Genomic DNA, 121,896 nt, shown 5'->3' with positions numbered 1-121,896 from the left:
AACATCAAATTACAACACACTTCATAAGCAAAGCTGAGATGGAGCGTCAAGCTGCTTGCCCTGGAGAGAAAAGCCCCAGCCTCTGCAGTCCAGCGGAGACACCCGTGAGAATACAGAGGGATCCTGAACAAAGTTTCTTCAGACGGAAACACTGATCTAGAATTTACTGGGAGATGTCATTTCAAAAGCCTACCGAGAGCACGCTCCCCTCGAGGGAGCACCACACCCCCCCCCCCCGCCGGCCTTCTTCCCCCACAGGCATGCATCTCCTAAACTCTAAGGGGCCCCAGGAGACCTGCATCTAGAGGAGCAATGGGCAGCAACAGCTCGTCCCGGGCTAACCCCCTGAACCTGTCTCCAAGCCCCACCATGGCTCATTTCTTTCCTATAACATTTCTGGAGAGACAAAGCACCCCTGCCTAGTCTCCCTCCTTTTGCTTTCTCTATCTCTAGCCCTTCCTTATTTCACTGTCTTCAACTTTAATAAATATGCTCAAAATAAAAATAATAAAAATCAAAAGCTTTCTGAGAAAGACTAACTACATCAATAGGCAACATTTGTGATACATCCCATCAAGTTTACTAAATGTTGACAGAAAAAGTGATGTTCAGATTTAAAAATCTCTTCCTAAAACAACTGATTAGTTATGTTTACCTTTTAAAAAATATTTATTACAAAAGTCGTTAACACTTGAACATGGTAGAAAATTAAAAATACAGTGCCCTGCAGCTCCTCCCACACAGAGGTCCCCGGTTCCAGGCACTGCCACCAGGGCTCCGCGCGCACAAGCAGGGTGATGGTTTTCCACACAAGGGCTTTGCGAAGATTATGTGAGGAAATTCGTGCAGGATCCTAGCTCGGTGTTAATTGTTATCATTGTAACACAATAGGAAGACTGGGTCGGCAGCTTAGCTCCACAGAGACCCAGGTGGCCCAGGGCATCATCCTCTGCCCTGCCACTCTCAGTGGTCTTTCTGTCCACATATTTGTCAATATTTGGTCACAGATAGCTCACATTGCTCCAGGTTTCACATGAGAGCCTCCAGAGACCAAAGAGAAGGATGGGTCCTCTTCAGAGCTCGGTTGCAGGGGATGCTAGGAAAGTCAGCATCTAGCACATTTGGCTTCCTTTGCTGGAGTCAGGCCTGGTGGGAAGTGGGCGGGCAGGACCTGCACAGTGGGCTCTGCTCCCAGAATTCAAAGCCATTGTACACATTAAACTGAACACCATTTTTCAACTATTAGAGTGGAAAAAAATAAAAGTTTGCTAACACAATGTTTTGGCCATGATACGAAAAACAGGCACTCTTCATAACTTTTGGGCAGGAGTCGAGGCTCGTATAACCACTGCAGAGGGCAATGTGGCAGTCTAGATCCAAAGCAAAACAGCCCCTGCCCTTTGACCCAGCTATTCCACACTTCTAGTATTTTATTCTGCAGATATCTGTGAACGTACATGAAATGACATGTGCATATAGACAGCCTGAGTAGCACTGTTTATAATAGGAAAACACCGAAATAGCCAATATGTCCATCAAATAAAGATTGTTAATAATAGCGCAGCCATGCACAGACATACTATGAGGCCACTAATGAAACGGGGCAGTTTTGTATGTGCAGACACACAGTGATTTCCAGGTAAGTATCGCCTATGTTTTAAGTATCAAATATATAATTATATAAGATTAAAATTCTTCATAACTTTTATATCACTTATGTTCTAAGCACTTTGCAAATATTTAGTCATTTAATTTCCACGACAAACCTATAAAATGGATCTCATCCTTGTTGTACAAGTGAGGAAAATGAACCACAGATCAGATCTGCTCAAGGTAACAAAACTAGTTAATAGAGGAAGGTGGGATTTGAACCCCCCCAGTCTGGCTCTCTCTCAGCTCTGACACACACACGTGTGCACACACACGCACGCACAGCACACACCCAGACCCAGGAAAGAGAGTCAAGAAACTGGCTTCTGAAGGGAGCTGTTCCGTGGCTAGTGGACAGGCACGAGAGGGAGACTTCCCTGTAAACCGTTTGTATTTTATACCATGCGTATGAATGACTTACTCGAAAGAGTACACATCGCAGTAAATTTGGCTGCTGTTCCACACTCTTCAGGCCTTCCTGGAATAAATAGAATCACACCCCCACTGATACGGTTACCATCTACTAAATTTCTGTATGTATTTGGATGTTGCACACACCAGTCTCACCCAGGCTATTTTCATTCCTGTTGTTAGGACTTTAAATGACCAGGGAATGGCACCGCCAGCCTCCTACCACGAGTTCCCATTGACAGATGGAGAACGAAATACGAGCTTGCTTGTCGCTATGTTGCTTCCTGACACTTTCTCTCCTGAATTACAGGGGCAGACCAGGCCCCCCGTGGCTCACTGACTTCATGCAGAAGGGAGGAGTGGGAGCCCTAAGGACTGATCACTTGGAGAGAGAAAGCCCAGAACTGTTCCTCCCTGAGGGACGAGGGCGGAGGTGTGTCTCCTCCCAAACCATCCCTCCCCACCCTGCATCATGTGAGGACACCACCAGCTGAAGCCTCGTATCCGACACCTGGTAGGACCAGCCTCCATTGTCACTCCTCTTTTCAGCACTGTCCGGGTTATGTGTACATGGTACTGCTCCATATCAACTTTAGAATCACTTCTCCACTTAAAAAAATACCTTGTAGATATTATTATTGGAAAGGCATTAAATACAGAGATCAATCTAGAGAGAATTGACAGATGTAGTTATTGGCTCTTTTCCTTCAAAAGTAGGTTCTACAATAATGTAAAATATGTGTTCCTAAAAAGCCTCCCATTCACACACCGAAATTAAGCTAATGGGAAAAGCAGTGCTTGGGGCTAACTACGTAAAACCTAAGCAACTTTGTGACAAGGAAGAACCAAGATGGCAAAGTAGGTAAACACAGTACTCACCTCCTCCCACAACCACATCAAATTACAACTAAAATACAGAACACCGTCATTCAGAACCACCTGAAATCTGGCTGAAGAGAAGCCCTACAACTAGAGAATTAAAGAAGAAACCACATCAGTAGTGGTAGGAGGGGCTGAGGCGTGAACAGACTGGTCTGACACCCACGCGTGACATGTTTTTAATCGGGGTATCTTGGCTGTGGAGAGACCCCATGAGGAGCAAGGGGTCCCAACCCCACACTAGAACCATCAGCCCAGGGTTCCAGTGCTGGGAAGAGGAGTCCCCGTAACTTTAGGCGGTGAAAACCAGCTGGGATAGTGGCTGAGGGAGACGGAGGCTGCTGGAGTCCCAGGCAGCTCCTCTTAAAGGGCCCACACATGGACTTACTCAAACTCCCTCCCTCTGAGCTCCAGTGCTGGTGCAGCAGCTTTAAAGGACCCAGGGGTATATGGGGAGGAACTAAATTGTCTGGCACCAGGGCAAGAACTGGGGGGCAGCTTTCTCCTAGACTTAAGTGCTGGCAGAGGTCATTGTTCCTCTGCTGAGATCACCCGGCCACAGAGCCAACTGGTAGGTGCCATATCTGAGTTTCCATCAACCTGGCCCACACTGTTTGACCCACCCTGGTGATTTCAAGACCCCACTCCACCCAGTTTGCAGCCCCACCCAAGCTGTTTGCAGTGGCTTTTTCCATGAGTGGCCTGCCCTGGCTCAGGCTTCAGACTTTCCTAAAATCTCTCAAACAATCAGCAGCTGGCCTCAGCAAGCCCAATATCTCTCCATAAGTGGCCCCAGAACCAGAGCTGGCACTAGCATCAGCTCGTCAAGGTTCACAGCTTGGCCTCTCCTGGGCCCCTCCAAGCCCAACACAAGTAGCAGCCATCTGTAGATCGGTCTGTAGCTAGTGCCAGAAGGCCCCAGGCTGACTGCACCTCCTAGGAGGCCCCAGAGCCAATGCACCTGGTGGTCAGCTTCAGACCAAGCCAGATTACAACCCTACCACATCCACGAGTGACACACTCAAGGGGTGGACTCAATGAGCACCAAAGCCCCACTGAAGCAAGTCCTGCTCCACAGGGGTATCTCCCGCACAGCAGCTCTTCCGCTATGGTTGTACCTGGTCCTCACAGCCAATTGGCCTGGGAATCATTTCCTCCCAGCCAAGAGCAATCAAGGCTCAACTACAACAGGACAGGGCACACAGCCCACAGGGGAGCACCTAGAGTGCCCAGCTCAGGTTACTGGGGAGCCTGAGCCACTGGACCCTGCAAGACACCTACTGCACAAAGCCACTCTACAAATTCCAGGAGACATAGCAGCTCTACCTAATACATAGAAGCAAACACCTGGAAGCAACCAAAATGCAGAGGCAAAGAAACATGTCACAAGGGAAAGAACAGAAGAAATCTCTAGAAAAATAACTAAATGAAATGGAAGCAAGCAAACTACCAGATACAGAGTTAAAAACAATGACTATAAGGATGCTCAAGGAACTTATGAGAATTTCAAGAAACTAGGTGAGATCAACAAACAACATAAAAAAAGACCAGTCAGAAATGAAGAATACACTAAATGAAATGAAGAATAATTTACAGGGAATCAACAGTAGAGGATGCCAAGAATCAAATCAGCAACTTGGAACATGAGGAAGCAGAAAACACCCAACCAAAAGAGCAAAAAAAAAGAAAAAGAATCCAGAAATATGAATATAGTGTGAGTAGCCTCTGGGACAACTTGAAGCATACCAACATTCGCTCATGGGGGCACAGAAGGCGAAGAGATGGAGCAAGAAATTGAAAATCTATTTTTAAAAATAATGACAGAAAACTGCCTCTACCTGGTGAAAGAAACAGACTTACAAGTCCAGGAAGCACAGAGGGTCCCAAACAAGAGGAACCCAAAGAGGCTCACAGCAAGACACATCATAATTAAAATGCCAAAGGTAAAAGACAAGGAGAGAATCTTAAAAGCAGAGAGAGAAAAGCAGTTAGTTACCTACAAGGGAGCACCCACACAACTGCCAGCTGATTTCTCAACAGAAACTTTGCAGGCCAGAAGGGACTGGCAAGAAATATTCAAAGTGATGAAAAGCGAAGACCTACAACCAAGATTACTCTACCCAGCAAAGCTGTCATTTAGAATGAAGGTCAGATAAAGAGACAAGAAAAAGCTAAAGGAGTTCATCACCACCAAACCAGTATTACATGAAATGTTGAAAGGTCTTTTTTAAGAAGAAAAAAGATAAAAAGTTTGAACAATAAAATGGAAATAAACGCATACCTATCAACAATTGAACATGCTAATTTGCTTTCTCAGGGATGCTTTACAACCAGAGGGAATAAAACTTTTAAGAGCAGACATATACTACATTTTCTCTAATTATTAGCTTCAGTGACAGTTTCTATTATCTGCAGCTGGACACCCAAGTCAGAAAAACCAAGGTTTGAATCCGAGTTTGCTCATCTACACCACGCCATCCCAGAGCAGCCCACCCCCCTTCCTGATGCTCAGCCCCACCTACAGCCAACTACCAACCCATCTATCTGTCCCCAGATGCCCTCCTGGATACCTGCAGGCTGCAGCTGCAGGGAGGCCTCCCCACCAAGAAGGGGTCTATGTCTGAAAAGCTGCTGGGAATTAAGGGTGACAGTGCATATAGAGCATAGTGGACATTACTTGGCATATAGAAGCACTCAATAAACATTTAACTATTATTATGAGGAATTGTCTACAGAAGACTGGTGAGAAACCAGGTAAGAAATCTTGGGGGAAGCGTAGGATGATATTTACTGGGAGTGGTAAGAAGGGATGGCTCGGACATTTGGGTCAGGGCAGTGAGCGCTGCTGGCCAGTCAGCCACATCACACATACGAGGCACTGACCAGGTCTGAGGACGCAGCAGTGACGGGGAGAATAGGTCATGCAGAGCTTACATTCTAGAGGAGGGAGACAATTACCTAGGAAACACATATGAGAAGGTATCAGGTGGAGAAGAGGGGCTGTCATGCAGTGTGATGCAATAAGGAGTCGGGGTTACCTTGGTTAAGGCGGTCAGGAAAGGCGTCACAGGGGAGGTGCAGAACCAGCTGTGCTGCACAGCTGGAGCTTAGTGAGCAAGGGGTGGGAGGTTGGATGAGGCTGGAAGGGGGCAGGGGCCAAATGATGATGGGCCTCCAAGGCCACAGGACAGTCCAGTCTTCAGGCTATGTGGAACGTAATTTTGTATAAATATATAAAAGCAGGGGAGTCTTGGTTCTGGTCTACTTTTTTTAAAATGTAGCTGCTGGCTGGTGGGGAAGGGGTCTAGAGCCAAGAGCAGAAGCAAAAGTCTGGTGAGATAACTACTGCAGTGGTCTGAGAGAAAGAGAGGGAGGCTCAGGCCACTGAGGCCAACAATGGGCACAGCATGGACTTACTTGATACATTTTGGAGAGTGTGGATGTGGGGCGTGAGGGTAAAAGACACAAAACTTAAGAGCTTTAGCTGAGTAATTGGATGAGCTAAGGAAAGTTAGAAATATGTTTGAGGCAGGGAGGGAAACCAAAGTTTGAGATGCCTATTCGATAACCAAGTAGAAATATCCACAGTTGGACATAAGAGTCTGGAGCTCAGAGGAGAGATTAAGACTCAAGATACCAACTGGGAATGGATGCGAAAGAAGGAAAATCAGCTTCTAGATGAAAAGCTAATGAAAGGAAAGCTTATTCTGTAACCTTGCCTATCAGATGCTCTTACACATTAGAGATACAGCCAATGGTCTATAAGTGGTATTAGTAGTGATGACTGGTTGTAACGAATCTTTGGTTTGCATCCAACTGCTCTTAAAACTCTAAGCATCATGTTTTCAAAACAGGAAGGCATAGAAAGAAATGCATATCCATAAAAGTGCCTGATCTATGAGAGTCACATTTAAAGTGTCTTTGCTGGCTTAACCCTTCTTTTTTGTGACCTCCTGAGTATTACTTAAAAGGCAAAATGATGGTTACATAGAAACGGAAGCGTTACATTTTTAAAAAGCAACTATCAGTTTAAAATTTTTGAGGGTGACTGTCATCAAATAAATACGCATTCAAACGTGAAGGCATCTCACAACTGGTGAGCTATACCTAGACTTGGAGTAGGGCAACGTCAGTGAAACCAACAAGTGTTTAACTTGTGAACACTGTTCTCACAAATTGTTTCTAAGCAAGAGGGAAATGAGGTGGAAGAGAAAAGAAGGAACTTTTCTCTCTCAAGCTCACAATCACGGGTTCTAAACTGCTACTGGGTTCAGGTCCTCCAGGCACCTTTTACCCAATTCCGAGGTCTTTCTGCTCCATCAATAATATCCCATTGTGATCGCCCCGCCCCACCACACAAATGCTCACAAGCTGGGATTTTGTTGCTCCAAAGGAGAGGCCGTTAGCTGAGGCTCAGAAATCTTTATCAGGAGACTTACTAGTAATGGCTGAGAAGCAATTAATATGTTCCTCCTGGTAAAACCAGGAAACCACATCACCTTCTCTACCTCACGCCTTGCCACAGCTCAAGCTGTCACAGAGAAGCACTTTTCTGCCTGCTCAGTGACTCAGTGCCCTGATGTCACCAGTACCTGCAGAGTGCCCCTTCCAGACCAGATTATGGAGCAGTTGCCTCACTTGGCTTTACTTCCAATAAATGCTATCTTGAAATACATCAACCTTCCCAATGTATTGGCATAGAATATGAAGACTTTTCCACTCTGGGGAAAAACAATTTCACTAAAAGGGAGCTTTCCTGCCCAGCCGGGCGTGGCTCAGCATCCAGGAGATAGTAGTTCCAGGAGATCGCAGGTCGATTCCCAGTCAGGGCACATGCCCGGGTTGCGGGCTCGATCCCAGTAGGGGGCGTGCAGGAGGCAGCCGATCAATGACTCTCTCATCATTGATATTTCTATCTCTCTCTCCCTTCCTCTCTCTGACATCAATAAAAGCATATTAAAAAATTAAAAAATTTAAAAAAAAGGAAAAAAGAAAAAAAGCTTTCCTTTCTACTCTGGGCAATTAGTTAAGGGACAGAAGGAAGAGAGAAGGAATTTGTTAAGGGAAAGAAAACTATGTAACGGAAGAGAAAAGTCACAGAACAGACCCAGGAGCTTGGTAATAATTAGAATAAAGCAATATTCTGATTTCTATATGACATCATATAAAAAAAACACAAGTTCGATGAAAATTAACTTTATTTCTAGATATATCACATTAAAATATATACTAGTTTATTCAGAATATCATAATCAATGCAAAAATAGAACTTTCTTCTCCCCTGTAAAAATTAAGTACAATACTGTAGGCCAGATACATGATATTTTAGTCACATCTTCAGTATTAGCTTCTCAAAACAACAAAAATCTACTGTTTACACATCTAATTTATCATACAAAATATATACAAAAGCATAACTGTAGTGTAGAAAAATGAATTTACCATATGTAACTTATGCCATTTACTTTACACAAAATGTATTCTAGTTAGTTTTTTTAAGAGCTTCACCAATTAGTCGAATAGCTACGCTCTTGCCTTCCTCTGTCTGAGTAACAAGCAAAGCTTCAAATACGCCCACCGCCTTTGGTTTGAACTGCACGGGCATGTTGATATAATGCTGGGCTCTGCAAAGAGAAAGGAAAATGTCAGCAGCCTGATGCTGTGGCAACAACTCACCTGCCGCAGTTAAACACAATGGCTGGCAGAGCGCTCAGGAGGGTTTTTGGTGGAAGAACCTAGTCCAGTTACATTCAACCTAAATTTATTTCTCATTTCTTTGATGATTTTACTACAAAACTGGCACAAAGGAGAGGAAAATCTAAAATCTGATTCAAAAAGTACCACATACGCACTCCGGGCTAACCCATAAGAAGGCGGCGTGGAGATCAGTCCTGGCCTGTTGTGAATGGAGCATCAGCCCGTGTGCAGAGGCAGGGGCCTGCCCGCCTGAGGAAGGGCGAGAGGGTGCCCTACATCTCCCGACCCTCAGCTGGGGAGAGTATAAACTGACTTGTCACATGACCATCGTTAACAACAATGTATCGTTTTTGCTCCAAAATTCATATAAAACTTTTACCAAAAATCTTTAAAACTTATTTTCAGATGATATTGAGGCAGGTAATGAGTGCCTTACGTATAAAAGTAGTATGTTGGCAGGTTGGTTTTAGTTCATAAAATGAGGTCCCAAGAGCTTCAAAAATACGTATTTATTCTCCTGGTGAATAAGACTCCATATACTTCACCACAGCCTGTGTGATATTATCTACTTTCAGTCTGAGTCATTTCCAAGTGAAAACTTATGGCTTTCCGACTTCCCTCAGAGGGGAGGTACTGCATTCCCTTCGTCTCACCTCAGAGCTACATGCTTTAAAGTTCAGGGATCAGAACTGATAATATGCTTTTGTTTCCAATAGTTAGAAATTTAGGAAATGGTTTGAGTACTTCAAAGCCCTTTTCCTGAATATAACTGATAATGCAGACAAAAAAATTATATATATGTGTCTGTATATTTTTTAAGTTGTTTCTCCAAATGCATTAATACCTTATTTTCCCATGTTGAAGCTAATGTACCTTTTATGGTACCTAGCCCATGGCACTGACAAACTACAATTTTCTCTTTCATGTTAGCATTTTAATACTCAGAATAATGTAGTACAATCTGCCAACTTAAGAGGCTTTATAATTTATAAATTACCAAAAGTAATAAAATTACCCAAAATAAATTTCTGGAAGGTCCCATTATTAACAAATTTCAATATGGAATAAAAAACTGTTCTATATTCAACTGAGGGAGTGTTTTTAAAAACATATTATGATAAACATATGTCATCTGTTTTAGATTTACACATACTTTGAATAAAGTGGAGTGCAATTTAGAAAAGAACATTGCCAGTAAGATGGACATTTTTTTAAAATGTCATCGTGTACTATTATTAAAAACTGCTCTAATCTCTCTCTCTGCCAACACACACTAAAAAGGGAAAAGGCAGTAGTCAAGTTTGCTGAACCCAATGGAAAAATAATAGTTCAAAACCTTTCACTAGCTCAAGATCAATTTTAGAGCAAAGGCGCGCAAAAGTGATAACACATTAGGAAAGCAAAGAGGCAGTCTTGGAGGTGCACTCTAAACCTCCTGGTTCCCCACATGCCCCCATCTACAGTAAAGGGCTTATCAGAACCTACAAATTATATACCCATAATTTTTATTTTTTAATTTAAAAGGAACACTTTTTGTAGAAAAAAGCACATTAGCATAGCAAAGGTACCATCGTTATCAGATAAATTTTTTAAAATGTAACAAATGCTTGGTTCCTGTGTGTAGGTGAAAAGTAACGACAGCCCAGTGATAGTGTGGTTCCCTGGCTGTGACTCTGTGAGAACTGTCCTTCCCTCTCAAATGACACGGCAGGGTCTGTCAGCTCAGAAGCTGCAGCTGGCTAGGACCCACAGCACGCTGTGTGCATAGAGACCTGGGCACAGAGAGGGGGAAACACACCAGTTATGATTTCTCAACAGATATTAGACTTGAATAAAATGGGTTAACAGAAGGATCCTTTTGGGGGCTAAGTAGAAACATGAACAAATTATTTTTAAAAACACATGTGACGGGGATGACCACCTAGAATCCAAAAAAGAACCTTTACAAAAATCTACCACTAAGTGGGTTAAACACCCCCACATACATTCATGCTCATCCACATCTGCATTAGGCAAAACCCCTGGAACTTCTGGAGGGAAACTCCTGCCCATTCATGTTGCAGTAAGTTTATAACCCACAAGCCATGCCACTTTTATGTGTCAGTTCCGATTCTGTAAGTCAGAACTTACTGCAAGCAGCCCCATCAGGCCTCACAGGCAATTATTATCTCATGTGCCCTACAAATGACTGAAGTCTCATTATCACTCTGAAGTGTGCAGTTAATGGTGTCACAGAGCAGACAGTGATCTAGTGAACGAAAATGTGATTAATGAAAGGCTGGGAACTGTTTCTCAGAATAGATTTTGTTCCACCTGCCAAAGTAAGCTAACTGTTCATCTCAACTAACAATTATACTTCATGAGCCCTTGTCCAAAGTCAAAGTGTCTAATATTTGAGACTTATGCAAAAACACTCAACACTTATAGTAAGAACAGCATCCACTATTTCAGTTTTGTGGTAAAAGTTCTCAAGGGAGATAGTGTAGCAAAGTTCTGCTTCTCCAAAACTGAAATAAGTCATTCTTATGTATAGAGAAACCAACTTTTCCACCTTCCTTTATGTAAAATTTAAGCCTATGGATGTGTCCTGAAAGAAGTTTTCTACACCCCACAGTTTACTTCATTTAGCTAAAGAGATCACAGAGTCCGTGCTTCACCACAAGATTTTCCTATTCTTATCAAACTTACACTGAGTTGCTGCTATGAGAGTTGATGCTGGAATCTGTAACATTACATATTTACCCTAAGTTCCATGACGACAGTTAATATGGATGAAAACTTTCTGGAAACTCACTGTGCTCAGAGTAATAAGTAGCTGCCACTAATAAAGTATAAAATTACCTTATTTACGTTTTTCTTCAAAACAAAAATTTTAAAATATTTTAAAGTAATATGTTCAAAGAGTATAAAGCACACAAGTATCTTGTGATGCTATTTTAAATGCTAGCTTATGTAAATCACTCCAATTCTGCTGAAATTAAAAACATATTCTCATATTTCTAAGTTCTTTTAGGTGCTATTAACATGACGTAGGCTGCAGAGAAAAGCAGTGCTCTAATTTATGAGACCTTAAAATTTTCTAGCACTGGAATGGTGAGTCAACAAGTTCAACTCTATAAAAATGTCTACTTTTAAATAGTTTGCAACAAACACATTTCATATATCAAAACTGGTTTTTAGAAAACAAGTTGAAGCTAAGCAAAATGCCATCTCATTTATAAAAGTTTAATTTCTTATTAGGATTTTTTCATTATGTCTGTTACTAGTCAGGATGAACATGAAAAGGAGGAAGAGCAGTGATCACTGCTAATTCTAGTAAGACAAATATTAAATCCAGAAAAAAAATATCAGTACTAGTTTGTTAAAAAAATTAGATGACAAAAAAAAGGGTGACTAATATGAAAATAATTTGACATTTTAACTGCCAAACTTATACTGGATTTTAGGTAATGTCAGTATTCTATGAATTTATAATACCTTAATGACAACTACTAGACACTACAGAAGGACTGCCACTCCAATTCCCCTCATACCCTTTCCATTCAGTTCGTCTTGCTCCTATACTCCATGTTAGGAATAAACAACTGCTTGGAACACCTACAATGGAACACGTTTAGGTTCTTTTTCTGCAAAGGGTCAAGAAGGTAACTAATTTGGCTTACAAATTTCAGCTGAAATAGAATTTTTTAAAAATCTGTTAATCAAATTAAGCAAAAAATATATATCAAAAGAAAATTTCAAACCACAATGTATTCAGTGATGAAAGCTGGAAAATAAATGTTTAACTCCAGGCAAGTTTTGACTACCTCCCCCTCTGGCCATAGAATAGGGAATAGTGACATAAAGCTAAGCAATGTATCACCTATTTTAAATAATGATTCTCTACCAAAACTCTGGATGAGCTAAATGCTCATCTTTTGTTTTAAAAAAAGTCGGTACTAGGCTGCTCAAGGGAATGAAAAGAAAAAACCAAAACAAAACACCTATAAGAGTTCTTGGAACTTTTTAAAGAAGCTTTTCTTTAAAAAAATAATTTTTCACATAAGAGCTCCCTGAAACAAAAATCTGAAGCCCTTCCAGGAAGTTCTGCCAGCCGTATGCTATTTACACCAAAGTGTTCCACCCAGTCTACTTTGTGTTTAAAGATACACGAGTGCATAAAGCTTGTTAAGATCAGGATGTGAACCAGGCAGAGATTAAAGGGAAGCAGAATTAATGATGCAGTTATGATCAAGTTCGAACTCAGATAACAATAGTATCCAGGACAGGTCATTTGTACAGTGTCTCTTTGTACTCAGTTACTAAAAAGTTACAATTGGGAATTTAAATAACCTATTTTTTTTATTGATTTCAGACAGAGGAAGGAAGAGGGAGAGACAGAAACATCAATGATAAGAATCACGGATTGGCTGCCTTCTGCACGCCACCTACTGGGGATCAAGCCAGCAACCTAGGCATGTGCCCTGACCAGGAATCCAACCTTCACCTCTAGGTTCATGGGTCGATGTTCAGCCACTGAGCCACACTGGCCAGACTAAATAAACTATTTTTAAATAAACTAATCGCTTCTGCAATTATGCCACTATGTATTTAATAGTACCAACCTATTATAACACTAGTATAACATCACTGGTCTTAAATCAATCAAGGCAAACAAACCTTCATTAACTGTGGAGAGGTCCACAGACTGCTGGGAAACAAGAACTCTGACAGAGCAGAGAAGCTGGAAAACTTGGGTTTAGCAGTTTTTTAAAACTCAGGCCTTTCTCTTCTATGTAGTTACTGAAAGGATTACATGGGAAAGCACTGATAGGAAACCATAAGGTTATACCAAAATCTCTGGAGTTAGTCTTGATGGATCCTGCCAGTGAGACCAACTAAAAGAAGGGCTTCACTAATAACACTGAAGATACCATCATCAGCTGAGTGCTTCCTATGACCGGCACTAATACTCACTCACCTTTGCATATTCCTCATAACAATTACATGCTGTCAGGAGCATAAGCATCTCCATTTTACCAGTTCGGAAATTGAGGTTTAAAGACATTAAATCTATGATAATTTTCTAGATATATTCACTGTTGAATTTGCACTCTGTCTCCAGGTTATCCTTCTTAGGAGGCAAAGAACATGCTTAACACCCAAGTACATAAATAATATGTTTTACAGTACCTACGATGCAGAAGGGGTGGTGAAAGAAATGAAAGAATGAAAAGGTAAGAGGTGGAGGGAACAGGCCTCCCCCTTTTCAGTACCTAGATCTATGTGTAAGCTCCTAAGGTATAGCACTGCTGGTCTTAGTACCTCAGTAAAGACAGCCCTAGAATGTTTGCTGAATGGTCCAAGTTTTCTTAGAATACAACATGTTTTTTGAATAGTCTCCTAATGCTAAAATGAAAGATCTTATAATAATTAGTTTAATTAAAGACGAAGATAAAATTACTCTTCAGAATTAAATCCAATAGAACTTAAATAACAGAGACAGACAAGTTTCATATTTCAACTTAAATGTACATCATATGAAAAAAGAAAATTAGTAAGGACAATAAGAAAATGAGGCCCTGATCTAAAAGTAACATAGGGTACTTGAAGAACGACACCTCTAAAATACCATAATGAAAGTTTTCCCAATTAATCTGGGAAAACTAATTTTTGTCCAAATTAGTGAAAATTTAAATTGCTCATTTTCAGCACAGTGAAAATATTTGAAGGAGGAATTATTCTAAAATCAATCACAAGATAATTAAGGTTCCATGTATTTATGTGGCTCACACAATACTGGGTAACAGGAATCATGCTAAGTCCAAAACATTGCATGAAGGTTGGGTTGCTACATTGTAAAGCACACTAGTGTTCAGTCACAAAATGTTTTCCCTGTAGGCTCCTCATCTCTTTTCTTATTTAAGAAGACTTATGTGTTGCCCAGCCAGCGTGGCTCAGTGGTTCGGCATCAACCCAACAAGAGGTCACTGGTTTGATTCCGGGTCAGGTCACATGCCCAGGTTGCGGGCTCAATCCCCAATAGGGGGCATGCAGGAGGCAGCCGATCAATGTTTCTCTCTCTTCCTCTCCCCTCCTCTCTCTCTAAAATGAATAAAAACATATTAATAATAATAATAAAAAAGACCTATGTGTTTACTGCTCTGCAGTGTTGGTGATAAGGATGAGGAGCGCAACAGAGGGAGACCTCACAAGTCCTAACTCCCAAGAGAAATCTTGATGTCTTGAAAACAAATTCCTGCACTAGGATGAGAACATTTTATTTATAATAAACTCACCTCAAAGAATATTTTGAATGCTTGACGTAGAAAGGCTCTCTGGGACTTAAAAACTTTAGCTGCAATTTAACATGAAACACTTTATGAAGTTATGCAAGTTGGATATTTGAATATAACATTTACATACGTAAATTTAAGTATAGCCACAAAATTAGGTAAGACAATAAATGCTCATAAAAACACATAAGGGAAAATTTTAATACGTACTTACTCTAGTTTTGACTAGAGTAAATGTTATCAAGAAATATGTTGGTCTGATGGTATAGAACAAAGAAAAAGTTAAAAAATGAAAAGTATGAAAACAAAAACAAGTGCTAAATATTTCTGATTTTCAGGTAAAGGGTCGTGACCTTTCCATGAGTTTCTTTTTAAATATGGTATTAAGGCATTTTAAAAATTAACTCATTATTAGAACTTAAATTTAATCTATAACATAAAGCTTCTAATTACCAGGAAAATGTTTATCAAATAGTTGGATACATTCCTTTTTCTAAAACCCACAGTAGTATTTCCAACTTACCGAGTGTGTAATAAAAGAATTATTTCGCAAATTGACTTTTAATGTCCTTGATTCCCCAACTCTAGTTGGTGGAAACCGATACACATCTTCTGGGGCATAAACTCCACGGTAGGTCAGGTCAAGTTGTCTGCTTTAAAAATAGGTTTAAAAGTTATCTATTTAAAACCCATAGTTAAACTATTTAGATATATTAAATTATGGAGTAGTGCTTTAATTTGTGTAAAATGGCACAACTGATTTAGGAAAACTACTTGGCAGTTTATTTTACATGCTTATCATATGACCCAACAATTCTATTCTTAGGTACTTTTACCTCCCCCAAAATGAAAAAAATATGTCCACAAAAATACACACATAATAATGTTCACAGCACCTTCATAATGGCGCCAAATTAGAAGCCACCCAAATGTCAACAGGAAAGTGAATAAATCAATTACGAAATGTTCATATGATGGAATACTAAACAATAAAAAGGAACAAGCTACAGATTGCTCAACACCACGAATGAATTCCTCAAAAAAGTATGTTAAGTGAAAGAAGCCAGATAGAAAGAGTGCCTACGTATATGATATGCGACAAAACTAACCTATCTCAATAGATTAGAACAGAACAAACCTTGGGGTGAGGGCAGGGGCTGACTGCAAAGGGACACTAAAGAACATTCCACTGCAAGAAAAATAGTCTCTATCTTGACTGGAGTGATAACAACACACATAAACTCATAGGTAAAGTCCCTGAGCATCTTACTGAATGTAATTATACCTCAATAAAATACTGGGGAAAATTTTGTAAGAATGACAAAGAACAACATACCCAGGTATGAGAGCAGACGCTTCTGATACAGCTTGTCTTCGAGGCTTAACTAAATTATCTATTTTAATAAGAGTATTTGTAGAAATGCATGAATTTTCAGGCTCATTTTCTGCTTTGACACTCTGTATAAAAATAAATCACAGGGTGGGAGCAGAGAAATAAATACTCTAGGAAAACATATGGACATTTACCTTTTTTAATTCTACTATTTCCTTCACAATTTTATAAAGAGAGACTTAAGATTTTTAAATTCCCTAAATCACAAACCCTATACTTTCCACTGCTCAGATTCTTACACACACACACACACACGCGCGCGCGCGCGCACACACACACACACACACACACAGTATCTTATCTAATCAATAAAATCATAGATTTCATAAAGCCAAACCCAGACTTCAAATATGCCAATTAATAAAGATAAATGAGAAGATTAAGATAAGGCTATACAGCAGAATTAATGAAATTAGAATAATACCAGGAAAATATTCTGCATTTTCAGGCCAGTTTTTCATGTCAGTTTCACTTAGTATTTTTAATATACACACACAATAATTTATTTAAATTTAGTGTAATACTCACTTGTCCAGAGAGTTGAAATCTCAAGGTATGTTTCATATGAGGCTCTGTAAGGGGGTGACATTCAACATCCCAAAACTGGGCATAATCTCCTTTATCTCTGGGCAAAAATGTGATTGAGACCTATAAAACAACACATCCAGGAGAGAAGTTTAGACACTGAATCTTACACACATGTAGTTAGATTACCAACTCAAAGTGTTGGTATAAAAAATTAAAGGAAAAAATATATATGTTTAAATATGTTTTTATTAAATTTAGAGAGAAAAGGTTTCCTTATGGTTAACTTCAGAACATCAGTCAGAACCAGTTACACTGACCATACAGCTCAAAGTTATAGATATGAACTGTATGCATACAACCTGTAAAAAGCTAAATAATGAAAGTTGTAATATTTAAAAATAGTATTTTATACAGCTTACCAGAGTTAAGGAAGAACTTCACCAAAGAGTTCAGTGTGAAAAATGCTGACTACTAGCTAGGGTGACAATCAGTATTTGAGCCTGAACTTAACATTAATGCACTTACATGACCTAGTTTCTGTCACTACAGAACGTAGGAAACAATGCAGCCAGCAAGCCTGAGAGAGTTACACTGTTTAAGATGACATGGACACTGAGATTAAGAAAGAACACAACCATATCTTAAGTGAAGAAAAATAAACAAATTATCAGGAACGACTGGGGGCAGAACCACGTATTAGACGGGTCCCACTTACACCTCCTTCCAACACCAAAAAATAAAGAGGAAAGAAAATCTAATATTACTGCATGTCACACAGTGGGAACATAATGGGAACTTTAACATTCATTAGCTCATTTAATCCCACGTCAAACTGACCAATGTTTCAAAAAATTATTGTGTACATCTTTTAGTTTAAGAATTAGGTTGTAACTAATTTTTCCCGCCTTCTAGAACACTATTATATACATCAATAATTGTGCTACTTGGTAATACTTCCCTAAATGGTCTCAGAATGAAGTGCCTTGCTCCCCCCTCCCCACCTTAAATTAAGAAACCAGATCTAGAATTCATTTGACAAATGTGATCTGACAAGATGGTAAATGTTGGTTTAGGCCAGGATATACAGTATGAACACAACAAAAATCATGGAGGTTACATTTCTATGTTAAGTATTGTGTGAAAAATCCCTGGAAGACAATCTAGCCCTGCACCCTCAGTTTTCTTTTTTTACAGTTTTACTGAGATATAATTCACATACCACACAATACACCCATTTCAACTGGTTTGTAGTCTATCTCCAAATGTGTGACACCACCACAAAACACTTGTCTAGATTAGCGCTACTTGAAGTGTGTTATAAGTACGCATCCTGCAGCCACATGAAGTACTTAAATCCAAATATAAATCAATCATGCCACTAAGCATGGTATTTTGTTTTGCTGCTGAGAGAGCAAGGCTTTCTGCTGTGGGAAGCAATCCACTGACTTGTTCTGAGCCTCTCCTCCTGCGGCAGCCTGGCTGTGAGCAGCACTGGCCTAGGTGAAGCAAACTGCTCTGGGTGGAAACAAATGAGACACTCCTGGCCAATCAATACCAGCTGGCTGTAAAAACAATGTCAAAACTCACCTTTTGGATTCCATGGCTTTCCACTATACCGGAAATAGGACAACATCTGAATGCTGCATAAGTAGCTCTAAAAACATCTCCACTTTCATCAACTCCCTATAAAGGAATCATTTAAATAATCAAATGAAAAAATATGCAACTTAATGGAACAATTCTGAATGACACCATCACCTTTATGGTTATCAAGGACATGCAAACCCATTTTGCAGTGGACAAGGAGAGCTCAATGCCTGCCTCAGAGTGGGAGCGCTATTAGACTCTGTTCACACAAGGCCTCATGTTCACTCTCCTCTCTACACCAGCAGCCACTTCTTCCTGGCTACAGTGATCTTTAGACTGCTATTCATAATGTTGAAGGACTGCATTTTCCACAAAGACCCTGAAGATCCTGCTGAATGTGTACTTTAACATCCAATGCAATACCAGTTCTTTATTTCTTTTCAGTAGATATAGCATTATCTTTTGCACACATTTTGTTAATATGGTTCACACAAAATACATGCCAAAAAGGCCACAGTGTTCTAAACAATACACATAACAACACACTCAATTCAGGCAGTGCCCACTGGAAGAGATTACTTGCAGTATACAGTAGGCTAACACTCAGTGGCAAAAAAACATTCAATTCTGCCTCCTGCACTAGCTCCCACTGGTGGAAAACATACAACGGTACACAGAACCTGGGAGGGAAAGATGTGCATGCACATGCACACACACAATGTTCTACTCTATGATAAAACTTTATATATTCTTCAAAATAAAGCTATTCCAGATAAAAATCAGCTGTAGGAGACAGCATTAAATGGAGTAAGTACATATTTTCATGTACATTCTCTAATTTGACTCTCAAAACCACCTTGTGAAAAAGACTGAGCGGGTATTATTAGCCAGATCTCTGGAGAAAATCAAGTAAATGAATTAGTGGAACAAAAAGCCAATAATCTCAACCTATACTCATTATTCAATTTTCAGAACACCCTACCTAAAATTTAAACATTAAAACAATTACACTGGTAGCAATTATTACTGACCTTGACATAAGGTGGAGCTAAAGATGACAGATACCACTTCACTTCTGTGTTTCCATGATTCTGAAGTTCCAGATAATTCTCTAAAAGAAACATATGTGTAACAACTCAGTCTTGGAGAGGTTAAATAAATAAGCAAATTACTGTGATTACATCACCATAGAAAAAAAATACAACCATCAGATCCCTAGAGCAGTCCAACAGGAAGTATGTACAGTATTTTCTAACAAAATCACATTTGACAGGATCCTATCCTGGATTTAATCAAAGTGCAATGCCAAGCTACCAAAAGGCTTAATTTTAAGCAAGGAAGCAATAGGCTGACTTCCATTTTTAAGAATTGACTGGCTGCAGTGTAGGAGAGACTGCAAGGGGGTCTGAGTGAAAGAAGGAGCCCTGGTAAGCTGTTGCTGCAGCAGTGCTGTTGAGGGACAATGCATGAGGTAGCCTGCATCAACTTGAATCGTGGCAATGGGAGGAAAAGCAGTGGCCAGATATGGGATTTACTTTGAAGACAGACTGCAAAGGACTAGCTAACGGACTGGATAGGAGGAGGGAGGGAGGGAAAAGAAAGCAACTTCCAGGGATTTGGCTCAACAGTGGTGCCACTTACTGACAGACATGGGTGAGGCTAAAGCAGAAGCAGGTTTCATGAGTGAAACAAGTGTTCTGTTTTTGTGAAAGGCCCATATGCAGAAGCTGAGCAGCTTGCCTGGTGTGTACTTCTGGGGCACAGGGAGAGCAGAGAAGAAAGGGGACACAGGCAGGTCCAGGAAGAGTCATCAGCAGCGGAACCTGAGAAAGAGCATGAGAACATCCAAGAAGAAAGTATTCCAAAGAGGAAGCAGTGGTCAACAGTTGAGAGGTCAATTTAGCAAAGACATAGCAGAGACCCTGGATTTGGCAAAGTGGGGCTTTTTCAGTGGCCTGGATAGGAGTGGGTTCAGGGCATGGTGGTAGCAGCATCTAAACGGCCTGAGGAAGTTAAAGCAGGGAGTATAATCACTTCTCTAGGAAGGGGTGTTGAGGAAGTGGGCAGCTGCAGCAAGGCTTAGGAGGGCACTTCATAAATAGGTGAAAGTAGAGCATATTGTGTGCTAAGGAAAAACTGATGACACAGAAGAGAGGAAGAGCCGGAGGAAGTTCCTGAGAAGGCGAGAATAGATTCCAAGCAAAAGGGTTTTATCTTTGATGGAAACAGAAGCCTTTCATTTAGCCTCAGGGCTTCTGTATTTTCAATGATTTGTGAGGCAAAGTCAAGAGTTGGAAAGAGTGAGAGCAGGAATACAGGAGGATAGCGGGAGTAGGAGCTTTAAGAAAGGAGTTGTTAAAAACTGTTAGAGATGGGTGAAGGACACATACTAAGGAGGGCTGGGAGAGAGCCCAGTGTTGTTGATCTGAGAGTTGCACTCATGAATCAGTCAGCATGGCTGTAGTTTTCTCCAGCAATGTTCTGCTGCTAAGATAGGGACATGGAGTAGGTAAATAATTGGCTGGTTGGTTTGTTTTTAAATATATCTTAATTGATTTCAGAGAGAGGAAAGGAGAGGGAGAGAGAGAGAGAAACATAAATGATGAGAAAGTCATCATTGATCGGCTGCCTCCTGCATGCCCTTGACTGGAGATCGAGCCAGCAACCCAGGCATGTGCCCTGACCAGGAATCAAACCACAGTCTCCTGGATCCTAGGTTGATGCTCAACCCCTGAGACACGCCCGGCCAGGCAAACAATTGGTTTTAACACGGGTTAGAATTTTGCCTGACAGGAATGTGGCAGGAGAGGGGGCACAAGGAAGTTAAGAATGAGAAGCAGTAGTTACAATGATAGACCACAGAATTCAAGGAGGGTTATCAGAGAAGTGGGATATGGGTGGGGTGCTAGAGAGTGAAAAGGTAGTAGAGTCAGTAGCCTGGAGGGCGGAATGAGGTCAGAGAACTCCTGTAATTCCGAGTAAGTGAGCTGGAAAGATAGGAGGGTGATGGTCAGGACGTGTCAGGCTTGAAACTGAGAGTGAAAATGTGGTATAGCTATTGGTGATGACAAAATCTAAGAGGGGATTTTGGATGTAGGAAACTGAGATTGAGTGGAAGACAAAATCAATGAAAGCAGCCAGGAGCTAAGGGCCAAGTAACAGATGGTCCCAAATTCTTTCTAATACGTCCCAAGTATAATCCTAGTCCTTTAGGCTGAGCCGAGAGAGAGGGGAGAGAGACAGACACTGACTCTCAAAGCCACCTCAGTAAGTGACAGAGCCAGGCTCTACCCACTTTCCTCTCATCTTCAGCTACCAAGTTATTAGCAATTCTAGTCAAAGATCTAGTGAGAGTTGAGGAAGGATGATTCTGACCAAATAAAATGTAAGACTCCTAGAATACACAGATTGTTAAGTACCTTAAAAGTTATGATTTTTAAGCTCCCCCAAATCCATCTCATCATTGAAATGCTTGCCAAAACCTGCTTGATTTTGTCCTGAAGGGGGTAAAATTTTGTACCTATCACTAATATATGGTTAAATAAAGAATATTACACTCAATATGTCAGTAGACATTGAATTAAATAATCTTGTGATACGATACCTGAAGTTTCACCAGGTTCTGTTGTAGGAAAAGTAACAGTCTTATTTCTTATCTCAACTTTTGTGGAAGGTGGTTTTGTCATTGGTTTTATAAGATGCCTAGTTAAAGGCTCAGTCACTGGAGGAGGGATTCCAAATGGCCTGGAGGCCAAACGAGTGAGAAGTTCTTCTTGAGTCAAGTCTTCTCGAATTTGAACTTTCACAATTTTCTGAAATGAGCCAAATAAAGGGATAATACACAAATGTAGCTACAACTTTTAAAGAAACAATTCTTATTTTTAAGTCGTGGTAGAGAAAAGTGATGCCATACAAAATACTGATGAATTTAGAAATTAAAGTTTATTCAGATCAAACTAAATCTTTGACTTTATCCCCTATGCCCAAACTCCCCTTTTTTCAAGGCAAATTTTACAAATTAATAATGGCTTCTAGACACCACTCTCCATTCCTGCCCCCTCCCAGGAAAATTATTCAGATCACTAATGGAAAATCTCTGTACTAAATGCTCTATTTAAATAAGTCTAGTTGGGTTGAAAAAGCAGACACCTTCATTTGACTTCTGAAATGTAAGTGCTAATAAGAATTACAACACTTAAGATACAACATAAGTTAAAATAAGAGAACTGTTGCTCAAAAAAACTTTAACAAGTACCTTCTGTCCATTGTCACAGTGTATATAGATCAAACCACTCCATGGGAACATTGACTGTTTTGCAGATGAGGAGGAATTAGGACTCACAAGAATTTGCAGCTTACTCCTTAAAAAAAGAATTTAATAATGAAAACCAAGAATATCCTATACTTTAATAGCAATAACCACAACAGTTATAAATACTATCCTATCAAAAACAACTATTTCCCTATTGCTCAGGAAGAGCAGATGACAGGTGAGTTCCCATACACATCTGATTTTGCGTCAACCCCAACTCAGCAGCTAACAGAAAGAAGTATGAACCCATAAACCTAAGAGCAAACTCCAGTGAAAAAACAGACCATACTATAGAAACACCATTTAAAAACAATTCAAAATTAAAATTTCTAGAGCAAAAGACCAATCCTAGAAGCTCTGAGCCGCTTGAGAATAAAGAATGATACTGTCCCAGTACGAAGAAAACGTAATAGATGGGAGGAAACTGGAAGAAAAGGGAGAAGACAATAAAGGAATGAAAAAAGATTGTTTCTTTTTTCCCAGTTGCTAAAATTTTCTGTGTTCATTGTTGTCTTCAAGAGCTATGGGATGTCAAAGAAGAGATATGGACAATGTAGTCAGATTTGCGACTTAAACCTCCAGTTATAAAAGCTATTTCAGTACACATCAAAAATGGCATAGAAAGATTATTTTCCATTGCTAATAGCTAAACATGTGGGCAATGGGAAAAGTTTTTTGTAAACAACCTGTCCTATCATTTCTCTAAATTTTCAGCCATTAATTAGTAAGTGTTTAATTGACTGCTTTGGTCCTAGGAATGTTTCTCTGAGTGTCCCTAACCATACCTTACCTCAGGTCTTAGTCAAGTAAACTCCTACAATGTATACTCCATCATTTTGCAAAGTAAATAAACTTCATGTTGTTCTTCTGCAAAACTGCTATTCCTAAATATGAAGCAACTTTCAGATGTGAATGTTCTGTGCTGACCCAGACACGGTCCCTAAAAAGCTGCGGAGCTGTGGCTTTACCTCCCATCAATAATTAAGCTGCATATAAAGGACAGCTGCTTATCAACTTTAGGCCGCCAAAGACTTCCTTCTATCTTAGAATAGTCTCTGCAGAAAATGGCAAGCTAGGTTTATGGCTCAGACATATCCAGTCAGGAAGCTTTGTCTATAAAATGCCCTTTAGACAAAACCTATAGAATAAGGGAGCGAAATCCAAGGTAATGAAAGGCAGACCATTTGGGCTTCAGAGACCACCACCCCTCATCACAGATCTGATTGTATCCCTTGCTTTGTAATTTTGTAGTCAGAGTAACATTCTGATGTCTTCTATCCAAGAACTCTTTCCCACCTCACACGTCTTTCCTGACCCTTGTAGGCTATATATCATATTTGCTATGGACATGGTCTTTATTCCACTAAGTAGCATGAGTCTTGAACTCACTGTAAGTCCCTCAGAACCATACATGGCACACTGTACAGAGTCAGCACATGGCAAAGTTCTACTGAATAAATGAAAACAGTATATTATTTGATCCTTAAAAAGTTACCATGCCAGCATCTGAATAACACGCCCAAAGGAAAGAGAAGGCATACTTACTCTGGCTCAATAAATCCATGTTGTGGTGTCACTGTAAGGCAGTGTGCTGGCCAGTACAGCTCAAATTTCAGTAACCTAACAGAATTATTTAAAATCTGGAAACGTGCAGTTTTTGCCAGATCACCTATTATATCAGATAAATAAATGTTACTTACATATAGCATTAGTGAAAAAGACAAGGTTATAAACAGTAAAAATAAATCCTAAGTAAGTAAACTAGTAAACCAGCTTATTTTGCTTTCTCAACTGCCCAGTTACAGGAATTTCAAGTCCCTGGTAAAGCAAGACCATCTGTTTACTCTTGGAAAACTCAAAGACACTGAACAAAGTTCAAATACTGAACAAAGGGAGAGAAAAAATCTGGAAATTGTTATTACCACCTGGTCTTATCTTGGGCATATACATAGGTACCAGAGTTATTCCTACTCTGAACCAACTATATCAATGTTAAGGGTAAAAGAGGCCAAGTGCCAAATGATTTCTTTAGGGCAGAGGATGTGGTGGGAAGAAGGGACCATGGATCTTAAGTGGCTGTGCCAGACAGGGAACTGGGAACTTAGACTGAGGACCATGGCCTTGTGTCAGAATGATGCTGAGGTCAAGTCTGAGCTGGGTCTCTAGTGAATGAGAGGAGTACCTATGAAAGCCACCAGTCACTTGTACATAAAGTCCACGTATATTTCCTAGATGAGCCATGGGTACAAAGCAAGTACAGCCCTGGGTTTCAGAGTGCATTCCTGTCATGTCATCGCTGACATACTCACAAGTAGAAGGTGCTACCAAAATCAAGTGTTCAGGTTGAACAGTCCACATTTCTTCAGATGATGATTTATCTTGAGGTAGGTGAACAACTTGTGAAAGTAGAGAACTTTGAGGACCTTTAACTGGTAAAACATCCAAAGAAACATTGCCACTGTGTTTCCCAAGACTGTCAGATTCACTACAGAAAGAAAGAAGAAAAAAATTAAAAGTGATAAAAAGCCAGATTGTGTCACATTTTAAAATTAATTCCTCATAAACTTAAAAACAATTAGATAAAACTGAAAGTGCATTACATACTGTGCATTTCTCAGTGAATAAAATCCTTCAGATTGTGTATTCTTAAAGTAATGCATGAAAAATGCAGAAAAGATCAAATACTATTATACTAATCTTTACTAAGAATACTCAGTGAGTAATTTCTCTCCTGCTTTGACTTCTGCATGCCACCTGAGGTCTCTTACAAGAATTTACTAGAAAATTACGCAGTATTAAGAACTTTAAAAAAAAACAATGAAACTCTTAATGTATCTATAACTAGTTTCAGATGCTAACACCAAAAAACCTGAACATAAGAAAGTTTTCTGGGAAAAATACCACAGTAAAAAATGCTAATAAGGTTTAATAAGTTTTTAATTAAGTGTTGAAGCCATGTTTTCAAATAAGCCTTAGATTACAAAAAACTGTAGTTCAAATAAATTTTGATATCACAAAAGAGCATGACTCAGTTATAGTTCAACTGTGCAGAATTCAAATTCTCCTACCCTACAGTGGAACAACATCTTTATGTCAACACTCAACAACAGAGAAATCACCCTTACCCACTGCCCTCTCATCCTCTCCTTTTCAAAGCAGACTCTACTGCCTCAGGGAAATAATGGAGTTACCTGCCAAATGTCAAGAATCATTTTTAAAAATAAAGAAGTTTATTCTTGGCTTTTTAGCTTCCTAAGAACCAGCACTTCACAATAAGTGATTTTCAAGATAATTTTTAATATATGTAACTACCTTTAATTCTTTCTTTGATTGAATATCTTAGAAGAAAATTAACATTATTAAGCATAGGGAAAAGCAAGCAAGCTGGCATGAGCTAGAGGCACTGGGATGATGAAGATAGGTGGCTGTTGAGTTAGCAGTGAGCTTAGTTGGTGGCACCGGGACTTAGAAGGAACTCTCAGGCAATATGAGTTGGCAACACTGGACCCAGGGAGACAGCCCATGTGATGAGAAGATTGCTTAAAAACAGAAGGAATGAGTAACATGTAAATATATTGAGGATAATAGAGCCAGGATTCTCAGCGTTGGAGAAAAAAGGTACAATTAGAGAAAAGAAAAAAGGAATACATTGTCTTTTGTTAGATTAGAATTGGAAGTATCAGTGTAAACTCATAGTTTTAACATATTTATAGACAGATATGGATACATGTCGACTTATATATAAAGGCATTTGTTTCCTAGCTCTGTCCACTGAGGAAGCCTAAACTGACTACCCATGTCCTGGTTTCAATACCATTCTCTAACAAAAGGAACCGAGACTTCTAAGAGAAGTCTCAGCTGCTCTAGGGTTTGGAAGGGAAGCTGGAAGACAGGCCTAGACTACCCTGCTGTGCCGCCGAATAAAGAAGTGCTCAAAGAAGGACGTGAGCACATGAGAAGCGTCAAGGAGCCGAATTAAGGGACCAAATGATGACGGTAAAGGATTAATACTGAACCAATGAGTCCGCCCTAAATCAGTGAGTAAGTACACAAAAAAGGGAAAAGTAAACCTCTTCTTCACAGTGCAAAGACAACTAATAAATGTAGGAAAATGAAATCAGAAAAATCACTATTTGGTAAACAAGACAGTAATATGTGATTCAGGAAGCACTCATCACTAGGTGCTAAAAGTTTGATGAGGAACAACATGATTCACCTTCTCCAAGATGTTAACTACCTTTACGGTGAAGAAACCTGGCAGACACCATTTTAACTAAATGATAAAAATATTTCCAGGACTGGGACAAATCAGCATTGTTTTACCACTCGGAGAGGACGCACTGAGAAAACAAACAGCATTTCTGTGGTGTTCAGAATCTACAAACTGAGGAATATTTACACAGTAACTACCTGCACTCTACAGAAACATCAAGGTCATTGGTAAGAAAAGGGCCAGTTAGCAGCTGGCCTACAGCCTATTTTCTCCTTTTTCCCAAGGAATACCCAGAAAAGAAAGAAAGACGACCTGGTGAAATCCCCCAGATGTCACCTTGCTGATGACATCTCCTGGCAAACACACTGATGTCCTCAGCATTAAGGACATTAATGTCCTCAGCATGTTGAACAGTATATTCCTGGTCTGTCTAGAATTGCTTATGGCAAAAAAAAATCTGAAACTTATGAATTTATACAGCATACATGTTTGCAAAAATACCACATAAGTTATAATTTAAATTATTAGTAAAGCTTAATTCTGCTCAGTATCTTTGATTCTGGTTAATATCTAAAATCTTTTATTTGATCTGATTTGATAACTCAACCCCCTCTGATATCTCAGTCATGGAAGATAAGGAAAGAGAAGAGGAGCTGTTCTACAGTAAAAGAGATGAAAGAGACAGGCTAACCAAAGGTGTGATCTTAGATTAAATTCGGGACTACAGAGGAAGGGGAAGGGGAAAGGTTTCTGTTTGTTTGACTTAACTCTACAGGACAGCACTGGGGACCTGGGGAAGTCTGGACGGACCTGTGGCCTGACGGCACTGGCTGTGTCGCTGTCTGCCCTGATCTTGACGGGTTTGCCACGGCGACGTGAGAGAGCAGCTGGGTTTTTAAGAAACTCAGGGCTATTTGGTGGTCATCCTGCAACTTACCCTAAATGGTTCGGAAAAAAGCTACATATACATAAAGAACAACAGAGTAAATGGGTAAAACGTTAAAAACTGGGGAGTACCAGTGCAGGCAGTATATGAGAGGTCTCTGGATGATTTTTTAACTTTTCCATATATTTGAAATTATTTCAACTGAAACCAAAAATATAAAGATGAAATAAACATTTTGAGACAAATACATAAATAAAGTACAGGGAAAAGACCAGCTATACTATGAATCAAATAATCTTAAAGTCTATTGACAGATGTTTTGTTTGTTTTACCTTTTAGATTCTAAGTTAGCTTTAGAAGAAGGCTGAAGAAATTCTCTGCTAGAAATGGAACCTCTGAATTCTCCAATTACTGCAAGCATAATTTTACGCATGTTTCCATAAAAGAGTTGAACATCATTAGGCCGCTGGGGAAGATCATATACTGAAATAGAAATAATGTTTAAATACATAAATCCACATAATCACACCACAAAATACCAGATACATTTATATATATTCATCAGTCACAGAATTTTACTCTGTTAGGTTGGGAGTGGGTGATAATTTGATTTTTAATACTAATAAGCATGAAATTATAGGCAGTTCAGCATCAATGTTTAGCAGCTCAGCCTCCGGCCTTGGATATGAACCACAACCTTGCCAACAGTTAGCTCAGTAACCTTTGGCAACTTAACCTCTCTAAGCTTCAGTCTCCTCAAGTACAATATGGAATAAGGTAGAATCTGGCGTCCCAAAGACCCCTCTGAAGTCCCAACTCAACCCTATCTTAGATGGGTGATCCTGGCATGTTACTTATCTCTTGGTTGGGTTTATAAACCCGGCCTTTAATATTACACATTTGTTGAATTTTTGTACATGAGGTTCCCTCTCCCTGGAACAACCTTCCCCATCTGATTCTTCAAGATTCCTCCAGAGTCACCTCATTCTACATGGGGTATCCTTCCTCTGAGCTCTCCCAGATTCTTAAACACAGCTACGATGCGCTTTTCACACTGTACCTTAATCATCTGTCTTCCCCCAAGCTTGTAAGCCCATTAAGGGCAAGCACTGCATCTTCTATCTCTATAGATTGGCACCCTGTACTCTCAATACATGTCCAATCAATGAATAAAATGTTGCTGAATCATGAAACTGTGCCAAGCTCTGAAACACTATAAACTTAGACTACCTACTTTCAATCAGTCTTCACTGTTGTTGCCATATGTTACTAAATGTTTGCGTTCCAACTACACACCACAGTTCAGTTTAATTTCTTTTATTGGGATATTTCTTAGGAGGAAGAAATAAGGAAGGTGAAGCTTAGGGGAGCTAAAATGGCAGAGATGGGTCTTGAATTGAGTTTTAACTCCAAATCCAAGGTTCCTTCCATACTCCGCTCCCTTAATGCAGTGTTGACAAGGTCCACTTCAAGTCTTTTCATTATTTTTAACTAATCCCCCACTGCTACCTTTCCTTTGAGCAGATATTCTAGACTCTTAATTACTGAAAAGATTGCAGACCACTCTACATCACCTCTACAAAGGCGTAACTATCCTTTTCCTTTATCATGTCATATTTCAGAAGCAATATATACTTCATCATTTAAAAACTAAAAAACAAAACTGGGGAGGGAGAAGGACACTACCAACTGAAATTCTACCACCAGAACATAACCAATTGTTAATATTTTGGTGTGTACACTCCTGCAACTTTACCTACTTAGCTATATATAAACACTAAATTACTTTTATACCAAAATGATATCTTACTATGCAAACTTTAAAAATAATTTTTCTCAATAAATAAAGAGGTTTCCATGTTGTTAATAAAGTATCACATCATTTTAATAGCTTTAAAATATTATATTGCATAATTAAACAATCCACTGCTCTTGGGCATTTACGTTATTTCTAACTTCTTGTATTATAAACAATACTGTGATGAAAATCTACATTTTTACACAATTCGAATGTCTGAACACATATCTTTTGTATCAGTAATAAACACCATTAAATCCTTGAATTGTTTATATCAAACAGATCTAAACATCTAAGTTAGAGTCACTTCACCACTATTTTGGATTTTGCCATGATCACATCCTCCAAAATTGTACAGTAGGCACAAAAGCGCAGGAATATCAAAATGAGCATTAAGTTTGTAACCATCAAATCTTAAATAGTACTTAATTTGAGTTTAATAATAACCACTTCCTCCTCCTGCTTAAAAGTCTGCCCACAGAATAGGTGCAATAATATACTAATGACATTTAACACATACACTGGATGGATGAAAAGTTAGATATTATTATTCTCATTTTACAGAGAACACTTCATTTCAGTGATGTAACATGTCCAAAATAATACAGCAGAATTGTGGCTCAAACTCAGCCTGACATCAAAATCAAACTAATACTCTTCCTCCTTATTACATGACTGGATCTAGATAATACTACAAATAACACAAAAGATTTAAGACATGTTGAAATTCTTACCTTCAGTTACTAGCAGCTCATCTTGAAATGCTTCAGCAAAATCAATGTTCTGAAGCATGCTATGCTCTGGAAGGATCTGTTCTAGAATCCCAGGTTTATGCAACAGAGCTCTGCCAGGAGAGATTTTTATTCAAAAGTGGTTTTACATATAAAATGACCTTATTTTTATTAGTGTATTTGGCAAATCCAACTAACAGCATGATACATTAGTACATAGATATCGTGTCTTAAATCCTAGGAAGTAATTCCTAGTAAGTAATTTTTAAAAGAAAACCTATTTTGGAAGCTCCCTTAAAACTTCTAGCAGTACAACCATCAGTTTCAGTTAAATATTAACATCAGAACAAGAACTCTCTAACATAAGAGTAGAAAGAAGAATAAAATTAGATTATTTTCAGGTGTTACTTTTCATTAATTGTGATGATTTGGTGACAGAAATTTGTCTCAGAAAAAAAAAAGAGTATGCCAAGAAAATGATACAAATAAGACATTTAAGTTACCATATAACTATGTTTATCTGGCCTCTTCTAAAGAATCTTTAATGTGTGAGAACTGAATTGTAAATTTCGCAAACAAAAGAAACCTCATTACTCTAAGTCTATGGCAAACTAGAGTTCTGAAACAATAATTTGACTTCTATATTCCAGTGGAGAGAAAGGAAATAAAAAATCTGGTAATCTAATTTCTCCAAATGTCAGTTTCTATCTCTAAAATACTCAACTGAGAAACACCACCAGGTTCAAAGCAGAATTCTTCAAACTGGGTCTGTTCTAACATCACGTAGCAACTTACTGCTATGCTCTCTCTTTTTAAACATTCCAATTATCTTCAACAGATTAAAAATAAAACAAAATTTTCTAAATTATGCACCAGAATAAAACACAGCAGAGCACAAGGGTTGGAAGAAGAAAAGACTGGTATATACGCATATACCCCTCCCCTCCTGGGAGTTAATGATTTCCTAGTAACAAATGAAACATCATGAACTTCACACTTATTTTATATTTAGTCTTCTAGGCTAGAAAACAAAATTTTATAATATTAGAACTCTGATTCAGAATACCAGAATGTTACCTATGTTACATCATACCTAAATACCTAAATTTGACACTTCAGCATAATAAACAATACATAAACTAGATGTATCAAATTTTCTAGAAGTACATACTTTAAGTAGCTAGCCAAGTTAAACATCCCACACATTGCTAATAATTCACATTCTCAGAAATATTGCAAATAAGTCAGGTGTATTTAAACAATAGTCTCAGTAGTTCTTAAACCTTTTCTGAAATTGATCTACAGTTACTACAAAGATGGTCCTACTATAAAGTCTGAGGCCCCTATTTGAGTACAGGAGAAGAGGCACAATACAAATGTCTAGAAAAGGCGGCACATTGTAAATAGAGATGAGTTTCCTACAGGCATTTCTTCTTCTTATCAGCTACACAAATTTTACCAAGTGAAACATGTTCTATAAATTCCAAGTCCCAAACCATTCTTTAAGTCTTCTACTGAATAGCTCTCAATACCATCTAAGATAAGTAACCTACCTTCGATACTGCTGTCGTGAAATTTCATCTCCACCAAAGAAGTATATAGTTGACAGTTCTGTTGCAGTTTTGTAATTGCTATCTCTCCCTGGTGGATTACATATTATAGTAACCTCCTGATGCCAAGAAAAAATTAAACATTTTTTGAATAAGTTATTTCATTCAATAAATTGTCACATGAGCCTAATAGTCAATATAGACATGAATGCATATGTACAGCATTTCCAAGAAAATATGGACAGTAAACCCTCGATTTTGTGGACCTCAATTTAACAGACAAAATCTCTGGTCCATATGTCATGTGTGAAAATTAACACCCTAAAAATTTGAAAATGCTTTTAACCAAGATTTGCTTATAATTAACAGGTTATTTTTTTGTTATGAATTCACTGTTATTTTTAACAAACTTAAATAGGACATGTTGGAAAAAACACTATAGTAATTTTGCCGACATACATAAATATTACATATCTACAACTATAGTCTACATATTTAAATCCAAGAGTCACCGCTCCTAAACAACGTTCGGAGAATGATTAGCACGTGATCACACCCCACCTAGAGCAGAGTTGTCCCGCGGCATGACTCTCTGCGGCAGTATTACTCAGGCTGGCTGATGTTCCAGTGTGCACTAAGCCACACCCCAGCCATGCGCATTTGTTTACTCGCAGTAACTGGTACATGCACACATTTACTAGACCTATTCAGTATAAATTTAAAATTACTGTAATACATATAGAAGACTTTTCTGTGAAATTAAATTTTTCATGCATACTTAATTTTAATTACGCAAACGTGCCTACATAAGTAAAAACAGGTAAATGAACTAATTTGTCAATTTTTTAACATACACATTCAGAAAACTTACTGTATTATATAACAGACTTTTGGCTTTAATGAACACTTTCCCTCTAGAATTAGTTTGTTATATCGAGGTTTTACTGTACTTCTATTCCTATACACATTTCAAATATTTTTTTAGTTTTTAGCCATAAAATACACAACTATTAATTTAACCTAAAACTGAGTTTATATTTTTAGTGCAGAGACTGTCATACTTACTTCTTGTGTTTTCTCCTTAAGCACAAATTTATCTGGGAAAATCCTTAATACTTTAGGATCCAGGAAAACTTTTTTCTGAGCATCTTTAAAACCCACAGCTTTAACAAAAGCTGCCCGAGAGCCAGTGTTATGAATAGAAAAAACAATTCTACTTTCTTTGCCAGGTATTAAGTCATTCATTGTTACCATGTAACTGTCAGATAATTTTTTAACGTCTTCCAAAATAAGATTACTTGTTCCTCCATATCCAGACAAAGGTATCTGAAAGTGCAGGGGGAAAAAAAAAAAAAAGAAAAAAAAGGAGGAAAAAAAAAAAATATATATATATATATATATATATGTTCAAAATTACTTTATGTAAGCAGAAAGCAGAAGATTAAATTACGGTCAGAGAAGAAAATAAATTAGTCAGAGAATAAAATACATATACTAGATTTAATACAATTAAAATTATTATTCTTTGTGTACTTTGGCCAGTAGTTGTCCCACTTCCAGTCCAGCACTATATTAAAGACCCTGTTCTTAAGGGGAAAACACCAAAGAGCTACAAAATTATTTCCCTTTAAATATCCTAAGAATAATTATCTCATTGTTATAAAAGCCAAGCTTAGATAATAAAGAAATAAAAAGATTAGTATAGTAAAAGATTAGAAGCGTTTAGAGTGAAACATACTGATGTTTGTAATTTACTTTAAAATGCATTAAAAAATCGATGAATTTATGGATGGCTAGGTATGTAATAAAAGAAATATAGCAAAACATTAATTGTAGCATCTAAGTGGTAGAGTATGTGAGTCTACCATATAATTTTTTCAGCTTTCCAGTATTCTGAATTTTTGAAATAAAATGTTTTTGGGGAAAATCTATTGATTTTAAAACATCAATATAAGCATTCTTCCTGTATTTTCAATGCCTAAGGAATTACAAATAACTACTGAGTAAAAAGTTAAGAAGAATGATTAAATTAAATCCAACTAATGCTAATAAATCCAAAGCTTCAACAGGAAAAACTATTACTGGTCTAGAGCAGGGTTTCTTAATCTCAGCACTGTGGACATTTTGAGTCCCATCATTCGTTATGGTGAGGGCCATCCCGTGCATTGTAGGGTGTTCAGCGACATCCCTGGCCTATACCCACCAGATGTCAGAAGCACTCCTTCCTGCTCTAAGTTATGTTAACCAAAAATGTCTCCAGAAATTGCCAAATATCACCTGGAGGGTAAAATGGCCTCTGGCTGAGCACTGCTGCCCTACAGCACTAGAAAACAGAGAGCTAGTAGGAACACCTACAGACTGCCCAACAGATAAACATGACTTCACAGGCAGGCAGCCTTACTGAAGCTGTCCTGGGGCACGTAATGGCGGGTAAGATGCCCGGGCAGGCACCTCTCCAGGCCTCAGTTTCCAGATGTGTAGAATGGAGACAGCAGTATTGTCTCACACAGTTGTTTTGAAGTACAATGTGGTAATCTACGTAATGATTAAGAGTAGTGCTTGGCATATACTCAGCATGCAATCAATACATTTTTATTGGAGTACCATCGTGCTATATACAAAGTACAGATAATTTCATTTGTTCCTCAGAACCAAACCAGGAAGTTGGGGTGACAATTAATTGCATTTCAGATAAGAGAATGAAGCACCTGCAAGTGACGTGACTGGTCAGGCAAGACTGTTCCTGATTCTTTCATCTCTAGAGTTAGAGTTAAGTGTGCTCTTCCATCACTACATCAGGCTACTTATCTCCACAAAGATACATCAAAGTTAATGGTCTAAGCCTTCTTGTGAGATAAGAGCCATATTTTGTGCACTTTAGGTTCCATTCAGCCCAACTCTCAGAGAAGACAGGTGGCATCTACCCCTGGTAGGACTCCCACTAGGATCCCAGTTTATCTTAAGAAAACACCAACCTGAACTTCTGCTAGATTGGCTGTCAAATCAAATGGTTCTGCCCTAAACCACCAGAGATTCTCACTTAGGAAAACATCAAAATCTTGACTAGTAGACCCGCAACTAATTAAAATGTACTCAGGATAGTCTAAAAGATACAGCTCATGCAGTCCTCTCCTCAAACCACTTGATCCTTACTTGAAACCAGACACAATACTCTGGCACTGTGTCCTGGGCTCATGTGTATAGTTTTAGTTCTAAAAATGACCATTTACATCTTTAAACAATTTTGCCCTCCATAGCTCATGGGGCCAAGTGAATAGCTCCATAGAGAACGTGTCAAGCTCCAGCATCAAATAAAGCTAGATTTGTCATAAATATCTATTTTAAGAAAACATAACACCTTTTAGGTATTGTCAATCTTGTAATTTATCATATTCCCTCTTTGACATTAGGAAATGAACCAAATTTTAGTCCCAGCCCCACTGCCAAACAACTATGCAGTTTTAAGGTATGCACTTTAGTGAAGCTTGAGATTCATTTTATTTTCCACAATGATTTATCACTTTTATCTCTTAGGGCTCTCAATGTACCTAAAGAAATGACTTGAAATCCTTTAAAAAAAATTACAATGGGAGGAAACAAAATATAAAAATTCCTTTGTATTTCTAGTATCTGAAACAAGAGTCCAACAAATGATGTCAATAGATATTTTTAACCGAATAAAATTTACTTGGAAAGACAGTATCAAACAGTTTGATCTGCATTTGCCAAGAAATGTGTTCCTAAAAAGTTAGGTGTATTTCAAAATCCTCAAACTGAAATGAAACTTAAAAGCATCAGAAAGAGATTATTACTTGGAAGAATACTATGGTGGCTGCTTTTGTAACATGACAATTCTAAAAATACATAATTACTCCCTAATTTGTAAATCTAGGCAATCATTTATTTTGGTTTGTAAAAATCAGAGTATATCTAATTTACTAATATTAAAGCAATAGTTATAACATGAAATAAACTCCATGGGAGGAAAAAAAACAATAAAAAATATCTTACCGTGAACTTAATACCTGGCTGTGATCGAATTCCAAGTTGTTTAATTTCCAGTTTAGCCAACATACAAGATAATCGAGTAGGTGCAAACAATACAAAGATGTTAATGTCTTCCTTTGGACGAATTTTGATTTCACAGTTACTAGTTAATCGCTCTTCTGAACCGTAAGTGTGTTGAAGCTACAATTTAAAAATAATCACTGCATAAAACAAAGCAGTAGCACAAATAAAACATACCATTAACACAAACTCTTCAGACAACACAAAATTGTCTACATAGCTAAGTGTTCTGGATCCACACAGAACATAAAACAGAGCAAAACCGTGCTCGCTTTGGCAGCACATATACTAAAACAGAGCAAAACCAAGTACTCACGAACCTGAAAGCAGTCCTGATCTTGTCCTCTAATTAGCAGTCGCAAGTGTTGGGCTGTAGACGTAGAATTATTTCTTAAAGCTAGTTTCTGAAGCCTAAAAACAATTATACATTTTAAATGTGGTTTTCCTCCATGGGTACTACTACAATTATAAAACACAAAGCCAAAACCAACTACAATGTTTAGAGATGATTGATTGCACATGCCATTTTAGCCGCCTGGAAAAGTCTCACCACAGTCCCAGAACTCTACAGTTCTGAAAACATAGCGCTGAAGATTCACCTTATCAGAGAAGTTTTTTGGTTTAATTTCTTTCCTATTATAGTTCCTTCACTGCCTTTATTATTTATACTACACGTATAAGTATTATCTGTCTTATAATACATTAATCAATGAATATCCAGATTATCAAATTCATTAAGACAATACCACATTCAGCTCAAATACCTGGCTTTCAAGTAAACAAGGGGTCCCAGGCACATTGCCCAGGTTTTTCATGCTAAGAGGCTCATTTGCACAAAGCAGTCTTTTAAATAGTACACTGAGTTAACCTTACTTTTAAAAAGTTACAATGCAAATAGAATGGACATATGAATAACAGCTAACTGGTAGTTAGAAAATCCTTTAGTCTTTGAAAGTACATAAATCCTCTTGTCACTGGAGAATAAATACATAAGTAAATCTCTATGTTTCTCAAATTTTAAAGATTGGCAGTTAAATTATTTAAGCTGTGATATATGCCTTGTCCCCTTTGTGCTCAAAGGGAAGGCCACTGAGCTTTATCTCAGAATAAAATCTAAGACCTCTAACTATCAGCACACCTGAGAAAAGCTTTCCAAAGGTATGCTGACTGGGAAAGACTTACCTGAAAAAAAAATCATTTAAAAAAGTTTTAATTTTAATTTATTTTAGTTTTAAATAAATGTTATCGTTTTCAAGTAGCAGAGCTATTAAGGTGGGGGGCGGCAGGCTAAGTTTCTAGTTTTAAAAAGGAGCTATACAGAATAAAAAGGGTTAACACCTTTATTATATAAAGATTGCACACAAATAAGAAAAAAAATTACTAAAATCCTAACCAACAAATAGCTTAAGAATGTAAGTAGACTTATGAGAAACTAGAATGAATAAATATATGGAAAAATACAGAACTTTGGAAATCTAAAAATATCAAGTTGGAATGAAATACTACTTTGGACCACTTTACCCACAGAAAACATAATTTTAATTTATTAATTACCATTCTTATTTGCAACTGAAGCAAAACCCATTAACTCAATGAGAATATTGCCCCACAAATTATATATTAATTTTCCCCCATACTTAAAAGAAGAGCTCACTTCAAATCTCCCTTTTCCAACAAGCACATTCTTCTACAACGCAGGGCAGGGAAAGGGCAAGTACTGCACAGGGAGAGCACCCAGTAGGGCAGCAGCATCTCCCAGCCTGTTTGAGTCCTCTCTTAGCAACTATTGAGTCAAGGCCTCTGTCCGCATCCTAGGACACTTCATAGTGGAAAAGAAAATAAGATTCCTTTCTAAGCAGACGGTACCAATCATCAGGAACTCTGCAGCAACACCCTTACAGAAGAGTAGCAGGAGCTATCTGTGATGTAGGGAAATTATTGTTCTGTGTAGGACACCTAGAAAGGCTGAGGAGAACTGAAGAAACACAAATCCATAATTTAGCTAAGTGCTGCACTAAACACATACATTAACATGCTTGATATCCATTTAATGCTTTGGAATTGTTACTTTCACAAAAGCCCACTTTTAGTCATCCATGTGGTACACCTCAACTAAGGGAGAGCTATTCTCACAGGACCAGCGGGCTCCTCCAGGCTGAGGTAAGACACCCGACCTACTCCTGGAAATAACGGGCTTTTTGGGTCAGTTACCCCTGCACTGGCATGTGACTTATTCATATGCCTGTTAGATTAGAAGCACTCTGTGAATCCCCATGGGGAAGTGAAGTCAAGTAACGGACAGCGTGGAGGCCCTGCATGAGGGAAAGCTCTAGGGAAAAACACTGCTGACAAGTCCAAAAGCACATACAAAACAGTGCCTCTGTTTTCAACGTAATCAATGTAATTTCTGATTTTAAAAAGGTTTCCCACGTTAGTATTGTTTCAGATGAGTTGTAGGTGAGATTTCAGGATGGTATGGCATCTGAGAAGCAGCTGAATTTTAAGAACAGCCATCTCTACCATATTAATCATTTCTTACAAATTTTATCACAAGGCAGGAAATTCTGTCAGCCACACAAGGACGATGACGGCTCTTAATGGGCTTTCTTCTCCCTTTGACTCAATGGACAAGAGCAGTCGCAGGGTAAGTGCTATGATTGCTAGAACATACTGAAGGCAATTTCCTCTTCTTTTTAACTTGGACATTAATGGCTGAGCCGAACAGCTTAATTATTTTGGCCACCTTACATAGCACAGACTTAAAGGTCTCAATCAACTACTCATACAAGTACTGGAGCAGACCACAAATTAGTGTTTTGAGAAAAAAAATTGGTATATAAGCACTGTTCAGGTTAAACCATACAGAACAAGAAAATCCTTCTCTATAGGAACATGTGCTTATTCAGTCCCTCCCTTCAACATAAATGTCAATCTTGATTCCCTCTTAACTGACTGCAAAAAGCATATGACACATATAACCAACAACACAGGAACTACTGAAGAGGGCACAGTACCTCATGCTCACTGCCATTCAGGGTTTTTAAGTCTGTAGCTGAGACAAACCTTTACAGAGAGCTGCTTGAAGAACATGCAGCCTGCACATTCTTCCCAGAGACTAAGCAACCTCAAAATCAAACCACCACATGCTTCAGCACTCAGAGAACGCCTTCATTTGGGGGTTCAGGTGTGACATGTCTAGTCCAGAGTGGAGAACCTCAAAGGGGGAGCATCCTGGTGGAGTATTTACTGTGAAATTGCTTTTCCTTGAGATTCGCTATATTATACAAATTTCTTTTTAAGAAGACCCTTGGAAGAAACATCTCTCTGAAGTCTGTAGCAGGAATGGCTATATTCTCTCACATAGTAACGGGTTTGTTCTTAACCTCTGAATACTGTGACTCATGTCAGAACCAAGCCCAAGACCCACATTGAGGCAAGTGCACGGGGTAGCCCATCGAGACGTGGGGTACACTTTTATGATGACTGTGTCTCATTTTCCCACAGAAGTCATTTCTCACTTAACTGTTTGCATGTTACTGTGTCCTTTTGAAAGCTGCTCTTGGAATAAGACAAGACACAGATGACTACACGAGTGATTAAGCAGAATTATGAACTTTATATAAAGTAAGGAGGTTCAATTAAATCCCTTTTACACTGACAAAACTATAATTTTAAAGAAGTAATTTCTTGACAACTATAGTAGAGATTTAGCCAGAACTTTCTCTCTCAGGTACCACAGAAATGTATAGGTAAAACATTTAGGTTAAACACAAAACTGGAAAATTATGAAAGAGTAAACATTTAGGTTAATAAATCACCTAGGTTGTAATCAGAAATTTTTACTGATATGAGGTTGGTAAAAAAAATTTAACTATGTTGCTAAGCTTACAAAGGGAAAACTATACATACTACATATTATATACCAATTAATTTTATTAACTCAGTTATCCATAATGTAGAATCAAAATACATATAAAAATAAGAGATATAATTCACATTAACCTATAACAGGATATATCTGTTCTATTAGAGACCCCTTATATCCTTTACTTTAAAGTACAAAATATTCACCAGTTTGTAAATTCCTTAAACAGAATGCAAAGTCTCTGGCTATATTTTTCTTCCTACCTTTTCATAGTGTTTTCAGAGAAGGAACAAAAATACTCTAAATTGCCTAAATTTGGAAATCAGCAAAGAATTCGCCAAAAAGCATAAGAAAATTGAAACCTATTTTTTTAGATTGCATTTAAAAATAGGTGAAAATTTAAATTCAAAAATTTGAATTCATGATAGAAAGGTTAAGGACTATAAGACAGCTTTACTCAATTCTAAAATATTAACATGGTCATAACTAACACAGCAGAGAATAACAATAGGTGATAACAGCAAAATCTCAGCACTCAGAGGCAGCTATGTGCATACTTACTGTGTTCTGCCAAGAGGGACACCTCCCCAAGCCAAAAACTGCTTGTTGGATAAAACTGATGGAATATCTGAGCAGCAAGATCCAGGTGCCGGAGGTTTATTTTCTGAGGAAACTACTTCACCTTTTAACACTACTTCATACTGAGGTCCAAATGGCTGCACAAATATTTTCAAGATCCTAACAAAGAAAACCATCTAAGTTGAATGTCCAGAATTCAGTTCTTTTGGCGACTATTTCCTACATGCTTCCTTTGTCCATGAGACTGAGCTGGGTGCTGAGGATACAATGTTCTTCCCACCATTATAGCTTATATTACAGAGGAGACTACCTATAAGGACAGAGACTGTGACAATGCCACCTAGGAGGTGGTCACGGGGATATAGGAACACTACCAAAAACTATTTATGAGGAATGTGGGAAGAGTTGAGGAACGCTTCCCAGATGAAAGAGCTCTCAGTGAAGTTGAGGGCAAGTGCTGCAGGCCACAGTAGCGGACTGAGCCCTCTAAGGCTTCTGTAACCCAGGCAGTAGATAGGTCATGTGTCACAGGACAGTGTGCTAAGTGCTACACTAGGTTTATTAAGCAAGTTCAAATACTGACAATGGTGATATCACCATTGTATGGTGGTATTCACCCATTTATGACTTGGGTGACAAAAAGTCACAGGCCCCAGAGACAGGGTGAAGAAAGTATTTTAAACTAAAAACAGACAAGGTCAACCAATAGTTTTCTTGGAGAGAGAAAAAAAGTTAATGAGAAACATCAGGACTGACATTCCATTATTTACTTTTGTCAGAATATATTTGGAAATAGCAACTTTTATATTTCTAGTCAACAGGTTTAAAAGGAGATTTTTTAGTAAACAAGAAAGAAGAAACTCTGAGGCTAAAGAAAAGAGCTATCATCTGACAGGTGAGGTAAAACATGTATTCTATTAGTCAGACTGTGTACTGAAGCATATCTAAGTGAGAGAAACTTGAGGAGTACGTAAAAACTTGTCATTATAAATAATTTTATATTACCTTTCCTCAGAGGCTTTGGGGTCCTTTGGAGTAAATGAAACAATAACTTCGTGCTCTTCTCCAGGTTTAAGGAATAGAGTTTCTGGAACCACTGAAAAGTGACTTCCTTGATCTGGGATCTAAATATTTATATAATTATAACTAAATGCCGACTTATGCAAATATGGCTTTTACTCAAATAGGGTTTCTCTCCTTGTCTTAGGTGTCTTTCTCATTTACTTGGACAGGTTATTTTTCCCTTTCTCACTATCCATCACTGTCCCACCTTGTCTTATCTTGAAAAGGATATTCCTTTCTCCTTCATCTTCCATAGCAAACTTTATCTCCTACCCTATTCCCTAATTCCTGGTCACTAACACCCTACCCTCTTACTCAACCACATGACTCAGAAATAATGTCTATGTATGTAGGTCACTCTCCTCCAATTCTACCTAGCCAAAGGAGAACACATACATTTTTCAGGAACCGATCAAGAACTTGGTTCTTATATATGAAATGTTACATGTTAAAGTTCCTTACCATCTATTTTATACTAGTGTAACACCCAGCTTTTAAAACATTTGCACAGACTCTTCCATTTGATCCCCATGGCACTCTGACAAGGGAGGCAGCACAGTACCTTCAGAATGTGAGAAAATACTCACAGTCTCACAGTCTGAGGAAATACTATGTCATAGCACTGATACAAATTCTTACCTTGATATCTAAGTAAACGTTAATATTCCCAGCATTTTTCAAAGGTAAGTGCTGCTTTGTTGAGGAAGCCACACTGGCAAATAAATGCATAGTCTAGATGATGGGGTAAAACAGGCATTTAAAAACAAAAATGTCACAATTATAATGAAATCAACCTGAACATAAAATAATGGCAGAGATAAGAGTTTAGAGTACCTGTAAGTCTTTTGGAGCATGTATCCTAGCTATTCCTGCTCTTGCTCGAAGACCAATACTTTTAATGACTGGTGTAGGGTTTGGGCTATCAACTTCTATATCAACTCTTGCCAAGAATTCTTCTGCTGAGTCCAGAATCTCTATAAAAGTTCACTCTTTCAGTCCAGACACCAGAGTTATTTAATTCTAAATGCCATGAGTGATCAAACATTATGCCCTCAGAGGTCACAAGAATTCGTAAGCAAAGTAATTTTTTTTAAAGAACAAAGAGAAATAGAAATAAATGGAAGTGAGAAAGGAGAAAAGGGAAAACATTCAATTGGTAGGCATGATAAAATATAAATTTGGGGGATATTTATTCCAGATCTGTGGGGTATGCCAATGGTATTTTAATAGGAATTGCACTGAATCTACAGATTGCTTTGGGTAGTGTGGACATTTTAATTAACAGAAAAGATCCCAAAAAGTGTTCAGAGGTACTTGCCTGAGTTACCCATAATTATAAGGATTTGACCCAAAATAGCATGATCTCTGCCCCATTTTTAAGACAACATAAAATATTTGACAAGTTACTCAAAGTATTCATATTTACTGACAAAGGAAATAAGCCTCAACCTTTTACTTTATTCAGGTACAGAGTAAAGCAATTCCAACAAAATGTAAACATGATACCTGAAGAAGTGATCTGTTTCTTTGGACTATGGAAAAGAACCCAAAGTATCAAAAATTCAGGGTCCTGTGAAATAAAATTTAAAAATTAAATAAATACTGGCATTAAGATTAAAATCTTAATGAAAGAAAAGTAGTTTAGAAACTTAACTTCCTTTTTTATTCTAAACCAGTTCTTCAATCCACCTAGCCTACCTGTCCATCGTAACTGGCAGGCATCATGTGATTAATCACAGAAGGAGCTGCCAGCTGAGCAATCACATCAGCATAAGGAGCGGTTCTCATAGAAATATGGACAGGTTCCTTGGAAAACGTGAAGCAGCGCCAGGCTACAGCATTCTGTTCAGAAGTAGAAGAATCAGTTTCAATAAGGCCAATAGTTGGTAAAATGTTCAACTTGTTAATAAAAACAAATTAACCAAGAATGATATTAGCATAGTGTCTAGAATTCAAAATCAATGTGCTCTGTAAATGGTTTCTCACTGTACGTTAGTACTTACAGCATTAATAATAAGTCTGATAGGCACGATGGCATGTGTCTTGTTTATCAATTTTAAAGGAAGAGCTTTCCAGCCTCCATAAGTCAAGTCACCAAAATCAAGAACATCCTTCTTTTCTGTTTCTACCTAATTAAGAAAAAAAAGGGAGTGATTTATAAAAAGCAATATATTAATAAAGATCACAGCTTATGTTCATATCACTGCCTTTTCAGCCACAAGAGTCAGCATTAAAGGTAAACTTAACCTAAGTTTCCCCAGGCTATTTTACAATTGTTATTTCTAAAAATATTAATGTTAAATTCTTTTTTTGAGTTTATGTACTCAAAATTCTACAGAATAAAGTAACATCTTAGTTGCTATTACTCTAAAAGGACTAATAGATCTTAAGACAAACTGACAATTTTAATTAATTCTATTATTACAGTACTGATTTCTCAATTTCCCTCAAACATATGTTGGCTTTTTGTTTTTTATTTGTTTTTTAATCCTCACCCAAGGTTATTTTTTCCATTGCTTTTCAGAGAGAGAGAGAGAGAAACATTGATGTGAAAGAGACATATCAATTGGTTGCCTCCCACATGTGCCCGACCGAAGGCTCTAACCACTGAGCCAAACCAGCCAGGGCTGTTAGTATTTTTTAATTTATTACAAACTTCTGACAATACTGAAAATGTTTAAAATGATATCAAAATACACAGGGTGACTTCTTTAATCAAGGGAGACTAATCTAACACAGGTCCCTCAAACCCTTCATTAAAATGCCAGGACAAAGACCCACTTACAAACAGTTACCTCGATCACAGGGGTCTCGGCAACAGCGGTGAGAATGACTCTGCTTGCCAAGGCTTCTGCTTGGACTACTGTCTCAGCATCTGCTGTAAATGGCCAAGAAGCAACACTGAATATACATCTGAAAATCCCAGGGTTGGACGGTATGAAAAGTACTTTTATCTCTTCTGTGGCATGAGGTCTTATGATGACTTTATTCTTGAAAACTAAACAAGGATATGCTAAAAGGTCCACCTTAAAAAAACAAACAGAGCCACATGGTTTGTTAAAAAATGGCTTCACAATAAAAATCAAGAAGTAGAAGCAACTACTTTAAAATCTTTTTTCCCAGTCACCTGAACTACCAAATCTAGACATTTATTATCTCTTCAAAAATATCCAAGTCTTATAACTCATTATCTATAAAGCACAATCAGTCAAACTCATACTTACGAAGATAGGCTGAATTTACAGCCTCTAGCACTTCACAGCCCTGTACATGGTCCCAGGACCTAGTTTCTAGTACAATGCAGGGTGGTTAGACTGATCTCTAATATTCCTTGTCAGGCCTCCAAGTCTATGACTATGATTCATTCCAAGCCCTGCCTCCTCACTGTAAGTGGGGGTCTTCTTTTCTACTCCCACTTCCAGAGACTACTTCCTGAGAAGGCCTCCAGTCTCACCTTCTTCTACCCTCTACCTTCAACCTTTTCCTTCAGCTACCAGCTTTTCCTCTAACCTCAGGATATGAAAAGCAGAGGGGGGGAAAACTAGGAAAAAAGAAAAGGAAGGGTAGAGACAGTCTAATTTTGCCAGGTAAATAAAGGCTATTCCTAGGACGTAATAGGGGAGAGGAGACCCATCCACCAATGCTGGTCTGCAAGAAGCAGTTGCAAAGCCAGAATGTTCCAGAACAGGAGCTGCTCTCCATATTTCCCACCCTCCCTACTCACTCACATTCAAATGCTCATTGCAATCATAAAAGGAGATTTAGACTCTAAAACTGTAGCAGCTGTTATTGATCATATGAGAGACCCTCCGTGTTAAAATTTTATTTCCAGGTATTTCAAAAGATCATGTAAGAACGCAATAAATTAGTCAAAAAGACTACTTATTAACTGAAGGTGTAGGCCCTAAGAGTAACTTGTTTTTTTGATAAATGACAGTAACTTATATTCAATCACATTTAACAAAACCAGAAACTCAAGAGCTTTCAGTGGTTTAAATAATAGCACTAAAAGGACATTTATATGATTTTATAAATAAATAACAATGAAGTATAATGATTAATAAATAACTGACAGAAAATGAGAAATATATTCAGATTTCACCTCTTACACTAGAAGTACTACAAGAGGGACCAAGGAAGATACCATTCTAATGATTTTGTGCAAGGTATAAGGGGAGGGACAATCTCCCAGTATAAAAGGAAGTACTAGACAAAAAAGAAATCCAGCATTGATTGTAACACAATTGTTAAGTTAAAAGATAAAGTTAATAAAAAACTTACCTTTTCACCATTAACACTAACACTGAGAAGCCCTACGCTGACCTGCAGCCAGCGAGTGGTTGGATTAAGTACACTAAGATGGGTTTGTGAAGCAATCCCAACACAGCAAGCATGAGGAAACTTCAATTCCTCAGGCACTCTTACATTCCCTGGGCAAAGAGAAAGCAAATCAAAATGCAAGTTATAGCAAATACCTGATTAAATGCACAATTAGCTAAATGGAAATTTTTATAGAATACTACTTGTTTATAACCAGAGCTATGGTATAAAGTGCTCCAGATCTTTAAGTGCCCTTGATATTCTATAAGCCTCAGCACAGGTTGGCAAACAATTTTCTCTTGCTGAATCCAGCCAAGGAATAAGAACAAGTAAGTATAAATGATCAAACTCATAATTTACAGCTAGTCAACTCTTAGATGTTATTACCTATTACTAATCTTTTCCTTTTTTCTCCCACAAATATAAACCACTACCTAATCTAATAAGAAACAACAGAGATTCTAACTTGGATTTTTAATACAAGTCTTTCCACCATCCTTATGCAGTTACTCTGGAATTTCCTTGAAGATAGCACTCCAGTTGCTGTGTGGACTGGGTCAGAACAAGCACAGCATCCAGCTCTGCTTAGCAGAGTGACTATCAAGTGAGAATCAGTGGTCAGCTCAGCTACCACCGACAAGAGTGGAAGGGTACTATCTCTCACTACCACAACAGTAACCCTCCAAGACTTAAAAACTGGAAGCAGACTCACTCCTTCACAGAGGCGACTCTAAACTGGACATTTCCTAGTTGAAAAAATAACAGAACACAAGTGCAGAACACAAGAGAAACAGGAAGACAAAGGTATTGGGAGTTTCGCCTACATAAGTTTTCATGTTTTTCTAAGGCCACTTCAGGGCCGCTTGCCCAAAAATATGTATAGTCTATGTTCCAAATTCAGAACAAAGGAAAAAAACTTATAAGAAATTCAGGCCCATCAGTATCACCTTGAAACAAAACTAGTTTTATTATCTCATTTGAGAAAACTAAATTTTAAATAGCAAGCAACAACAGGCAATAACAGAAAAAGCATCTCACCAAATCCTGACATTATTCCTGAATTCCATGGTTCAATTCCACAATTTGCACCAACAGACTGCACAGGAAAAGATTTTGCTGTAGTAAGAGGATCCTGATGTACAGTATTAGAATATGGGTTACAAAGGGAAGAGGTACCCATCAATCCAGAGCTGGTATTTTGTCCTAGACAGATGTCCACAGCCACAGAGTTCTGAATATGCTCTCCTGTGACGGCAGGATAAGAACAGCTTCCTGAGAACCCACAGACAGTGGTGCTGCCGGCATAGCACTGAGGCAAAGTAACATTTCCAGCTGCAGATAGTGTTCCCAAATACTGATGGGCAAAGGGAGCTGCGGTAAAAGAATGTGGAGTCAAGAGTGTAGGAACGGAGGTGGGCATGCTCTGTACGTGGGGAGCAGAGCCATAAACCAAAGAGCTGGGAATAGGGGCACGCTGGTTTCCAGAGGCCATCTGAGGAGGAGCCCGGCCACTCAATGCACTGCTGGTAGTCGATGTGTCTTCTGAAGTTGCTCTCTCACTTTCCTTCACAGATGCCTGAAGCGGCACGGGGAGGCGTGGCATTGCTGAGTGCCTGAGACCTGACTTGCTCAGATGAGCCAGGCTGATCTGGTCCAATTCACTGGAGTTTGTAATCAAACCGGCAGCAGTGGTTTCCGACAGACCTTCACTTTTGGAGGAAAGATCTTGACTAAATCTAGAGTTAGGTTTTATATCTTCAGGTTTGCTACTCAGAGAAGTAGTTTCAGTCGCTTTTTCTGTATCTGACTTTTTCTGGATAACATATGATAATGTTTCTTTTCCTCTACTTTGAGATGAACCTTTTTCTCTCAGCTCTTCCACGGCCTGTTCCTCTGGTGGAATTGGACTGGCTCGAATAATTGTGGTGCTCAACTCACTGGTGATATCACTCTGAGTGTGACCAAAAAAATGTTTAGAAATAATCCAGAGATTATTACAAATTCAAATAACATAATAAAGAGATCTACACAATGCTAACTCTGAAAAAAAAGTTGGCTTACACACAAAAATGTAGTTTTGCAGCTGTGAAATACAGGATTAAAAGTTAGAAAAAAGTCTGTATTTACTGTTTTATAGAAATAATTATGAGGAGACTAAAGAGGAAGTATACACGAATTATATTTCTGAAAAAAATTTACACATAAAGGAAAAGAAACAACTAATTTTGTACAAATTTAAGGAATTTTCCCCTCTAAACTGTACAATAAAAATCTAAGTAAATAACAAAGGAATGGGGGGGCAGCAAGCTTTCAAATGATGTCAACATGAGGTTAGGAATCAATACAAAGCCAGTTCACAGGCTCTCCCACTCACATTATTTGTCTATATTGCTGTCATATTTGAAAATGCTAATGTTTATGAGCCCCAAAGACTTTTCAAATATCTAAACTCATGTGATTCTGTTTTCTTAGGTATAAAACTCTAGTCAATGTTCACATACTCATTTCTTTATAATGCATCACCTTAGCAGTGATATTCGCACTATTAAACACACAAAACTTAGGATGCACTTAACCTCACTGATTATTTCTGGTACTTGGTTTGAACATTTCTTCTGAATCAACGCTTTAGAAACAAAGACACTGAGAAATTATTTGCCAGTCATCCATCTACCCATTAATCAATCAACCAACCAGTAAAAATAAATAACAAGAGCCAGTATGTATTCAGTGGTAAGTTCTTTATGCTAACCAAGCCCTGTCCTCACAACACTGTCCCTCCTTACAGATGAAGAAACAGGATTTGGGAGATTGGACCTGTCTGAAAGTAGCAGAGGAAAGGCCACCTGATTCCACAATTCAGCTCTTATCCACTATGCTAAGAACATAGAGACCCAACATCTAAAAGCATCATCTAAAAGACAGCTTTCAATGAAATGGGTATACTAGTCTGCCCAGCACGATGTCATATGTTTAGTGGATATATTAATCAATAGCTTGGTGGAAGAGCCAGTATTGCATACTCACAACAGTCATATTCAGCTCATTAAAAAATTGAGTGCTGTCACATTCACAAAACACACACAAACACACAGATAACACTCTGCCACCTAAGTCTCTAGGATATATCTGCTTTTCTTCCACCTTCACTGTCACTACCTTAGTCCAAGCCTGCACTGTGTGTCACCTGACTACAGCAGCCTTGTGTCAGTCTTCCTGGTTCTCATCTTGCCCCTCTCAATGCCTCCGCCATACTGCTACTGCAAAGAGCTTTGAAAACATCAACACAGGTCATGTCAGTGTTTTGCTTAAGAACCTTCAAACTCACAAATTTTACACCTAAGATTCTCCTTGGTCTGGCCTCTCCTCTTTGCTCCAAGTATAGGATTCACTCCAAACTTCTTGGAGTCCCTCAAATGTAGTCTGTATTTACAATTCCATGCCTTCTCCCATTTGTGTGCCTGCTTCTTCTCTGCCTAAATCCAAGTAGTCCCAAAAAATATGGCTTCAATATATTACTCTCTCTCCCACTGACAACCTAGTCATATTTTTCGTTACCTCCTTCTTAATACCCATAGCACAGGTCTATCACAGTGTATTTCATTACAGAGTGCATCTTACATGTGTCCTCCACCAGACTGGAGCTTTTTGAGGGCAGATACTAAAATATTCGTACCTCTAGTGCCTCCTCAACATGAGTAGCCGTTTGATTCTTCTCTTTCTCTCTCTCCCTCCCTCAGCCCCTTCCCCCAACTTTAAAGGTAAAACGGCAACAAAAAGTATACAGGCCATAACTTCAGTCTGAGCTCTATCAGTAACACTTTAGAGCCAGAAGTCTTACTAAAGAAATAATAAAAGTGCTGCCCACCTTGCGGTCCTCAAGGCCATGATCTGAGGTCGTGGTGGGACAGGTGCTCTCTTGTTCAGACACATAAGTCAGCCTGCTCACACTAGCCTGTGGACACATCAACTGAGACAACTCACTCTCAGAGGGGGGCTTCTGATGATGAGCTGCTGAGCCAAAAGATTCTAAAGCACACCTGAAAGAGAGAACACCTCATGACTAGAGTTGTGCATTCTGTTACTTAACATTACCTGCACTAGCAAAAGCCAATCCTGCTTTGCCTACAATCTTATTAATCTACAGTCTCTGCTCCTTGCAATATATGGGGGTGGGCAAAAGTAGGTTTACAGTTGTGAGTATGCAAGACAGTTTATTTTTGTATTATTGTTTATTAATTACTGCATTTGCATTTATTTATATTACAATTGTAAATCTAATGTTGCCCACCCCTGTATAATAACTCAACTACAGATTCATTTCTAAAATTATAAATTGTATTTCTATTGAATGAAGTATCTGGAAAGCTACTGTAAAAGAAAAATTTGGCATTTTCATTAATAAATTCCATATAAAGTCACATAACAATGTTAGCTATTCATATGATAAAAATTCATTGAATACCTGATATAGAGCAATGAGCAAAAATTAAAATTTTTCTGCCCTCAAAGAGCAAAGATTAAAAAAAGAATCATGTAGATAAGTGCAAAGAAATGGAAACAGTCATACATTTCTGATAGGACTATAAAGTGATACAACGTTTGGCTGAGCAATTCAGCAATGCATAGCAAAACACCCTTGACTCAGCTATTCTGTACCTACAAATTTATCCTAAGAAAAAAATTAACACTAAATACAAAAGAGTTTGCTAAAAGAGAAACTAGGCAGTAGAAATTATGGCAAACACACAATAAAACACTTAAGTCATGCTGCTGAATACTATCCTTTGACTCAGAAACATGTCCATAATATATTAAGTAAAAGCAAAACAAAAGATTAGAAAGCAATAAATAGTAACATCCCACATCTATTTAATACAGACACCATATCTTATTAGTCAATACCCATTGTGAGGCCAGCCCAGTCCTAGTCAAAGAGAGGGGAAACAGGCTGTAACTCATGAAGAAAAGTGGCAAAGTCACACTAAGTAAGAAATATTGTCCCAGCAGCCATCTTTGGAAACAGCTGCTGCACCTACTGAACACTCTGCCACTCAGTTTCAATTCCGCCCTTAATTTGACTGAAATGCACCCCATCGTCTTTTTGACAAAGTTCAGACTACTCAACTGGGAAGTGGACACAGAGAGAAAATCCTATTTTGAATTTTAGATTTATAAAAAGCTCCAAATCAAGACAGTATTGACAAAACGCTACTTAGTGAATTTCTAACCAATGGAGACAAAATATTAACCAAACTGTTTAGACCTATTTTAGCCACTGCATGACAAAGGTTTTTTTTTTTGTTTCCAAAGTTTTGATCTTATTGCATCTATTTCCCCATATGCACCTTATAGACAGGATGAGATGGGTTCTTATATGCACAGGCACATACACACATGCACACATATTCACAGATACCATGTTAACAGCATGAAACAAGTTCTGGGTTACTGGTGATATGTTATATTATTAATCTGGCTCCTTTGGTTGAAAGGAAGAAATGCATTTAGGTTATATTACCTCAAATAATGAGAAGTGAACTGTAAGGACACACAGAAATAAAAGGAAATTTCAGTCAAGACATCAGACCTCAAAAGGAATCTGAAATTTGTCAAGGTGCTGGCCACACAGAGACTCAATGGCAGTTCTGGAATTAGAAGCTCTAAATCAGCTTTACGAGCCTGTTGGAAGCCAGCTAGAAGACCAGCTAGCAGGAATGCTATTGAACAGCAAAATTTTTCAGATAAAGTATACTCACTAAAAAAATGTTGCCAGTGAACAGATGAAAATTCTGACCAACATTTCATCATGAATATAAAAAAACATAATGGAATATGGGCTAGCACAAACCAGAAAAAAAGTAGAATGAAAATATCAAATCCATTTTACCACAATAAAAAGTACGAGAATTTCAATAAAATAAATGAATATAAAATTAAAGTCTACATTGGCAACAATGAAAGGCATAGCTGATGGTACAGAAAATCAGTGATGCAGAGGATAAATACTTGAACAGCTACCCCACAGTACAGAGTGAATGTATCAAGAAATTAAAAAAAAGAAAATGGTCATGGATGACCAGAGGAGAGAATTATCAACTAATGAGCAACCAGTGTACTCAAAAGGAGGAGGGAATAAATGGAAATAATCAAAGATAACAGAAAGCAAAACTTGCCTCAGGTGAAGAAAGAACTGTATATGCAGAGGTTATCATAATCCAAGAAAACCAACTAAAAGAGACTGACGCATTTCCTTAAAGGTGATAAGAGAAATAAGGGGAGGTGGGCAATAAAAGGAACATAAAAATGGAGTCGGAAATTAGGCTTAAGACAAAAATACATATTGTGCATCAGGAGAATGGATAAGCAGAATGAGGCACATTCACGCAATGAAGTGCTACACAGCAATAAACACGAGCTACTGACACATGCAACAAGAGAACAGTCTAAGAAACATGAAGTGGAAGATGAACACACACAAAAATGTACTAGTTAGGCACCACATAACAATATTTCGGTCAACCACAGACTGCATATGTGATGGTGGTCCTGTACGATTATAATGGAGCTGAAAAATTCCTATCACCTAGTGACAGCATGGCTAGCATAGTATCATAGCTCAGTGCATTACTTGTGTTCGCGGTGATGATGGTCTAAACGAATCTACTGTGTTGCCAATAGTGTTAAGTATGGCACATACAATTATGTACAGTGCCTAACACTTGATGATTATGCTACTGGTTTATGTATTTACCATACTATACTTTCCATTGTTATTTTAAAGTGTAGTTTTTCTACTTATTAAAAAAAAATTGCTGTTTAACAGTGCGCCACACTACGCAGATAGCCTCATACATCTCGTGTTTACCACATCTCGATTGCCTCATTTCTCTTGTGCTTAATTTAATCTTGTGTTGCTTTGTAAAGTAACATGCTGGATAGGCTTGTAGCCTGGGAGCAATAGGCTATACCATCTAGCCTTGGTGTGTAGTAGGCTATACCTTCTAGGTTTGTCTAAGTGCTCTCTATGCTGTATGCACAACAAAATCACTTGATACATTTCTCAGAACATAACACCATTGTTAAGAGGCTCATGACTGTATATGATTCCATTCATATAAAATGCAAGAACAGACAAAACTAAACTATGGAGAAACAAATCAGAAAGTGGGTGCCAGGGCGGGGGTGGAGGAAGGAGGAGAATTGACTGGAAAAAGGCAAGAATTTGTTAACGGAGTGATGTATACATTACAGGGGCGGTGTTTAGATATTCATACATGTCAAAACTCATTGAATGAAACTTCTAAGATCTGTGCATTTTACTGTATGCTAATTATACATCAATAAAAATATTTGAGATGAACCTATAATTAATTTTCTTCTGTATATTTTTTTCTTATACTGAGCATGTACTTTTATTATTTAAAAAACAAGCAAGCACCTACTCTGATAAACTTGTTCCAGTAACTTCACTAGGAGAAGAATGACTCAGTGGAGGAGTAGAAGGTCTGAAGCTATCCTGGTCATCTTCTGAACTATGTTCACCATGCTCAGGAGAAGGATTTTTCACATCTATCAGAAAGGAGTAGTTTCTAATGAGAACAGGGGGGAAAAAACCACTCTGCATAATTTTGTGAATGTGATCAATTACTCTGATACTTACCAACATTTTTAGGTGAGATTAAGAAATGTTTTCCAAAAGTCACATGCTTTTCACTGCTACTTGTTTCACTAACATGTTCATTTCGCCTCTGATTTTCTCTATTATTTTGCATTTCTTTACACTCTTCTGACAGCCAAAGGGATGCTATTCTGGGGCTCTTTACTAATGAATAACTATTAGATGTTGGAATGGATACTGAGGTAGCTTTTTCACTGTTACCAATATCTGGTAATTTGTTGTCAATGAAATATGTCTTCACATCAACTATTGCACTCTCACTCTCTCTTGTATTTGTAAAAACTGAATTTGAAGAGTTTGTTGTTCTAAATGATTCCTGGTTTTCGCCTGCTCTGTTTTCACCATAAAAAATAGCTGCTGTATTTTCTTCTGGTTCCCTTACACTTACACTAGTAGCACCTAAGTCCACTGTATGGATGTCTTGTGTAGTCTGTTCTTTTGGCAAAGATAAATCCCAAATATCAGACACACCAGCTCTTGAAAAGTTTTCTAGTCCACCTTCGCATCTACTAACTTCTGTTTTTTTAAGGTATTTCTCCATATCAAATGCACTGGATCCATTACTTTTTTCTAGGTCATTAGATAAGAAATGAGACACAATGGAAGAGTCCTTTTGTTTATCATCTTCCTGAAAAGTCTTCTCTCTGGCTTTATTTGAAAGGGCCTTGATCATGGCAGCAAGTTGGGAAGGATCAGTACTCACTGATGCATTTGCAATAGCTGAAGCAATGGTGCTTATCCTAAGTACAGAAACATCACCATCAGGCAGCTTGCCTTTACATCTTTGGGGTTTGCTATTTATGAAGAAAGTATCCTAGAAATGAGAAAATTTACATCAGATAAATTTACCTCAGGTTCATAGACAGGTACAAATTAATCTTTATTTATAAATGCTACACAAGATTTAACAGCAGCAAGAAATTAATGGTATAAATAGTTAAATATCCTAAAAAATAAGTCAGCTATTATCAACTTAAATTATTGAGTACTGAGTTACTTATGTATTCAGATTATCAATTGTTAAAAAATCTTCAGGAGTAAGAGATGCTAAAACTGAATCAGAGAATAATTTAAAACCAAAAAATTAAGAAAAGATTGAGAAGCCATTGTGACTACCAAGTATAGTTCTTGGTAATTTCATTTAATTCTTAGAATTATTTATAGGCAAGTCCGAGAAAGACAAGTACCATGCAATTTCACTCATATGTGGAATCTAATGAACAAATGAACTAATAAGCAAAATAGAGACAAACTCATAGAGAGCAGGCTGACAGCTGGGGCGGGGGGGGCTAGGTGGGAGGAATAGAGGGATTGAGCAAAAAATAAAAAAATAAAACTCATGGACACTGACAACAGTATGGTGACTGCGAGGAGGGGGGCGGGAAGGAGGCGGCTCTGGGGGGATAAATGGTGATGGACAGAGACTTGACTTGGGGTGGTGAACATACAATACAGTGTACAGATGATGCATTATAGAATTGTTCACCTGAAACCTGTATAATTTTGTTAACGAGTATCACCTCAATAAATTCAATTTTAATAAAAAGGTTTATAGGCAAGACATAAATAGCAATCACAGGCAAAAAACTAAAATGGAACCAAAGAAAAGAAAAAAACGTATTTAATATACAAAACTTCATGTTAAGAATTCTGCCTCCAGTAATAGCAAACTAAGTAGTACAAACCAATTCTTGCTGAGAATTGGAACTAGAGAGCAGATCCAAAGACACCCCTTAAAAGGCATTGGAGAGCTTTAAAAAAGGAATAAAAAACTAAGAAGCCAAAATTCAAAAGAAAGAATCCCAAAGAGGTGAGCCTATCAATGAGATGGTTTCCCTCGGGATCTACTGCTTCATGAGGCAGCTGATTCAACTTCAACAGCAGTTAAGCAAAGCTGTTCTTATGGGAGTAACGGCATAAAACCTCAGTTCAGAATCTGCCGATCATGGCAGGCAGTGGTCCTGGTAAACATCATTCTTTAGGAAGAGACCACAAAGGGCTACACCCTAGGAGTAAAGGTAAACCAAAATTAGACTGGCCCTTCTAAGGACTGAGGCTCAGCTCTAATCAGCAAAATCTCAGAAACTGAATTAAAGTGATCTGAGATTGCTCTAGCTCTTTGCTCCTTTTCAGAAGCAAACATAAATCCTGTCTGGAAGATATCATCTCCCATGGCCTCCAATTATTTCAACAACTTTTCCTGTAAAAGTCCACCACTCAATGACACATGATGTTTCAAGACAATGTGGCATGTCTAGCCGAGATGGCTCAGTAAATAAGGGCTGACCCATGAACCAAGAGGTCACCAGTTCAATTCCCGGTCAGGGCTCATGCCCAGGGTTGCGGGCTCGATCCCTAGTAGGGGGCATGCAAGAGGCAGCCAATCTATGTTTCTTTTTCATCGATATTTCCCTCACTCTTCCCCTCTCTCTCTAAAATCAATAAAAACATATTATTTTTAAAAAAAAAGCTAATGTGGCCCAAGTTCAAGAGAAAAAGACCTGTGGGGGATCCAGAAAACAGTCATCAGAATACAAAAGCCATCTAAATCTAAAATTTAATAACTAAAACATAAAATCTAACATAAACTCTAAAACATAATTAAGGAAGTAAAAGTAACATTGAGACCCTAGCAGAGGACTAGAAATTATAAAGAAATTATTAAATGTAAATTCTGTAATTGAAAAATACAATAACAAATTAAGAACCCAATGGAGCCCCGCCGGGTGTGGCTCAGCGGTTGAGCGTTGACCTAGGATCCAGGAGATCGGGGTTCGATTCCTGGTCAGGGCACATGCCCGGGTTGCGGGCTTGATCAATGACTCTCTCATCATTGATGTTTCTCTCTCTCTCCCTCTCCTTTCCTCTCTCTGAAATCAATAAAGACATATTTTAAAAAATAAATAAATAAATAATAATATATTCAAATTGCTAAACGCTGTTTCTATGCCCTGGCCAGGTGGCTCAGTTGGTTGGAGCGTTGGCCTGAAAGCCAAAAGGTTGCAGGTTTGATTCCTGGTCAGAGCACATACCTAGGTTGCAGGTTTAACCCCCAGTCAGGGCTCATATGGGAGGCAACCAATCTGTTTCTCTCATATCGATGTTATTCTCTCTCCCCCTTCCTCTCTCTAAAAAAATCAATAAAGCCCAGCCGGGCGCGGCTCAGTGGTTGAGTGTTGACCTAGGATCCAGGAGATCGGGGTTTGATTTCCGGTCAGGGCACATGCCCCGGGCGCAGTCTCAATCCCCAGTCAGGGGCGTGAAGGAGGCAGCCGATCAATGACTCTCTCATCATTGATGTTTCTATCTCTCTCTCTCTCCTCCTTTCCTCTCTCTGAAATCAATATATATTTTAAAAAAAAAAGAATGAAGGTAAAAGAAAGATATTTTTAGAGCAACAAAAACAGAATTCATTATTAGCAGACCCTTACTAAAAGAAATTATATGGATATTCTTCAAACAAAAGAAAATCTCAGATGGAAAGTCAGAGATTGCATAGTGGTTGTATGTAATAATAGTAATCACCACCACCATCATCAAAATGTGTTATGGAGTTTAAATAGAGAATTAAAATATAAAACAATAGTAGCTTATAAGACAAATACAGTAAAAAGGAATGTTTTTTGATCCTTGTAATGTCAAGAAAGAAGTAAAAAAGAAAAAACAACCCCACCCAAATTTTTATTGAATATTAACACGTAAAGGAGACAAATTATAATTTCCTGGGTAATCAATAAAATAATTAAAAATTAGAGGAAGAAAATTGGAATAATAAAGCAAAACTCCCTCCCCAAAACAAAGTCTAGATGAAACAAGGAGAAAGGGAATAAAGAGAACAGATTCGAACCCCCGTACACTGGTAATTCCATTAAGTATAAGCGAAGGAAAGATTACGGGACTGGTTGAAAAATAAATCTAACTCTGTGTTCTTTATAAGAGAAACATTTAAGATATAAGGATATAGCCCTCACTGTTGTGGCTCAGTGGTTAGAGCGCTGGCCCTGGGACACAAGGGTCATGGGTTCAGTTCTGGTCAAAGGCATGTACCTGTGTTGCAGGCTCCGCCCTGGTCGGGGCATGTGTGGGAGGCACCCAATCTGTGTGTCTCTCTCACACAGACATTTCTCTCTCTCTCGCTCTCCCCTCTCCCCCCTTCCACTCTATCTAAAATCAATGGGAAAATATCCCGGGTGAGGATTAACAACAAAAAAACAAAACTAGCTAACAAATGTTAGATGGTAATTTCCTTAATTGATAAAAACCTACAGCATACAGGACATTTAAAGATAAAATACTGAAAAACTTTCCCAATAAGTCAAGGAAACCTGACATATTCACTTCCATTTAATATTGTTCCAAGGAGCAGTCAAGTAAAGCCAGACAAGGAAATGAAGGTATACAAATTAGAAAGGTATAAAACTGCTCTTCTCAGATGACATAACTGTATGTATAGAAGAAAGAACCCAAAGAATCTACTGATATTTATTACAGCTAATAGCAAATTTAGCACAGTTGCTGAATATAAGGTGAATATGTTTTAAAAATGCATTTCTGTTCAGCCACAACAAATGGAAATGAAGTTAAGGAAGATAATATTAAAATAATGTTTCAACAACTTTGGAAGAAATCTAACAAAAGATGTACAAAAATCTGTACACAGAGAGATCCTAAAATACAGAAAGAAATAAAAACCTAAATAGAGGGACGTATAATTTTCATAGATTAGAAGGTTCAATATTATAAATATATCAAGTTTTCTGTTCTATAGATTAAATGCAATCCAAATTAAAAGCCCAAAAGAGTTGTTGGTTAATTGGTTTGTGAAAGGTGACAATTTGATTTTTAAAAGTATACAAAAATTCAAAGGGCCAAAAAAAGCCAAGATACTTTCAAAGAAATATAAGAGGGAGGACTTAGTCTATTAAATATCAAGACTTATTATAAAGCTGCAATATTTAACAATGTCACATTGACATAGACAGACATTAGATCCCAAATGTCCATCAACAGCAGAATGGATATAGTAACTAAAAAATATTCATATAACAGAATACAACACAGTAATGAAAATAAGCTTCTATTACAACATAGTTGTATCTAGCAAACATAAGTGGGAAAAAAACAAAACAAAGAAAAAGAATAGATGCTACATAATTTCTTGTATATAAATTTCTAAACCAGGCGAAATTAATACAGTGCTGAGGTCAGACAGGAAGTAGTGTTCAGGAGTGGCAAAAAAAAAAAAAAAAAAGTCATTTCCAAGCTGTTGGCAATGCTTTTTCTTTACCTGGGATGTGCGCGGGTATAAAGCTGTGATAACTCACTGAATGCAAGTTTGTTTTTTTGTTTTATTTTGTGTTTTTTTAAAATATGCTTTTTATTGATTTCAGAGAGAGAAAGGGAGAGGGAGAGACAGAAACATCAATGATGAGAATCACTGATCAGCTGCCTCCTGCACACCCCCTCCTGGGTATCAAGCCCACAACCTGGGGACGTAGCCTGACCAGGAATCAAACTAGTGACCTTTTGAGGCACTGGACGATGTTCAACCAACTGAGCCACACTGACCAGGGCCACATGAAACCTTATCTTAATCTTAGACAAGAACTGACACGGTTTTAGCTTTCCTTCATGAAAGGTTTATGATACCTCTGTTTTGCATTTATTGGCAGTTAATGTCACATCATTTTCATCCACTTGTGAAATACTTTCCAGTTCTTCAGCCTGCAGTGTAACTGATCCTTCACTTAGTTGTGCCTTGGAGTGTTCATTTAAATCTCCTGTAGAAAATATACAATATTCAACTTATATCTATACACTATCTCACAATAACAATCTGTGAGATAAGGATCACTCAACATAATTGCCAAGGAAGAAATCTTTTTACTCAAATATCAGTCATCCTCAAAAAAACTAAATAAATGTACAGTCACTAAGACAAAGGACCATACCATGTTAATTTGGCTAAACTCTGCAAAGTCCAAACTTTGGACAAAACTAGATTTCAATTTTTCCCCTGCAAATACTGACAAACTCATTTAAATATTTTTCAGCTTTAAACATTTCACAAATACACAATAAGTTGAATTAAAAAATGATTACTTCTTTACAATAGTGGAAACTCAACTAATTTATGTATGTATAGCCTTTTTATTCCAACTCCCCTATTGGAATACAGGCTCTCTAAGGACTGGAGCATATCTTTACAATTTTATATCATATGTAGCACCAGGCATTATACTAGCAAAAAGTAGCTGTTTGCTCATTGTATGCCAATCAAAAAAGTTTGATTTTAAATATTTACCATAGATATTTATCATAGACTATCAGTCTAAATCTCAAAATACCTGTTTATTTAAAAGTCTACCTAAATAGTAAGTATAACAGTTATAATTCATTAACTCAGTGGTATAATAGACCAGAGTTAACTAGTCCATTTTAACAAATTATATTTCATTTACTTTGATTTTTACAAAAGCATTTAGGTATATTTTGGATGACTTGTTTCCAATTTAGATTTAAAAGGCAATGGGAGATTATATAAGAATCAAGTCAGTAACCAATACTGAGAAAATTCTGAGTGGTTTATACATTTTCTCTCATTAAGAACATAATCACACAACCACTTAATTTACGGGTTAAAAAAAGGATTACTAAAAATTCCTTCATTTAATCTATTACCTGAATATAGATCATGGTTAAGATGAGCCATTTCTTTTTCCAAATTACTTCTTGATAAATCAGATTTTCGTATTAAAGCAACAGGTTCTCTCTTCTCTGGTGATCTAATAAAATAACCAAATGATGGCTACAAAATAAACATGTGAATTATTTCCTTAATTTTCAACTGCTTTAAGAAATTCTAGCTAAATGACTTCAACAAAATGATTTTTTCTTTCCATTTAAACTTAAATGACTAGAGATGAACTTTAAAAGTCCAAACAGAACCTTCTTACTGCTAGCTATCTTTAATCATCAGAACTAATATTATCAAGTAACTTGCCTTTACTAAGAAATCCAAATTAAAACAACCCAGAAATGACACTTTATTCCTTCAGTAATAATTATTGAATATCTACTATGTGTCAGATACTCAATTTTTGGTTGATCTTCACTTCGGAATTTCTTCCCTTGATACAGCAACTTGAATGCGAGTAACATTTCACAACCAATACCAAAATAGAAATTCCAAATGATAGATCCATTTTTCCATGATCCAGTGCTTTGTTCAACTCTTTAGGAAGGAATTCAGTTACTCTTTAACTTCACTCATAACATCAAAAATTCCAATCGATCCTGGCAGAAAAATCAGACTCTCTGAGGTATTGATTTCCATTTTTTTAATTCACTGCACAGACAGGACCCACAGTTCAGTTTCAAATTTAAGTTCTGTAAATCAACTGAGTTCTAACACAAGAGCTATTATTTTAAATTATGCTCTTAGTGAAACCCAGTTTTAATAAACACTCTGTCCGCCCCGGCCGGTGTGGCTCAGTTGGTTGGAGTGTTGAACCCGTACACCAAAAGGTCTTGGGTTTGATTCCCGGTTAGAGCACATACCTAGGTTGTGGGTTCGATCCCCAGTTGGGTGAGTACAGGAGGCAACTGATCGATGTTTCTCTCTAACATTGATGTTTCTTTCTCTCTCTCCACCTCTCTTCAAAATCAATTAAAAAATATACCCTTGGGTGAGGATTAAAAATAAATAATAACAATAAAAAAATAAACATTCTGTCCAATAACTCTTAACTCCCTGTATGGAATTTATCAACAGGTTCTTTGACTGTAACTCTAAAAGAAATCTTGAGTCCCTGAATATTTCTGTTTCTGCAGTATCATCCCAGCACCCAGCCTTCATCACATCTCTTCCCACGTACCAGGCCTCTCTGCCTGCTTCTACTCCTCCTCTGTGGTTCACCAACCTTTTCCACCCAGGCTCCTGACACATATGCTGGCATCCTGTCACGCTTAGAAATGGGCCCTGGCACCACAACAAAGTTGCTCCCTGCCTCCAAGAACTTCTTCCCAGTTAATTTGAGATGAACCAAATCCTACAAGGACACTTTGTGATCTGTCCCTTGTCTACTTCTACCATTTAACCTATCAGACCCTCCTTTACTCCCCCACCCCACAGTTCAGTTTCAAACTTAAGCTCTGTAAATCCACATTAGCTCTGTTACCTGTTCTCTGTTCCTCCAATATGCCACTCCAGCTCCTACCTCCTACCTTCATATTAAGGGTCTCCCTCCAGATCCTTCTCTCTCACGTAGGTCTAGATGTCACCCAGACTGCCACAGCTAAAGTAGCACCTCCTTACTCGTTCTTCACAGTTTATCACTAGTGTTTGCATTTTTAATTTTTTACGTGTATTACATCTTATTAAACCAAAACACTCTTATATTTCAAAATATGTTTTTAGACAACAGATTAAAAAAATGCATCTTTAAATTCTTTCCACCTACCAATGACATAACCATAGTAACTAACAGGTACTGATATTACTGCATGTTAGGTTTGGTGCTAAATACTTTATATGCAACATCACATTTAATTCTTACAAAACTCTATAAAATAGCATTCCATTTTAGAAATTGGAAAATTAAGGCAAAGTGGAGTTAAGTAAATTATTCCATGTCACAGAATTAATTAAAAAGCAGAGCTAGGACTGGGTCAGAGTCTGACTGACTATTAAATATAAGCTTTTGCCCAGCCAGTGTTGCTCAGTGGTTGAGCATCGACTCATGAACCAAGAAGTCCCGGTTCAATTCCAGGTCAGGGCACACGCCCAGGTTGCCAGCTCAATCCTCAGTAGGGGGCGTGCAGGAGGCAGCAGATTGATGTTTCCATCTCTCTATCCCTTTCCCTTCCTCTATCTCTAAAAAATCAATAAAAACATTTTTTAAAAATCTAAGCTTTTATCCACTATTCAAACATGTCCCTATTCTGTCTCTGCTTTAAACATATTATGCTCTAGGTACACCATCGTAACATTCAAAATATAACGGCTGGTCAATTTACCCACTTCCAGCGCATCTCATACTTACTCTTTTCACACTGTAACCACCACCAAGGCAACCAAGAGCTTCAGATCTTTGAGCAAAGAACTCTCCTAAAGATAGCCGTAAATAACTGGCATCATCTTTGTCCAAATCTGATGTGCTAAGTGATTTCCTCAACAAATTGTAATTAACTGAAGTTCCCCACGACGTATCCCCTAGTGCAACTGAAGTGTTCTGGGCATCTATGTTTTCTTCCTAGGAAGAAAGTTATTGTTTCATTTTATTTCCCCAGCAAGCCTTTCTGTTCTTCCCATATTAAAAAATAAAAAAACAGTTAAAAAAATTTAAACATTTAAAAATTTTAAAATTTGGACAAATTCAAGCTTAACCAGCTAACACAGGTAATGAAGTCCAGAAGAAAAGAACTTCATTTTTCATACTTGAGTTATAATATACAGTTTTAATATTTTAGTTAATCAAACACTGACTTTCATTAATACAAATCTTTAGAAAGGAGCATATTTTCAATAAAAACAAATAGTGTTACCTCATTTTAAAATTTGGTTAAAAACTGGAAATATCTTTGACTATTAAGGTGATTTTAAGCAAATTAAATATTTCTGTATGCCAGTTATTTTTCAATCAATAATTTAGAGTGTGAAGAAAAAAACAGAAATTGTCTAAATATGAGACAAGATATAATTCTATACTAACTATATATCTATTCAGATAGAAATAAAAATTTTGCTACATTTAAATTAATACAGGAAAAATTTTAAACTTTGGTTAATGCCAATAAAATACAAACCTGCATAAATTGGTGCTCTTTATTAAATTCTTCTTCATCTTGTGCAATCAATTCCAATGCGTCAGCTTAAAAAGAATAGGTGTGTAAAATTATATTAATGCCAATTAAATACTAGCATATAAAAAAAACTTAGCCAGTTAGAAAAATGAAATCTTAATTAAATAAAGATTAAAGAAATAAAGAAGTACGTGAAAACTTCTATCACATAACTGATGCATCTGCATTAAGTACACAGTCTATGGTTCTCAAACTTTTGGTAATAGACACCCTACTGTGATTGATTTCATCAGTTACTAATGCGCCCTAACTCACTAAAGGGGCTTTACAGTCTAAGCTTTTTGTTTTTAAAAGACTCACATTAACTTTAGCTTTAAAGATTTGGCACACCTGAGTTAAGGTACTTGCCCATGAACACCCTTGGTATTTCACCTGGAACCACTGGACTGACAAGCCATTCTCAAAACTCATCATGAAGATGTCTGCTGGGTTGCCCAACTACACATAACTGTCCGAGTTTTAGAAAGAAAAACTCCCACATCCTAGCAAACCCTACAGCCTGGGAAAACAGGGACAAGTGGTCACCCGGTATCTATCCTCAAAGTTCCTATGAGCACCCAAAAGGCCCCTTGAGCTTTCCTCCTGTTCCTACATGCCTGTTCCAGGGTAACCACTGCCCTTGCTTCTTACTTCACGGAACGGGGTATGTTTGAACTGTAAACAAATAGAATTATATAGTATATATTTTTAGTCAGCCTTATTTTATTCAACATATTTATGAAATTCATCCACGTTGCTACAAGTGGCTACACATCATTCATTCCTATGGCTACAGAGCATTCCAATGTATAAATAAACACAATCCACTCCATCATTAACGGCAATTTCAGAGTTTCTAGTGTAGAGTCAATTAATTAATACATACAGTGCCGCTATAAACATTTTAGTACGTCCTTTGGTGACTTTCTACACCCCATATACTAGGTATATACTGGGTTATAAAGTGTGAAGTTCATAAAGTTCATTCACAAGATACTGCCAAACAAGTTCGGAAATGATAGTATCAATTTACACTCCCACCAGCAACACCTAAGAATTCCATTATTAACTTAAGTGGCAAAGTCAATATTCACTGTCCAGTGTGTCTTTTCTAAATCAAGACATCACTGAGCAAGCTCTAACTGTAACTTAACCTACAATTTCTGACTCATATTTCCAACTACCAAATATTCCCAGCCCAAACCACAATCATCCAAAATTCTACAATTTCTTCTGATTTTCCCTATCTCAGTTAATAGTATTGGCATTTTCCCAAGTAACAGATCACAAACATCAATTCTTTCTTGCCTCTCTACTATCCACTGAAACTCAGCCATAAAATACTAAGGAATCTCCCATTAAACTGACCATTGCTGCCGGAAGACTTGCAAAGCAAGGTGGACAAGCAAATCTTCAATGGTTCTTATTGCTTACCAAACAAGCCTCAAATCTTTGGCAAGGGAGTCAAAGCTCTACACACTCTCTGGCCCCCCTGTACCTCTCCAGCTTCCTTTCTTCATCTCATACTGCCCTCCCCTTCCCATGTCTTGCCATAAATGCCAGCTACATTAAACTATTTACTATTTTGAAAACATGCTCATACTTTCTCATCTCATTCTCTTTCAATGGGCTTTCCATCCTTTTGGAATTTCTCATTCCCCCAAATATTTACTTGTTGAAGCTCTACCTCAAAAGCCACCTATATGAAATCCTTCTGCTACCCACTCAAGCAAAAGTTATTTCTCCTCTAAACTCCAAAGCATTTGGTTTGTGTTTCTTATAGTTGCAAACTGTTGTTTTGTATTCTTATCTTGTCCCTCTCAGCTGATGAACTGTTTCTTAAGGGCTGACAAATTGCCTTATCTCTGTACTTCCACATCGTCAGATGTTTACGAGTTCAGTACAAGAAGCAGTTAGAATAACTTCTTTCTCTGGCACCTTCTGAGCCCATTAAAAATAAGACTGTGCTTAACAGGCCACTGCACACTCTTCTCATGCCCAGTTTAGAGGTGTTCTCAGGGACCGGAGAGGCCTGAGCAACACGGCAGCATATCCACAGACTAAGACAAAATGCCACACATTCTATAGACCCACTCCAGTTTTCTTTTCACTGTGAGAGATTCTGCTAATCAACAAACCTAATTTATGTTCCTAATACGGTCCTTCTTTGAGATTTCATTTATCTTATCTTTTCTTCCATCATTTATACCACATTTCTTAGCTTTTACTCCAAAATGGACTGACTTTTGTAATTGCTCATTTATCAGAATAGTTCTTTTGTTAAAGACAGATTTTAAAAAGTGAGAAAGTAAAGCCTTCCAATTTTGCAATACTATAAAGGTTCTAAATTGAAGTAAGAGAGTGCTAGTCTAATTCACTGTCCTTTAAGGAAAAGGCTCAGCTCACTCTGCAATGATTAGCACTTATTCAAGCCTTTGTTCCTATAAAAACAAATCAAGAGCTAAGTATTGTATATTCCAGAAAGGATCTGATCTAACCAACCATCAGAACACCATCAGAAACAATGAAAATGGTACAATAAAGTGGCTATCAATATACACTTACAACCAGTTCTGAAGTCTTCATTCATCTCATCAGTTGGAGGCATATTTAAATCTTGTTCTTTATTAAAAGATGTGTAATAAGCAAGGTCAGTGACCCATCTACCTTCTTCATTTTGATAAACCACGCTCTGCGGTAGATCAGTTTCTAAAAAATAAAATTCCAAAAATATCCAATGACACATGCAAGAAGTAAAATGATATACTTTAAATAATTTAGTTGCCTTATTTTAGCTATCAGCAGTCCTAAAATCTGCCCAAAACTAGTCAGAAAAAGGAAAATCAATTTCCCCCAAAGAAAAGTATCTTTCTGGTGGTAGATAAGCCACAGAACTTCTCAACTTATATGTATGGGATAAGTCCTTTTATAGGTTCCTGTAAAGGTTTTAAAACAAAATGCAAAATCTAAAACCAATGTCCTCCAGTCAGTTCCCAAATTAATGTTACTTAAACAAACAAAAATTAACAGCTCGGTCACATACCCCTTTAATATTGTTCAGACATCCCTAAAATCTCCCTTTTTTTTAAAGTACGGAAATAGAACTCAAAATATTCCACAATATAGTACGAAACAGATGGAGTATTTAGGAAAGACTTTGTTGTCAGATGACACAATATTGTTTTATTTCTTCAATATGTTTGAAATGTTTGTTTTCCTAAAAGACCAAAATTATCATCTATATTAAGATACATCTGACTGTTGTAAGACTTCAGAGTGGAAAATAACCTCATCAATATTTTATTATAAACGTAACACTAGTAACAAATTATAGAAGGAGCCAGTACTCTACTCAGATATACCCAGGATTAAATCTCATCATGATAGAAATATTCATCATGAAGCTGTTGGCCATAATCTGTGGCTTCACTGGTAAGAAACAAGTCCTGGTTCTCCAGAATCTGCTTCAGGGAGCTTTCTGTCACTATTCACATCCATTTCATCAGTAAGATGAAGAGCTTCTTCTTGGGCAATGCCCTGATTATTGGGTACTACCCAAGATACAACTCTTGAGGATCAAGCCTACCATCATATCTTTGTCACAATCATTTAGGTATCTATCTTTCTCAACAAGTATCTACTCTGGATCTTCATTTACTAGATCCCGCCTGTAGACACCAAGATATTCTTCTGGCCCTGGCCAGGTAGTTCAGTTGGTTAGTGCATCGTCCAGGTATGCCAAGGTTGCGGGTTTGATCCCCATCAGGGCACATACAAGAATCAAGCAACCAATGAATGCATAAAAAAGTGGGACAATAAATCCATCTCTCTCTCTCTCTCTCTCCCTGCTCTAAAATCGACTGAAAATGTAAATTAAAAATTAAAAAATTCTTCCAAACTAGCAAATCCATCACCATTTTTGTCATGTTCTTCTAATGCAAGGGTGGTAGAACCTTTTTCCTGCCACGGGCCATTTGGATATTTGTAACATCATTCTCGGGCCATACAAAATTATTAACTTAAAATTTAGCTCTGAAAAAAGCTCCTAGCCCGGTCAGGTGTGGCTCCGCAGTTGAGCATCGATCTAGGATCCAGGAGATAGAAGTTCAATTCCCAGTCAGAGCACATGCCCCGGTTGCGGGCTCAATCCCCAGCAGGGGCGTGCAGGAGGCAGCCAATCAATGATGACTCTCATCACTGATGTTTCTCTCTCTCTCTCCCCCTCTATCTGAAATCAATAAAGATACATTAAAAAAAGAAAGAAAGAAAAAAGCTCCTAGATTTATTAAATTTCAAGTCCCGCCTGTGGTTGCCTTGGCAAGGCCAGACCAAATTATTATGGCCTGAGGGCCAGACATTCCCCAACCCTGTTTTAAAGCCTCTTGAATGGCAAATTCCATCATATAATCAACTTCTTCAAGAAACTCAAAAGCAATAAATTCTTCAAGATTCAAACCATCCTGGTTAACTTTTCCAAATCGCTTCTTGTCCTTTAAATGTAGCTGCCTAAAAGTCTCCTTTTCTGCATCAAGAGCTGCTGTCTCATCAAAGTCAATCACATGATCATACACCTGAACGTTGTGTTCATCCCGTGACAGACTACCATCACTGTTTTTAATATATTATCGTATCAGCAAACTGTTGTTTCGCTTCTTGCCTAGCTTAATGTTTAAAAGACAACTGAATCCATGAATTGAGGTCACTTTCAGTGAGAAAGCTATCTGAGTCCAAGTCAATTTTCTTTTTAAAAATACGGTTTTTTATAGAATTCAGAAAGAGGAAGGGAGAGGGAGAGAGACAGAAACATCAATGATGACAGAGAGTCATCAATCGGCTCCCTCCTCCTCGCCCCCTAACGGGGATCAAGCCCACAACCTGGGCATGTGCCCTGATCAGGAATTGAACCGTGACCTCTGTGTTCATGGGTCAACACTCAACCACTGAACACCAGCTGGGCCAAGTCAATTTTCTTTCTTTATGACTGACTTCAGTCTTCTGTGTTGCTCTTTCAGGGTGACTTTAACATATTTGTCAACTTCTTCCTGGTCGCCCAGCAGTGCCTCGGTCAGAGTCCGTGCAGTCCTTGCCCTAAGTGTCCCTAGCACACAGCATCCCTGGGCCTCAGGCCCAGTCATACTGTGCTAGCAGCCACAGGCACAGGGCAGGGGTCGGGGGCAACAGGAAGTGCTGAGCAGCACACGGCTCAGGTGGGGGAACGCAGCGCTGAACCATTCCTCAAGTCCCATGAACTCCCGGCTGAACAGTTTACATTATCCCAATTTTGTTGGCAACATCTATAGTAGGGAGCCAGTCAAACATGTACGTGCCATCTTCTCTCCATCAGGCCTCATCAGGGTGTTGACTTTGGCTACATCAATAACACAAAACTTCTTCACAGCCTGTTTGATCTAGTGCTTGTTGGCCTTGACATCCAAAATGAACATAAGTGTATTGTTGTCTTCTGTTTTCTTCATGGCTGACTTGGTAGTCAGGGGAACTTGATGATGGCATAGTGGTCAAGCTTATTTCTCCTAGGGGCACTCTGCCGAATATATTTGGGTTGCCTTCCCAGCACAGTGTCTTGGGATACCCAAAGATAGGTGACATGCGGATCTTCATTTTTTTGTGTGGCTGTGGATGCCTTTCAGGACTGCTTTTTTTGCCTCCAAAGCCTCAGCTTTGGGAGGGGCAGAGGATTCCTTCTTCACTTTGAGGCGCCACCTTCGTTTTACATACACCATTTTTAAATTCATAAAACGCTTAAATATTTTAATATAAAAGATTAGGAAAACCCCACTTCGAAATATATTCTATTCAAAATGTATATACATTTTATATATTCTTTACTTAAAAAAAAAAGAAAAAGTCCACTTACGGTCTTTACTGTTTTCAATGGACTCATAACACGTTCGCCTTTCACTAGTTGGTGACTGGAGAATATCAGTGGAATTAATTCTATTGTTACTAATGGGCTTCAGGGACGCGATGTTCATATTTTTCTGAATGGATACTTTAGAAATCTCAGTGTCTGAATCTGATGCCAAATGCTTATTTTGATGAGGAGACCCTGCCTCCAGCTTTAAAGGGTTCATCAAGTCAAAATCACCTTTACTGACATTTGTGTCATGAAAATAAACAGGGTTACGTTCCACATTAGCAGCACTGATAGTCTTCACCAGAACTTCTTCTCTTGTGCTTTCCTTTAAAAAGCAATAAAAGAGCAACTATAAGTTTTTTCATAACTCATTCCAAAATTTTAAGGGGAAAAATTATGTAGTTGACATAAAATGTTTATTATATAAAAGAACAGAGTATAGAGTATTCACTATATTCTAGATTATGTAAGACCCAATGTTAAGCAATTTACAAAAACCAAAATTTATAACATGATCATGGCAAACATACATCAATAGGTTAAGGTACCAAAAGTGGGTCCAACATATTCATTACATGTACAGAATGTTAGAAATGTCAATTTAACATTTATCATTACCACTAAAAGTCTCTATAGGTCAGATATAGGATGAACATATAATAATTATTGCCCTAGCCAGTTTGGCTCAGTGGTTAGAGTGTCGGCCCGCGAACTGAACAAAAAGCTGGGGTAGCAATACTTATATCAGACAACACAGACTTTAAAACAAAGGCTATAACAAGAGACAAAGAAGGACCCAGCAACTCCACTTCTGGATATTTATTTTTTAAAATATGTTTTTACTGCACGGCCGGGCGTGGCTCAGCGGCTGAGCATCGAACTAGGATCCAGGCATAGGGGTTTGATTCCTGGTCAGGGCACATGCCCAGGTTGTGGGCTCAATCAATGACTCTCTCATCATTGATGTTTCTATCTCTCTCTCCCTCTCCTTTCCTCTCTCTGAAATCAATAAAGATATATTTTTAAAAATATATATATATGTTTTTTACTGATTTGTGAGAGAGAGGAAGGAAGAAAGAGAAAGAAGCATCAATGTAAGAGAGAAACATCAATTGGTTGCCTCTTGTACTTGCTCCGACGGGATCAAACCCACAACCTGGGTATGTGCCCTGACTGGGAATTGAACCAGCAACCTTTCATTGCATGGGTAGACTCTCAATAAGCAGAGCCACACTGGCCAGGGCCACTTCTGAGTATTTATCAAAAGAAACCTAAAACATTAATTTGAAAAGACATATGCATCCATATGTTCACTGCAGCATTATTTACAATAGCCAAGATATGGAAGCAACCTAAGTGGCCATCAACTGACAAATGGGTGAAGAAGTGGTACATATATACAATGGAGTAATACTCTGCCATAAAAAGGAATGAAATCTTACCATTTGTGACATTAATGGACCTAGAGGATATTGTGTTGAGTGAATTAAATCAAACACAGAAAAACAAATACCATATGATTTCACTTATATGTGGAATCTAAAGAACAAAATTAATGAACAAACAAAACAGAAACAAACTCATAGATACAGAGAACATTTTGAGAAGTTGCCAGAGTGGAGGAGGGTTGGGAGCTGGGTAAAAAAGGTAAAGGGATTAAGAAGCATAAATTTGTAGTTACAAAATAGTCACGGGGATGTAAAGTAAAGCACAGGGAATATAGCAATAATACTGTAAGAAGTAAATATGGTGCTAGATGGGTACTAGATTTACTGGGATGATCACTCATAAGTTGTAAGTTATATAACTAATCAGTGGATTGTACACCTGAAACTAATATAATATTGTGTGTCAACTATAACTGAAAAACACAAAATTATTTTAAAATAAATTAATAAAAGTGTTATCATATAAAGGACTTTGTTTTCACAGAAAATTTAAAGAAAATGCAAATAACTTACTCTGTCACAATGTAGAAGAGTACCATTCGAACTTTCTGCCCTTTCTTTCTCTTTTTCAATTCTCAAAGTATTAGAGGAAAGTGGTAACACACCATCTACATATCTTCTACTATTTCCATTATCTGTAGAATTACCTAAAATACATGAGAAAAATAATGAAGGAATGTCAAAGTTTCAGTAATCTAATATAATAATTGTTTTGGCTGTTCAAATTATCTTAAGAAACCTAATATTCAGCATTCATATGACAAATATAGCAATTTGCATAAGACAGAAAATAATCAACAGCATGAGGCAACAGTAAATGTGCCAAACTGCTACCACACAGAGAATTCATTTCTAATTCTCAAGCATCTGAACAGAGCACAATCATTTGCAATCTACAACCAAGAAATATAGACTACAGTGTTTCCAATACCAATATACTCACACATTATTAAAAGCTCAGGCATTACCAATACACTCAGGCATTATTAAAAGCTCTTTTGAGCATGCACGTCTTTCCCTTCCCCCTCTTCTTCCCAGGCGAGTTACCTTTGCCCTTCTCTCCCCTAAACTCAAAGAGCCCTTCTTCTGCCTCTATAACTTGTTTCCTGAGTCTATGCACACAGCCCAGCTGCCACATTTCTACTACCTCTGTCACTTTTAAATAAACTTTCCCTTATAATTTGAAAAATAAAAAAAAGCTCTTTTGAAAATTTTCAGGCTTTCAAGATTTGAGAGGATACAAGGGTTAATAAATGTTAAATCATACCAAATAAATGATTTTTTTTGCAAAAATGCAAAGTCAAACAAAATTTAAAAACAAAGAAATCTTATCAATACTTACTGGTCCCAGGGAGACAAACAACATGGCCTTCCTCACACTCTTTGTGGGTTGTTTCAGAATATCCTGAAGAGTGTGAGCCATGGGAAATCTGACAGCTGTTATTTTCTGACTGAGATTTACAGTTTGAACTACCATTTTCATTTGCCTGTTGGAAAAATATCTTGGCTTTATGAATTTTTAAAAATAAAAACAAACATTTTGAGGGGTAAAATATGGGGAGCAGAGAATCACTTCTTTATAGAAGGATGCCACGTAGTTATTGTAGAAGGAACTAGACAAATCACCACTGTAAAATGTAAAAATTGTTTCTGGGAGGCCTCAGCAATGATACTAAATCCAGTTCATAAAAGGTTTTTCAGCAATCAGAATGTTCACATGACCTCAATATATCATTCCACAGATAAATTGCTGATAAGAACGGGGCAGGAGATACCTGGCTGACACATTTACCAAGATAATCAGACACAGAATCACCAATAATGGGGCAGACTTACATGTCTCCTGAGTAATGAAATGAGACATACACAACATCACCCACATTTAATCATTTGTTTCATGAGAAAAATGTTAAATCTGAATTCTTGCCAAATGTTTATTGGAATCAGAAGGGGGGAAATGAGGTCATTTTTACAAAATGACATGTCTAAATTTTACAAAATAGTTTAATGACATGAAAGAAGCACTCCAGACTCAAAGAACAGAGAGGCATGACAACCAAATGCAAGTGTAATCCTTGATTAAATCTGGATAAAAAACAATAAAGGTAAAGGACATTTTGAAGACAAATGGGTAAATCTGAATATAAAATGTCTATTAATTTAAATCACTGTGTTAGATAATTTAGGTAACAGAATTAAAATTATGGAGATAAATGCTGAAGTATGAGGGTCAAATGTCATAATATCTGCAACTTACTTTCAAATGACTCAGGAATAAAGTACTTATGGAGGAACAAAGAAAATCCAACAGTGGCAAAATATTAACAACTGGATAACCTGGATGTGGGGTATACATATGTTCACTGTAATTTTTCTGTACATGATGGAAAGGTAAGAGGAAGCAGAAAAGGTGTTTCTCATCAGTTTATATCAGGGAAAAATAGAGTTCAAAGAAAACCAAAAGCTTAAGTTTTAGGTTAATATCCAATGAGACCAGTAATAATTTTCTAATGTTGAATTTCTGAAAAACTGTAACAATTGGAACATACCGGACTGAGATCACCTATAGGTAACCTAAAATCTTTTTCTGGAGGTTTCTGTCCTTCTAGGTCTTCATATATCATTCCTGGAATTGCCAGCTGCTCAAAATAAGCCTCCAAATGATCATCATAAAACTCTTCATCATCAATATCATCATCTATTAATAAATGGAAGAGAAATAGAACAGGCTTTAAAGTAGTGATTGAACTGTAATTTATTCAGAAAGATTGATAAGACATATGGATCAATGGTCTATATGATTGTATTTTAACATTTGACATGAAAAAATTATCATTTCTGTCTATAAATCATTATGAGCATTCCAATATAACTAAATATTTAACTTTCTTTGATAGGATAGTACAGAACTAAATCCTGACATAAACCATAAGTTAGAGTATAATAAATGTGGCATTAAAGATCAGTTGGGAAAACGGCAGATAATTTAGAAAATGGAGTAGCAAATGGGTGGCAGATACATAGCCCGGCCAGCGTGGTTCAGCAATTGAGCATCAACCTATGATCTAGGAGTTCACAGTTCGATTTCCAGTCCGGGCACATGCCTGGGTTGCAGGCTGGATCCCCAGTAGGGGATGTGCAGGAGGCAGCTGATTAATGACTCATCAGTGATGTTTCTATCTTTCTCTCCTTCTCCCTTCCTCTCTCTGAAATCAATTTTTTTTTTTTTTAAAGGGATAAATAAGCCCATCATAAAAGTAAAAATAAATTCTAGATGAATTAATAGTTAAGTGTAAAATGAAACCTCAAACAATATGTGATCTTGAGAAAGGCGGAATTAAGGAAAAATAATATAACAAAGTTGAACCCTAATAGGCATGATTAAAAATACAGTGGTACCTCGGTTTTTAAACGTCTCCGTTGACAAACATTTTGGTTTAGGAACGCTGTAAACGCAGAATACTTCAGTTTTCGAACATGCCTCGGAAGTCGAACATGCCATGTGGCTTCCGCTGAGTGTAAGAGCCTGAGGCCTAGCTGTCGGCTATTGATCCCTCGGTTTTCTAATGTTTCAGAACTCAAACGGTCTTCCAGGATGGACTGCATTCGAAAACCGAGGTACCACTGTATTCAACCGCTATCAAAACCAGAAAGTTGCAAATAAACAAATAAAAAAACACTGACAGTGTTTGTTTTGTTTTGGGTTTGTTTTGTTTTGGGTTAGTGGTTTTTTAATGTTTTAACAACCAGCTCGGAAGGGGCAAGAATGGTACTACAGTTATCACTGCCTTTTCAAGAGGATAATTTTGCAATCGACATTACAGAGCCTTAAAAATGCTCATAACCTTTGACTTAGTTATTTTACCTCGAAGAATCTATATAAGATCTATATAAATTCAGGCCAACAATTCCTCATCCACAATTTCACCATCCAAAAATATCTAAAAACTTTAGCAGCAAAACCTGTCCTGAATTTAATTTCTATTTATCCCACTCAGCCTATCAGCCAGGCCTTCAAAGCCATGAATAATTTGATACCTGTTTACTTTTCTGGATTACTCTCCAATTCAGGTTCCTACAAGTGCTGTAAACCTGCCACACACAACCAAACTTGGCCAAATGCCCTCCCCACCACCACCATAGGGACTTTTGCTTAAGTTATTCCTGAAATGTATTTCTCTTCCCATATCTACATTAAGGCCTATCACAGGCCTTTTCAAGAAAAAGGAAAAACTGCACCCTCTTTCAGTGAAGCTTCACAGACACCTTCCTCCATCAGAATTAATTTGTTACCCTTCCATGATTCCTACACAATTTGTACTTCTGAGATACACATAATATAGTTGGGAGTTTAGCTATACATCTCTTTTCTTACTTGGTAGGTCTTTCAGAAAGCAGAGTCTAAATATTTCATGGTTCCCCCAATTTCTTAACATAGTGCTTTGTACTGAGTGGAACCTAGGGTTACTACTTCGTACTCTTATGATCCTAAACTCAGGGATAAGCACAATCATATCAGGACTGATACACAGAAATGCTTTAAAAATTCCATCACTTAAGAGAAGTGGTCATTTGAGTGCTGGTAAGCAGGAAGTAAAGGAGAAGGCAAAGAAACAAAAAGCTGGCATAATAACAACTGCAACCAAGAAGCAGAAAGACATAGAATGGTAAAGTAAGGACTAGGAAAACACAAATTAAGTTATGGTACCAGAATCTTCCAAGCTTGTCAGTGACATAAGTTTCTCATTTTCTATTAAACTAGTATGGCTTAAGTCACTGCTTGGATTCTTGTCTTCAAAATGTTTTCCAGCATCAGGAACAACAATCTATAAGAAATAAAATGTATGTAAGAGAAGCACACTCACTGCTTTGAAGACTATAGTACAAGGCTGCAAAAAGGACTGCCCATGTGCTCAGTATCTGTAATTCACAATTTAGGCAATGAAGGCCTGTTGTTTTATATGCATTAAGAACTTTCTTCCTACCCTGATGCCACCTCCCTCTCCTGACCCACCTAATAAGACATCTTTAAAATTTAATATCTCGAAACGCGCACATGCTTTGAAGACCTAGAAATATAGTTGGTATGCTAATATACAATCGAATTTGAGCAACACAGGGTTCCAACAGAAAATGAAAACAATAGCAAAGTGGACTCAGCAACCTACAGTTTTAAGACTGATTTCTCTGCTCAACCCAGGGAACATGTAAGCCTAAGGACACTAAGACCCAGAATAAAATGTAATGTTTCCTTCTAAGTGTCGATTTTATTTCATAATCATATTATATATCAACCACCACCACCTTAAGAAACAGATTGCAAAATGCACACTAACTTTTAAGATTTAATACATGGACTCTCAAGGCAACTACACACTTGCAGAGGGCAGTGCAGCATTATACTCATAAATATCTAAGGGACCAGGGGCTACTATTGTGGAATATAAGTTCTGTGTGTTGAATTTTTCATAATAATAAATTAGGGAAAAATCTGTATAAGAAAGAACAATATGTAAAACACCTCTGCCTTTCTGGTCATGGGTGCTATTGAGAACTCCATCTACTCTGCTACACTTCGTGCCTTACATATGGCCAACTGAACTAGAGAGACCCTGCAAAATGTCCTTATTGTGCTAAAGTGGTGTAGCTCTTACAGTTTAGACGATGAGACCTACCAAGCCATTTTTCCTTCACTGCCCTGGATACCAGGACAGTCAAAGCTACAAAAGTCAAATGTAGTAGTAGCTCCCGCTGGTCTAGGTTTTTAAATACACTTATTTTCCTCCTGCTCTCATTTCTTCATCTTCTTTTTATTAAATATCTCATTTCTATACTTTCAAGTTTCATGGTCCCTCTCTTATCATCAATGACTTCTAATGTTTTTAGGAAGTCAATTCTTCAACAATCATAAGAAAAGTAATTATTTATCTAGGGGAAAAGTTATGTTCTCTCTCTTTAGAAACCATTGTTTCTAAATGTTCAAAGAAATCATGCTTTCTTTTGTTTTTTATTATATAGACTCTTTTACTTTTATTATTATTTTTTTAATTTATCTTTATTATTGAAAGTATTACAGATGTTCCCTTTTGCCCCCCATTGATTCCCTCCACCCGGCATCTACCCCACCCCTAGGCCTTCCCCATACCAATGTCTGTGTCCATAGGTTATGCATATAAACATATAAGTCCTTTGATTAACCTCTCCCCACCCACACCCCACACCCCTGCCTTCCCTCTGAGATTCCTCAGTCTGTTCCATGCTTCTATGTCTCTGGATCTATTTTGTTCATCAGTTTATTTTGTTCATTATACTCCACATATGAGTGAGATCATGTGGTACTTGTCTTTCTCTGACTGGCTTAAAAGAAATCATGCTTTCTGACTCAACTTCAATTTGACTATACCTGAACCTCCTATAAAAAGCACCTCTCACACTTTAAGGTTATTAGTGGTTACATACAGGGAGTAGCTTATGAAGCAGGAGTGAACAAACATTTTCTGTAAAAGGCCAGATAGTAAATATTTCAGGTTTTGCCAGCATAGTCTCTGTCACAACTTCTCAACTCAGCTGTTGTAGCATAAGCAATACAGAAACAAATGAGCATGGCTGACTTCCAAAAGAACTTTACAAAAACAGGCAGCAGATTGGAGTTGAACAATGAGCTACAGTTTGCCAATCCCTGGCATAGAGAAATAACTCTTACTTTAAACACTTCTGTAATCATTTTATAAAAATTATCTTAAAAATTCTTATGAAAGTAAAACAAAAATTGCAACTCCTTTTTATAAGTTTTAAAAGCACTTAGGTTCCAGCCAGCTTGGCTCCATGGTTAGAGCATTAACCCATGGACTGAAGGGTCCCAGGTACGATTCCAGACAAGGGCACATGCCACAGTTGCAGGCTTGATCCCCAGCCCCAGTCGGGATGCATATGGGAGGCAACTAATCGATGTGTCTCTCTCATATTGATGTCTGTCTGTCCTTCTGTCTCTCTCTCTCTCTCCCCCATTCTCTTCTCCCCCCTTCCACTATCTCTGAAAAGCAATGGAAAAAATATCCTCAGGTGATGATTTAAAAAATAAATAAAAGCATTTATTTATATTTTATAAACAAATCTCATAAATACAAGACTATAAGCCTAAAATTCCAGTTGACTATTTATGTTGGATGTAAACTGTTTATCTGCTCAACACCCCTTCCTTTGAGGAGCCCACATCTTTTTACTTCATGTGGTCTTGGTAGGGTTCTCAGTCACATTCCTCTATCTGTGCATGTACAGATATTGACACATGCATGTGCATGCACACACACACACACACAAGGTCCACCTTATAAATCAGAATGTTTTATCTCAACCCATCCTTTGGCTCAACAATCTACATAGGGGAAGGCATATGACCCAAGTGAGCTCATTAGAGTTGTCCTCTATTTTTTTTTTTTTAATTCACCCCAGAGAAAGATCATGCTCTTCTTTATTGATCATGAATGCTAAGAGTGTAGGCCTGCACTGCCTATGAATAAAGGTAGCTTTTCTATCATTCAACAAATTATTGAGTATGTGCCAACTATGTTCCAGGCACTCAGGATAAACGAAAAAAAAACAAAGAGAAACACTTACCCTCGTGGAGCAAATATTCTAGAGGGAAGTAGCACAGAATGAAGTAGAGGGGCAGTAAGTCCTGATGACACAAGTCCAGGAATACACAGCCCGTAGACCAGTACTACTCTCAACTTTCTATTACTTAAAGCAGTATCTTGGATTTCTGCCATTTACACGTAGGAGACTTCTAACTATTATTAGTACTACTTGGCACTTATATATGTGAAATAGGAACTTTCATTCTCCTAGTAACTCCAGAAATTGCTAACAAACATAGAGAAGATTACCTTGCTCTCCTTAGTATTCATCCATGATCGTAAACCAAAATCAATAGGCGAGTCTATTTAAGAAAACAAAAACAAAAACTGAGAGACCAAGTTATTTTATCAACCAAATATCCAATAATAATGAACTAAATACTTTTCCCTTTAAGTAGAACACAGCAATTTTAAATGATGCTCTGGAACTCAAACTATTTAGAGCCTGGCCAGCATGGCTCAGAGGTTGAGCATCAACCTATGATCCAGGAGACTGCAGTTTGATTCTCAATCAGGGCACATGCCCAGGTTGCCGCCCTGATCCCCAACAGGAGGCATGCAAGAGGCAGCCAATCAATGACTCTTATCATTGATGTTTCTCTCTCTCTCTCTCCCTTCCTTTCTCTGAAATCAATGAAGACATATTTTTTAAAAAAGAGACCTTTTCCTATAAAGAATTATAAACATTATATTAATAGGTAAATGTCAAACCTAAGCATTTCAGTTGAAAGTATCATAGCTTAAGATATATACCAGTCCATGGAGGGGAGCAAAGGGTGAAGGGAAATGGGAGACATCTGTAATACTGTCAACAATTAAAAAGATAAATACCAGTCCAAAGACAGAGAAATGAGAAAGGAAAATAAAATATATACATTGAGAAAAAATTTCTTATACTTCAGTACCTTGCACTTGTTCCAGTGGTAAAATCCTAACACAAGGATCTTGACTCTGAAAGGATTCTGCAGTTTTAGCCTCCTGCTCTTCTGTTTTTGCTAGATTGCTGGGAAAAGCTGATGCTTTGAGGACAGCATCTGACAAATGTTGACTTTCTATATGGTTCTTCCTCCTAGAGACAAAGCTTTTTTTTATTAGGAAACAGAATGATGATGAAATCTACTTTATCTCTCAAAAAGAACACAGGGGTGGGCGTGATGAGCACCAAAGCCCCACTGAAGCAAATACAGTGAAAAGAAACATTTCTGGGACCAGCCACAAACTACAACTGGTGACACTGTGGGTTTTCCTACGGATTATTGTACCATCATTTTGGGTCCAGTGATGGACAGTCTACCAAAATCAAATATATTATCATACTGCTACTCTGTTTCACAAGTGATAAAATGAGGGGGGTTTTCTTTCCCAAATGAGTATCTTTGAATCTACCATCTCTAGAGAAAAAGTCAGCTTTCTAAAAATAAGATAGACTTAAAGGATACTGGTGTATTTGCCAAATAGCTGATTCTCTGAATTACAAGGAATAATTTATAGAACTTTGACAAATCTCAATTAGAATCCTCAGAAACATTCGAGTAGCTATTACATCCACACGAAAAATGGAGCCATTATAAAAAACGAGAGACCAGAAAAAAGACCTCTCAAAATTATGATTGCCAAATGATTTAATGAAAAAAATTAAGAACTTGAAGGGGGTTGGGGGGTACACAACCTGTAATACTTTCAACAATATAAATTAACTAAAAATAAATAAATAAAAATTGTAAATTTCCTTAAAAAAAAAAACACGAACTTATCTAGAACATTGTCGTTTTGCACTGGAAAAAATAGGGAAAAAAAACGGAAACTGACCAACACAGGCAGTCTAAAATAGTAGTTCCAGAAAGAGAAGAGAAAAAATAGAAAATTACCAAAGTAATAATAATCTAAACTAAAAAAATCTCTGGACTGATGCCAATTAAAATTTAGTGAATGGAGGAGGAAGGAAACCCCATTCAGGAGTCAAGAGCGAGGCCAGCGCACCACATCTAGGACTTCACAGCACTGTTATCACTGGCTTGGAGCTGGAATATGTAAGCCCTTTGAGCCCTCAGTACCACTGCCAGGTCACCCTTCCTAAAGCCTCCCAGCTTAGAATCACCTACTACCCCTCATGTCATCTGCCTTAGTAATACACTCTATAATCCTTTGATTCTACCTACCCATGCCTCCAATCCATTCACACTGCCACATTTCACTCTCTTACCCTTTTGATATCCTCTCCTCAACTTAAATCTCATGTCCAGTCATCATACACCTCAACTCCCTCGTCCCTCACTGCCTTCATCAAAATATAATCCTGATTAACCCCAACTCTCCACTTACACCTTGTCAGCACTCCTGCAGCTGAATGTGGTTGGAGATAACATCACAATCACACTGAGAAGTCTCACACTAAATTCATTACCATGACCCTCCATTGGAGCTTCTGATGTTGTCTGACAATCCTGCTATTTCCCTTGTCTGTTCACTTTTCCCACACTCCCAAAGGACTGTTTACATCTGGCTCTAAGAGCCACCAACTCCTCCTCCTCCTCCTCTTCCTCCTCCCTCACTGAGTTGATGGTCATGCCTCCTACTTCACGGAGAAACCTGCAGCACTGAAAAGACAACTTCCTCAGATTCTCACAACTACACATATATATTCCACCATCTCATCTGTTAATACAGAGGAACTATCCATCCATGGCCCAACCCCTCTAAAGTCATTCCCTCCACTGCAAATTAGATCCTAGCCTCTCTTATTATTTACACAAAAACATTGCCCTAGCAAGTCTCTTCTCTTTCTACATAATCAAACTTTCCTTTTCCAGATTATCATCCCTATTACCATCTAAACATGCAGTAACTCATCCCACTAAAAACAACAACAAAACTTCTCTTGCCCCATGACACCTACCAGCTACCACAGCCCCAATTCTCTGCTCCCTCTGGCAGCAAAACTCCACAAGTTGTCTACTCTCAGTCTTCAATACTAACTTCCCATTCTCTCTTACACTCTATTACACCACTGTGCCTCCTCCTAATCCATCAAAACAACTTGTCAGGGTTACCAATGACCTAGTCTATGCTAATTCCAATGCTCACTTCTTAGTCCACATTTTATCCACAACTGAATCACTCTTTCTTCTTTTATATATGTTCTTCTCGTGGCTTCCAAGATACTCTTTGTTTTCTTCCTACCTCTAATCACTAATTCTTAGTCACTATATATCCATTCCTCCTCTCCCCAACTTCTTAATACGAGGTGGGCAAAAGTAGGTTTACAACTGTAAGTACACAAAACACAGTTTATTCTTGTATTATTACTTATTATTATTAACCTACTTTTATCCACCCTTGTATTGAAGCACCTACGCTCTTCTCTTCTCCATTTATCTTACTCCCTTGATAATCCAACCTCCTGAGTGGTCTCCCTGCCTCCAGTCTTGACTCCCAACAATCTAGTCTCAACGCAGTAGCCAGAGTGAGCCAGTTAAACATAATTCATATGGAACCCTCAAATGGTTTTCCATCTCAAAATCCAAGTGCTTGCTCACCCACTCTAGCCTCCTTCCTGCCCTTTGAACGTACTGGGTATGCTCCTACCTTAGTGCCTTTATGCTGGCTGCACCCTCTGCCTAAAATCCTCTTCCTTCTAATATCCATGTGGCTAACTCTCTCTTTCAAGTCTCTGCTCATGCCTTAACCTCTTCAATGAGACTCACACTGGCCACTTCCTTCAGCCTTCCTAATAATCCTCCTTATCATGCTCTAGTTTTTTCTAGCACTTTTCCCTTCTAATATACTATAAAACTGGTATACTTTAATGTCTTCTTTTTGTTTAATGTATGTTTTGTTCACTGGTATTTCCTAAATACCTAGAGAAGTACCTGGCACATAACAGGCACTCAGTCAAAAATACAAATTGAGTGGATGAATATACAAAGAGTTAACATCTTTGATATACAGAAAGTGCTTATATCTAAATATTATCAAGAGGCAATTCACAACAGAAATAAAAATAATGAATAAACATTAAAGTATGTTCAATCCATAAATACTAAATTATAAATTCAAACACAGAAAACTTTAAGACTACCTGTAATACCACCATCAATAGATATCTACCATTTATATTTTGGTGTATAGACTTCTAGACTTTCATCTGTGCATTTGTGCATGAGAATAAATTTCTTTGCTTCTAAAATCAAAGATTAAAACAGTACTACCAAATACTGGGGACAGCTCAGAGAAGTAGGTGGTCTCAAATATCTTCTAGTGGGAGTGTAAACTGGTACAATCTTCTAAAAAGCAATGTGGTAATTTCTAACAGTCTTTCAAATTAAATACTTAACTCAGCAATTTCAATCCTAGGAATTTATCTTAATTAAATAACCCATGAGGTATGGAAAATGTATGTATAAATAAAGAAGTTCATTAAATTTACAACAGCAAAATTCCAATAATCTAAATGTCTAACATGGTATAGCCCTTAATATTATAACACAAATCTACATTGTAACTGAAAAATAAGCACAATGTATTAATTTTTATAAGGTTATAAATAGTATATACAGTTTAACCCTATTTTGTAAAAGCAAATTAATATATATACATGTATATGTACATAGAAAATAGTCTGAAATTAAAACTTTAAAAAATAAAACAGAAAATAGTCTGTAAGACTATAAATAAAAATGTAATCAATGGCTATTCTCCAGTTAGTAGGATTTCATAGTTTACTGTCTTCCTTACAATTCTCTACATTTTTTCGATGAGCATGTATTACTATTAGAATCAGAAAGTGTTTTAAAAGACTTAGTGTTTGTGATTGATATAAAAAAAGATTCATATGAGAAGAAAGTGAGACACAATTACATTTTCATTTTCCACAAGACTGAGGCTCACTTTTAATACAGTACAAGCAACATGGAGGTTCACACTTACTCATCATCATCTTGGAAGCTAAGCTGTAACTTCTCTCTTGGTTCAGCTTCACTCTGGCTACCGGGAGATGACTCAGATGGAGCTGAAAACCTCTCTTCTACTAAATAAGATGCCTGAATATCAGAATACCTACACACAAAAATACCTGTTTTTAATCGTTAATAATTAAATTATGCACATTTACAATTCACCGTGACATAGGCCTGCATGATTGTGAAACCAACCACCAGGTGGTAAAACAAATAGAGCCCCAGTGTTGAAAACCATCATTCTATGTGCAAAAGCATTGAAGTAGATCAGCAATGGAGCATGTATGTATTAAACAATAGTCACAGAAATCTTAAAGCTAAAAGAGTTTTTATAGGGTTAATCCAACCCCTTCATTCCAAAGGTAAAGATGATGCTCTTTACCAAATGTTAGGATGGGAGGAAGGAAAAGTGGTTAGATATTTAAACACGGGCAAACTTTACACATTACACAAGACAGGCAAACTGTACACATCATATTTAGAGATAAAATTCAAATTACCAGCCACCATTAAGGCTGAACTAACACAAAGCCAAAACACTATGGACAGAAAAATAATTAGTAAACCAAAGGTCACTGGTACTCAATCCCAAGCCCACCCACTCACCACTGATAAGCAATGGAACAGGAAGAGACAACAAATTTTACCCTTTTCCATACGAATTTTACACATATGTGGCCATATCCCTCAGACATAGCAAAAGCTCAAACTTGACAGAGATATTTTACACAAGTATCAGTATACTGTAGGCTTTATAGACTTAAAAAAAATCATCTGTTCAAACAATTCTTACCTATTATCAGTGCTCGATCTATTTCTAGCAAGTGTTGAAACAGCAACAGGCAAGCCAAGATTTGAAGAAAGGGTGACATTTTCCAAAATCCCACTATTACCAAGTAATGAACTGGTTAAAAAGCTCGGAAATGACTCTTCAGTTATACCTCGAAAATCTTCCATCTCACTGCAACAATAAAAGTTTCTATAAATCAAGTATTACTATAAAATATTTTTAAATGATTAAGAGTACAAGTCTCAAATCTTAGAAAACTGATAAATCTTAAGAAAAATCCTATTTTTGGAACAGCACTAAGTAGGGATACATTCCAGGGTAAAGTAATTCTCAGAATAATTCGCTACTTTATAGCTGAGAATCTAAAAACCAAACTATTTTATAATTAACATAATAATGAAATACAACACAGTTTAACTTATCTTGGATTGCTATAGCAAAAAATATGAATTACCACAAACTGATCTGGCAAAGCAGCAAAGCTGGACAATACTGATGGCATATACAGATGATTTTAGGATATACTTATAAGTTTACTAGTTGGGTATCCATTCTCACATGAAATAGAAAATGAAAACTACCAAATTCTAGCTCCTGAGTTCACAGATTATTGTTAAGGATGAATACATGGTTTAAAAAGTGAGACCCTGCCCAGCCAGCGTGGCTCAGCAGTTGAGCATCAACCTAAGATCTAGGAGATCAAGGTTCAATTCCCAGTCAGGACACATGCCCTGGTTTCGGGCTCCATCCCCAGTGGGGAGAGTGCAGGAGGCAGCCGGTCAATGACTCTCTCATCACTGATGTTTCTCTCTCTCCCTACCTCTCTCTGGAACCAATAAAGACATTAAAAAAAAAAAAGTGAAACTATTCATCCCTGGCCACTGTGCTCAGTGGTTAGAGCGTCCTCCCACTTACCAAAGGGTCTCAGGTTCGATTCCCAGTCAAGGGCATGTACCTGGGTTGCACGTTTGATCCCCAGCCCCAGTCGGGAGAAAGTGCAGGAAGAAACCAATCTACATGTCTCTCTCACACTAATGTTTCTCTTTCTCTCCCTCCCCCACTCTCTAAAGATCAATGGAAAAAATATCCCAGGGTGTGGATTTAAATAAGTAAGTAAATAAATAAATAAATAGTGAGACCATTCTAAGAAAAATTTTAAATTAATGTAACTTGGCACGTGGACAAGAGTACACGGTTTAAAAAGTGAGACCATTACCAAAAAACGGTAAAAGTGGTATACAAAGGACTAAATCTGGAAAACAATGGCAAAGAACTGTACTACTGATAGAGAACCTCCAGCCCATATTAGCCATTGGTTCAACTTGACCCTGCTCACAGTACTCAGGAGATGTCATTCAATCTCAAAAATATTTCAGAGTGTTTATCATGTAAGGGCTGTATGGAATTAAATAAAGAAAATCATTACATTAGGAAAGGCTCAATAAATGAGAGGGTATTGAGGGGGCTTTTACAGATGACAAATAAACATGAGCAAAGGCAGAAGAAAATTAAGATTTATCACATACCTACTACCCTAACTCATTTGTCCTTATTTTACAAATGAAGAAACAAACTCAGACATTAAATTTAACTAAGATTTACCCATGATTACACAATTAATAAGACTTGAACCTGGGTCTGACTCCAAAAGCCACTATAAGTACTAAGTGTGTAGTGGCAACAGCAAGTGCACCACCGTATTTTGGCAGAGTGTATAAAACAACATGGTAAGTTAAACCACGGAGCCAGATCCTAAATGCCTTAAGTGGTGTATTAGGAAGTCTGTACTGCATTCTGCAGCCCAGGAAAGAACTGATCTCATCAACCTACAGTAAAGGGAAAGGGCTTACAGTCTAAATGGATACTCAAAGATCCACCACAATTGGTAAGATGGACAAAATATGACACTAGTGTCAATGACAAATACACTGGCGTATAGATTTTCGATAGTATGAACTAGCTTTTTTTAAGTTTTTTTCTTGTAATATTGAGACTTTTTTTAATATGTCTTTATTGATTTCAGAGAAAGGAAGGGAGAGGGAGAGAGAGATAGAAACATCAATGATGAGAGAGTCATTGATCGGCTGTCTCCTGCACGCCCCATATTGAGGATCGAGCCCGCAACCCAGGCATGTTCCCTGACCAGGAATCGAACTGCAATCTCCTGGATCACAGGCAGATGCTCAACCACTGAGCCATCCTGGCCAGACAGTATGAACAAATTACAAAGTAAAAAAGTTTTAATACCACTACAGAGCTATAAAACTTATTTGATTATGGATGAAGTATTCATGCTCCTGTCAGAAACCCACCTCTCTACTTTGCACTAGATCCCAACCCCTCACCAGTGCAGTAACAATTACTCTTAGCAACTGGCCCTCCTCTTAAATATTGTCTATCTATGCTCCCTTTACCACATACTCCTTCAAAAAGGAATCACTACTGGCCATCCAGTTCCACTCCTGTCATCTCCTGAACCTCCTCCAAGCTTACTTTCATCCCACCACCACACTAAAATACTTGTTAACATCACCACTAATATCCCTGTTGCCAAAGCCCATAATCCCATGGTCAATTTTCAGTCCTCAACTTCTTTAACCTAACAGTATGGGACTCATACTCCTCCCTTGTAGAAATACTTTCTTCACTTGGTTTCCAAAACACCACTGTCTGGGCTCTCCCATCTTCACCAGCTGCCTTCGAGCCTCTGCCCAGCACACTGAGGCCCAAGATAGCCTCCCATCTTGCTCCTTAACGTCTTTCAGGTCTTTGTGTAAATGTCTCCCTCATCTTTAAATCACCTCAGCCTAGACCTCTATCCTAAAATCTACAATCATATTTCCAAATAGCTCATTGACATCTACCTTACCTCTGAATGCCTCTCAAGTAGTACAAAGCCAACAAATATAAGACCAAATCCACTCCTTTCCCCCACCCACTCTTCTTATCCTTAGTTTTGATGCGCTATCCATAGTCTCTTGCTAGACAAGCCACACAGACACCTGGGACCATTTGATGCTTCTTGCTCTACAAGTTACCAAATTCTAATGCTTCTAACTCCAAATATATCTCTGGAGCTGACACCCATTTCTATATTCCCAATACCTGCCTCCCATCACTTTTTAATCTAAATCATTGCATGTGTCTTACAACTAGCCTCCCATGTCAGGTCTTGTAATTACTAAGTTATTCATTTGCAGATATATAAACCACATTAAAATACATACCAAACCTTTTAAGGGTTATTCCTATTAGGAGTCAAACTTAAGAAAATTTAGATATTAAGCAAAGATCATTCATGCAACAATCATTATCAAACACCAATCATGAAAGACACTCTACTGGGCATCGGGAATGCAAAAATAAATAAGGCAGCTCCCCTCAGGTTGCTGACAACCCCTATCAATTGTGATATACAGTCTTAAGTGCTTGGACAGAGCTGCGCTATCGGTGCATGGGTAACACAACCCAGTGGAAGATTCCTAATCTAATACCTAGTCTCTTGTTTCCAGAAAGGATCACACTTGTTCTACACCATCCAGACATATCACATTCCTAAAGCTTTCCTAGAAGGGGAAATTCCCTAACTTCCCTCTGTATTGCATTTCCCACCCCATCTCCATCACGTAAAGTGAAGACAATGTCATGTTTTCTTTTCTTTAACTAGCTGAACTAAGTAACCATCTTTGCGATTTCTATTGCCATTTCCTTAAACCACTAACCTCAAAATTTTGCACTTGAGTTTATTAATATTTAATTGCTTTCATTACATTTCTGGATATATAAAGTATCATTTACTGTAGTCATTAATTGGAGGGCTACATGTACAATTAAACACATTTAAAGATATATACTGTGGAAAAAAGTCAAACTTCCCCAATATTCATTGGCATTTTAAGATATATCTTATAATCAAGTATGCATTTAGTACATAACTTTTCAAAACTTACCGCTAACTTTGCCCACAAAACTGAAGTTCAAAGAAAAGGTTGATCTTGGAGCAGTAAAAACTCCAGTCGAATAACCTCAAAATGGTAACAGCGAATGGAAATACTGTCATAAAAACAGCTGTCCTCCAAACGACTACCTCGGAAAGGCCCTCATGTTTTACTAAACAAAGTCTAAAATTAAGAGAAAGCAAAAGCAGAGTGATATTAAACGTCTTATTTCACTTTTTCCCCCCCACAAAGAAACCAGATTCAGGAAATGTAGGAATGAATGGTATTACAGGTAAATGAGAACGCTGCCTAGCAGAAACCAAAACAAAAGTGAATAACGGGTGACGGGACAGACCCTCCTGCATTTAGTTAACAACGTGATTTCCTGGGTCAGGGTTTCAGGCAAAAGGAGAAACAGAACCGCTGGTCGCGCAGCGAAGCAAACACCGCGGGGCCACGGGGCGCTCTGCGGGAAACCCGAGCAAAGCGCGGAGCGGGTCGCTGCTCGAGAGCTGAAGTCCCCACGCGGGAAGAAGACACAAGAATGTCATCCCCAAAACCAAAGCCCGTGTCTTTCTGAGCCGCGCTCTCACGGTCGGCTAAGAGCCTCAGACACAGAGGCGTCCCATTAAAAACTCCCTGAGCAGAATTCACTGTGCGACCCAGCAGGTGCAAGGCTTGAAAGGAGCGCGGCGGCCCGACCCCGCGTCCAGCCCGCAGCCCCACCCCAAAGCCTGCTCCCCATTCCCGACCCCGGTCCAACCGTCACTGCCCCGCCGCCCCGGCAGCCGAAACGCCTCCCAAAAGTGGATTCGCCTGCCTCCCGCCGAACCGCACGTCAAGACCCAAAGGACCCTCCTCACCGAGCCTGCGATCGCTGCTTCGGGAGGAGAAATCGCGACCGAAGGTTTCGAGGAAGGGGCGTCCGGGAGGTGCTACAAATGCGCGTGCGCGTACCACCGCACCCGCGGCCGCCCCAGCCGGCCGTACCGCGCGCCCCTCTTACGTCTGTTCGCGGCACGAGCGGAAGCCCGGTGGACTCGGGGACTCCTTTGGATTGGACGGCGCGAAGGGAGAGGGCGGGCACGAGCCCGATGATTGGGCAGGGACGGCGCGCCCGGGATTTGAAGCGGGGAAGCCGCGCTCCGCAGCGCCGGAGGAGGAGCTCAGCCCTGCCCAAGACCCGCGGAAGGCCCTCTCGCGTAACTAAGCCCAAGGCGCCGCGTTGAAAGCCTTGGCTGACTTGAAAATAATACTTACCGAATTAAGTTTTGGACTCCAAAGCACCGCCACCCACCTTATACACAGAAATATTCCCGGTAAACAGGACACCTGATCCTACCCGGAGTTCAGTATTGTTGCCATTTTTGTGTGTTTACACGAGCAGATGCATATCTTTTCTATGAATCACCACGCTGAAATGTCAAGATTTGCCATAGTTATCCACTGCTAATAAGTTTCAGTTAGGAAGTCATTCCTCGGGATCCGAGCTTCAAGGCAGTTCGCTACATCTGATGGCCTCTGTGATGGGGTAAGGTTGGTCTGGTGTGGTAAGGGGTGAAGGGATGAGACATCTCTAATCAACTCCTCTGTTTTCCTAACCTCCTCAGGCCACAGATCCCATCACCGACTTCTGCTCAGAACAAGGCTTTAACTACTTCCTGACTGAAACTATACAGATAATTCAATTTCACACCTTTCACTTTATCTCAAAATTTCTTCCATGCAGTCTCAGGGGGAGTCATAATCCTGCATAAGGTATCTAGAGGAGCAATGGCACATGGAGGTACTCAACAAATATTAGCTATTATCTAACCTTACTTGCCAACTCAAAAGGCGAAAGAACTCTGAGGGAATTACAAATCTCCTAGATATTCAGCAGAGCTTGCAGAAGCCGCATGGCCATTGGTGCCTTCCAGGGAATTCAGAGCGATGCTTGTCCAATTGAAAAGGCAGACTTCTCCCATAGCTGGCCTCTACCAACTGGTGTTTCAGCTGCAAATATCCAAAGCCTTCTACAATGTGACAAGGTATGATTCCAAATTAATCTCTCACTAGCTCCCCAAATGAACCTTACTCTTTCATTCTGTTACTGGAACACACCCTTGTCCTTTCACCTCCTAAGCCATCATTCTGGAACTCCTATCCTCTTCAATTACTCCACCTGTTCAAATGCCACATCCCTTCCAAATCCTGCCAGCTCAAACAAATCGCTTGCTTTTATGCCTACTATATTGTTTCAACCTTTATTATGAAGCTGAATCATTACCTTTTGTAAATCCTGTAAATATCTTCTCCCACTGGAATGACAGTTTGTGTGCAGACTACCTTCCTATTTTTTACATATTCCAACGTTTAGCGCCTATCTTGCACATAAATGCTCGATACTCACTAGAGTGAGACTCTGTCTTAATTCATTATCCCATTCTAACCCCAGGCACCTGTATGATTGAAATCTCAAAGATGTGAATTCTTAATTCTGAGCCAGATTCAGCCTTAAGTTAGATCCCTTGTTTTGAACCTAAACACTTCTACAGGTCTAAAACAAGTCCTTTAACAAAAGGAAGACCTCTGAGAATTATTAGAAAGGATTTTTTTCTTACATTGGAATGCTAACTTTACAAACAAAACATTTTAATGATTACATACAACAAAATTCAAATATATCTAAAATTAAAATGAATGCAATACATCTTATAAACTGTTTATCCTTTGCATGTTAAGCTCTAGGCTATGACACTATTCATAGAAAAGGTGTCTTTGAAAATTAGATTATAAATTATAATGTATGGTTATATCATCATCTATGTCTGATAAGACACATTTGAAATGCTTCTCAAATTACATCTTGCTCTAGCCCTGAAGGAAATTAAATCCTTGACAATTCCTGAGAAAACTGAACCAAAAAGAATATTAACAGTCCCATAGTTTTAATAATTTACCATAATTATCAAGTATAGTTTTCAAATTTTAAAAGTATCATTTTAGAAAATTATCTAATCCCTGAAACCTATATAATTTTATGAACCAATTTCAACCCAATAATTCAACAGTTGTCAGTTCTATACATTAAGTCTGTATATTGATGTTCTAGCTTTTAAATAAATGTCATACCCATCTAATTTTTGATTATTTTGTGTGCGTGTATTTTTTTATCAGAAGAGGGAGAGAGAGATAGAAACATCAATGATGAGAGAGTCATTGATCGGCTGCCTCCTGCACACCCCCTACCGGGGATAGAACCGGAAACCAGGGCACGTCCCCTGATTGGGAATCAAACTCTGACCTCCTGGTTCATGGGTCAACGCTCAACGACTGAGCTATGGCGGTCGGGCTGTTTTATACATATATTTTCAGCAACATATTTTCAGGAGATAAAAGCTTTACCAACTATCAAACAGAATACATTCTATTTTTATAAGGCAACAGATTCATATATTTAAAATATATTTTATTAAATAATCTACTTGGAGAATAATTACAAAAGCTTTAAACAGCAATTATAAGTAGTAAAAACAAGTTCCTTTGTTTAATAAAAAGACCAAACAGTCCACATTATATTTTGCTGCTTTATACACAGGAATGATTTATTTTACAAACTGGTCAGTTTCAATATTAGCCTGTAAAATTAAAAAAGTTCTTAATATGTCTCAAAGGCAGAGTGAACTTTACAATGATATGCTTTCACATTAACCAGTATGACAAACCATAAGAAGCTTAATACCATGGTAACAATTCAAAATAAAATTTACAGAACAGGCACTTTGAAGTCAGCTACTGGGTATAATTCTCACAGATGAATGTTACTTGTACATATCTCAATTCATCAAAGGTTATCAACCAATGAAGAAATTTTCCTTTGATGCAGAAGCACAACACATTTAGGTTCCAAACACTGTGTTCTGGTTGTAATACATGCAAGACAGACCCTAAATTAGAAAAATGTTCTGAAAGAAAAATGAAGAAAAACAAATGCAGCCAGGAATGAAAGCATCTACAAGCACTCAAATAAAGCCTTTAAGTGTTAAGTCAGTGTTTTAAACACCTTCATTCTCAGGTAAGGGATTAAGAGGCCGAGACAGAGATTGTCTGCAAGGATGAGGATATTGGAGGTTGGCAGTGTCAGCATCACAAGAGTGCTCTACCAGAAGAGGAGGAGAAGGAGGAGGAGGGAGCTGGGCATAACTGGACCATCTTGATCCAGCCCCTGGGGAGTCCAGAAGGGGAAAAAAATACCTGAAACAATGAAGACAGGAACAAAACACCAAAACAAAACAAACAAAAAAAAACAGAAAAAGAAAAGAACGAAGAAGAAAAAAACAGAAGGAAAAGAGAAAAGTAGTAAATACAAAGAGGACCAAAGAGAGGGGGAAAAAATGCTGGAAAAAAAGCTTTAGTATAGTCATGCCAAACTAACAGAACATAATATTATGCAAAAATCAAGACCCTTACTTTAATCACACTTGCCTAAGCAAGTATAGAAACTTGAAAGAAAAAACTACAATCTGTTACACTTAAAATGTTAAAAATAATCATCAGCATGAATGTTACAAAAAAGACATTAATTTTATAATTTAAAACATTTTCTAACCTCTCAGACATTTGATGCTATCCTGTCAATTTACAAATCTAATAAGCTTTTTCTTTATTTTAAGTAACACTTCATTTGTCGTAGCAGCTGGCACACATTTCACACTTTTTTAATGTAAACATGATACTGAAAACCAATTCAAACATACTTTCACAAAGTATGGCCAGCTATTGCAACATATTTTCAAAGAAATAAAATCTTTGAATAATCTTAGTTGTTTTCCTGCAAATACTTAGAATAGTACAAAATTTTTAAAACTAAAAGGGCTCAAAGAATATGTCCTATCATTGTTATTCTGATATTTTATAACTTACCCATAATACTTATGCATTTTAGCAAACAGATTTATAGCTTTGTCATCAAGGTCACAGTTCTTTCTATAAGGATATGAACTACATTAAGCAGCCAACTAAATTAAAAAACTTCTGGAATAAGAAATGTGGAAGTTAATATGCATGCACAATTTCAGCAAAATTTTAACTGCTTCTCTTATAGTATGTTTCCAAATTTTGACTTGAAGGAAACTTTAAAACATGGAATCACACCATAAAAATATATAAGCACATATTAGAAACATTTATCTCTTTAGTGAATATGAATCGAAAACTTACAAAGGTGTTTTCATTTTACTACCAAATTATAAATGAAGCAATACCAAATATTTAATTTGGTTACAAACTGTACAGTTTACTTTCATTTTACTACTTCTCTCCCCCTTTACTAATATTTTTAAAATATTACAAAGAAATGACAGAGTTGTACTGAGTATCATGTTTAAACCAATTTTACAAAAGTTAAGCAAATTAGCACTCAAAACAATTTTTATGAAAAATACTTATTCAATCTTCAAATTAAAATTATAAAAATTCATCATTTTAGCTTACTGTTTTAGAAAATCAAAAGAAATAAGCCTACATTCTCCAAATGGAATAAAGTGGTATTTTCCCTCTTCCCAACTACCATAAGGATGGTAATAATCCTTTCCATTTTAAAGCCCATGTTTCAGGAGCATTTCAAAAAGTTATTTTGATGACAATGTCTCAACAAAAAGCCTCTCCATTTACATTTCAAAAGTTTCAAATACTGTCAATAAACTGGCTAATACAAAAAAATATTTATATACTGTATTTTTAGAAGCCTTTGGACTGCAATTAGTAGTAAGCAGGCTGCTGGTGTATCTTGGGAGAGGTCAAACGGCGCTGGGGATGGGGAAAAGGAGCTTGCTTTCCATTCCTGTGTGCATGCAACAAGCAGCAAAACAGCAAAGTTACTCCAGTTAGCAGGTACTCAGCTGTGCTTTCTGTTAAAGGACATAGTACAAATGAAGAAGGGGAAAGCATCACAGATCTCACACACATGGTTATTAGCACAATAAGAACAAAGATCAAAATTTCACAGTTCTTTACAAAAGAAAATATGCAATACGAGCAACAACCGAAAACTACATTTTGTGTGTTCTTTTTAATTTACACAAGTATCCTTTGCCTCAAGGAATCATCTTTATAACCTGATATCTATGGTAACCTGAAATTGTTTTCATGCAAACACTTAAACCACAAAATCAAATAACAAGACTTCTTTATAAAAATATAACAATATAAAAATAGTTGAGAAAATTTTAAATACAATTCTCTTGATTTCTTTAAGATGACAACAGGATAACCACAAGACAGTGTGTCAGGGCTGTGCTTTGGCGTTCCCTGAATATTCCAACTTATTCAAAAGGCATATGAAAGTAATTTACCATACAAATTCATATATTTGAAATCTGAATATGAAAACAACAGTATGACTCTTTAGATCATGTGAAACATTCTTAATTAAATAAGAATCTAAAATGTTAAATATTCTAAAAAAAAAATCAAGTACAAATTACCATTTCTTCTTATAATCTCCATTAGTTTTAAACAAACAAACAAAATTAACTTACTCTGTTCTACAAAGCCTTAATTAATGTACTTTATTTAAAATTTCAGTTTGACCAGATTCACTAACACACTAATAATCTATGACTAAAATCCTCAGTATTATCCCATCTTTCCTCTTCATCTAAACTTCAGAATACAATTTAGTTTATTTAATGGCCTCACAACCTACCTGTAAATATTATGAGTAAGGAAGCCAAATATAGAGCTAACAATGTGAGTTTTTTCTAGTGTCATAATTATGGGTGGATTTCTTACTTCAATCTTAAAATCCATGAAATAACACACCTTTAGTATGGCTACCAGAATGATTTAAAAAGAAAACTTATAATTTTTCAATAAAACAGCCTACCTGCCAGCAGAAGATCCATTTAATGAATTTTGAAGATTTGGGATATTTGGACCTAGGGAAGGATTTGGGTTTCCCTGCTGAGAACTCCCATTGACAGGGCTCCCATTACCTTTCAAAATACCAGTACACTTCCAATTGTCCATATAATTAGCTGAAAGGAAAATGTTCAAATACATTAACAAGACTAAAACCTATGCTCAAGGGCACAAATCTATGTTCATGTCCTTAAACTATAATTAAATAAACAAGTGTCCTATAGGCTATATTTCTCAGAATAAATGTTAAAGACATTTTAAAATACAAAACAACTTATCTTAATTTTAACAATTATTTTTTAAAGTCTTAAAAGAATTACTAATTTAAAAAATAAAGCTTTCATTACCCATTTCCCTTCCTCGAAGATAATTCTCTAAGCTGCCACATTATTACATTAAGTTAATATCAAGATAAAATCTTTATCTTCATTATAATAAATTTCAATTACATGTAAGCGTAGGGTAATAGAGTTGTCTTGGTTATGCAAGTACAAGTCACGTGGGAACCTAATGTCCTCAGAGATGGATGTAGGAAACAAAACCTTTCAGTTTGAGTGGCTTATCCAATATGGCCTAATTCTTTCAATGTAAAACTGGTCACTGGAGACAATGAGCCCAAGGAAACCCAAGTTAGGGAGCCTGCTGGGATAGACCTGGGTGGTCTCACTAAAGCCCAGACACAGGAAAGGGCATAAAGCCTGTGAAATCAAATTACACTGACTTAGCCAAACTGCATTTTGGAGAACAATAACTGCACAGGGTAAATGAACTAACCTATAATTTTTTGGACCCAAGGTATGGGAAATCACTGATTAGAGTGGTGCACAAACCAAAGGCACTTCTGCCCAATGGTTAAATATCTGTGCAAAAGTGCACACCACACGACAGCAACTACAGTGTCAACTAACAAGACCAGTCTCTCTCAGCATGGCATTTCTAAGAAACTTTTAGAATTAGTGGCTCTTGAATTTTGGGGAGACTGCAGATACTGGATTTTCTCCTATTAATAGCTGATTGGCTAAACCAATCATTTAAAAAAATAAGAGAGAACTCTAGTCCTATCCTGAGTTTGCACAAGTTACACATATAACAAATAGTATCTTGGAGATATTGCATATTCTGTTACAGTTACTTTTAGTTTTAAAAGTTGCTTTGTTCCACAGGGAAACTTAAAACAATTCAATTTGTCATTAACTGCTATGGACTAGGTAAACTGATAAAGGTACAAAATAACATAAATTAATATAGTACATAATTTAAAAGTAACTGTGAGCCCGGCCAGGCGTGGCTCAACGGTTGAGCATCAACCTAGGATCCAGACGATCGGGGTTCGATTCCCGGTCAGGGCACATGCCCGGGCTCGGTCCCCAGTCGGAGGCGTGCAGGAGGCAGCCGATCAATGACTCTCTCATCATTGATGTTTCTATCTCTCTCCTTCTCCTTTCCTCTCTCTGAAATCAATAAAGATATATTTAAAAAAATAAATAAAAAAAATAAAAGTAACTGTGGAAAGCTCTTTTTTTTTGCAAAATATTTAGAGTTTACATTTCTAAGTGAAATTCTAAAGCAGAGACATAAGGCAATAATTCTTCATTGAAACCTTACCTTTCCATAATCTTACGCAGCCATCATCGCCTGAAGATGCTAGTACTGTTCCTGTTATATTCCAACTCACTCGCCAAACCTGAGAATTATGGTTATCAAACTGAGCCACTATATGGATTTCAAATTTTGTTGGCCCACCAGAGGAAGTAAGTTCTTTCCTGTTAACAAAAAAATTTTCCTGAGGAATTCTGTAAAAAGGTTTACACATACATACAGATACACACACACACAAAACACACCTACCTAAACAAAAAAATGTTATAGTAATGTACATTCCCATACCCTCCCCCCATTAGCTCACTGGGCCATGTCACGTTCAATTGACTCCACAGTACCTGGCCTGATCCTACCACAAAAAAGATAATGAATGACTGTTTCATAGAAGATACAATAAAAGAGGATTTTATTCCCCCAAATTAGAGGAATACAATAGGTGAAATAATTTATTTTAAAGAAAAGCAGTAGGAGCCTGGCCAGGTGGCTCTGCTGGTTGGAGGGTCACCCTGTACACCAAAAAGTTGTGGGTTTGATCCCCAGTCAGGGCACGGGTACAGAAGGCAACCAATCATTTCCTCTCTCACATCGATATTTCTCTTCCTCCCCTTTCTTCCCTCTCTAAAATTAATAAACATAACCTCAGGTGAGGATTTTTTATTTTTTTTAAAAAGCAGTAAGAAGAGAAGAATAGGAGGAGGGAAGGAAAAAAGGAAAGAAAAAAATGACTGAAACTCACAATTCCAAAATTAAAGCTAAAAGGTTATTCATAAGAATATCTCAGTGCTAATTTAATTTTCCCTTGAACCACCACCTCTCATTCATTCAAACACTTATACTGTAGCAATTATATTCAGAGGATCTAATTCATTGTTAGTATCAGCCTGAATAAAACATACAGTAATTAAGAAAATATAAATCTCTCAAGTCCCCATCCCCCAAAATCATGTATGTATAGATGAAATGTTCATTAAAGAATACGTTCTTCAGATCACAGTTGCCTCTACATTCTCCTCCACAAATGAAAATAATCAAAAGTTATGAACACTTTCAAATTAGTAACTGTTTCAAAAACTCACCTCACAGGCTTTAACGTAAAAATTCTCACATCTTTGGTTGCTATGGCCAGAATGTGATAAGACCTTCCCAGGTTTGGAGCAAATGCTATATCATGGACAGGATCAGTGACTGTCATGAGGGTTTCAGCTTTTGCATATTTCCTAACAAAAAACAATTTACATTAAAAATTCCAGAAATAAAACATTTTTAAATCCACATGTTGACATACCTCAATTATTTTTATATTACTCACAATGAAGTAATCTTTACCTCTACAGTATGTAGTAAATATGTCCAAGTCCTAACCCCTGAAACTGAATGTGACCTAATTTGGAAAAAGGGTCTTTGCAGATATAATTAAAAATCTCGGATGCGAACATTGCCTGGATTTAGAGTAGGCCTTAAACCCAATGTTGAGTGTCCTTATAAAAGACAGAGGGGTAAGACAGAGACATAAAGAAGATAGACAAGTGAAGAAAGAGGTAGAGATTGGACTTAGCTGCCACACACCAAGGAACTCCTGGAGCCACTAGAAGCTTGAAAAGACAAGGAAGGATTTTAGAAGCACAGTCCTGACAACACCTTCATTTCAGATTTCTGAACTCCAGAAACCTAAGAATAAATTTGTTGTAAGTCACCACTTTGTAGTGATTTGTTACTGCAGCCCTAGGATACTTATATAACCTCCTGGGTTTCTTCTGTTGATTTTTTAAGTTTAGCTTAAAATATTTTAAGCAAAACTTATTTAAAATAAGATCCTATTAGCTATTAATATCTTTTTAAAGAAAAGGGTAATTGAATTTCTTAAGTATTTCAGTGGAAATAAAAAAGCTGGTAACAGACAGGAATTGAGGATTTTTAGTGGTGATAAAGCTATCTATACCAAAGTCTACTTTATCCTTACAAGTCTATTTTTGTATCTGCAAATAGAGAATAAGACAATGAAGGAGAAGGCATATCCGATTTTCCTATTATGTCTTTCTGTCTTCAACTGACTATCAGGGACAGAACTAAAGCACTGTGTGTTGGAGAGGTGGTTAGCTTTCCAGCACGCTCCTCTGAAATATAGGGTGAGGCAAAAGTAGGTTTACAGTTGTTTGTATGGAAAATAACAGCACAATTCATAAATACAAGAATAAACTGTGTTTTGCATACTCACAACTGTAAACCTACTTTTACCTCACCCTGTACTGGTGTTCCTAGCATTCTCTACTTGGCCTTCTTTTCATCCCAACATTCTTTCTGAAATCTCTCTCAGCTGGTTCGCACTTTGAGGTTCCCTCCTTGGCCTCTTCTCACCCTATATGATCACCCTGGACAATCTCATCTATATCCTTGCTTTACTATGTGGTCCTGACTCCTCTATTTGACCTTAGACTAGTCATTTTACTTTGTTGGTGTGACTTTCTACATTTGGGAAATGGTGCTAATATAAAAGCTACCTACCCTACCTATAAGATGGCTGTTAGCATTCAAATTTCATAAGATATGTGAAAGCGCCCTATAACCTATATAAATGCAGGACACCTATATGTATCATTATCAAGGCCAGGTCTGTCTTAATATTTTCATTCACCGATATAAAAATACACAATACCAGTTCATTTGATACTGTTTCCTATGTACTGAATGGTGTCACTTCTTACAAAAAGATCAACTCGGTATTAATAACTTAATGCTACATAGTCTATTATCACGTCCTCCATGTAACATGTTCAATCTATTAAAACCTGCAAACGACTCTTAACTCAAAGAACCAGACCCCCCAAAAAAACAAAAAAGAGCTGAACTCAAATGTCTAATAACTTCCTAAGTCAATCTCTCCCCACCCCCACCACAACACATGCAGACAGTGTTACCTACCCAGTGCCACTTCTCTGTCACACTAAATGCAGAAAATGCCAGGCACATGCTGACTCCCTTGCAGCTAAAGCCTGGACAAGTGACCCAATTCTGGACAACAGGACCCAATGAAAAAGGTGGCTAAGATGCTTCTAGAAAAGTTTTTCTCTTCCTAATACAAAAAGATTCATGAAAGGAAATGCCCTTCTTTATACCTGCATGGGAATCCTGGAACTCTTGTGATCCTAAAGAACTGAAACCAACACAACTAAGGATGACAGAAAAAAAAAAAGAAAAATACTAAGGCCCTTGACCTCATCACTGAGCAACTGAGCCACTTAACTAACTCCAGAACTTCTCCATAGCCAGGCTCTCTGTTATGTGAGGTAATACAGGAGATCCAGCCCCTAATCTATATATTTTCTCCTAGGTAAGAGACTCATACCTTTATCACTGGATTATTTTAAGTATTCAGGTACTTTCTATCTGCCCTGTATTTTCTTCCAGAACTAAATCCAAGTCCTTTATCCCTTTACTAAAATCTTATTTATAAAGTACTTTTTATTTTCCTATGTTTTAGAAATGGTCCACCTTTTAAGTTTTAGATTATTCACTCTGTTCAGCTAAGGTCGAAAGAAATTACTTTAAAAACATTAGGTCTTCATGAAGCCACTTTAAAATGTGCTATTAATGTGGTTCATAGCTTTGATAGCTTAAAAGGAGTTCTAAAGGAAAGTTTCTACATTCTAGAAGTGTGCTGGCCAATACAGTAGCCACTAGCCACATGTGCCTATTCAAAATTAAATTAATAAAAATTAACAAATTCAGTTTCTCAGTTGCAGTAGCCACATTTTAAGTTTCAATAGCTGCACATGGCTAATGGCTACTGCATCAGATGTGCAGGTATAAACCATTTCCACCATCACGGCAAGTTCTACTGGACAGCACCTTTGCAGACAGAGCCTCTATGAAGAAATCAAGACTCTAGGAAGGTAGACGGCAGGGATAAGAACCACTTTAAAACCCAAGTAGTAACATTCTGAATTGCAGAGCCCATAGAAATTATAATAGTCCTTCTCTTCTACTTCTGGCCCCACCCAATATCTGACTACTAGACCCAAGAATTTTGTCTAGCACATGTGAAGCCCAGCCAGTCACCTGGTGGGTGCGCTTTTCTCCTGTAAGACTGAGTATACCTTTGAGTACACAATGCTTATGGCTCTCAGAGGTGTTACAGATATTTCAACATGACCAAAATTAAAATTTTCTTCACATGCTGCTACACTCTACCCAAATCTGACCTATTTGCAGAATTTTTTATCTCAATAAATTACACACTATGCATTGAACTATTAAGCCAGAACCTTGGAAATCACCTTGATAGCTCTCCCCTTTTTCTTCACCTTCCACATCCAATCACCCACCAGATCCTACTGACACCAATTCTTAAATTATTCTCAAACTGTCCACTCCTCTCCATCCCCATTGCCACTACTCTATTTCAAAGCCACTATAATCTTCCCCCTGGACTATCATCACAGCACCCTAGCCCTAAATCCACTCACGTCACCTTCCAAAATACCTTCCACACCTACAGAAGAGTTAAACTATCGTTTGATCCTTTTATGCCCCAATTTAAAAATCTTTCATTGGCTTCATATTACCCTTAAAATAAAACCTAAACACTGAGCATGAGGTCTTGCAGATATAAGCCTTGCATATTTCTCACCACACTTCTCTGTGCTTATGTTCCAAACACAGTAAAAAATATATTGGCTCTCTTGTTCAGGGACCTTATCACATGCAGTTTTCTCCATCTGGAATTTTTTGCCCTCTTTGGCTAATTTCTACTCATCCTACAGGTTTGCTTTTGGGTAAACCTTCCTGGTCCACTCCCCCTGGGTGTAAACTCTTAACATCCTGATTCTCCTGGTTTATAAAATCCATCACCACTTTTTACTCTCTTGTTTGTTTTCCCTACAAGATGGTACATACTGGGAAATCAATTACCTTGTCCTCTGTATCATTCAATTTTATATTATCATAGTTTATCAGGACACAGCATATCATGGGAAATCAGCAAGTATGTAATAAATAATGTGTAATTCTGCTAATGAATAAAGGATAACATTTCAAATAATTACATGCAATTTGGAACAATACATAAACCAAAGTAGTACTGACCTGGTGTTTTCATTATATTCGAAAATCTGAACTTTGGCCATTGCATTTGGACTACTGTCATCACTTCCTACAGCTATCATGGGGGAATGAGCACGAGAGCTAGAAATGAAAAGTAAGAAATATTCCACGTAATGATTAAATTAACTATATTTAATTCAGAGAATTTTAAAAAACTGACATCAAGCAGCTCTAGAATCTACAAGTCTGCAAGACTGTGATTAAATCCCTGTCACACATTCAACACAGCATCACCTTGGGAGGGTGTGTCCTTGAGAATGTTCAACATGAGGACCAAGGATACCATCCTTTCGTATTGTTTTTACCACATTTTATTATAGCTGAGAAAGAAAATTGCTTTCTTTCAAATAAGAAAAGGTTTCAAACATTCAGTAGATTTTTTAAAAACCACCTACAAGGTCTTCAAATTTTTATTCCTGAAAGACCTGGTCATTAACTATGGAATGAAAAGTAACTCTATGGTTACTAAATTCACAGCAAAAAGATGTTAAGTGCTCTGTACAAAAAGAATAAACCCCTCAAGAAGGCATATTCCCATACTCCCCAAATGTCATTCTCTTCTCTAGACTTATTTTAAAAGGCAAAAAGATGAGCAATGAGAGAATGAACTCTACTGAACTCTAGGCTAAATCACTTATTTCTATTTAATTAAATATCTAATTACCCAGATCAATATCTACGTTTCTTTTGCCTCCCTCAACCAGATTAAGTAATATTTCAATGAACATGACACCCTTGTTTAATCTTTGACCTTGGTATGGCAATTTGCCAACTCATAAAGCTGAAAACAAAATGTAGTAATAAGAAAAAAACAAAAAATTTAGTTCTTTATTACTAAAGCTTGATTACTAAAGCTTCTGATAATGAATCAAGTTGCCTAATAAAAGAAAAGTACCAGGTAAACTGCAAAGTTCTATAGTAACAAAATAAAACAAGCTATTTATAATAGTTCAAATAGATTTAAATTCCATAGTAATTTCTATATCTCACTCTTTTTTTAATGTTCCACAAATATAACTCAGAAACATTCAAACACATGGAGATTAAATAGATTATTAAACAATAAATGAATCACCAATGAGACCAAGGCAGAAATCAAAAACATCCTGGAAATAAACAGAAACAAACACACAACAATCCAAAATCTATGGAACACAGTGAAAGCAGTCCTGAGAGGGAAGTTCATAGCATCACAGGCTACCTCAAGAAACAAGAAAAACATCAAATAAACAATCTAACCCTACAACTAAAAGAATTAGGAAGAGAACAATAAGAAAAGCCCAGAGTAAGTAGAAAGGAAATAAGAAAGATCAGAGCAGAAATAAATGACATAGAGACTAAAAAAAAACAAATACACACACACCAAAAAAAAAAGAATCAATGAAACCAAGGGCTGATTCTTTGAAAAGATAAACAACACTGATGAACCTTTAGCCAGGCTCACCAAGAAACAAAGAGAGAGGACCCAAGTAAATAAAATCAGAAATGAAAGAGAAGTAACAATTAACATCACAGAAATACAAGGATTCTAAGAAAATACTCTGAACAACTATATGCCAACAAACTGGACAACCTGAGCAATATGGACAAATTCCTGGAAACATACATTCTGCCAAAACTTAATCAGGAAGAATCAGAAAACCTAAATAGGCCCATAATAATTAATGAAATTGACAAAATAATAAAAAAAACTCCTAGCAAACAAAAGCCATGGACCAGATGACTTCATAGGTGCGTTTTACCAGACATTAACACCTATCCTCCTCAAACTATTCCAAAAAATTCAAGAAGAAGGAAGACTTCCAAGCTCTTTTTACAAAGCCAGCATTATACAAATTCCAAAACCAGATAAAAACACTACAAAGAAAATTATAGGCCAATATCCCTGATGAACATAGATGCTAAAATCCTGAAAAAAATATTAGCAAATCAAATCCAGCAATACATTAAAAAGATCATATACCATGGCCAAGTAGGATTTATTCCAGGGATGCAAGGATGGTTCAATACACCACATAAACAAAATGAAGGATAAAAAACACATAATCATATCAATAAACATAGAAAAAGCATTCGGCTTCGCTAACTGGAGCATAGTCCTGTGCACTAAAAGGTTGTGGGTTTGATCCCTGGTCAGGGCATGTACCAGAGGCAACCGGTAAATGTTTCTCTCTCACATCGATGGTTCTTTCTCTCTCTCCTCCTTCCTCTCTCTCTCTAAAAATCAATAAAAACATATTCTTGGGAGAGAATTTTAAAAAAATTACCAATTTGTTTTACTAGGATTAAATTATCAGAAGTTTGCTATGCAAGCTTACCTTGAAGGGTTCCATGAAATACAACTACAGCTTAGCTTACATGAGATCTCATGTTGCAGAGACCACTGACTGAGATTCATGACATCTGGTGCCTCATATATTCTTACTATACCATCCGCTGAACAGGTTGCTAACATAAGACCCATATGCTTAGGAGCAAATTTTACATCAGTAACAGATGTTCTGCTATCCACTAGCGTTGTCCTCTTAACCTGAAAAAGAAAAAATTAATTTAAATTATATACAGTAGTTCCCTTCTTATTTGTGTTTTTGCATTCTGTGGTTTCAGTTACCAGCAGTGAACCACAGTCCGAAAATATTAAATGGAAAATTCCAGGAATAAACAATTCATAAGTTTTAAATTGGGCACCATTCTAGTAGCAGAATGAAATCTCTCAGCGTCCAGCTCAGGACAGGGATCATCCTTTTATCCAGCATATCCACATCACTTCATCTCATCACGTAGGTGCTGTTTTATCTCACATCATCACAAAAAGAGTATAGTACAATGAGATATTTTGAGAGACCACATTCACAGAACTATTATTACAATGTATTGTTATAATTATTCTATTTTATTATTGTTGTTTATCTCTTGTTGTGCCTAATTTATAAGTTAAACTTTATCATATGCATGTATGTATAGGAAAAAGCATAGTATATATTGGGTTTGGTACTATCCAGTTTCAGGCATCCACTAGTGGTCTTGGAATGTATCTCCCATGGATAAAGGGAGACTACCATACCAAAAAATAAATAAAAAATGGATTGTACAATGGAAAGAATACAGGCTCTAAAATCACACAGAACTGCTGTTGTCATTTACTAGGATATATTATCTTGAATAAGTTATTTAAAACCTACCTGGCCTCAATGTTCTCCAAAGCACTTGGCAAAATACGACATAAACACCTGGCAATCAGTAACAAATTAGTGACCAATAATTAATTACTCTATTTAGGGCAGAAAAAAGTAGGCCTTAGAAGGCGTAACTATTAAGTTACGTAAGTGGACTGGTCACTAAACCATAAAATGTTAGAATTTTCATATACGTAGTTTTGTCATGCAAAGTATGCTACAAGCAGTAAATTAAATGAATTAAGATTCTTTAACAGTAAAATGGAAGACATGCAACTTCCTTCCTCAAGCATCACGTCAGTTAACCCTACTTGGACCATCACTATCCATTTTTAAGAGACAGCATGTAGTAGAGACCAAGAGAACAGTATAAAGCTGGCTTTGTGATAATTACAGAATTCCACGACAGCATTTATAAATTATTTTATGGCACCTAAATAAGATTATTTTTGACTGCAAACATCAATAAAATTTAGAAACCAACAGTTTACTATCTATGGTTATCAAAATACATCTTAAGGACAGTCAATATTAGTATTAAAAGAGTATTACATAAACTTCAAGGATACCATCTTTGCAAACTTTTGTCTACAAAAATCACTGAATAACACCAACACAAATACTAAAATATTAAATTTATTAATGACAATTAACTAAATATAAATAAATATACCTAAGTTCAAATAAAAATCCTTTATTTGGCACCACTCCCAAAGCCAGTCAAATTGTATACTAACTGATCCATCTCAGACCAACTGCTAGAAAAAGCACTTCTATAAATTTCCCTTCTTTCCTCCTAAGCAGTTGTTTGCCTTAGGGAAGCCTTAGTACAAAGGCCATGAGACCAACCCCTTCCATCATAAAAAAAGAATTGTAAAACAGTTTAAATAGCATTCAAGCTACAAACCTACAGTAATTAAAACAGTATGGTATTGGCATCAGCAGAGACATATAGACCAACAGAACAGAGTTCAGAAATAAACTCGCTATATATAATCAAGTGATTTTCAATGAGGGTGCCAAGACCATTCAATGGGGAAAGGAGTCTTTTCGACAAAAGGTGCTGAGAAGACTAGATACTAAATACAAAGGACTAGACCCTTACCTTAGACCATATACAAAAATTAACACAAAATGAATCAAAAACTAAAATGTAGGAATTGAAACTACAATATTCTTAAAAGAAAATTCTGAGGAAAGTGTTCATGACATTGGATTTGGCAATGATTTCTTGAGTATGACACCAAAAACAGAAAACAAAACAAAAAAATAGATAAACTGGACTTCATGAAAATTTCAAAATTTTGTGCATTGAAGGACACTACAAAGAGAGCGAAAAGGCAACTAACAGTTTGAGTCTTGCCTCTGAATTCTTTCTTAGCCAGAACTCAAGTACTGAGGTTGCTGAAAGGCGGTCTGGTCTGACCCCACCCACCTGATGCTGTTCTTTTTACATCCTTTTTAAGATGTGGAATATACCCAGAAGGATACACAAAAAACTTGTAATAGTGGTTGCCTCTAGAAAAATAACTGTATGGCCAGAAAAGAGGAAGTTCTCCATGTATACACTTGTCTGTACCTTTTGAATTTTATACCTGTGCCTGAATATCTTTTATGAAATATAAAGAGGGAAAAAACAAGAAAACATTGGAATGGGTTTTAAAAGCAATAGAGTTCAATTCTCTCACTTTACAGACACAAAACTTGAACAGCAAACACACTATGCCTAAATTCAAACACCCAATCAGGGAAGAGCTAGAGTTAAAGCAGAATCAGATGAAGAAGAGTATATACTGAAAGAAAGAAAAAGTAACCACAAAAGAGAAAAAACAATTTTTAAAGAATTTTAGTGTACTCTATGACAAAGCAAATACTCTGGATTCACCATTAAAGTTAAACAATGCCATGGGTACTCTTCTTAAGTACCATTTCAGGCCCAAGAAAAAAATGAGATAAATAGAAAAACGGGGAGAAAGAACAATGAAACTGGTAAACATAGAGGGGAGTGGTAACACCTTATGAAGTGCCTGAAGTGTTCTTGGAAAGCCTAATGCTCCTTGGATGCTCATGCCCCCACATTTCCCAAAAACCATGAAATACCTCACCCAATGACTCTGTCCTCGCAGTTTGTCATTTGATTCTCCTACTATTTCCTCCCATACAGCAGCTGTTCGGTCAAAAGAGCAGGAAGCCAAAACCTGTCCAAATTCAGGATGAGCCCATGTCACACGCCACACAGATCCACTATGTGTCTGAGGAATTAAAAACAAAAAACTGAGCTTATTCATTTCACACACATAAGGTTTTACTTAAGGAAACAGAATACAGATATTTTTACTTTCAGTAAGAGGAGGAAACTATTCAATTTAATATTTAAATAAAAAGATAAATTCTAAAACTTTTTAACTTAAGGATATTCTATATTTAGAATTGCAGCTTTCTGGAGTCAAGTTCTTCAAACATTTTACTAATAAAGAAAAATCAAGCTGGATAAAGTTGACCTCTTCTAGTGCTAATAGAGACCTGCTTCAGAGTTTAGCCTAAACAAGCTTTTAAACAGAGACTCTACCAGTCCACTAATTTTGCAAAATATATCTACAGGAAACATCCACCTAATAAATAAGATTAATCAAAAGTATTTGCTTCAAAAGCCTAATAGTATATAGACATATAGCAACAAAATACTTAAGTGATTCTGATGTCTGTCTAGACAATGGACTCTTCTAGGAAGAGAGGCAATGGGTGAGCAAATACAGAAAAGTCCAAATCCTTATATTCTGAGAAGATAATTTAAAGCTCAGTAGCAGTATTTTTGTTTTAAATATATCTTTATTGATTTCAGAGAGAGGAAGGGAGAGAGAGAGATAGAAACATCAATGATGAGATGGAGAGTCATTGATTGGCTGCCTCCTGCATGCCCCCCACTGAGGACAAGCCCACAGCCCTGGCATGTGCCCTGACAGGGACTGAACTTCGATCTCCTGGATCATAGGTCAATGCTTAACCACGTTGGCTGAGCAACGCTGGCTGAGCAGTAGCAGTATCTTTACAAGGGAAAAATTTCAAATTACTATTCTTCAACTCTTCACATTGATAAAAAAAAATAAAATTTAAAAAAAAACCAAAAAAACAGAAAGGTCTTAAAGAATTTCACATCTATAGACTTTCATTTGTGCTTTCCAGGAAAAATACTGTATGACAACAAACATCAGTCCACCCATCATGTTTACAAAATTTGTTTCATGCTTCTGCATATCTAACACTTTTACACTCAACAATCTCAGAACACTTTCATAATCTGTTAACTTCTACATAACAATATCATCACTCAAAGGTAAACCTTACACCCTTAGTTTTTATTCTTTGTTTTCTCTAGTTTTTTTCTTGTTTCACCTTTAATTTTTATTTATATAGGCTATTAAGTAAAAAGATATGCTAGGGCAGATGTTAAATGTCAGATTCCCAGTAAAGCACAATCTAACTGAAGAATAAAAATTGCACACAGATGTTCATCACAATAAATTAGTTAAGCAAAACAGAGTATAGTATTTATTGGTATGTTTATGTTTCTAAAAAGTCTTTGAAAACACTCCAAAGTACTTATGAAATATGCTGTGAAACTAAAAAGCAAAAAATAGGGATTTCCTTTTGGAATGATAAAGCTTTGGAACTTGACAGAAGTGACAGCTGTACAACGCTGTCAATAGGGTAACGCCACTGAACTGTTTACTTTAAAATAATACATTTCATGTTGTATGAATCTCACCTCAATTTAAAAAAGGGAAGCCCAGCCGGGTGTGGCTCAGCGGTTGAGCATCGACCTAGGATCCAGGAGATCAGTGTTCGATTCCCGGTCAGGGCACATGCCCAGGTTGTGAGCTGCAGCCGATCAATGACTCTCTCATCATTGATGTTTCTATCTCTCTCTCCCTCTCCTTTCCTCTCTCTGAAATCAATAAAGATATATTTATAAAAATTTTTTTAAAAGATTTAAAAAAAAATTAAAAAAGGAAGAGGGCAAAATATTTGGAAAGACACTTCACCAAAGATTTATGAATGGCAAATAAGCACATAAAAACTTAACATCTTTAGTCACTAAGGGCATATAAATCAAAGCCCAATCAGATACCACTTACACCGACTAAGATGGCTATAACCAAAAAAATAAATAAGAGAGAAAAAATATATCAAGTGTATGGGAGGATGGACAGAAACTGGAACCTTCACATATTTCTTGGTGGGAATATTAAATGGTGCAGGCACTTTGGAAAAGAGTTTGGCAGTTTCTTAGAATGTTAAAACATACAACCCAGACATTCCACTCCTCCATATCTACCTAAGAGAAATAAAATGTAGCCCAGCTGACATGGTTCAGTGGTTGAGCATGGACCCATGAACCAGGAGATTGTGGTTCTATTCCCAGTCAGGGCACATGCCTGAGTTACAGGCTCAATACCCAATAGGAGGCATGCAGGAAGCAGCTGATCAATGACTCATCGTTGATGTTCCTATCTCTCTTTCCCTCTCCCTTCCTCTCTTTGAAATCAATAAAAATATATTTTAAAAAAACAACAGTGAAAAATGTAAAATTCCTTTTTTAGGAAAAGAAGTATAAATTTTATAATTCTCCCAAAGCTGAACAGCAAGTCACTGATACTCCCAAATAGATAGTAAACAATTTTTTTTAATTATTGTAAAAAATACTAACCTTCCAGCTAGCAGTACAATGCCAATCTCCACTTTCACTTTTATCCCAAACCTATAAGAAATTAAAAGACAGATATTTTATACACAGAATTCCTAAAAATTAATATGAAAAACATTAAGATTATATCAGTATTAGGGCAAAGGTGGTGAATATGAATTCACAAGAGAATACAACCAATAAGCAAACATTCATCCACTCAAATATTTATTGAGAGCCTTAGATGTATCAGGCACTGGGCTAAGCACTTGGAGGGGTCAAGGAATCTGAGCTCTAATAGGTAATAAAGACTATTCCAATTACAGTCAAGTCTTATTATTCAAGGTGGTTATGGTCTCTATGTTCCCACAAACACTGAATTACCAAATACTGAACCATTGCTCCTAAGAAAAATAAAAGGTGAGATTCATAGGAGCTTCTGGTCACAACATTTTTCTTAACCAATCAATACACAACCTTGTTTTATGTGTGTATCTGTTTAAAGACATCTACTTAGTATATATTATTGATTCATTAACACTGAACTCAAAGCCAACATCACTATAACTCATACCTCAATGAAGTTTCCTCAAACACACACATTTTCTCCCTAGAGCACATCACAGCCTTTGTGCACCTAGGAACACTAGGCAGCACTTCGGCACTGTGCTTGGGCACCATTCTAGGCAGTGATGTCACCAATGAAAAGAACAAAAATATGAAAAATGTGATGATAAACAGACAATGAGAAGGACATGTTTACAGTATGAGAATCAAAATAAGAGGAGTGTCACCCTGTTGGACCTCAACTGGGAACTTGTAAAAGGAGCAACTCCAATTTTTTGCCCCTCTGCTCATGTCAGCAAAATAACAGTATTGATTTTGGGGTTAACATAAATTTTAGAGGGTAAACAAATTCACAAATACACAATCTGCAAATAATGAGAATCAACTATACATGTAACAAACAAAACCAAACTACTGAACCTTACCAACAACAAAAAATAAAGATTACAATAACAAGATGACATTTTAACCTGTTAAAATATGTAATAATAAACAGTATGGTGTCTCCTCAAAAACTAAAAATAGAAATACCATATGACCCAGCAATTTTACTCCTGGGCATATACCCAAAAAGTGTTAAAAGCAGGGTCTCACAGTGGTATCAGCATCATAGCAGAGTAAGAAGACCTCTTGGTCTCTCCCTTTGAGGTTCCAACAAATCAGACAACTATAATTCAACAAAGGAGTCCCTGCTTAACACACAAACATTTCTGAGAGATCCATTCACTGAGACATCTGCAGGTGGACATATGGAAGTGAGGAGTGGAGGAAAGGGATGGCAGCCCTCATTTGGCAGGCCAGAGAGGGGGGCAGAGGGCAGAGGTAGCATTCCAGCTTGAGTGGCCAGCACACACTGCAGCTGAGTCCAGTGACGGAGGCAAGAAGCAGTGCAAAGATGCGGGAGCTGCAAACTGACAGCCACCATTATCAGGTATATGCCCAGGAGTAAAAAAACAAAGCTGCATGAATCTCTCCCGGCTGTAGCTGAGAGGGTAGCAGTGGCACTGTCAGAATACAGCCTCACTTAGCAGCCTGGAGAAGGCCAAGAGGCAGAAGCAACATTCCAGCCTAAGTGGCTGATGGGCAGTGCAGCTAAATCCAGTTGAAAAAAACAAAGGCAGACTCTGGCAAACCTACCTCCTCTCGCCCACTCCTCCCCTACTCATTGTGAGGAAACCCAGTAGAGGCCGCTGGAACACCTTAGACAGTACAGTACAGATAGCAGCCTCTGTCTGTAGGGAAGCAGGGCTAAGAAATCACAGGCCTGAAGCCCCACCATCACATCCCACCATAGAAACAGTGCCCAGAGACAGAGGTGATCCAGTCACAGAGCACCATCTAGTGGAAAACCAAAGAAAGACCTCTACTTATCACCGCTACATTGTTAAAGCAAAACAGTATCTAAAAAGGATTTCGATTCTTCAATGCCTAGGCAGAGAAATAATCCATCAGATATCACAAATAAGCAAGGTAACAAGATAGCTCAGAAAGAAAATTAAAGTCTCCAGAAAACAAACTCAAAGACATGGGGGATTATGATTTAAATGACAGTGTATTTAAGATTGCAGTTCTGAAAAAATTCAACAAGATACAAGAAAACTCAGAAAGGAAGTTCAATGAGATCAGGAATAAGTCAATGAACAAAAGGAGTACTTTACCGAAGAGACTGAAACTATAATAAAGAATCAAACAGAAATTCTGGAGCTGAAGAACTGAATAAATAAGATGAAGAATGAATTAGAGAACTTAGGTAACAAAAGAGATGGAAAAAGAATTAGTGATCTCGAAGATGGAATTCTAGAAATGACTCAGGTGGAAGAACAGAGAGAAGTGAGAGTTTAAAAAAAAAAAAAAATGAAAGAACTCACAACAATTGTTTGACTCCATTAGAAAGAATAATATAAGAATAATGGGTAGGAAAAAAAATAATAATAATGGGTAGGTCAATGATGTGTTCTCATGTATTACCTGAATTAAAGGCTGATGTGTGGTAACACTAGCTCTAGAATTACGCTGAGACCTTGAGGAGGGGAAAAAAATGGGGATACCAGAAGGAGAAGGGAACAGAGTCTAATCTAACAAATAATCGATGAGAGCTTTCCAAATCTATGGAAAGAGATGGACCATCAAATCCAAGAAGCCAACAGAACACCTAAATATCTCAATCCAAAAAGACCTTCCCCAAAAATTCTTTCATTGTCAAATTTAATGACAAAGAAAGAATTCTCAAGGCAGCCAAGGAAGACTGTAACCTATAAAGGAAATCCCACTAGACTATCGTTTTTCTTTTTATCCCAGCAGAAACCTTACAAGCTAGGAGCAAGTAGAAAAAAAATATTCAAAATATTGAAAGACATAAATCAGCAGCCAAGAATATATATCCAGCAAAGTTATTCTTTAGATATGAAGGAGAAATAAAGGCTTTTTTCCACACAAACAAAAGCTTACAAAATTCACCACCACAAGACCTGCAGTACAAGAAATGTTGAAAGGAGCTCTTCTACCTGAAACAAAAGGACAAAAGAATACAAAAATGTGAGTAAGATCAAAACAAAGAGACAGAAGCAGGAAACTGCAACTTTATTTCAGAATAGCATATTAAACAATTATAACATAAAGGTTAAGAGGGATAAAGTATTTTTTAAAAGACTATAGCTTCTGCAATTTGAAAATAAACACACAGCGTAAAAAGGGATATGTGACAACAAAAACACGTAATGGCAGGACAAAAAGGATTGAACTTGCACAGGTGAACACACCCAAAAAGAAATTACAGACTGCTATCGCTGATAAACACAAATACAAAAATCCTAAACAAAATACTAGCAAATCGAACATAACAATACATTAAAAAGATAATATATCATGATCAAGTGGGATTCAGTACAGAGATGCAAACATGGTTCAACATACACAATCAATCAGTGTGATACACATTACGCCACATTAACAAAAGATAAAAATCATGTGATCATGAAGAGGGGCACAGGCACCCTGCGGCCTGACCTGAAGTCATCGGCTCTGCAGCTGCTGCCACCAGCGATACCGTGGCTAAAAATATATAATTAATTAATTAATGAAAATAAAATTTAAAAATCACATGATCATATCAATAGATGCAGAAAAATCATTTGACAAGATACAACATACATTTATGATTAAAAAACTCAATAAAATGGACAAAGAAGGAAAGTACCTCAACATAATAAAGGCCATATATGACAAACCCTCAGCTAATACACTCAATGGTGAAAAACTGAAAGGTTCTTCTCTAAGATCAGGAACAAAACAAGAATGCCTACTCTTGCCACTGTTATTCAACATAGTACTGGAAGTCCTAGCCAGAGCAATCAGGCAAAACAAAGAAAAACGCATCCGAAGTGGGAATGAAGAAGCAAAATCATGTAACTATTTGCAAATGCCATGATTCTACATATAGAAAAAACATAACACTCCACCAAAAGACTATTAAAAACAATACATAAATATAGTAAAGTTGCAGGATACAAAATCAATGTACAAAAGTCCACTGCCTTTCTATATACTAACAATGAAACATTAGGTAATAAAATAAACACTCCCATTTGCAACTGCAACAAAAAGAATAAAATTCCTAGGAATAATCTTAAGAAAGTGAACGACCTATCCACTGAAAACTATGAAACACTGTTGAAAGAAATGGAAGACACAAAGAAATAGAAAGATATTTCATTTTCATGGATTAGAAGTATTAACATAGCTAAAATGTCCATATTACCTCAAGCAATATATAGATTTAATGCAATCCCCAGCAAAATCCCAATGGTATTTTTCAAAGAAATAGGACCAAAAAATCCTCAAATTTGTATAGAACCACAAAAATCCCAAATAGCCAGAGCAATCCTGAGGAAAAAAAGAACAAAGCTGGAGATATCAAACTCCCTGAATTCAAAATATACTACAAAGCTACAATAATCAAAACAATATGATACTGGCAGAAAATGGACACACAAACCAGTAGAATGGCGTTGAGAGCCCAGAAATAAACCCACATGTACATGGACAACTAATTTTTAAAAATTCATCTTTATTGTTGAAAGTATAACAGATGTCCTTTTTCCCCCCATCATAGACAACTAATTTTTGAAAAAGGAGCCAAAAGCATACTAAGGATAAAGGAAAGCATTTTCAATAAATGGTGCTAGGAAAATTGGAAAGCCACATGCAAGAGAATATAACTAGACTGCCATCTGACACCATGTACAAAAATTAACTCAAAATGAACTCCGAATGAAGTAAAGACTTGAATATAAGACCTTAAACAATAAGATACATTGAAGAAAACACAAGTGTTACACTTATGGACCTTGGTCTCAAGAAGTTTTTGTGAAATTGACCCCAAAGGCAAGGGAAGTAAAAACAAAAATGAATGTGACTACATCAAATTAAAGAGCTTCTGCACAGAAAAAAAAACCATCAACAAAACAAAAAACCAACCAACTGAATAGGCAAAGATAATTTACAAATGATACCTCCAAAAAGGGGCTAATATCCAAAATATATAAAGACCTCAAACAACTCAATAAAACAATCCAATTAAAAAATAAGCAGAACAAAAATAAAAATTAAATTAAAAATAAAAATAAATAAATAAATAAGCAGAGGACCTAAGCACTTTTCCCAAGACATACAGATGCCCAACAGATATATGAAAAAATGCTCAACTTTAAGGAAAATGCAAACCAAAACTACAATGAGATACCACCTGTTAGAATGCCTACTATCAATAAGACAAGAAATAACAAGTGTTGGAGAGGATTTGGAAAAAAGGGAACCCTCATTCTCTGCTGGTGGGAATGTAAACTGGTACAGCCTCTATGGAAAACAGTATGTAGGTTCCTCAAAAAATAATAGAGCTACCATATGACCCAGCAATCCACTCTCTTCTGAGTATCTACCTGAAAATTTTGAAAACATTTATTTGTAAAGATATATATACCTCTACATTCACAGCAACATTATTCACAGTAGCCAAAGCATGGGAACATCGTAAAAGTGTCCTGCAACAGATAGCTGGATAAAGAAGATGTGATACATACATACAACAGAATACTACTCAGCCATAAGGAAAAATAAAATGCTGCCATTTGGAGGAACATGGATGGATCTTGAGAGTATCATGCTAAGCGAAATAAGTCAGACAAAAAAGGACATGAAACATATGATTTCACTCATATGTGGAATATAAAAAAGAAAGCAACAAGCGAACCAACAAAACAAACTCACAGGCACCAGGAAAGAGTATGATAGTTACCAGAGGGAAGGGAGTAAGGGGAGGAAAATGAGGGTGAAGGGGGTCAAATACATGGTGACAGGAGCGCCAGGACTTGGGTAGTGAGCACACAATGCAGAACACAGATGATGATGCATAGAACTGTACACTTAAAACTTACATAATGTTATCAAATTTATTGCCCCAATAAATTTAATTTAAAAAACAAATAATAAAAGGCAGAGTCTCAGAGAGATATTTGTACACCCACATTCATAGCAGCATCATTCACAATAGCTAAAATGTAGAAGCAGCCCAGGTCCATGAACAGATAAATAAGCAAAATGTGATATACACAATACATATAGAATAGCCTTAAAAAGGAAATTCTGACATATGCCACAACGTTCAAAGACATTACACTAAGTGAAATAATCCAGTTACAAAAAAGACAAATGTATGATTGCACTTACATGAGATACCTAGAGTAGTCAAATTCAGAGGCAAAAAGGTGGTTTCCAGGGGCTGGGGAATGGGGAGTTATTATTTAATGGGTATAGGGTTTCAGTTTTGCAAAATCAAAAAGTTCTGGAGGTGGATGACTACAGAAAGATATGAACGTACCTAATACCACTTACTGTACACTTAAAAATGGGTAAGATGGTAAATTTTATATTATCTATATTTTACCACATAAAAACACTTAAACAGAAAAAATGTAATGATAATGCCCAACATGAAAAATGATACTATCAAATCAATACTCTCACTGGCAATTTGCCAATTATTCTCAAATGCTTTTAAAATATTCACTATTTTCTTTACTGGAATGAGCCTAAGGAAATTACCCAAAATATATAAAAAGCTAAATTAATGAAGATCTTCATTGCAACACTAACAGACAAAACCTCCAATATGAAAGATCTACTAGATGATTCAGTAATAAGTGGATAAGAAAAAGAAAAAATGTAACTGCCTATACAATTAATATTTTGTTTGCCATTCATCCATCTACCTTTCTGCCATATTTACAACAGCAAAAATGTAGATGGAAGAATGGATAAACAAAATGTGGTGTATACATATAACAAAATATTATTCAATCTTAAATTCTGATACATGCTATTAATAGGAACCCTGAAAACATGTGAGATAAACCAGACATAAAAGGACAAATATTGTATGATTCCGTTTATATGAAGTACCCAGAACAGTCAAATTTACAGAGAAAGAGAATTAGAGGTGACCAGGGGCTGGGCGCAGAAGGGAAGAGGGAGTTGCTATGTACAGTGTCTGCTGAGGTTGAAGAAAAGCTCGGGAGATGTACAGAGGTGGTCATTGCACAATGTGAATGTTGTGCTTAACACCACTGAACTGTAAATGTACACTTTAAAATGATAAGTTTACCACACACAGAAAAATAATTTTAAAAAGTTATTCCAAACCGTTTACAAGTTATGTTTTATTATTCGATGGATTTGGTGGCACTACCCTTTTTCAAAAAGGAAAAGTAGTTATAACTTTGAGGGAATCACAGGTATCAAACTTGACTATGAAAAACAAGGAGTAAATAATGTCCTTCAGATTTCCAGTTATCTTGGCGTTGTCGAGAATGCAAATCATCCACACTTCAGCTTTCATCTTTTCAAGTCTATTACCATTTACCCTGTATCTCTGAGGTTCCTAAATCCCAAATATCATCCTCGTTCACAGAAATTCTGTTAGAGCGGTATCAAGAGCTTTACATGAACTTTAAGGAACACTCCAGCCCAGCCCAGCGCGGCTCAGCGGTTGAGCGTTGACCTAGGTAGGATCCAGGAGATCACGGTGTGATCCGGTCAGGGCACATGCCCGGGTTGCCGGCTCGATCCCCAGTCGGGGGCCTGCAGGAGGCAGCCGATCAATGATTCATCATTGATGTTTCTCTCTCTCTCCCTCTCTCCTTCCTCTCTCTGAAATCAATAAAGATATGTTAAGAAAAAAGAAACACTCCAATTACTAAATAGTAAGTAGAGAACTTCATTGGATGTAAATGGATTTTGTATTTTTCTTTCATCACGAAGCAAGGGGAGCCTCCCATCTGAACACAAGCCGCGAAACCTCCCCAGGTGAGGGATGAGGTACACTGAACTTGAGAACGCACCGCGAACTGACTGCCCTACAGGTTCCAAGGCACAGTCCTCTCACTGAACAAGCGTAGTAACTAAGTGCAGCTACAGACGGCAATCCGTGGACCGACAAACCCCTACTAAAAACTAAGCTGAGGAAGCTCCCTGGCTCGCGCCCACAAGGACCCGACCGAGCACTGGCGGGAAACCCGCGGGCTCGCAGTGTCGTCGCCCCCCCCCCGGCGGCGGGAGCGCGCAGGTGGCCAGGACACCCCCCCTCTGCGCAGACCCACCGCAGCACGGCCCCCTGGGGCGGCCCTGTCCCCAGCATCGGGAGCGAGGAGGGCGGGAGGTGGCCAGTCTGCCCGAGCCTGCCTGCCTCCCTGGGGTTCCAGGCCTCGTGCCCGGCGGCGCGCCTCAAAATCGGAAGTAGTTCCCTTTGTACGCGCCGGTGCCTCCGCACACACAGCGGGTCGCGCACGCTCCCACTCTCCTCCTTCCGGGATCGGCCCCGCCCGAAGGGTCGCGCGCACCTTGACGCTCTGGTCGCTGGAGCAGGTCGCCATCCGCCGCCCGTGGAAATCGAAAGAGACATCATGGATGAGGTCCTTATGGTCCGCCGCGATGCTGCGTGCCACAAACATGGCTTCCGCCAGGCCCGAGCCTTCTCCGTCTGCCCCTCCCGCCTCGGAAAAGGGCAGCCGCGGCGGCGCGCGGACCTCAGCCCACCTGGACCCCGCCGCCTGGACGCGCACGGTGCGTGCGGCCTGCGCGCCCCCGCGCCCCGCCCCTCATCCCGTCATGCCCCGGGAGGCAGCGGCGTGTGCGCCTGCGCCTCTGAAACGCGCCTCGGGGCGGACAGCCGCCGGCCTGAGGGCAGGCCTTCGCGGTGCTTTAAAGAAAGTGACGAGTACTCATTGTTAAGTGTGGACGTTAATAAAAATGAAAAAGTTAAAATACCATCCACAGTCCTCGATGTTGAGTCAGTTTCGGTCAACGTTCTGATTTGTTTCCCCCGAAACGGGGGCTGAGCGTTCGGAGCGAGCGGAGAAGACGGACGCGGATTCGGTCAGGAATGGAACTTGGCTGTGACAGCGGAAGAGCAAGAAAGAATGTAGGGATGGAGCCGGGACACGCGCGGTGGAGCCACACAGGGCCCCGAGGGGCAACTTAACTCGCCGACGAGAGGGGCAGGATCCGAAATGAATTGGAAGAACGACTCACCTGGAGCCAGAGTTCTCAATGAATAAAAAGTAAAAAAAAAAACAACAACCACAAACAATCCCCTTGGGACCTAGCTCGGTGGGTAGGGTGCGGGCTTGCGGACTGAGGGGCCCGGGTCTGGGCGCGCGGGAGGGAGGCGGCCACCTCACGCCCGCGTTCCTCTCCCCCCTCCCCTCCCTCGGAAAAGCGGTGGGGGAGGCGGGCTTGGAAGGAAGCCAGGGAAGCGGAGTCCACCCGGGTTTCAGTCAGACCCAGTAGGTGGAGGAATATTCCTTAACGACGTTAACAACTTAGGGGGTTTTGTTTATTAGACATTCCAGGGGGCTTAATGGTAGAACAGTGAAGATTGGGTGAGGGGAATGAAATAAGTAGGGAGCTAGGGAGGCAGGCGGGTAGGTGATTGATGGGTAGATGATAGATAGAGCGGAAGAAAATGGGCCTGCCAGCGGGGGCTGTGTTTGGGTTTTGAGCAGGAATGACACGAATGTGCGCATGGTGAAATTAGCAAGCTAGAAAGTTTTCAAAATAGTCTCCTGATGGGTTACACTGAAACCAGAGAAGCGGAGAAATGACCTAGCGTTTCTGGAATTTTCTTTTCTTGCCCTTTTTTTCTTTTTTAACTAAATATGTAAAATTTTATTGATACTTTAAGAGGCAGATCCCAAATCAGTGAGTTGCAGGTGTGATAACTAATAACAACTGTAATTGCTTTAAGGTCAAAGACTCATTTCCAAAGAAAGTACTATCTGTAAAGGTCCAATCAATTTACAAAAGCTCCAAAAATTTTTTTTTAATTTAAAGTTCTTTTTTAAAGTTAAGTTTAGAGTTGGTAAATAGATCAAAGGTTACCAAAGATTATCCAGGTGAGAATTTAAATAAATGAAGCACAGGGTTTTGTTTTTTTAAAAAAATACTATTTTTTAGAACAGTTTTAGTATCACAGCAAAATTGAGTAGAAAATACATAAGAATTCACTTACCTTCTGTAGGGGTTCACCCCAAGATGTGCCTCAGTGACATGTGGATTATTGTGAGCTAAAGGCAAAAAAATAAACATTAGGAGCTCAAGAGAAATTTCTGCCTCCTCCCCCTTAACTATCTAGAGTAATTTGAATTAGAGGCCTTCCTCATAATAAGAGGTCAGAGAATTGGCTCATGTGATTGTGGGGGCTCACAGGTCTGGAATTTATAGAGCAGGCTGGCAGGCTGGAAACTCAGGCAGGATTCCCTTTCCCAGGGAAATTTCAGTCTTTGCTCTTAAGGCTTTCAATTGAATGGATGAGGCACATCCTCATTACTGAGTGTAATTTCTTTTACTTAAAATCAAGTGACTGTAAATATTAATCACATCTACCAAATATCTTCACAGCAACATCTAGACCAGTGTTTGAGCAAGTGGGCACCACAGCCCACCCAAGTTGGCATATAAAATTAACCAACACACAGTAATATGTCCTGTTAGAAATGAGGATAGCAGTTATCCTCAAGCACAAGGAAAGCTTCTGGGGTGCTGGCCATGTTCTGTTTCTTGATTCAGTCATGGTTGCATGGATGTATTTTTTCAGTTTGTGAAAATCCAGCAAGCTGTACACTTATGACATGTAGATTTTTGAAATGCGTATTTTACTTCACTAAAAAGAATAAAATGTGCCCTGGTCTGTGTGGCTCAGTTAGTTGGAGCATCGTCCCGCACACCGAAAGGTCACAGGTTCGATTCCCGGTCAGGGCACTTACCCAGTTTGCAGGTTCAATCCCCAGTTGGGGTGTGTATGGAAGGCAACCTTTTTATTGATGTTTCTCACATTGGTGTTTCCCTCTCTCTCTCTTTCTCTCTCTCTCTCCCTCTCCCTCTCTCTCCCTCTCTCCCTCTCTCCCTCGCTCCCCCTCTCCCTCTTTCTCTGAAATCACTAAGAACATATCTTCGGGTAAGGATTTAAAAAAAAAAGGAGTAAAATGTTAAGAAAAAGGGAAATAAGACAAAAAAACAGTGGAAACATGCCCAGCTGGTGTGGCTCAGTGGTTAAGCATCGACCTATGAACCAGGAGTTCTTGGTTTGCTTCCTGGTTAGGGCACATGCCTGGGTTGCAGGCTCAATACCCAGTAGGAGGTGTGCAGGAGCAGCTGATCAATGACTCTCATCATTGATGTTTCTGTCTCTCTCTCCCTCTCCTTCCCTCTCTCTGAAATCAATACAAAACATTATATATATATATATATATATATATATATATATATATATATATATATATATATTTTAAACAAAAGCAATGGAAACAAGGTAAAAGCATTACATCAGTTATGGAGTAAATCTTCAATTTTAAGAAATTACCATAGATAACTCTATATTGATAAATTTAAATATCTTAGTGAAATAGATTTTTAAAGGAAATTATAAGCACATATAATAAAGCATACATCAATAAAGAAATAAAGCATACCTATGGCAATCTTTACATGCTAGAACATTAGCAGGAGAATGATTAAATAAACCACAATTTGTAATGCATATGTTAAAAAGAATGAAAGAATGAAGTAGACCCCTATGAAAAGATCTCCAATACTTATTGAATCTTTTTTAAAAAGCAAAAATTGGTATAGTATTTGTAAGTTTATTTTATTTTTTTTTTAAATTTATGTTGAAAAACCCAAACTTTCTGATACTAGATACACATAAATATTTTGTATCCTGTAAACCCATAGAAACATGTGGAGGGGTATACAGTAACAATTGTATTCTTTGGGCAGGGAGATTAGATTGTGTGGTGAAAGGGAACAAGTCTCATTAGATTAGGTCCCACCCTTATGACCTCATTTAACCTTAATGACCTCCATACAGGCCCTAAGTCCAAATACAGTCATAATCGGGTCCCCCAAATTTGTATATTGAAGCCCTAACTTCCAGTGTAGTTGTGGTTCTAGTTGCAGCCACCGTACCAGATGTGGCCGTGGTGTTAGGGATGGAGGTTATACATGGATTCAGAAATATGGATTTCTACTCATCAACACTCATCTCTCTACAACCATTGCTGAGCACCCAGTCAGCCAGCCCCAGAGACCAACACTGAGTTCCCATTATAGCAGCATCCCCAGCTTGATCAGCCAGCTACCTGGTAGCAAGTTGATGACATTGAACCACGTCCATTTTATTCTTATTGAGAAAGATATTTACTCTGGATATGAATTTGCCTTCTCTGCATGCAATGCTTCTTCCAAAATTGCCATGATGGACATACAGAATGCCTTGTCCACTGTCATGGTATTCTACACGGCACTGCTTCTGCTCTAGAAAGTCACTTAACAACAAATGAAG

The 121,896-nt window shown here is 37.7% G+C and overlaps 2 protein-coding genes and 1 pseudogene across 5 annotated transcripts; all 3 read right to left on the bottom strand.

The window, feature by feature from the left end:
* Positions 1 to 8,122: 8,122 nt before the first annotated feature.
* Positions 8,123 to 88,981, bottom strand: CEP192 (centrosomal protein 192). Of its 2 annotated transcripts, XM_081149013.1 has the most exons (46): positions 88,835 to 88,981; positions 87,984 to 88,154; positions 84,037 to 84,204; positions 83,215 to 83,343; positions 79,194 to 79,357; positions 78,538 to 78,590; positions 75,360 to 75,477; positions 73,201 to 73,349; positions 71,994 to 72,138; positions 71,165 to 71,298; positions 69,204 to 69,528; positions 65,894 to 66,037; positions 63,293 to 63,357; positions 62,530 to 62,739; positions 60,167 to 60,293; positions 59,135 to 59,265; positions 53,468 to 54,299; positions 53,250 to 53,376; positions 49,673 to 49,844; positions 46,843 to 47,755; positions 45,766 to 45,914; positions 44,280 to 44,510; positions 43,488 to 43,613; positions 43,183 to 43,326; positions 42,991 to 43,054; positions 42,319 to 42,458; positions 42,124 to 42,216; positions 41,428 to 41,546; positions 40,405 to 40,581; positions 36,299 to 36,389; positions 35,922 to 36,098; positions 32,976 to 33,236; positions 31,914 to 32,029; positions 30,364 to 30,473; positions 28,164 to 28,314; positions 25,042 to 25,217; positions 24,278 to 24,401; positions 22,676 to 22,781; positions 22,025 to 22,232; positions 19,452 to 19,531; positions 18,421 to 18,516; positions 16,834 to 16,953; positions 16,249 to 16,370; positions 15,436 to 15,565; positions 14,916 to 14,974; positions 8,123 to 8,564 (listed from the first exon to the last, which is right to left on the bottom strand). In XM_081149013.1, exons 3-46 carry the CDS (start codon positions 84,198 to 84,200, stop codon positions 8,423 to 8,425), a joined length of 7,614 nt encoding a protein of 2,537 aa, XP_081005139.1. In that variant the 5' UTR covers positions 84,201 to 84,204; positions 87,984 to 88,154; positions 88,835 to 88,981; the 3' UTR covers positions 8,123 to 8,422. The 2 variants fall into 2 exon arrangements, with proteins under 2 accessions (XP_081005139.1, XP_081005138.1); XM_081149012.1 differs by lacking the exons at positions 87,984 to 88,154; positions 88,835 to 88,981 and having other exon boundaries at positions 15,436 to 15,562.
* LOC308562791 (reticulocalbin-2-like) lies at positions 66,697 to 68,463 on the bottom strand (annotated as a pseudogene). Its single transcript has 4 exons — positions 68,302 to 68,463; positions 67,695 to 68,068; positions 67,228 to 67,260; positions 66,697 to 67,024 (listed from the first exon to the last, which is right to left on the bottom strand). The product of its transcript is annotated as a reticulocalbin-2-like (transcript).
* Positions 88,982 to 91,405: 2,424 nt separating the features above from the next.
* On the bottom strand, positions 91,406 to 118,601 carry SEH1L (SEH1 like nucleoporin). Of its 2 annotated transcripts, none has more exons than XM_081149383.1 (9): positions 117,896 to 118,601; positions 109,461 to 109,511; positions 106,858 to 107,004; positions 103,895 to 104,106; positions 101,559 to 101,657; positions 97,553 to 97,693; positions 96,480 to 96,637; positions 94,840 to 94,990; positions 91,406 to 93,862 (listed from the first exon to the last, which is right to left on the bottom strand). In XM_081149383.1, exons 1-9 carry the CDS (start codon positions 118,004 to 118,006, stop codon positions 93,850 to 93,852), a joined length of 1,083 nt encoding a protein of 360 aa, XP_081005509.1. In that variant the 5' UTR covers positions 118,007 to 118,601; the 3' UTR covers positions 91,406 to 93,849. The 2 variants fall into 2 exon arrangements, with proteins under 2 accessions (XP_081005509.1, XP_081005510.1); XM_081149384.1 differs by having other exon boundaries at positions 91,922 to 92,207.
* Between the last annotated feature and the right edge of the window lie 3,295 nt (positions 118,602 to 121,896).

Source organism: Miniopterus schreibersii (assembly GCF_964146895.1).
Source record: "Miniopterus schreibersii genome assembly, chromosome: 10".
Taxonomy (NCBI): Eukaryota; Metazoa; Chordata; class Mammalia; order Chiroptera; family Miniopteridae; genus Miniopterus; species Miniopterus schreibersii.
Note: the sequence above shows the minus strand (reverse complement) of the source record. Positions and strands in the feature narration are given on the sequence as shown.

What these genes read in the sequence shown, in the direction of transcription:
- CEP192 (XM_081149013.1), bottom strand. Translation starts at nt 84,200, where the DNA reads ATGGAAGATTTTCGAGGTATAACTGAAGAGTCATTTCCGAGCTTTTTA. An exon ending in CATTGAAAACAGTAAAGACC is followed by an intron (nt 66,038 to 69,203) that starts GTAAGTGGACTT and finishes TTTATTTTTTAG; the next exon opens with AAACTGATCTACCGCAGAGC. An exon ending in CATTCAAAATATTCTTTGAG is followed by an intron (nt 8,565 to 14,915) that starts GTGAGTTTATTA and finishes TTCTCTTTGCAG; the next exon opens with AGCCCAGCATTATATCAACA.
- SEH1L (XM_081149384.1), bottom strand. Translation starts at nt 118,006, where the DNA reads ATGTTTGTGGCACGCAGCATCGCGGCGGACCATAAGGACCTCATCCAT. An exon ending in ATTGTACTGCTAGCTGGAAG is followed by an intron (nt 107,005 to 109,460) that starts GTTAGTATTTTT and finishes TTAATTCCTCAG; the next exon opens with ACACATAGTGGATCTGTGTG. An exon ending in ATTTCATGGAACCCTTCAAG is followed by an intron (nt 101,658 to 103,894) that starts GTAAGCTTGCAT and finishes TTTCATTTCTAG; the next exon opens with CTCTCGTGCTCATTCCCCCA.